The following is a 144,179-nucleotide window of genomic DNA, read 5'->3' as shown; positions in this document are numbered from 1 at the left end:
ATGCAGTTTTTCAAAGCCTCAGTGGTGGATTCCTGTCTCCAGGCTCTCTTGTGGTCAAGGAAGTGTGAGGAGCCACAAATGACAGCATGTTCTTGGCAGAAGTGTGCTGCTTGCAAGTCTTGCAGGACTCTGGTTCTTCAGGTCCTCAGATTTTAATTCACCACAGAAGTAAAAAGGGCATGCACATGATTTTCTAAATTTTCTTTCCATCTCCTGTACTTCATGCACGTCCTCTGGTTCATACACATGTGAGTCTGAGAATGAAAGAGGAAACTGACGGATTTATCTATTTCACATCACTTTTCAGTAATGTTATTAGATGGAAAATGAAAAAAAAAAAAAAAAGAAAGCCCATCAAACAATGAAAAAACATTTTTAGAAATGCAGACATTAGACAGAACTGAAAAAAACCCTGTCTGAAATGCCATAAAGTTTTATATGGACATAACTGAAATTTCTCAACAAATCTGGAAGGGAACATATTTATTATCTGTAATTGTAACATAGGTTGGCAGATGGCTGCATTCACTTTGAATTTCACTATAGTGGTTTTCTAGGTAAGTATCTCTCGCCACTAGAAGACACAATGTCTGAAGTCCTTTCTAATTTAAAAGATAAAAGATTTTATGTTGGACACCACAGACTTGCCTGTTGAGATCCCTAGTGAATGGAGGTGTTCAAAAATCACTTCTGGAAACTGGGACAGGAATAAAGCACCATTCCCTCACCTCAAAAGCAACTCCTCACCAAGTTGTGCAGGGCTGCTCTTAGAGTTATTGAGTAAGACAAGCTCTTCTACAGCTGGAGAATAGCAAAGCTTCCTCTATAGCTTCAATGGAGAAGACCAGGTTAAACCAAAATAATATTCAAAGATCAAAGTGAAAATCCCTTTCCTTTAAACCATGTCTTCCAAGACAGGGATAGGTAACTGAAGTTAAAACTGTCTTTGGGAGACAGAGAAATTCAAAACCTTGCTTTGGACAGTTCAGAGTTTTTATGAGCTTGGACACACAAGGTGCAGTCAAGGAGCAAGGAAGGATAAACAAGAAGCAGTAAGCTTGAAATTCAACAAGAACAATTTAGATTTGACAAGAGAAGAAACTTTTTAAAGCTAAGAAGATATATCACTAAGGAATTTGAGTTTATCATTACAGGCTGTTTTTTAGAACATGCAAAAATGTCAAGAACAACAGGGATGATGTTCATGTCTTCAACATCTTCATGAAGTCTTTTCCAGACTTCCTGACTTAATATTCCTCTAATTCTGATATGTCACATGCATATATGTAAAACTACATTTAAAAGACACCAGTAAGATTACAAAGTAGCCTTCAAAATGTTCATAGAAATTAGACTTTATGCTTTTCCTATGTTTTTCCCCTGCACATGTGTGTGATGAGACAGCCAGCACCATTATCATTGCCTGACTGTCATTTTCATTAGGAGCAGTGGCACTGGGGCTAGACTGTACGGGCATGGGCACTAAATACCAGGTCTCTTTCTACTCCAGACCTAAGTAATAATTGAAGGATAAACTGACCTTTGCAGTGCATTACCAACAACTGCTCTGAATGTGCTGCCAAATCAGCCATGTTCTGCTGGATGTTACAGTGGGATGGATTGAAGACCAGTTTTGGAGTTGGTACAAGTGAAATTGTGCTGCACCTCCTTGTTGATAATGGTGAGACCAGAGGTGTTTAATGATATAAAGAGACTGAAGAGATGCTGTAGACCTTATGTTTAGGTACTCTTTGATTTGAGTCTCTTTCACCAGACCTTAGGCATAGATCACCAGTTCTACCATGAGCATGCTTGCTCTGGGACAGGTCAAGAAGACCACTACACCCATAACTTGTGTGTGTAAGAACACAGCTTTACTTGACTGCTTGTAATAAAATGCCTCCAAAAGTAGGACTTCTATTTTTTTTTTCCAGCAAGAGAGGAATGAATGACATTACAGAACCTTGAAGGACTTATCAGTTTTCTGGGCAAAATCTTTGAAAGGTTTAATCATGTATCTGTATTGTTTCAGTCAAAACAGTGAAGGTGCAATAGCAATTCTGGTACATCTCTATAAATGTTCTAAATTTGAATGTGTGTGAAGATTGCATTAATGGTTTCAGAACCAGCTAGAATCCATAATGCCTCAGAGGAACCACTTTGTCAAAGCAATGACTGCTCAGATGGTTGGTAATAATTTGAGCCAACACTTCCCCACATACAGAGATGAAGAAGACATCATTATAATTGTCAAAAATTTATGATCTCAAAATTAGTGGTTTAACTCCCTTTCTGCAGCTATTAGCTCCTTTTTTTGCAACTCCACTTCTGCACTCTGTGCTTCATTTGATGCAAATTGAATAAGCAAATCCTCCCTTTCTTTTTATGCTTCTTAATGTTACAAGTGCATTACTAGAGACAGGAGCCTTGAGGAAAAAAAATGCATATGATTAGATAACTAAAGACTATCATAATTTACAGTGCCAGAAGGCAGTGTTTGGAACTCGACACCCTTAATTCTGGCATTTATCAGCTTTTAAGTGCCTGATTCTACAGCTATAAAATGTTCTTTCAGGTTGGTTGGATTATTTATTTATTTATTTATTTTGAAATGCAATATCCCAGGTATCAGAAAACCCCATTTTCCCTTCCCCTGCATGGCTCATTGGGTGCCACCTTGCCAACATTCACGTGGGAAGGACTGGGCTCTATTGGCACAGTCTGTGGACCAACCTCTGTTAAAGATAAAAGAGAAAGCAGCAGTGAGAGTAAACTGTCCTCTTCTACCAGAGTTACATGGAGGTGAGAAAACTTCACCACCAATTTTCACAGACATTTACTGACTTCAAAGGAATAATGAGCAGTAGAAATGCTGGGAGTCATCCAGACTGCGGAGAGCATAAAACCTGGGCTCATTCCTTCTTCCCCTTCCTCTCTTACTTCTCCCAGTCTCCTTTCTGCTTCTGAGTATGCCTAATCCCATCCTTCTACGCTAGACAGACTCAAATACAGCTGCTCATGTCACAGCAGAAAAATATCAGGAGTCAAATTAAGCATGTGGGCATTTCATTATTCCCTGAATGGACAGACTGAAGAACAGCAACAGACAAATAGAAAAAAGCTCCTAAATATGTAGACTAGCACAAGAAGAGGTATGCTTTTGTTCGACCTGAAAAATATCTGATCTCAGATTTCATATTCTCACTGCATCCAAAAACTGCATTAAAAATATTTAGGGACACATTATACTAAATTTACAAAATCTGTAGTCAGCACTTGTTCACACACATCAAAGCCCTGTATAAACATGGGCACATTTGACTCCATTGTACAGATGCTAATGACTTTTTTTTCTGTAGAGGTTTACTTTTTGGTCACTCATGTGGTGGGGAAGATAATTTTCAAGAAGCCCAGTAAGTAAATTCAGTAAGGCCCAAGGAAGTGGGTATTGTCATCTGCTAACTACCATGTTGAGCTTTGAAGTCAGGAGAAGCCACAGTGCTCACCACATGGCCATGGTTAATTTTGAGTGGTAATGTCTTCCTCCAGATGACATTATGTCAACCACTGTAATAATGTGCTCTCCAGCTTTGAAGGGTATTTTTCTGATCAGTGCCTAAGATTTTATCGGAAGAGTCATGGACCTTAGGGGAACAATTGCCAAAAACTCATTGTGAAATTTTGCAGGATCAGATTACTGTGGTGGAGGGTGAGAGTCCAAGACAACTTCAGACAAATATGCCTAACTCGGTTTATTTGATACAGGTTGTACAATTGCACAAAACCTTATTTCCCTGTCAATAAGAAAATAATGTTGCTTAATAATAAGAAAAATATATGGCATTATTCCAGCTCAACGGAATGAATCTTGTAGCAGAATCTTTTTTTGCCTTAAGATAGAGTATTTCTATTAATATGAAAGAATAGTGTAAAAAAGTGTTTGTAAGAAAGATGTTTTACGAATGACTAAACATTGTCAACTCTTTATTACTCAGGTATCATGTACTGACAAGACTTGTGCTCTAATACTTTCTATTCTTTACCTCTTTATCCTTTGACTAGCTCCTTCTCAGTGCAAAGAAATTCTCTTTCAGGTCTGTAATGGTTGTGAAATCAAATTAGCTGACTTAGATCCTCATTATCTCAATTAAAATATGATCCAGAGCTAGTGAAACCCCCTGTGTAGCATTCGTTACTGTATTGCTCTTACAGTGCTACTTACCCATGATCAAACAGCAAAATCATGAGATGACCAGAAACTGAATTTATGTCTCCAATACCCAACTCCAATGCCCTTACCACAACATCATCATTCTCTTAAATCTGTCACATTTGGTCTTGGTTATCCCAAATCTCATCAATGAGGTTTTGCATAAGCAGAAAAGCATCAGCACTGGGATAAAAGTAGCAGCCAATGGGAGTGTTCCAATCTTAATGGCTTTTGTGGGTTTGAATTGGTATTAATGAGGGCAGGACTTGCCCTTCTGCCACTTGGCCCACAAAAGGATTTCCGTGCACAGTGCTTGAGAGGTAAGGATAATGGGAGAAAGATGGTCAGGATATGGATTTGTGCACGTCAGTTACTTGGTCTTTTTGTGCAGCTCTTTTTCTGGGAGTTCAATCTCATGGTCAGTCATTCCCCAAACACACTGATCTCACATCACCTTCACTACTGCAAGAAGTGTTGCATATTGTTAAGAGAAACTCATGTGTCTCATGTTAAGAGTCGTGTTTCTGCATGAGACCCAGATACAGAGGTTCTCCTTGAGCTCAAGTGCCTGTGGTTTGTGGGTGGGGACAGAATTTGGATTCCAGCCTAACTGCCTTCAAGACACATGCTCTGGCAATCTGAGCAATTAACAATTTTTAATTCAACAGATCTTGGCAATTTGCACCCAAAAACTACCTAAAAGAGATTTTGGTGGGTTAATACTTATTTTTAATAACCATAGAAGCTCAGAATTCCTGAAGATCAAAATTCATGTGCAAGTTTTCCAAGGCAGAAAAGTGAGATGATGCAGATAACTGACTGAGGTGACTTAATTCATGACAAAATTAAAGGAATGTAGTAAAGTGATTCAATAAGCAAAGAATTTAGAAATAACATGTAATTGGGACCATTCAGTAAGTTCAAATTAACCTGATTCTCTTTTGAACCAACACATTTGGTCTATAAAAATATTTTCTGAGATATATGAGGTACATAGGCTTTTGCAAGGTCAATTGGGTGTGTTGTCATTTTCCTGCAACCATGAACTTTGCACAGTCTCAATAGCACAGAAGTAAAATGAATTAAGAAATTATTAGCTAAGAGATGTCAGAAATAGGAATGTCAACAGGAAATTAGACTTTAATATGGTACACCCCCTGGGCTCTTACAGGGATTGGTATTGTGTCATGTCATCCAGTGCTTTGATCATTGTTCTGCAAACAAGTATAAATATTGCTGTTCATAAAGTTTTAAGATTGCACAAAGTTTTCCAGGTGAATAAATAGCAAATGAAGACTAAGCCTCAATACTGAATGAATTGGATCAGTCAGTAACCTCATCCCAATCAAACAAGAGATGTTTGGGCAGGTACAAATGGAAGTACAGCTCGAAAAACAAGGGGTTCAAACAAGTGCAAAAGATCTTCAGGCCAGCAATGGATGCTTTTCCTGAAAATAGAGATAGTTACAATAAAGTTAGGGTTTGTTCAGGCAAGACGTGTATCAGGTCACATTATTTCAAAATTTTCAGTTTTAGATCACAAGAACCAAGTGAATCTGACCACAGGTATACACTTTGGCATAGAAGTAGTCACTCTGGACTCTAAATTCACAGAGACATAGAGCCATGGAGTGGTTTGGGTTGGAAAAGGTCTTCAAAGATCATCCAGACCAACATCCTTTCCCTGGGCTGGGATATCTTCCACTAGAATAGGTTTCTCAAAGCCCCATCCAGCCTGGACTTGAACACCTCCAATGACAGAATATCAACAGCTTCCCTAGGCAAGTCATTTCAGGGTCTCACCGCCTTCATCACAGAAAAATTCTTCCTTACGTCCAATTTAAACCTCTCTTCTTTCAATTTAAAACCACTGACCCTTGTAGACACACTACAGGCACTGGTAATAAGTCTTTCTCCACTATTCTTACTGGCCCCTGAAAGGCCACATTAAGTTGGATCCTTCTGTTCTCCCAGCTAAACCACCCCAGCTCTCTCAGGGGGATGCACATTTTAAACCTATGATGTATCTCTTCCAAATATAGATAACAAAATCAGACCAGATTAAATAATCCCCAAAGGATCCTATTTCTTTCCTTTGCTTATAGTAGATGCCTGGGTATATCTAGTACATCCTCAATGTAGCTTTCTAAAGTCATACAAGATAAATCCCACCTCAAGTGAGAACAACGGAAACAATTCCCTCTAAGTCATGAGACATTAATGTATCTTTTACTAAATTATACCTTCAGAACATCATAAATCAGGAATAGTTCAATTCATTGTTTAAAAAATGTCAGCTTATATTGGAAGATAGTCTGAGAAATTATGAAAGAGTCCAGTTTTCAAAAGCAGTTTCCCAGTTTCACAGCATGTTTTTTGAATCACAGACTGTGTACCCCTCATATTTCATTTGTATCATGATATTGCAGAGTGACTGAAACGGTGTTTTTGTGGTAGTAATGCCATTAGTTTTCTCTTAGAATCCATTCCTCAAAGCAAATTTCAACAATAACATCAATGTTTTCTGATTGGTGGAGGGTTCAGTGTGTCTTTATCACAAACTCAACCACATCTGTCCTTCAGGCAACTCTACTGACATTTCCAATGATGAGGAAGGGAGAATGGCAGGCCTGCTCACCCCTACGTGTCTGGCTTGCCTCCCTGATGTGACATCATTGCTCATGCCCTACTCCAGCATAATCGAGCAGGTCAGTGGTTATTCCAAGCTTCACCCACTCCAGATTCCACCCTTAAACCTCCCAAACAAGTCTTTTATAGTTAAATGATTCACTTATTAGGTAAAATAAACATGAAAATAATGTCAAATTAAAATAAAGCGAAGTAGCATGAAGTTAAATTCAGACTGACACTGAGCAAACAGTCTGGCTGGAATCATTATACCCTTTTGGAAACAGGCACGGATATCGGAGCATGGATCCAATTAGCTTCAATTGGGAGGACCCTTCCTGTTCCTGGCTCCCTGAGCTTAAATCTCACCATTCAGATGTTATTTTAGAGCCAGGGACAACTGTCCTGCAGTTGCCATCTACAGGAATTCAAGAAACCTGCGAACTCTGTCCTGGGCTCATGACAACACAGTACTGAAATAAAGCATGTCATTTATCATTTGCAAGGATCTTTAAGACCTTCAAGAGGCCTTGGCTTCTATGAAGGCTTGGAGAAAGAGCAAACCCAAGCCAGGTTCAGCAAGTGCAAGCACTGGTCTTTGTGTCTGGAGCCAACAGGTGGGCCAACATACACAGATGAAAAATGAGGGGAAAGGGATGTGTAAGGCTGCTGTGACTGCTTCAGAGAAGTGCTGTACCACTCTTTCAGGCCGGCTTTTATTAATTGTGATCCACAAGTGATTTATTTAGATGCACTATCAAACCACCTACAGCCACTTTTTGGCTTTTCTGGTACTGCCCCTTACCTCAGCCCAGCAGAGGCAAAATGACACACAAAGTGATATGAAAGAGCAAGTCAGCAGCACTGGAGCAAGCTTGTGGCTGTGGGCAACTTTCTGCCTTTCAGACATAGCTCCCTTGTTGAAGTTGTGGTATCATATAGGGAAAACACAAAACCACAGAATTAACTTGGTGGTGCCGAGTGAAAGTCAGAGAGGAACTTTTTACAAGGATAGGGAGTGATAGGACAAGGGAGAATGGCTTTAAACTGAAAGAGGGGAGGGTTAGGTTGGATATTAAGAAGAAATTCTTTACATGGGGCTGGTGAGGCCCTGGCCCAGGTTGCCCAGAGAAGCTGTGGCTGCCCCATCCCTGGAAGTGTTCAAGGCTGGGTTAGATGTAGCTTGGAGCAACCTGGGATAGTGGAAGGTGTCCCTGTCCACGGCAGGAGGGTTGGAATGACATGATCTTTAAGGTCCCTTTTGACCCAAACCATTCTGTGATTCTGATTTCGTGTCTGTTCAGCATATGTTGGACACAGGATTCTTTACTGAGTATAGCTGCTGTTGGTACCACCCAAATACAAACCCCAGAAGAGAAAGGAAACACATTTCCCAGATAAGCTAAGCTTGCTTGAGCTCAGTCAAAAGGCATTTTTCAGGCCCACAAGGGAGAACAATTCCCAGCAGCACTTGTAGATTTTACACCACAATGGAAACCATGCCCAGGGTGTGAATAGTGCAAGGTTCATCCCCACTTGTTTGCAAACATTCCAACATCCTGAGAACTGGCAGTTCCCCCCAGCTATGTCACAAGAGGTGACATTTTAATATCCTGGCCCAACAGAACCCAGGAACATCTCAGCAGCTACCTGTCATGAGGCAGATGTGAGCACCACAGATATGTGCAGTTCCTAATTTTGCATGTCGTGAGAATGAAAAAGAGTGTCAGGATGTAATTTCAAATACCTGGGTCTTTATTCATATTTTAGGAAGAAACGTGGACATTGAATGCCATTTATTTTATTCAATTTCTTTGTAAAATCTGAAAGCAAATGGAGCCACAGTATTTCTGCTGTGTTTTTCCATGTTTTTCTTCTGATTTCTGTGTATTTTGTGGCAAGGTGTTTTCATCTCTGTCTCTGCTACACCTGGAATTACCAATGCACAGAAGTGTATTATATGCACTTTACATGATTATATAACAATAATATAACAAATATAACAAATTATATACACTTATACACTTAAAATCCTTTTCAGCCCAATAAAAACCATACATGTATTTTTAATTAATACACTGTTGAATTTGAAAATTGGGTAACAGTGATTTAAAAATAAAAATCAAAGCTGATATCACCATCTCTGCCAAGTCAGAGTGATCCAATCAAAACTTGGCATAATCTAGTGATATGAATTTTTCCAAACATTCATTACAATCTTTCAAACAATCTTTCATCCAAAAAGCTGATACAGCATCAGTCATCCCTCCCAGGAAGCATTAACAAAAGTGGTATAAGAAAAGGCAAAAGCAAGAAGATCTTATTATGCAAATGGGGCAAGAAAAATCTTAACTTTGTTTTTGCTATACTTGCCTTTCAAATATGACTGCTGATGTTGTTTACTTAGGCTTGTATAGGTTCAGTGTTCTCTGGATGAGGACATCAGCTTTTCAGCAGAACACTTTACATCCTGGCAGTATGTCACAGGGCTCTGGCCACACAACTAAAAGCCATGTCTAGACAATTCTTGAGAAATAAAACCAGTAAGATGGCATTGCTGTCGAGTTTCTCCCTTTCTGTGCCTTGAGAAGCTGATGATCTGGCTCACATTTGGCAGCTGCAGGTCAAAGCACAAATGAAAAAAGCTGGGAGGTAAATTTGGCTGGGGAAGAAAAAAGGCATGAAGATATTACTGTTTGTAGATGTCACCAGTTACTATTTCATGTAATACAGCCCTTCATCTCTTAGTACTAACAATGTCTTAGAAACAAACATATGAGACCTATTTTTAGTGTCACCACACTGTGACAAGGTTGAGCAGACACTGTGGCAGTAAATGTGTTCCCGTTGACCTCACAGAAATCAGAGACCAATAAGAAATGCTTCTGGAAACACCATCTTGAAGACACCCATGAACAAAAAATTGCTCTTCTTGTTTGCAGTAATGCATTTTCTACGTTTGTTGCCCAGAGAAGCTGTGGCTACCCCATCCATGGAAATGGACAAGGCCAGGTTGGATGGGGCTTGGAACAACGTGGTCTAGTGGAATATGGCCTGCCCATGGCAGGGGATTGGAACATGATGATCTTTAAAGTCCCTTCCAAGCCAAATCATTATTTGACTCCATGATGCTGTGATTTCCACAGCCTTCCCTGGCACAAGGTGAAGAGCACAATGGGAATCCCTCCTGATGTCAGCTTTGCAGCAAGAGATTGTGCCCATTCTGGCCCCTTGAATTTTATAAACAGTGCAGTCTCAGCACACTGGCTACTGTTTTTTATACTAAATTGTTGGGGGGTGGTATCAATAAACAGCTGCATGGTCAAATTAGTACTGTTTACTGTCAAATTAACAAGGAAAATGATACTTTCTGCTCTTTGTTTATAACCCTGCACAGTTGGCCCTGGCATCAGAAAGACTAAATGAAAATGGACAGCTCCTGATGGTAGATGGTCTCTGAGATCAAGCAGAAAGGAAATTTTGTTTGTCTTATAAGCTAAACAGTATCTTTTCAGGTTCATGTGCTCAGAATAACAGCTATTCAGCTGCACCAGCTGTTTTGTATTTCACTGCTAACTGTGTGTCTCATTCCTTGCAGGTCATTGTTTGATTGTTGATGTTCACTCAGGGAAAGGGAACAGGAGTCCAGAGCACATGTGTATGCTTGAGGTAGAAGAGAGGAGAGATGTTTAAAATTCCTGGATGAGAGTTGTATACGGCTGTAGGTTTTTGTTGTATTGAGCTTTAGAAGATAGGCCTCAGCCTTTCAGCACACTCTTGGAGTTCTGCTTTTGAAAAGATGGTGTAAAAGCGATGTCAAACACTTGTTTGCAACAGTTATGTGATACTGCGCCCACACTGAGGGCATTTTACCCCTAAAAATGCGCAAAAAATCCACAAACAGGTTTTGAGTCATAAGAAATCTGAGCTCTTCAGTCAAAATATAAATTTTGAACAGAACTGAATCATTACTTTTATTAAAATATCTACTTTAATGGGGAAAACTTAATTTATTCCAGCTGACACTCTCTTTAGGTGTGGTCTACACTATTTGAATCAGAAAGATGTTACCTCTGCACATTGCTTCTTGCCATTCACTCACTCTTTTGACTTTTCTTCCTTCACCTTGCCTGTTACTAAAATATCTATTATAATAGTTTATTTTCTAAACTCCCTTCACCCAGACAGGAATATAGAAAGGCTGTCATCACATAGCAAATTAAAAATAATTCGCCATGAAAAATAGGCACAACCTTTGTTTATGATAGACATCCCCCTAATTTTCCATTATTTGCCTCATTATCACTTCAAGACAGGTTTTTACAAGACATTTGGTGTTGGTGTACCCTTCTCTTTAATCCAATAATTCTACCATGTATTTACAAGAGTATAGTTATGAGAACTGTGTGGGCAGCTTTCTAGAGCTCTATTTCTTGTCAGAGGAGACAAAAGTTAGAGACAGTAAATATACAGACTGTTTGCATCCTTCTGTTAAATGCCTAGAAACTATGTCAATGAGGGTGGCATAAATGCTTGGACGCATTAAACCCAAAATGCAGCGCTTCTCTGTCTCCAGTTAAAAGGCTTTTGCGGTGATATCATTTTGATAAGAACTTTGAAATGCTATAAATGGGTAGATAGGATCTCTAAAGAATGTGTTTGAGGTCATTCTAGCTCATCCATCTCAGGAAAAAAAAATTCACTACAGACAAATTTTGCAGATCACATAACATTTGGCAAACAGCTAAAACAGTAAGAGGGGTCACTGCTCCAGAGTGACAAATCAGTACCACAGTTAGGCCTGAAGGGTGGGATGAAGTCCAAAGTGCTTTCAGGATACGGTTAGGCCTGTGCTGGGCATCTGATCTGTGTTTTAGAAATTGGAGGTTTCATCCCAACAGCCAGTGAGGTTCATCTGGCTGTAGACACCCACATCTGGTCAGAAGTTCTTTACCCAAGGTTCCACTAACCAGAGCAATAAGGTTTTTACTATAGTGGGAGTCAAGACAAACAGTTCACTGGTGGATATTGACATATGTAGGCACCTGAAATTATGAGTTAAGGTGGCATCTAAGTAACTTTCCTATGTTCCCTGTGTAAGAGATGGAAAGGAGTGTTCCTCATCCCACCCTACGAAGAAACTGTAGAGTCATACTCCACTAAATTCTAAGGAAAACTACTTGAGCAATTTAAACTATCCACAAACCTTTAGGGGACTCAAATTCAATGAGATGAGAGAGAGGGGATGGGGAAAAGGGATGGGGGGAGAGAGAGGAGAAGAGAAGAGAAGAGAAGAGAAGAGAAGAGAAGAGAAGAGAAGAGAAGAGAAGAGAAGAGAAGAGAAGAGAAGAGAAGAGAAGAGAAGAGAAGAGAAGAGAAGAGAAGAGAAGAGAAGAGAAGAGAAGATCTATTTCTCTTTTTTATTAAAAAATAGCATCATGTATCAAGAAACTATATGGTGATCTTTACTGAAATTTTAGAGAACAATTCATATTGTGCTATAAAGCAAGATATCAAATCAGGATCCTACAAATTGAATTTTTTCCTGTGCTTTCATCTGGATGTTAAATAATATACTTCTGAACCAAAAGCTTCTGTGAAATTATTCCTTCAGTATAACACTTCACAAATGACTGAACTTCAGAGATAACTGAAGCTATTTCTGAACATTTCTGGACATTTTAGGCTGACAAAAATGTGGAAACAAAACAGCAAAAGGTGCCCAAATAATATACAACGTTGCTCTATTAAACCTTGAACATGATGTCTACTTTATTTAACAGCATTTCTGTTATGTGATGCCAACTAATGCAGGGCAACTGTAAAGTCAAAGAGGATAAAGGAAATCACTTTTTCAAATCTGTGCCAGACTCTTTCAAAAGACAACTAGGAATGTAGCAAAAGTGATCAAAGGCAAAAGAGCCTGCCAGGCTTTATTTACTCTCTACTCTCTGTCTGTTGGGGGTTGACATTTTTTATATTTTTGTTCCTTTTCTAAAAACAATAGTTTAGACAAATGTGTCTAGACTGATGGTAGAGCAAATGTGACATTAATTATGGATTCTTACACAGTGGCTCAGCTTATGTGGGCAGTTGCCAGTTCCCAGGGAAACAAGAATTGCCAGGGTGCCAAAATGGAAATAGCTGCTCATCTTACCATGGCCTCGTCTCAGAGTGTGACTGGTATCAGATGTTTCAGAAGAGGCTGCTGGCACATGGACCTGGGCAGCTGCTGGGCAGCAGAACGACAAATGTGCTGCCATATCTCCAGGTGTTAATGGAGAGGAGCCTACAAGGAGATTTGTTTCCACACCTCTGCAGGAGGTACTTCAGATCCCATCACGTGCCAGGTGAAAGCCAATTTGGCTTGGAGAAGATCTTTGTGCAAATGTGGTGAGGCTTTGTTTGCACCCGACCTGATCCATTTAGTTAAATCCCTGAGTCTGATCTCACAGGGTTGGTTTGCTCAGGCTTGACCACACAACAGCAGGGACCTAGGCATTAGGCAATACTGCAGATCTTCTGAAACAGTGGAAAATATCTTCCTTGCTGGGGACATCTTCCATTTTGGGAAGACTTTTGTGCTATTCTGATTCCATTGCATTGGTGGCTCTGAATAAACAGGCTGTCAGCTAATAAATTAATGCCTTTCACGTCTCAGTTGCTTCCAGGTGATGGCTCTGATATTAAAGCAAAAATTCTCATTAATAATTCTGAAGTGAAATCCTTGTATTTTTGCTCTGCTGAAGATCATACTATTTCTGCTTTTCTCACTCTCAGGACATCAGATAACCCTTCTCTTTTTTTCTTTTTTCTTTTTTTTTTTTTTTTTTTGTGACATCAGCAAAATATAGAATCATGGAAGGATTTGGGCTGGAAGGGAACTTAGAGACCATTCAGTTCTGAGCCTCTGCCATGGGCAGGGACACCTTCCACTAGAACAGGTTGCTCCAAGCCCCATTCAACGTGGCCTTGAACATTCCAGGGATGGGGCATTTACAGCCTCCCTAGGAACCTCTTCCAGAGCCTCATCACACTCAGAATTTCTTCCTAATATCTAATCTAAACATGCCCTTCTTCAGCTTAAAGCCATTTCCCCTTGTCCTATCACTCCATGCCCTTGTGAAAAGTCCCTCTCCAGCTCTCTTGTAGGCTCCTTTAGGTACAGGAAGAGGCTCTAATGTCTCTGTGGAGCTTTCCCTTCTCCAGGTTGAACAGCCCCAAGCTCTTTCAGCTTGTCTTCACAGAAGAGGTGCTCCAACCGTGTGACCAGCCTAATGGTTTCTTCTGGACTCATTCCAAGAGGTCCCCATTCCCCTTGTGTTGAGGGCTCCAGAACTGGATGCAGCACTCCAGGTGGAGTCTCAAAAGAGCATACTGGGAGATCAACAAGCTTTTACGCTCAAATGACCAACGGCCATATTAAATTTGCTCATTCTTAAGAAATGGTTAGTGACAAGAATAATTCTTGAAAAAATCTGATCCAGTAGTCTCCTTCCAGCCGAACACAGAACTTTTCTCATGGCATTCAATATCTCTTTCTATGGAGCTGATTCCTTACAGATCTTCCAGCTAATTCATATTTGATCACTGATGAGACACCACATATATTCTGATTTCTTGTGGAGTTTTTGGAGCACACAGCAAGATAGAAACACATTGTAATAACAGGACAATGTCATTTAGTGTGGAACATATTGCTGACCATACTCAGTTTATACATAAAAGTTTGAGTTGTATTAGTGTCTCAGACCAGATTGTCAGCTTCTACATAAATAATGTGTTATAAAGAAAGGTATATTTTAAGATTTGAGCCCATGAATGAATCTAAAAAACAAATACAAAATTTTAAAAAAAAAAAAGGAAAGAAAAAAAAACTATAGGCATATTTTTCTGTCTTTTAACAAAGACTCAGCATGATTTTTAGAATTTGCCAGTGACACAACCCATTATTGGTTTGCCGTATTAAAAACTTCCTGGCTTTATATTTAATCAAAAATAGCTCTGACTGGCAGAAGTGCTGAAGGCTGTAACCTTCTGGTTATCCACAGAACTAGAATAACAAGGGCAGCAGGGCAACCTCTCCTCACCCTGCCTCTTCACACTGTCTCTGTTCTCCCAGAGGGTCCAACTCTTCCCACTCAGTCTAGGGCTGTTTTGCTGAGTCTGTCACCAAAACTGTGCAACTGAGTTTCCTGTAGGTATGCCAGGGATGAAACCAGAGTCAATGTGTAGCCACAAAGAATCCCTTAAAACTTAAGACTCAGAAAAATGACTCAGACTGGCTGAGGAAGCCAATTCATACAGATAACTACCCTCTGCAGGACTCAGGCTAGGGTGAAAGAGGTGGGTGAAAACTCCTGCCCTGTTATTAAAAAAGCAATTTCCCTGAATTCTCCCTGAACTGAATTCTCCATTGCCTTAAGTGATCTGCTGGTGAAAGTGCAGCAGTCAGCTCCTCTGGTGCCAGAACCACAGGCGCTGGGCACCGCCGAGCACAGCGCACTCTCTGCAGACAACGCGCTTCCCAAAACTTTTAATTCCACACTTTTCTGAGTTGTGTGAACACAAGGCCACTGAAAGTAGGTTAGGTGGGGATGGACCATACTCTTCCCTCCTGTGTACATTCAACATGGAGAAACAAAGGCTATGGGGAGATCCCATTGGAGCTTTTCCATCTTTAAAGGGAGCCTAAAAAAAGAGGGAGACTGCTGAGGCCCTGGCACAGGCTGCCCAAAGAAGCTGTGGCTGCACCATCCCTGGAAGAGTTCAAGGCCAGGTTGAACAGGGCTTCAAGCAACCTGGGATTGTGGAAGGTGTCCCTGCTACCTCACCTTTAATATCTGTTGATGTTCATGCTGAACATCAATTCATGGTTCTTTTTTTCCCTAACAAACACAGAAAATCAGAATACACAACATTCCATGGAGGATCCACAGTGCAAAGGCACTGAGCCCGTTAAAAACATTTATTTCATAAAAATAACAGGCTAGTGCCTGGTGTGGAAGAAGCTATCAAGAAGGATAGGAAGACAGTAGGACCTTCTGCTAGATCTACCAAATGACAGTAAAACACTCAGAATGACATTTTGAGCTTCCTAAGTAACCAAATTCTCTCCTAAGTGACCAAATCCCCCTAAGTCCACATTTGGACTGACATTGTCCACTTTTCAATTTATTTTTTTTTTTAATTTCTGGAGAATATTAATTTTCCATTAAATCTTGGGCAAAGAAAAATACCTCTTTTTCAGTTGAATGCATAAGTAACAACATCACATGGATTATGGAAATGAAATAACTGCCATGCTGTTCCCACTGTGCATGGTTATGTTCATTTACTTAAACTTGTTCAGCTTCTGCCAGTAGTCTAATGCTTACCTTGAGTGCAAAAGAGGAGAACAGTGTCTTCCCATCTGCCTCCATTTACAAGATATTTCCTCAAACATGTAAATCTAAGTAGGTGGTATTGTCCCATGGATATTTCAGTGAAGAAGCTGGAGATATATTCTAGATATTCTGTATTTAAATACTTGTTTAATTAATGTTTTTCTGAGCCTCAAATCCCTTATTCTTAAGCATTAATATGTCCTGAAGTATTATCAACACAAGGTAGTACAGTAAAATTAACCAGCTCTGTTTATTTAGCAAATTCTAAACCAGAAATTATATTCAACATTAGTAAATGTGCATGTAAGTTTAATTTGAATTTTTAAGAATGCCCTAGAGGACTAAAACACTGCAAAATAATGGACTGGGTGTTTGAAAGGGATTTAAGATTTTTTTTTTTCTTTCCCTTATGATTTTAAACCATCTTTTTACAGGCTTTTGTAAGTTTCCAGTAATTTCCCTGGTTTGTTCATTCCTAGTTTTTTGTGTTGAATAAGGCCTATGTGTTGGGTTGACTTATTTTGGTTTTCCATTTCCAGTATTTTTTCATCAAATTGGTCACTTGTCATGGAAAGTGCTTATCTTTCCCTAACCTTATTGTGATAAGAAAGGGCTATGAGACAGTGGACAATAGACATTTTTCCTACCTTTGTTTTTTATATAATTGGACTTTTGGAACAGAAAATCACTTAAAATACATAGGATGCAACCTCGGAATCGGGAGGGGTTTATTTTATGAAGACTTGGTTTCTTTATGGGGTGAGTCTGAGGTTGTTGCTATGAATTATATGCTCCCAGCATCCAAAGATTTTGATCACTCACTGCCAAATGCCAGGATTTATTATTAATATCTTTTGACTACTCCTTGCCCCATAAATGACTGTTCCTGACACAGAATGGCTCATACTTGGTATGAGCAGCACATGTGCAAGGCTTAACACTCATGGAATACACGTGTTCCCTGTGAAAATAAAGGCAAAGACACAACAGAGAACAGAAGGGGGATGGCAATATTATATAAGTTGTGGGAGGGAAGAGAAGAGCCAAAACACAACAAAAGGAACTTCTCAGATGGCAAGTCCCAGGTGAGGAAGGTGTGTAAGCCTGTGTGTGGGATCTCACCAGCACCAATGGGATATTGATGGTCAAGGTCAAGGCCCACTGAGAGCCCTGGAAATCCAGCCTGTGCTGGATCCCTGCCCTCTCTCCTTGGCCCCCAGCCTTGTAGCTCTTGTACCAGGCCTTCTTTGCTGACTTTTTGCTCAGCTAATTCAGCTCATTAAAGTAACAAAAGATATATCCAACAAAAAAAAGTGTGGAAATTTGCCATTTCCTGCCAGTTTACAGCAGTAGCTCAGCTCACACAGACATTGGATATGTAGTGGAGCCACCCAAGGGAAGGTGGGTAGCTGTACCATGGATTACCACGTCACTAGCTACAAAAATCTGCCAATAGTTGTTTGTGATGGATATATAGTTAAATATTTCACTTTATTTTCAACACAAACACACTGATGGCACCTGTACTGATACATGGATGTTGGATGTCCATGACCACACTGCTAAATTCTCCCCAAAAGCAGGAAGCTGCATTTGAACAGCTGCTGAGAAGAGTCTGAGCTCTCTGCTAGCTCCCAGCTCACAACTGGGCCTTGCTGGGATCAGGCCAGAAGCATGTTGGGGAAAATTCAGGCAATTCAACAGCAGAGACAACAAAGGGGCTGCACAAAAAATGCTCCTTGGCACTGTTTAGTCTGTCAAAATAGGTGAAGACACTGTGTCTCTCATTAAAAAAAACAAAAACGAAAACAAACAAACAAAACCACCACAAAAACCCAATAACATCAGACACATAAAAATATGGATCAACCAAACCCACTACTGCTTCCCAAGACACTGTGGTCTCCATCCACATTTTGCTTGCAGAGCCCTTCCTAACATGATGCCTTGAGTCAACAAGATATTTACTCACTAATTTGTTCTATATTTATCCCAGGGTTGAGTGACTAATCTTTTATTGATTTCCTGCCCTTCATGAGAGTTTTGTTCCATCTGCCCATCTCCTCTTTGTATCAGACGACCCTGCCATATAAGCATTTCTCAAACACTCCCAGCATGTGCACCATAAGTTGCCCTTTCTTGAGTACAGAGTTCAGGACTTATTTTAATGCACATTCAGGGTGTGTGGGAAGGAGAGAAAAGGGAAAATGTACAGAGTGAATTTATTCCTTTTTTTGCACTAGAACTAGTCCATATTCATTCCAGTTGTGCTGATGAAAGAAAAATTTGTCTTGGTGCTGCCCAGGAGGCTCTTGCAGACTACAGAGCGTTCCCCTTCTTGGTTGTAGACCAACACAACCTCACAGAACACAGAGCTCTCTCTTCACAGCTTTCATCTTGCTCAACTCTGATTTGCAAAGATATCAATAAGAGCTGTTCTCCAGGCTCCAGTGGGGGATGTCTACAGCTCTTGCCCAGTTTGCTTCCTACTCTTCACATTTTGCTGGCAGCTGCCTCTGCCACTGGAGGGACAAATGTGTTTTCAGTTATCTCTTAATCCTTGGCCTATGGCACTGCAACGAGAGGAGCTTTTGAGGGGCTGGAGCAGAATTTGTGCCTTTCAGAGAGGTGTTTCAGTCAGTGGAAGCACAGATATTCCTGGGGGTTGGCTGTAACAGCTGCTAACTGCCCAATCCAGTAAAGTGTGCAAGCCCAGTACTTCAGGTCACCCCTACCCCCATTTGCATGCACGTGAGATAATTCTCACTTGACTTCATCCATCATAAAAGCTAAATGTGCAGTCTGAGATGGTCCTCTGGGAAAGAAACAGTGTTCCTGCCATCCTAGGGGCATGTGTCTACAACAAGAAAGGCAAACAGCTTAGTGGGGGTGCTCATCTCACATCGCTGATGGCAGATACACCTTGGCCTGAGGTAGCCAATGTTAGATGAGGACAAGCCCACCCCAGGGTTTTGGTGTGAGCCCTCATCTTGACAGGGTCTTGACACAGCCCTTACTGGTATGGTAGTTGGTAAAGATAAATTACAATTTCCATTCCCTTGGTACTCCACATCTCCCTTCACTGATTGTCATGATACATAGAATCATTCAGGTTGGCATGATTAACCCATTACTGCCAAAACCATTAACCCACTACTGCCAAACCACGTCTATCAGCACCACACCTACAGGTCTTTTAAACCCCTTCATGGGTGGTGTGACTCCACCACTCTCCTAGCCAGGCTGTTCCAGGGCTTGAAAACAAAGTAACACAAATAAATAAGCAGCCTGGTGATTCGCAGGTGCAAACTTTCTAAGACAGTTTAACATCCTTCTGATTGAAATTTTCTGCAGAGTGGAATACCACTGTCCTCGTGGGCTGCTGGCTGAATTAATTGGAAAATTTGTCCCAGCCTATAGACACCAAATGGCGAGAAATTCAGCTCCTGGAACTTTAGAAAACCCAGGCCCTTACATTTTAAACAGTTGCTTGTTTACCTCCTCCACAGCTGTCACCTCTTGCTGTCCTACAGGGAGTGAGAAACAATTCAGTGCTAGAAAGCAGTAAATAAAGAAATACAGAGAATTGAAAAGAAAGGACAAGCAGAGAACTGCAAAGAAAGGACCAGCAGGTCTTATTTTCAGAGCTCATCTTCACTGGTACTGCAGACATGGCATGAATTTGCAGCTATCTGAGACCCAACACTTGCTATTCACAAAGCTGGGTAACCACCTGTTCCTCTCAACCACTGCATGTGTGTAACCTACATGGCCAAGGGGTTTTCGCTACAAAATGCAGCAGCTCCTGGTTTGTACCACTCCAGGCTGCCCTTCTGTGAGAAGCCACACAGCTCCTCAGGATGCTCCTGGTGGCAAACACCAGGAAGGGGTTGACCACTGGGTCCCACCACCAAGCCAGGGCTCAGCTGGAGAGGCAGCTGCAGAAAGCCAGCTTCACCCAGGTGGGGCTGGACACACAGGGTCAGACGTCCGGCCTGAACCAGGACCTGGGCTTCTCCCTGCCTAGAGAGCATGTGGGCATGCACCACATATTTAAAACAAGGAGAGAATGCTTTGAAACGGGCATCTCCACCACTGCCTTTGGTGCCCACAACTATGTTTGCACAAATATATGAGGGGTATCAAGAATTTTGTAATGATACTCCCTCACCCATGGTTCCAGTTAAAACCACTGCAATAAACAAAACATACAGAGCACATCACTGGCACCAGAGGCTATAATTTTCTCGGAGCAGAAATATTACCAAAAAGAAAAAGAAAAAAGGCAGGATTTCATCCAATTTAGGAAGAAATCTATGCAGACCTTTCATTAAACTTCTCAACCATTATTAAAGGAAAGTCACTAGCCAAAAATTCTTTGATGATGACATTGAATCATTTGATGACAGAGTATTTTGGGAAAGACTATAGATGTAGATCACTGGTAAAAACATTGAGTCCCAGGAAGAATAATCTTTCAAATGTCACAATACTTTTTCTTTTGTGGGGGAACAGTTTTAACCCTCTTTTACAAGAGAGCTCCACTTTTTTTCTGAAATCCTTTGGTTTTGCAGCTATGAGGAAAACAATACGTGACATTTTTCCTTCTGAAGCTGCAGAAAGAGAAAGCAAGTACCAAACAAGAAATCTTGGTACTGCAGGATATGAAGCATGCAACTCTCAAGCATACTGGGAGCAGAGGTGTTTACTTTCTTATTTTCCTGCTTAAGACATTTCATAAAATCACAGGGAAAACATGGGCTACATAGTGAACAATCCATCACCACATGACTCCTTCTTATTCAAAATTCTCTTGTCTACATGTCTTTATGTTCCAAATATTCCAAGTCATTAATTTTTACTAATTTTTAGCACCCTGCTGTGGGGACTTTAAAGAAATTACTTTTGAAGGTGCTGGTCAGTGCTGTTCAGAGGGAGAAGTTATCTGAAGGTGCTTCTCTTGCTGAGTCACCCCTGTCCAGTGACATTGACCTTTTACATGATCTTGTCTTTTTTTCCTTCATTTATATGAACCCCTCTCTCTAAATTCTGTGGAAATGCTTCTATTCAGTTAACCAAATGAGCACCTCTTCAAGCACATGTTAAACTATATCCCAGTTCAACAGACCATGTAACCCCTTGACTTCAATCATGGATTTAAGGATAAGCATGTGCTCATGAATTTTTTCAGGTGGGAGTCAAAGAAACAAAGGATGTGATCCAAGCTGCATCTGGCCAGCTTTGATCACCTGCAAAACAAAGCTATGGGCTACCTGCGCCCATCCCTCTGAGACCAAAACAGTGATCAAAACAGAGTCATAGAAAAATTGTTTGTGTTGTAAAAGACCTCTCAGATCATCGAGTCCAACCATTAACCCAACACTGCTAAGGCCACCATTAAACCATGTCCCCAGGTGCCACATCTATACAACTTTTAAATACTTCCAGGAATGGTTATTCCCCCACTGCCCTGGACTGCCTGTTCCAATGTTTCACAACCCTTTCTGTGAAGAAAATTTTCCTAATATCCAATCTAAACTACCCATGAAACAACTTTCCATTTCCCCTTCTTGTTTGTTATTTGGGCGAAGAGACCAACACCCGTCTCTCCATAATCTCTTTTCACATGGCTGTAGAGAGCAAGAGGGTTCCCCCTGAGCCTCCTTTTCTCCAGGCTGAGCCCCCCCAGCTCCCTCAGCTGCTCCTCCTCAGACTTGTGCTCCAGATCCTTCCCCAGCTCTGTTCCCTCCTCTGGACATGCTCCAGCCTCTCAAGGTCTTTCTTCTCATGAGTTGCCCAAAACTGAACCCAGGACTTAAGGTGTGGTCTCACCACTGCCCAGCACAGAGGGACAGTCACTTTCCTGGTCATGCTGGATACATTATTGCTGAGACACAAATGAAGATGTTCACCCAGTCCATATGCCAAAGAACAGCAAGTGAGTAAAGCAAGCGACAATGACTATCAACTAAACATAGCCCATTCTGGTGCCCTGGAAGGAACAATTCCTTTTGAGATGCTATTACACTTAAAAATGTAATTTAATTTCCAAATGCTGAATTTCAATGAGATATTTAACTTTGGTATCCTGGTTAGTAAATGAAGATTAACTGGTTTGGTGCAGTTTTGCTCGTGAGCCCAAACCAGAAATTTTATTCGGAAAATTTTGACAGGATTACATTTTTTTAGTGAGAATTTCCTTTGGCCTGAAAAATATTTTTCATCTGGGATACACATTGCTCAGAAGATCCTTTAACTGAGAGCCACATACAGAAGATCTATGAGCTGTGAATTCAAATTTTTGGAAAGTGGTGATAGCATTAGGTGTTCCCCGAGGAGCTCAAGTCACATATGCAGCAAGAGGTTCCTGACTAGGTCTCTGCAGGTGATGAACCACACTCAGGGAAGACCTCAGGATTTTCCTGGCCTTGTTAGATAGTGGATAGGAGCAGGAGAGGAGCAGACCTGTGATGTCCATCCCTTTGGCTGTATGTTGGTATGGGCTGGGATAGAGTTAATTTTCTCCACAGTAGCTGGGATGGGGCTGTGTTTTGGGTTTGTGATGGAAACAGTGCTGAAAACATTGGGCTGTTTTTGTTATTGCTGGGCAGGGCTTGTACAACACCAAGGCCTTTTCTGCTCCTCACCCCATCCCACCAGTGAGGAGACTGGGGGTGCACAAGGAATTCTGAGGGGACATTGCTGGGACAGCCAACCCCAACTGACCCAAGGGATATCCCAGATCATAAGACATCCTGTTTCAGAAGAAAGAAGGAAGGGAGGATGTTTGGAATGACGGCATTTTTCTCCTCAAGTGACTGTTGCATGTGATGGAGGCCTGCTTTCCTGGCATGGCTGAACACCTGCTTGCCCATGGGAAGTGGTTAATGAATTCCTTGGTTTGTTTGTTTGTGTGCATGGGTTTTGCTATATCAATAAAACTGTCTTTTTCTTAAGCCACAAGTTTTCTCACTTTTACCCTTCCAATTCTCTCCCCCACCCCACTGGGGGATTGAGTAAATGCCTGCATGGTGCTCAGTGGCTGGCTGGGGCTAAACCACCACAGGCTGCTGCAGTGGTGGTGGCACTGAAGGGATAAGGGCTTCTTGGTCAGTAATATTTAGCAATTGCATTATTTAGCCCCAGTGCATGGTGGTCCTCAACCCCCTGCATGAGAATGGGAGGTCAAGAACTAAAAGAGAACATGGCACAGGAAGATGTGGCAAACAGCAGGAAGGAAGAATGGGATGGTAATGGTAATGAGATTTTCATGTTTATTCAGTGTCTGGTGTCCTACAAAGTTCCCAGAAATAATGGAGCACTTGGGGACTCAGAAAGAAGGTTTTCAGAGCATGCTTTGGCTATTTTTTTCCCTGTAGAACCAGCAGATGTCAAAAAGGCCCTAAGGAAACATCATCCTCTTTGGCTCTGACTATGTCTCTCTAACCCACTGTCCCTGGGTTTGCCTTGCCACAGCCACCACTTGTTCCTCTCTTCCTTTCTGTGGAGGAGAAAATCCTTCTGTGTGCCAGGAATGGGAAGGGACTGATGGTCCTGTTCTTCATATGGTGTCTGGAGATGAACAATTAATCTGACAATTCGATGAGTGAACATCTCTGGACAATCCTCTCTCTGCAAATGGAGGCTTCAGTATGAAATCTTCATTTCATTTGGATTGCAAATTCATGGGAGTAGCACAATGGCTTCAAGAACTTCCTATATTATTTGCATATAGTGTCATATATTTTGATTATTTCATTGCTATTACTATGACAGGATGTCAGGCTGTGTGGAAAACCTCTTTCAAAGCTTGCTGGCGTTACCTATTGATGATTTGTCACCATCCCTTATGCTTCCCTGTAGTTTTTCAGAGGAAGGGATTAACCAAATGCACCGCCATCACTTCCTGACAGAGCCAGGCAGGTTCTCACTGCTCATCCAAACTACTCTGGATAAACACCATCAGTGAATTAAGGAGTGCTCAGACAACGCCTTGCCCAATGGAGAGAGTTGTGGCCAGTATTTGGGACAAGGGCATTTCCCAGCAGCTCAGTATTTGCTTAGCAAACCAACCTCCATGGTGTTGGCCACAGCCCCCAGGGGCTCTGTAGGTAAAACAAGGCCAATGTACTGGGCAGAGAAAGGAGGGTTTGTGAAGGAGGATCTCTGCACTTTGCACTGCCCAGGGTGGTTGGTGCAACCGAGGTCCCACCTGGCCACTGTGACTTGTGGCACTGGGAAATGCAGTCAATTTAATTCAGATTGTGTCTCTCCCAGAAAAGCGAATCGTAAAAGTATATTAAAATGTGATCTGTTGAATGGCTACCAACATAACAAGCCACCCCAGACAGCTGCTTTTCCCAAGCCTTCCCTTTCCTCACAAGCAGCTGGAACTGATAAAGCCATAATTGCCCCTTCCACTTCAGAGAGCATCATGGGGAGGGGTGTAGAGAAAGCAGTCTCTGGTCTACCTGGTGGGCACAGGACTCTCATGCAAAGCAGATCTTTGGGTGAAACTGGAACAAGGGTGTAGAGAAAGCTTGTATTTTAATCAACAAGTATCACAGATATTTATAATACCTGTGAATACTGTGGTCCCTCTACTTTTCCCAGCCCTGGTCCTGCTGGTCTGTCAGGTGCTGGTGGAGAGGATGGAGCAGAGCTCCATGTTGCTCCTCCATGGCACAGATGAACCGTCAGTGGTTTGGCTGCCAGACGAGCCTCAGAATCAGGCTGGTCTCCTAGGAAACAATGGCATTGTTGCCACTGGAATAAGCATCTTGGTGGGCCGTTTGTGTTTATCTGGTATTTTCATTCTCTGCTGATTAACCCAGCCAAGTGAGGTCTTCATGTGGTAATTACAGCACAGCTCATTTGTGTGTGTTTTACAATGGTGTTGATATAATCCCACTAGATCACCCCAAGCATGTGCAAGGAGTTCCCACCAGAAATCCAAATAACGCCCCAGCACTGCTGACAGCTTAATAACATGACAAAGTTCAGTCTCGCTGGATGTCAGGAGCAGGAATGCAGCTCAGGCTGCTCTAACCTGGAGCTTTCAAAATACTGTACAGTTGAGGCTGAGTGTTTGACAAATAACCTTTTCTTTGCCTGCTCAAATCCATCAGACGCTACCAGGTGCCATGGAGAGGCCACATGCCACTGTTAAAATGTTAAATTGAGTGGCACAGCCATCGAAAGCTCTGAGGAGGGACATTTATCTTTATTATTATTGTTATTAATAATGCAGATATTGCTGTGCGTTGCATTCCAAGGTATTTTTGCAGCACTAAATCATCCAAACGCCCTTCCACGGCTCTGATAAATCACACAATAAACCAAAATTCAATACAGCTGTCAGCCCAGACCCTAAGCAAAATCTCAGCGAGCTTAATTATAAAGTTTAGGCAGAGACTGAGCCTGCTCATGAGGGGACAAGGGACAGCCTGGCACTGGGATGAGAGGCAGGCTGGCATTGCCACTCCAGGAGCTCAGGAAAGGCTGCATCAGCCCTCTCCTGCCACTCCACAGCATCCCAGAACTGCCACAAGCAGCAGGGTGGGAATAGCTGCTCATGACAATACCTTTCATTGTTTTCCTCTTTCTGCTCTTTCCACGACTCTGCTCTACTTTTTCTGATTTAAGCTGTTTATTATTTTTACTTTTTCTTATAATTCTCTCTGTGTATTAGTTTTACTTTTTCTTTTGCTCCTTTTCTTTTCTCCCATCCCTTCCCTCTCCACCATCACTTGCCTTCTGTCTCACCATCCCTTTCTTGCTCTCTCCCTCTTTTTCCCCTCCCAACCCCCCCATCAAAGCAAGGAAACCGTAACCCAAAGGAAGAACAAGAGTTGAACGTGTGCCAACACAATGGGCCAAGAGGCTACATATGGAACCAGCAAATCACAGAGCCATGAAGGATGTTAGTGATTTAAAGTTATGTATATTGAAGTCTGGATCTTAAAATGAATCCATAATAGTAGAGGTAACTAATGGAGAGACTTAACTGACAGCAAGCAGAGATTTTTTTCTTTAACATTGTTATGTTCCCACAAACTCCTCTTTTCCTGTCCCCACCCTTCCCCTGCTCCCCTTTCTGATTAGTTCAACATCCACGCTGACAATGAAAAGCTAAAGCTGCTGCTTTATGAATAAAGATTTTACTCTATACACCATAAATATGAGAGCTGGTTGCAGAGCAAGGCATTCAACTGGCTCCAACATCTGTGGGGCTCTCCCTGGGGAATCATGCCAGTGGCAAGGGATGGGGAATATTCCCAGCAGAGCAGGCAGGCAGCACAACTCTGCCTGTGGTGGGATAAATAACCTTCTGAGGACTTGGCATTCAGCAGAGACGTGGTGCCCAAGCCAGCTGGTCCTGTTGCAGCTCAAATCCCAGCTGCACTGATTTTCTGCCATCATTAAGAATGATAAGGGAAAACCCAGAACTAAAATGCTGCTCAGAGGGAAGGATGTCACTGTATATGCGTGCATGTGCATGTATAGATAAGTGTGCATACATATACAAAACATTATATGAAGCAAAGCTACAGTAAAACATCACTATAATTGCAAAGTCACTGCAAAGTTAGGAAAGATCAAATACTGCTCACCTGCCCCAAATTTGCTACTTTTTAAATGCAAGCTTCATAGTGGCACTGGGACCCGAGGCAACAGCTGAGGGGCAGGAGCTTCTGAGCACTCACAGCTGCACTTGGAGCCATAACCCAAATACCTGCCTTTACTACTTAGTGGATATAGGTGTATAAATTTATACATTTTATATATAAACATATTCATATGCATGTGTATCTTGGCTCAGGCCATCTAGTACCCTCCCAAATTAACCTTTGAAATCAGCTGGAAGATCATTTGTCTAGGGGGTGTTTCTAACAAGCCATTTTGCAGGCAGCTGTTCAGTTGAGGAGGGTAAGCCAGTATGGACAGGAGCCATCTGGTACCAGTTTGTCCCAGAGGTTGGGAGTCATCCCAGTACATTGAGTTTATTGCTACAGCAGTTCCCCGAAATCACAGCACAATGCAAAAATCACATCTTTAATAGGTGAAACGGAGCATCTGAAGTGAAAATTCATTTCTGAAGTTTTCAGTCTTGTTTCCCACGCTGTGAAATATCATCCTGTGCCCCTTGGGGACACAAGATGCGATCTGATGAATGTTTGTGAAGCAGTCACAAACAACGCTGCTGCAGAAAGCACATGATACCGTGACCGTTTTAAAGAGTTTCCTAACAGGCTGAGCAATAAGGAATAGAGACGGCCCAGCACCACTCTGTGCCAATAAAACAAATTGCATCACCCGTTCAGGGCACTGACAGGGCAGGAGCTGTGCAGGATGTGGTGCATGAGCTGATGAAAGCTGGTACCACAACCCATCCACACCAGGACTTGGATGAGGATTACACGGGGCGACCTGAACACCAGCAGGTTCCTCAAAGTCCTTCCCTTGGCACCAATAATGTTCTTTAATGTTGTTTTAACAAAGGGTTGAGGGAAGGGGGCTTCTTGCAATAAATTCTTTCTCACACTTCCCAATGAATGTACTTCCAACCAGCTTTCCCCAAAACCTGTGGTTTTCAGTGCAAGGGAACCAGAAGAAATGTCCTCTATTATCTCTGCTCTAAAATTCAGGAGCATAAGGGTTACAAGGCTTACATATGCACTAAATCAAACACCCTCTCTTCTTGTTTTTGGCAGTTTAGACTTTTCAAACTGCTGCACCTTCTTCCCTATGGCACTAAATTGCCCTTTGCGTTCTGCAATGCTGATTTAGGGGGAAAGTCAAACAGATTAAAGTCCCTGGGGTGTACACACAACACCCGAGAGAGAAGTGTTGCGTTTCCCTCTGGCTGCTGAACAACAAGGTGGGTTGGAAATTGGCCACCAGCCACTGGCATGGCCATGCTGGGCTCTGGGATGGCAGAGGAGCCAGTTCCAGTCCTGCTGAGGAGTGACCAGACTGCGGGTTTTCCTTTTCCTCCAGGCTCCTCCAGAGAAAGGCTAGATCCCGTCAGTGGTGGCTGAATATTGGCCAGATTATGGGGCATGTGGGTATAGTCTATATTTATTTTTTTAAAGTATATATTTGTTTGATGTTTTGCAAGCATCTGCTTAAGATTTCTGTGCTTATCTAATGGGAGGAAAAAGGTCATTCTTCCCAAAGCCAACTCAGTGCAAGAAAATGTCATAACACTGCTGGGCCCCTTCGTTTCATCCTTCGCCAGAGGGACTCCATAGTTCCTCTGCTGCTCCTTGAAAAGCCAAGAAGCGAAGGCTGGCAATTAAAGGCATCTGCTGGGCTCATGAAAGGAAAGGCATGCATGAAATCTGAAGGATGGATGACACCTGAAATGTCTAAACTCTTGCCTGGCGCAGACTGGACTGATTGCAGCATGTCGAGCAGGACGTGTGGAGTGTTACATCAGGTATTCAGATAAAAAAGAAAACCCAAACTAAACCCTTCTTGACAAAGCTTCCCCCCACTCCATCGCTGAAGGAAGAGGTGCCAGCAGCTCTGTGGAGCCCATCAAGGGCTCTGTTTTTTACATGGCAAGCAGGGAGAGACAGCAGTACAAATCCCCATCAGAGAGAGCAATTACCTGGGTAGAAGGGAATTTTCAGAGACTGAATGACCAAAAAAATGACCAGCAGCAGTGAGACATTGCTGTGGAAAGGGGAAAGTTTTGGCTTTGCTCAGAGCAAATGCATAAGGAATGATAAAATAAAGACAGGAAAAGTGATAAGTGATCCAGGTTGTTACTCACCCCATTTTTCATCATTCAGATCTGCAATCACAATCACTTATGCACAGAAAACCCTTATTTTACACAGCGCCTAATGGATCTGATGCACTCAGTTTTACAGCTGTCAGACATCAGCTAGACCAATGTCCAGAGAGCCTGAGACCAGTGTTAGATTTGTTTGTACAATGAGAGGGGACAGAGCTATAGGGAATAATTTTTAATTAAATAAACACTAAAAAACCACTAGTGCCGAACATTTCTTGTGTATGGTCAGTAGGTCAAACCCCAAGGGTTGGGGCTCCTGGCAGTCCTCTGTGAATTATTCAGTACTGAGCAATGCCAGAGATGCTCATCAGGATGGAGCAGCCTCATACCTGTGGCTCTGGCATGACAGCGACATGACAGAGCTGTGCAAGGTGTGTGTTTCGATAAGAAAATGCACAGTAGTGTCCCCCATAAGCCACAGCAGTGCATACCTACCCTCAGCCGCTGAGTGATTGAACAGCAAAGCTGAACTTCTATTCAGGACTGGCTACAAATTAAGCAAAAAAAAAAAAAAAAAAAAAAAAAAAAAAAGTATTTATTAATTTTTTCCTACGTCTGATGGCAAGTTTTTCGGATTCCCTGGTTTCCTCTCATGCTTCCACAGCTGGAGAGAAAGGGAAAGAACACACCTGCTATGAAGGTGCACCTGGGTGTTTGCACTTTCAGGGCTTAGTCCAAAAGCAATCAACCAAGGCCCTGGTGTTGTATAGGGCTGGACAAGTGAAATGGTACTTCAGCACTAGTTTGAGCAGAAACATTAGGCTGGCACTTACCACCTTGGGCCTGGAGAATTTGAAACAGATGCCCATTTTGATATCACACACAACATCAAAAGAGGTGTGCTACCAGAGCAATGCAGGATTAGAGAGGTGGACCCATTGGGTACAATCTCTGGGACCAGAAGAGAAATTGATATGTAAATTCAGAGAAAATCTGTTTGTCCCTCTCAGCTGCAGCTGTTGGATGATGAACTCTTGTTGTTTCAGATGGAATGTGATTCCCTGTAATTTGCTATGAGAGGGATTCTGAGCTTCTGTACCTAAAGCACCCCTGGAACTGGTTTGCTTTGGGGAAGCTAAATTTAAAGTTCTGTGCTGGAATTCAATTTACAATACTTCACATTTGTGTATTGTAATCCCAGAAAGGACATCCTGAAGCCAAGGCACCCAGCCCTGCTGTGGCTGTGCCTAATCTCCCATAGCAGAAACAATTTAAAAAATTAGGCAAATAGAAGCCTACTTCCTCATGGATTTTCTCCCAGCCCTGGTATTTTCGGACTTCTTGACTTGGACACTGCTTCCAAAGTTTTATTTTAACAACACTTATGGATCTGTTCTTCAGCAAGTTGAACTCCATACTCATTTTGATCTGCACAGCATCATCCAGTAAAGGGCTCCAAAGTTTAATTACACACTGTGTAAAAAGACTTTTCTTTCTGATTGCTTTAAACTTGCTGCTTGATTATTTCATTAGGAACACATAACCTCTGATATGAGAAATAGTGAATGGTCACACCCCATTTCACCCCCTCCATTATTTTATAGGTGTGTACTATAACCCAACCAGTTCTCATATCCCAATCTTAGAGTAAGGGATGACTATAGCTGTACTCAAGCTCTGAGCACACTTTTGGTTTTTTGCAGGCAAAGAGAAGTTGCCCATTTAAAGAAAAAAAAATTAAACAAAAGTTCAGCAATAACCCAATGAGAAAATAAACCACTTTTATTCAAATTACAAGATGTTAATCACTCTTGGAATATAATTATAAACAGCTCCATTTCAGGAAGGTGGGTTTCTTCATTTAACACATACTCATTTGAAGGATACAAAAGAAATATTTGCTTACATATTCAAAAGCCTAAAATGCAACAATGAGCAAATACTTTTTTGTGTTTAAAAATTAAACTATTTCTTCAATAATAAAATATACTACCTATTATACAAAAAGGACATTATTTTATTCACAGTTGATAGAGTACAATCTCACAATCATAATATTAAAGGTGAACTCCAATGACATTTTAATTATATTTTTCCTATTATTACAGATTATGAGGGTTAGAGCAGCACACAAAAGCCCTAATCAAGGTCGTGTCATGTAAAGAGCTGCACATGCAGAGAACAAATACATAGCTCTCCTACCTCAAAAGGTTGCAGTCTAATCTAAAATTGCACATTAAGAGAGGATGTTCCTTTGAAAAACACAAGTATGCAAAGGGATCCCGGCTTTCTTTCTTGTCTGATGAAAACCTCTGGATACACAGTCAATTTTTACTGTCAGACACTATAAAATAGTTGTTTACAGATAAATTACTTTTCTCTGAGGCTTACCAGATCTGAATTTAAAGGTAATTGCTGATTTCTCCATATGAGTTTCTGATCTTGCTTTTAGCCCAGTACTTCAGGTGGGAGCCCTGTAGCCATTAGCCATTTCTGGGACTAATGACATTTTGGAAGAGAAAATCCAGTCATGTGAACTCAGGTCTTGACCAGTAGCTAAAAATTTGAGTGTCCTTTCAAATGAGCTCTTTTTTTTTTTTTTTTTGCCTGTGTAATGCCCAAACTTTGCCTTTGAATATCAGTGCAGGTCTTAAGCAACTGTGGGTCCACTGGGGCCATGCAGGTCTCTGCACAGATTGCTCACACACACTGATAGGAAACTTGTCCACATATCTCTTAAGACTTCCAGTCTGGTTCCTGCTATCCTCTCTCAGTGGGCTCCCCTTCCTTCCTTTCAATGTCAGACCTCCTCAAAGTAACGAGAATTGTGCTCCAAATGAGTCAGGGTTTGAAAAGAAGTAGCTTTGGGAGGGGAAAAAAGCACTTCTCCTCACCCCTGAATCTTCCTTACTATGCAACTTGGTTTTGATCTTCAGGCTTTAGAACTGAAAACAGGTTACAAAAATAAATCTATTGATCACAAGATCATAGTTTTCTACGGAAACACACAGCAGGACCCTTCATTAAAAAAAAAAAAAAAAAAAAAAAAAAAGACAAAAGGGAGCAAAGGAGGGTTACCATCATAGCTCTGAGGGTTTGCACAGATGAGGACCTGTTCTCCAGAAACCAAACCAAGCAGCTATTGGGAATTTGTTCATAGCCTCTGAAAACACAGTCAGGAGTTAAAGCTGCCAGGTTTGCACCAGGAAAGAGGCTTGGGTTGGGGAACGGGCTTTTTCACCCCAAATTCTTACAGTTAATAATGCCCAGCAATTTCCATCACTAAACAACACAACATAGTCCTGGTTTCTTTGAAACACAAGGCTTAGAAACAGAACAGCATTGGAAATGAGAAGAGAGGCAGCAGCGGGCAGCTCGGTGCACTTAAGGGAACATTCTTAAGCCATTTAGCAGGAGTTTATTGCTCCAGCACTGTAGGCTTTGAGCATTCAAGCACGACAGGGTGTGCATTGTTGTGCCAGAACTGCCCGCCCTGGGTGTGTGTGGTGTGGGGCAAGGGGCCAAGGGCTGTGTTTAAACGCACCCGCACGAGAAATGCGATTTAGGCAGAACAAAGCACACTCCTGTTGTGCCTCCCCGTGATTATAAAATAGATCTGTGTCATTATAAATAGAAAATGACTGGTGACAAAGATGCTGCTTTGACTCACTTCTGAGGCCAAGCTCCTTCGCTGCGGTTCCTGATGTCAGACCAATTTAGCGGCTGCGCTGCAGGCGAATGTGTCTGGTTTGGGGTTAGCCAGTCCACATCTCATGATGGCTTAATCGCATTTTAAAACAGCAGGGGATTCACTGGGGTCCTTTGCAAGCATCACTCCCTCACCCAAGGACGGCTCTGACCGCCTTCAAAACGCGCTGTGCCCACTGCAAGGCTCGGATTGCTAAACAGCAAATTACCTCCAAGGGACTGCCAAACTTTCGGGGTCTGTGAAGTTGAGATCTTGCTTCCACACAGCTAATGGTGTGGTTCTTGTTTATTCCAGTGGGAACCAAATCAAAGACACAGAAATAATAGTGCTGTTTCAAAAGTGTAAGTTTTCCTCTTTATGCCACTTTCCATCCCAACAAACTTCACAGCATTATTGAATTAAATAATGCAGATAAATACTCTGGATATATATATGTATATGTATATATATATAGTTTTTATGTTGTATAATAGGTAATTAAAACAAACAAACAAACAAACAAAAACCCACAAGTCCCAAAAACCCAAACAAGAAACTAGAACTGAAGTCCCTATTGCAGTATCTTGAATATTCTGTTAATTTACTTCTAAGCATGCTCCTTAAAACAAACTTCAATCTTTCTGCTTCAATAATTTATTCAGAATCCCACTTACATTTGTATTTTATACCACTGTTTATTCCCAAAGCTGGGGATAACGTCTCATTTCCTGAAAGGTCCTAAAAACTTTCTTAATGAAAGAGTAGAGAAATCTGCTGTTTGCAAATTCTACTTACTTATTGCTTACTTCCAAACTAAAGTAGTTAATTTAATGGAGGGAAAAAAAAAAAAAAAAAAAAAAAGGAGTGAAAAAGAAAAAGACTAATTTGATGCCCATGGCCATTTCCCAAATTCTTCAGAGTTTATAGACCTAGAGAGACAGGGAAAGAAAGAGCAACTTCTCAGCAGTGCAGCAGAATAGGCTAAAACGACCCTGTGAAACCCAAGCAATTCTGGGAATTAAAGGATGTTCACTCCTGTTATGGTTCTACACTGCAAACTGCTTTTAGGGCTCCCAGTAGTACCCATTAGCAATAGCCAAGCTTTTCTGTTTTAATTTAATTTAATTTAATTTCCACCAACAAATTCCACCCTGTGGTGAGAATTGACAGTATCATGTTGAGAACCATTAAAGCATATTTGGATTGTTTTTACTCCATGTACACATTAAAAAAAAAAAAAAAATCCCCCGCCCTTCTTAGTTTTCTTTAGACAAGCCACTTCATAATAAGAGTGAGGCAGACACAATGGAGGCATCGTTGTGCTGTGGGATACCACCATAGGGAATGTGGTTGGAGATACAGCAGAACCAGGCTGCCAGCACAGCCTGGTCCCTGCTGCACTCCGAACCCCCCACGGGACCAGAACAGAGCCTGGCAGCACTGCCCGTGTCCCTGCAGTTACACCTGGTGTCCTTCTTCTGCACTAAGAACCTTTATGGCGCTGCTGCCTCCTTTTCTCCCTGAGCACTCTCTGTTCTCTCTGCGCTCGAAAGATCTTCATGATTATGCCACCTTTGGCTTTACTGGGAATTCCTATTGGGAATTCCCCCACTGGGAATTCTGCCACCAGATTTCAAAGGGAAGAGACTAATAATGCCCTTCATTAATATAGGCTTTTCTGTCATGGTTTTTAGGCCCCTCTCCAGGCAGGCAGGCAGGCAAGCAAGCACATGTTTAACATTAAACACTTCAGTAGTCCCTATTCACATGCTGCAAGCTAGAAATGCTCATTAGCGCTGGATCACGGCTCCAGCTGAGCTCTAACACTTCAGCCAGGGAGCCAGGCAGGAGGAAAGGTGGCCCTCAAACCTTTCATCGTGGTTGCACCATCACTGGTGGAGCAGTTTCGGCTCCTCCAGCCTGTGGTGGGTCCCCTTGGCAGCAGAGGCACGACCCGCTGAGCTGTGACAATGCCACCATTCAGAGCTGCTCAGCTGATGAGCACAGCTCAAATACACCACATTCAACTGCATCCTTGGGAGTGTTTTCAGGATTAGCATCTCTCCAGTGAATGGTGAAAGGGGAAGGATTTGGGGCAACAGGGGAATAAGATGATTGCTGCGGTCGCTGGGAGGCTGCTGAGCCCTGCGTGGGGAGTGCCTGAGAGGGTCACACGGGATTCTTTGGGCTTTTATGTCACGTGTTAAAAAATGGACATATCAAGCTTTGGAAAACAGCACTGGATGGGGTTTCTGAGCTTTCCTGGGACCAAGTGTTTTTCAGAATGTGGGACAAGGAAATGAAACAGCTTAACGCTCTTTGTTTTTCTTATACGTGAGTTGGAAGGGGAGAAAAGGGAACAGGACAGGACTCCTCTTTTCACTGCTGAGCACTGAGCGGGTTGTCGTAGTTCAGTGTCCAAACCAGCACAGCCCTCCTAAAAGGAGGAAATGGAAAACTTGTGACTCTGAGGGAACATGTCTACTACCTGAGAGAAAACCCTGGGCAAAGCCTCCTTCAACATGCTGCCTTGCTCATGTCTGTGTTGAAATTCACAGTCCAGACTAAACAGTCTATCACTCTTGGTTAAAGTTTCCCAGATGAAAAGACACAATTTTAAAAATTAATTCAATGCTGTTTTCTCCAAAAAAAGAAAAAAATCATTACCTCCTTCAACTTCTCAACAAGTATAAACCTCACAGCTTTCCTGCCTCCTCTGGAACTACTAAGTCATTGCAGACATCAAAATTAATGAAGAGATGAAAGATTCAGCAGAGAGGCAAAATCTTACTGGAAAAATATTTCTTAATATCAAAAACAATTCAACAATAATGAATACATTTACAAAAGTAATAAACAAAGGCAAATTCCCTGATACTTTAAAGAATATCCATGGAGGACAGAAGACTTAAGGGTTATTTTTCTTTAAAATACCAATTCATTTTTTTTAAAAAAATAATGCTTCCATGTGCTTCTGGTTTTACAGGGGTGTGATTTCCACTGGCTAAATTTTTGCAATACTTTCAACTCAGCTAAGTAGCCAAACATAGGTGATACAGACAGGGGGCTCCATCCCACCAGATGGAAGGGCTACGCTAAAATACAGTTTGCCCTGTGTCCATCCATGAGAATCCTGCTACTTATCACTGAAGAAATGGTTTTGGCTATCTTGCAGCTGAATTTGAGCACAGACAAGAGAGGGAGAAAGGTGTTTAGGGATAAAAAGGAAATAAATATATATTTAAAATAAATGCTATGTGCAATTCAGCTGAACTTTCTTGTAGGAAACAAAGTTGTCTTTTTTATTTGTGCTATAGACTGTCATTTGCCCTGGCAGTGCCTTTTCAGCTGATGCAACCAGAGGAGTAACCTGCAGTTCTATATTCTACACTAGACCTGATAAAGCAATATCAATATGTGATTTCTATAGGAAAAAATATTTCTCAGAAGGCCCAGTTTAAGTAGACTTTAAACAGATACTCTTTAGTCCTACCTGTGCTGCAAAAGGACCTCTTGGCAATTCAAACAGTTTTACCAGAGAATAAGGGTAACTAACCTACGGGAACCTCAAGAGCTCCCATACCACTGCTAATAGAAGAAAAATCAATATTCGTTCCAATATGAATGGAGTGTTGGATTGACTGAGCAGGGAGCTTTGAAATAAATATCTAAGAAATGTTTGGATGAAATGGACATCTTCACAGACATTTGGTCTGCATTTCTGAAATGTAGGTGATTAAATCCACATTGTTGGCTTCTTCCCTCTCTGCACTATGTCTTTCTTTACATCTTGCAAAAAAATTTATGAACAAAGTTATTGTAAATCTGCAATGTCTGTCTTGTCACTTAGATTCTTTTCAGAAATGCTGCCTTGCCAATGTAGATATACAATCCTGTATGATTAATATTTATTACTTATTATTCTAAATACAATGGAAGGTCACCAAAAATACTTTGCCTAAAAGAGTCTGGAGCTCTTTAAAATCTCATTGGTGATGGATCCTGAGCCTTGAGAACGGAGCTCAAAATCTTAGCGAACACTTTTCTATGTAGGATTTCCAGTATTTCCTGCTTCTGGCAATTCATAAAGCCAAGAGGCACAAAGGTGAGTGAAAGTTACAGATCTGAAAACATGAGCTTGGATTTCAAACCCAAACAAAGGTCAGGGAATGCCTGAACCTGTCCATGATCTTGGATCAGCCTATAACAGAGTTATGAGTAAAATGCAAAGTTAGGATGCAGCGTGAGACTTGAATTCAGGCAGAACTGGCACCATAACTGAAAACTGCTCCATTTTGCTCTAATTTCTCATACCCATCATTATATTTTTATCTAGATATTTTGGAATACTATATGAAAAATGAAGATATTTAAGGATTTATTTTTTTGCAATTAATTGAAAGGAAATTAGTCTGAGGACTTTTAGATTTTATTATGAAATCTTAAAAGTTTTTAAGAACATGTAAATCATCTTAGAAAAAGCTCATTGCATTTATAGATAATTTTCCTTTTGATATAAGCCTAACCATTTTTAAACATAATATTTTTAATACAGATGCAGTTTGAGGTCACTGAAATCAACTGATTGTGATTTGGCCCTCTTCTATGAAGAACAGAGAGAAACATATAAGATAATTTCATATTTATGAGATTCAGCAAAATGGTGAAGATTCTGAGATGGAAATCAGGGCAAACCATGGTTCACCTGCCTGAGATCTGCTGCATGTTTGGACAGTCTTCTTTTAGGACATAAATATAATAAGCAGAGAGCAAGAATCTACATCTGCTTCTGCGTCTTTTATTCAAATACTCACAGCAACTGTGACTAAGGAAAGCTACTGACTGACGTGCAAACCTGGGGAAAGGCAGCTGAGAAAAATGTAGTTTCTGTTGATTGACAGGATCATACTGAGAGTAAAAAAATCCCCAGGACCGCTGATCAGATAGAAGACTTTTCTCTAGGAACAAACTTGTAGAGCTTTGCTAATAACACTTTTCTAAACTGACCAAGCCATCCTGACCCAAGTGCTGAATGAAAACAAAAAACAGAAAGACAGAAAGAAAGGATTGAGTCAATGAAGATAAATAAATAAATATTAGGTAGAATTTTTAAAAAGAAAAGAAAAGAAAATAATATCACAATAATTCCAATCTCATGAAGAAATGTTATTAACAAGTCACATGTGCTGGTGCAGATACTTCTAATCTCATCAGATTTTTCTGGCTGCTATTAGTGTTCTCTGAGCCAGCTGATTTCTCAGCAATATTTTAAAGAGTGCAAGCCTTTGCCCTTCAGTCTAGCCACTGCTAAAATAGCCCATTCTAGGAGAAGACTTGTGAGTTCATAGATTTTCTTCCAAGGTTTTGAAAGTTCAGAACAAATTGACCATTGCATGTGAAACAGCAGTCAACCACAAACTCTCTTCAGTCAGTGCGCAACATTCTACTCCCAGCTGGGTTAGTGTGAAAAGTGGAATTATCCCACTAAGCAAAAGGATGTTTTCAGATTGTCATCAGCATCACACGGTAGAGCGTGGCTTTCGATGTTGTTCCACTCTCTCAGCTCTCTGGCTGCAATCATGTCTGCTGTGAGGTTCCCCTTGGTCACAGTGCACCAGTTTGGGGTTCTCCTCAAATCAGTGCAGCTTTAGCAGCTCTGATCAGAAGAGAAGCCACATCAGGCTGCAGCTCAGCTTTATTTTATTTCTTAAAACAGCAATAAATCCCCCCACAAACTGAAACCCGCGAACCATGTGCTCTCCTGTACGTACTGGAGCACATGAGTTTCGAGTGAGAGAGCTGTCATTCTGAATTTGTTGAAGAAACGTGCAAATAATCCCCAGTTTAAAGCAGATGTACCAGGCAGGCACTGCAGACAGAGCAAAATAATCTCTTTTTGACCAAAAAAAGCCACCTTATTCAGAATTGTGGAACCTGGACAGGTAAAGCCTGGATGAGTGGGATTGAGGCATCATGCATGGATTTCTGATAGCACACTTGCTGAATTCCTGGCTGGAAACGTGCCTCTCACTGTGCCAGTCTGCCCTCTTTGAGGCTGTCACAGCAAACTCCTCCTGGGGTGAGATGATGAGCGCTTGAAAGTGACCCATCTGGAGCCCAAGGCGACGAAAGCGCTTCCCCTGCCTGGAATCCATGCGCAGCGACAGCTTCCCACTGCTGATCCAAGTTTCCCAAGATAGCAATTAAAAAGGAACTGGCAACCATACAGCCAAGACGACAATATCCTACGTGGTTTGGTTTGCTGTGCCAAGTCCCTCTGTGGGTGCTGGAGTCAATCTGCTGCCCCTGTTATTGCTGTGTCTGTCTGATTCTACCAACCAGCAGATCCACTGGGCATTTTGGCACAGGCCCTGCTCTTCCAAGGGCTGCCTGCTCAATTGTTCTTTCACTCTCTTTTGCTTTAAACATTCGGATCCAACAACACCATGCAAATTTTATGCAGAGTAGCATCTGCAAGTCTGACATATTCACTCAGGCTTCCCCTTCTTGTGCCAAGTTAAAAATAAATACCTTATAAACTCCTGGGCCTGCTAAGACAGAAGATGCATTCAGAGAGTTTATTTAAATATAACTGCTAAGAGCATTTCTGCTTTAGGGTCAAACTCCTATTTTTCCCCTCACACTCTCTTGTATTTTGTTCATGCCTCATGGATCTTAATAGAACTGAGGGAAAAAGTGTCCTTGAAATAATCTAGAGAGGAACCAGTTCTGTGTGTTCCTAACTCTCCTACCTGAAATTTCAGCTATTTTTAAAACTCTAAAGAATACAGGTCATGGCGTACCCCCAACACAGAACAAGAAACTAGTCAAGTGGACTCATTTCCAATACTGATTGCAAATAATACTAGTTGAGCCAGATCTTGGGTTAGACTTCAAAGGGTGTCCACCCCCCTCCCCCCCACTACAGCTGCCTTCTCTTTTCTCCAGGGAGAGGCAGATTTGTCCCTGTCCAATACACTTGGAACAGGCGAAGTCATAAAGATGCCAACCAGACAGCATAAGGATGAAGTACATCTTAAGGCAACAAGGAGCAGAGTCTGTAAAAGGGGATACTGAGCCATGGCTGGGGGCAGTTAGGACTTGCTGAGCCTCTTGGCCACATCTGCGTAGGCTTGCTCGATTTCCTTGTCTGCTGCACAGGTGTTGGTGAACTCATCCCTGGTGTACGCGTTCTTCAGGTACCGCCACAGCCCCGTCATCTCCGCCGGGAACTCGAAGTTGCGGTATTTCTTCGCAACAATCTAAAGCAAAGATAAAACACGTGTAAAAAGCATCTCACAGGTATCTCCTTCTTAGGGAGCTTCTTGCTCTCTCCTGTCATGTAATTAATAGCAAATGAGAGGAATGTTTGGAGAATCAGGGTTTTATCATAGAAAAGCCTGAGAAGTGACTGCTGATTGTCCCCTACTTTGCAAGGCTGCTGCTTGGCCTAAGGACACTCTAAAGCTACAACCTGGCTACTGTCACCAAAATTAATTTTTTATGGTACATGAAGTTCATTGATTTTACCATATTGGGGTTTTGGAGAGTTTTTTTAAAGTCTTAAGTGCATCACTTAAAGCTGAGACACCACATAAGAAGAGGCTGAATCATAAAAAGCAAGGCAGATTTAAGAGAAAGACATAAGTAATGATTATAATCTATTTTCATATTAATTATTATATTTAACATTATTTTATATAGATATGGTATTATATTTTTAATATATGTAATATATTTTGCCTGGCAAATGGTGTCAGTGGATATAACCACCTACAGCTGTTGGAAGGCTGTGTCTGTGTTCATGAAAAGGAAAAATTCAGGGTGGTATGGGTACCATGATTAGGAAACCAAGATGATTTAGCATATATTAGAAACAGGAGCTTTGGGATAAACTGAGAGAGAAAATGGTTATTTCAAGACTTGTTAGACTAGGAAATTGTCTTTCAAGGCAAATTTTCGATTTCTAAAAACAGTCAGGCCCTTATTCAGGAAAATAGTTAAGTGCATGCTTAATTTTAAGCACCTGTACAGTCCCATTGAAGTCAATGGGATTAATCTGTACTTAAAGCTAGTTGGTTGGTTAAGTACCTTGCTGGATTGGGATATTTCAGTTTCCCTGTAGGAATATACCATATAGAATAAGCTCGTGGTGACAGAGTGAACTATCTGATAGGAAAGGATGGATTAGCTAATTTAATGAGTTCTTCCAATCTCTAATTTTTCTGACAGTATAAAATTGTTCCTGGGCATAAATTACATACATATGTGCCACAGAGTTCCCCTTTATTTTTAAAGCACGTGGTAGAGCTGTTTTCCATCTCAGATTTCTTAGGACAGTCATGTTTTCAGAAACGACTGTGATTTGTTTTTATTACCAGGATCCACTTGGTATATGCAAGTCCAGATCCTGTCCTAAACTGCATTTAATTAAACTTTCTTTCCTTCCATGATGCTTCACACGCATATGGGGAAGATAAAACCTGCTGGGCAACTTAAGTCAACATCTTCAAAATTTCCAGCACACATCTTCCACCAAATGCAAAAATAATTTACCCTTTTCTTCTATCTGTTAAATGCTTTTCAGGCAATATCCTATGGCTATGCTTTTCTGAGAAAAAATTGAATTCTCTTTTTACATCTTTCATTTCATCCCTAACAGACAAGAACCAGTAAGGGGCCACACATTCATTTTGCATTGTCTGACACCAACATCACCAATGAAGACAAGCCAAAATAAGTGCTAAACCTGTGAGGATATTATCACATTTCTTACCTGGTGACTTATGTGCTTTTTAATTTTTTTTTTCTTCTTTTTGCATGTGTGCAGTCAGCTTCCAGGCTCAGTTTATGTTTTGGCTCACAGAGCCAAATTAGATGCATGACTTGGCATTAATTCCTAGCTCACTCACTTGCCAAGGTCTGCCAGGTATTTGCGTTATTCTAAAGCAACATGTCATCTGATAAATTAAATAAATGCAACATTTAGAAGTCAAGATGATGTACATGATTTGCACTATACCAGCAACCATAGTACATCTTAAATCCTGGACCTCAGCAATGACTTTGATTTGTTAACTTCTCTGCATGAAATACCAGATGGAATAAATATTCCCCAAAGAGATGGACTGCTGCTCTGAAGTTACAAATGGGTGGGAACTGACTAAAGTTTTGGCATGTTTCTTAGGGCATTAGGAACTAATTAATACGAAAGACTGCTGCTACTTGCAGCAGGGTAAAAATAAAGAGAAAAGACATCTAAAACTTAGTACTGTCTTCACTACTAATAAGTGATGGAACAGTTTTCCCATGAACTAAGTATAACATTCCTTTATTTAACCTGTAGGAAACACTAAAGAGCAAAAGTGTGTTTCAAACTGCTCTTCTAGGCCTTAAGAACTCTCTGCTGAAATATACATTGGCTTTGGCACTCAGCTGTCAAAGCAAGGCACATCATGTCAAATAAGGCTTCTTTGAGCATCTCATGACATCTTTTACCTTGACAACGTGGAGTTTGGGCAGAAGGTTGCAGTCAGCAAGTGTCAGGTCATCTCCATCCAGAAACTTGCGTTTAGACACTTTCTCCTCTTCAGTGCTGTCTGCGTCAATCTCCTCTGGCAGGGGAGTTCTCAGGTAGTCATCCAGCTTCTTCAGAGCCTTCACCAAGCCCCTTTCAAGAGCTTTTCCAAAAAAAACCCCAAAGAATAAATGATTAGGGCAGGATAAGAATTGCTTATAAATGCTCATTGGCAATGGCTGTGGTAGTGTCTAGACAAAAAGCCAAGAGCAAATTTCTTTGTTGTTGATTTGTGCTCCAAAGCCAACATAATCCAATGGCCAAGTACCCCTGCAAAGTACACATGCCTGAGGATAAAGCTTATCCTGAAGTGGGAAAAGGGACACAGGGACCTTGCTGTACCATGTCTTCTCCTGACAAACAACAAAAAGCAGTGAAAGAGATCACAGAAGGAAAAAACAACTTGTCAAGATGATACACCAAAAAAAACCACATATTGTCTAGGATATTCTTCTGGTCTGTTATAAGCCATCACACAGGAACTGGAACCCTGTACACCACTCCTGCATTTTTCTAACCAGCTGTGTAAGACTGCGATGAAGCAGAATTTTCCAGCATTACTTCAGCTCTATCAAGTCTTAGTTTTCTTCAGCACCCTTTCTTCTTTCAGCACCCTTGCAGAGTAATTAAAGGCAATAGCAGTAATTCCAAAGGTGCTAACCAGACCTCCATAGAGCTGTAAGATATGCTACAAAAGAGATGAGATATTAGCCAGTGTTAAAATTCCCATTTAACTCCGGTTCAAATGCTCTTTTTGAGAGATCTCAAATAGTCTCAAAACGGAGAGGAGACGCCAGACCTCCTAGTTCAGTTACTGAAGATCATGTCCCACACTTCAGCTGGCTCCAACAAATTCCAGTCTTCAAATGCCACCTAGACCTCTAAGGCAGAGTGCAAATTTTTCACCCAGGCAAGGAATTTTTGTTCTTATGCTTCACTCTAAGGACAATAGAAAAGCTTGCTTGCAATAATGCACTTACAGAAAGCTGGATAACTCTCTGCAGGTTTGTGCATTACTTGAACTGCAAACACTCAGGGCAAAGAAGGGTCTTTAGTGTTTCTGTTTGAAGGGTGAAAAGCATGATGGAGTCCTGGTCCCCCACAAGTGCCCCAAAGTGCTAAAGCAACATAAATAAGAAACAGCAAGAATTTACAATGTGAAAAAATAACAACATGACTCATGGGCTTAAGGCCAGAATTTCAGCTGGTGAAAATTACCTGCAGTGATTTATACCTGCTGCAGATGTGGCCTGGAGTCAGTATTAATGGCCTAATACTGTAAAATCTTATATCTCTGAGTAACTTACTGCCACTGAACTTAGGGGAGAGTTACTCAGGTGGTATAGCACTACAAGACCTAGGGAGATAAGGTACAAGGACCAATAGGTTCAAACTGAAAGAGGGGAAATTTGGTGAATTATATGCAAGAAATTCTTTACTGTGAAATAGTGAGGCACTGCAATAGGTTGCCTGGAGAAGCTGCGGCCCCATCCCTGGCAGTGTTCAAGGCCTGGGTGGACAGGGCTTGGAGCAACCTGGGATGGTGGGAGGTGTCCCTGGCAGGGGGTTTGCAACTAAATGATCTTTAAAGTCTTTTCCAACCCAAACCATACTATGATTCTATGGTCCTAAATATATTTATGGACCACAACAGGCACTCAAAAGTGCTGCAGGAATCACCCTCCACAGAGACCTTGCTGGCACAGGTAACTCCACAGGCACTGTTGTCAGCTGCCCCTTTGCTTTTGGCACAGGGAGAAAGGCAGCACATCCAGGGCCATTGAGAGAGCAGGAGCTGAACACCACAGAACATGATTTCTCTGCTGCCCTAACATCCCTTAAACCTGTGCCAGCAGTGGAAGTCAGATTAAGCTGCTTGATTCCTTGCTCCCACTGAAGTCTCTTGGCCCAGCACCAGGGAACCATACCAGCTCTTCTGTGGCTGAGTCTGAGACACAGTGGCAAACCCTGGCTTAATTGATTGACTGGAGAAATGACTGTGATCCAACTGAAAACACCCCCACAAACATAGCGGGAAGGATGGAATTTTATTTCTGAAAGCAGAGCATCTAAAGCAACTGAAGTGCTGCCATCCATAAAACAAAACTATTGCCATCCCTCATTTAATCAGTTCAAATTGAATTTGGACACTGACATTCTGCTGTCAGATGCTGGCAGTGGTGCCTTTAATCGCCTGCAGCTGTCCTGCCTCACAACTTCCACGGGAGGGTAGGAACTGTGGAGTGTGGCAGCACTCAAAGGATTTAGCAATGTCTTTCTGGTTTTACCTGTAACACCTGTTGAATAGACAGTTCTGCTTCTCTTGGTCAGCCTCAGACTGTGTCCTCTTACAGTGTATTCGTGTAGGACTCGAATTACTGTGATTTTGTTTAATTTTGTTCATCTGGGTGTTAAAAAACTGGCTCAACACTGGCCGATTTCCAGTATTCCATTCACCCAGTAGGATTGTTGGTTCTTCAAGTCATCTGAGCAATATTCCAGTGTCAGGAGGATGTTTCATGCTTTGTGCTAGCCCATGGGATCAGTCAGGTGTGTTCACAGAGACAGCAGCAGCAGGTGAGGTGTGTTTATGTAATTTTTCTGGAACTTATTAGGTTTTGGGGTTTTTTTTTTTGCTCTCATTGCTCTATCAAAGTGCGTCATGGCTGTCCCAAAAACAATGCCTGGAGTGAAGCCTGTTTGTGACTGCAAGAAAAACAACTATCTGAATTCATACTTGGCGCTTGCATACGGCAGCTTTAGGCCAGAAATAAGCATATGTTCAGGGTTCAATACATCTGTGACCTAATTCACAGGCTCTGCTAGAGCCCACGGGATGCTGACATCTCACAAAGAAATCACCACACAGTCAGGACCATCTTATATCCTGACAGGCAAGAACTGAACAACAACTCGTGACACCAGTGACCCCATTTTTTAAATCAACACTCTACTTAGTAAACTAGATCTTATATCCTAGTGAACTTCTCAGAACATCCTAGAAAATAGAAAAATGGTGAATAAGAGAGAACTGCTCTCCTTCCAATTAAATAGTAAATAAATTTTGAAAACCTAAGAGAATCAAATTCCAAAAATTGCTACATCAAATGGATTTTAGATGTACAGGGCCAGATTTTTAAAGCCTGTCAATGGTTTCCAAGGCATTTCCAAGGCAAATCCTACTTTCTAGGTGCCCTAACACACTCAGATTTATCTGTATGATTTGAAATCTTATGTTCCTTGAGAAGGTACGCAGGGAAAACCCCACTCAAAGTAGGAGGATGTGTATAATAATATAATTTTCTCTCTTACCTGGTAGATATTTAAGCATTATGTAAAAGGTGAAAAATTGTGAATGGAGACCAGGAAATAACCTGTTCAGAATAGCCTACAGTTCTGAATGTTCTGGAACTCTTCCTGAGGAAAGAACGGTCTGAGTTCATATTGCTGACCAAACTCAGTTTGGATTAATTCCTTAAATTTGGACTTGATTCCAAACTTCCCCTACTTTGGCTGTTTCATGAAAATTTGGATGACTCTCTACATTGTCTCCACAGAACATAGGGGAGAGGATGCAATCACCAGGGCAGGGGCCATGTGAACACCAGTCAGCACCAGACTAGATGAAGCCATTAAAAAAGATGTGAAGATCTAAGAAGTTACTAATTCCCCATTTGTGAGAGTACCACCCACAGTGAATTTCAGAAGTGGCTAAGCACCTAATCCCCTTGGCAACTTGTCCTCTGGGAAGCATCATTAAATAACTAAATAGTTTTGCTGATAACAGCTAATGGGTGGGATTAATCTTCCCTGAAGTGAGTAAAATTAAAGAAATAGGTTTGGATTAAAGACTCCGAGAGTTTCCTCTCCGTTCAGCGGAGTTTTCTCTTCTACACTTGGTTTTGATGACCCCGAACTGAGCTGTGGGGAGAACTTTTCCTGAAGTGTCTAATCACACCCTTGCATTGTCTTGGTAATGTCAGGGTGGAGGATTCAATATTACAACACCAAGTAGAGCCAGGCCTGGGTATGTGGCTCTGTGCTACTTTTGAAATTTCTACCTCTAACTGCTTCCCCACCCTGCAGACTTTCAGTAGGAACTTAGAGATCTCAAATGCGACCAGATCTGAGAGAGGAGTCCTGTCATCAGCTTATCTATCCATGCAACAGCTGAAATGCCTGAACTCCTGGCAACCATTTTTCTGGACAGTGGAATCACCAAGCACAAAGGCACCAGAAGCATATTGCCCTCATTGGGATATATTTAATATAACCTCGAATTCCAAGAAATTCTACCCATGCATAGATAAAATCCATGGTGGAACCATCTCTCTCAGCCTTCTCTACTTCATTCTGGGCTACTTATACAGCCAAAGACAACTTCTAGTAATCACAGTCCTGCCCTGTCATTCCACCAACAGTAAACAATAATGTTAATAAAAAAACCTCATGAGCTTTTTGTGATTTTTCTTCTCCCTTCAAAACTAGGATTTTAAACAACTTTACTTAAGAATTCTGAGTTAGAAGCCAGAAAAATAGCAATTTCCAACCTCAAAGCAACCACAGAACACTTAATGAATGTATTACCATCTGTCAAATGCACAGGGTGAGGTTCAATTTAGCTGATGACACCTAATTCACAGTGATGTTCTGTTTTCAGCAGAAGGTTACTTGATGTTGAACAAAGAGATTAACAAATTCTGATATGCACAGAAATACAAATAATGTAACAAAAGTTAATAATTGGCAAAACTGTGCTCTCAGTTACACTGACATAGAAGAGGAGTAACTGCATTGTCAACAAGCCATTCCACATTTACTTCAGTTCAAGCAAGAGCAGACTTTGGCTCTGTTACTCAACCCTTCAAGCAAAAACTTCCTTAAACTATTAATCTGTGCAACTATTTCCAGGGGATGGAGAGAAACCCCTGTGCCTTGAAGTACTTACACCACATCTGAACAAAACATTGGAAAATGTAATGCATGGAGCAATCCTGCAAAGTCAAGCAGAGGGCCAGATGACAAAGGTTCATTAATAGATACTCAGGGTGAAGTTTTGGCCATCCTGAAGCTCATGGAAGTTTTGCTGTTGACTTCAGTGGGATTAGGATTTCTCCAGAAGCTTTTAAAGCCAAAAGAGACTATTTTGATCAGTTAATCTGACCCCTGAAATAATACCGGCCATAAAACTTCCAGCGTCATTGGTCGTTTCCACCTCTGTTTTCTGTGGGTCAAATAAGGCTGTAGCAAAATGGAAAGTAACTAGAAAGTAGTAAAAGAAAAAACGGTTTGGAAAAAGTAAAACTGATTCAGACTGCCCACACCCACAGCATTTGAAGAGGTCAGACGAGGACTCTTTTTCCCCTTCCTTGAACTCCAAATATTTCCTTCCTTGTTTAATGTTGGGACAAGGAGAAACAGCAAAGCAGACAAAGCACATAAACACCAATCTCTGTGGCCTGAACAAGCCACTGGAAGGCAAATCATTCCATCCTAAAATAGTAGCCTAGGAAAAGCTGAATTACCTCCAGAGAAGCCTCAATCTCGCTTTCTCTATCTCTCTCACTCTCTCTCATAGGCAGACTGGTTGCCTAAATTTAAAATAGCTAAAATGAGGTGAGATGACTCCTTTTTTATGTGCTTGTGTAGAACCTCTTGCAGTGTAAGGATTTCACTTGATAATTATTATGGAAAGAGATTCAAAGCATAGAGGGCACAATCAGACTACTAAGAACAATAGATTTTAAGCAAATTGAACATAAAAACTATTTGATTTATGTGAAAAGAGAGCAGAAATAGTTATTTTTTTTAAAAACAAACTTTGGGCAAAATAATGCAAGATTTTTAAACAAACATGAAAACAAGAAAGTCATATTTGGGGACAGTTGGTTAAGCCTTGCTTAGACATACAATAATTTTTGCATCACTTTTAAAACATTGGAAATCTTTAAAATTAACATATCATTTCCAAATTAAAAGGAGAAAAACCTTCTGTTTCAAACTGTTTGACAGAAAATACTTTTACTTTCCAAAGTAAGTTATTATTCACAAAATTCCACCAACATTTGCCAATAAATCAGGTTACTCACACCACCCATGGCATTTTTATTAAGTGAACCTTTTTTCACAAAATATTTTCTCCAAGTAAAGAACAAGTATGTGGCCCTCTTTCTAAGTGATTATCCCTGCAACAACAAGGCTTCAGAGTGATCGAAGCCCAGCAACACCTTGTCTTTTGTAGCCATCATCTGAAACTACCTGAGGCTGATCTCGGCACAACTGCAAAGTTCTTAATTGTCAAGCCTAGGCAAGTACAACAAACCATGATCCATGTACAAAAATGAACGATTCCTGCTGCTACCCTGGATCACTGATTGATGTTTTCCCTTTTCACTGCTTTCTTCTGCTGCCCTTCTGTAAAATTTATCCTGTAACACACGCAAATGAACTTGGTGAAATACGCAATGAGGGAAAAGGGGGAACAGTATATAAATATTCACAGTCTCAATCAAACCATCTGAGATTTATTTTTCCTTTAAAAAAACAAACCACCTTTCCTGATCACTTCCAGATTCACAGTTTGATATTATATGAGACCCAATACTGTTTTCTGGTAGGAGAGAGGAACAAGCTAAAAAACAGCAATTTAAGGCAAGAAAATAATATCATTCCACTAGTCTGACAGTCTGATTAAAACCCAAGGATTCATATTTTCACTCTCTTTTTTCTCCATCCTACCCTTTTTTTTTTTTTTTTTTTTTTTTTTTTTTTCAGGCTGGCTCAACGGAGTATTGTAACTTTAATCTGTATAGATTAATCTTCTCCATGGAGGAGCTGGGACTGCAATACACATGACTCTGCACTCCATATTGAACAGTTTATCTTCCCCCTGCGATTTCAATAAAACCCTTGAGATCTGAGTGCTGCCCTGATTTCTTCTGCTCAGCCATTTAAGAGTCAGGTACCTTGCCTGGGCTGGTTCTGTAGGTTCCCTCTCTGCTCAGAGGGACTGAGCATCTCCAGAGGGTAATTCCATCCAACTGCCTGAGACACCTGCTTCAGACCAGTGTGACTCACTGCACACGTGCCCTCCTTGCTGCATGAATTACAGATGAAACCTAAAGGACTAGCTCAGACTAGACACCTCACTTTCAGGGAGGTGAAGTCAGGCGAGATGAATCCTACCCTTTGAATATAATTTCACAGTTGACCCAAGTGATCTAGGATAATACCTCCAATTTTTTATAAAGTTACTTAAATATTAGGGTTTACTCCCCACAGGGCAAACACATTGCCCATTTGAGCACTGCAGCATCCTTTCCAGGCATGTTTCTGCCTCATAAAACCCCCAGGTCTGGGCAGCAAAGGAATGGGAGGTCACTGAGAGAGCCATTGGAAATGGAGAGAATGAAGGCTGTGTGCTCCCATGCATCCAAGGCATTTAGATACCTAACTCTGGGCCAAAGGGAGTTTCTGGGGTGATTCAGCTCTCCCATTAAAGATGTTCCAGTCCAGATAAATAATTCAATATTCGCTGGAAAAGAGACTTATGCATGTTCCCACAGTAAAGGTGAATGCCCACACAGCCATGTGGAAAAGCCGTGATCTGTCTGTCTCTGCCCACTTAATGAATCAACAAATACCTGCTTGTGTACACAGAAGAGAAATTAATTAGTGTCTCTTACTCCTCAACTCAACTTTTTCCTGGTTTGGGGTTGTTTTAGGGGACAGGGGTTCATGTTCATCCTCCAGACAAGTCAGAACTGGAACTTGTAAAGGGGTTTTTTACTCCCAGTCAGTGTTGGGGTGAGCAAACACCAGGAATGGGGTGAGTCACAAAAACTCAGGGGCACACAGGGAAACAGCCACACAATTCGGCATAAATCAGCTTTCAGAGATGGTCTGAGCCAGGCATAAACAGGAACTTATTTTCCATACATGTAGGCACATATATGTTGTTCTGTGTATGTGCAGGGAGAGAAACGGAGGTGCTAAGCTCCAGGAACGCTTCATCCAGAACTCAGAGGAACATGGAGCTGACACAGCTGAGGGATACCCCAAGCACCCTCAGAAACTTGGACACATCAAAAATCTGTTGATTTGCTTATGGGTAAGATTCCCCTTGCCTAACTTCAGCCATCTAATTGTTAGGTAATTAGTCTGACCTAATTGTTCAAGTATCCCTTATAGGTTGCAATGAAAGAAAGGTACCTCCAAAGGAAATTCTCCCAACTTTAGACTCACATTTTAAGAAAAAACAAAATGCCCTTTAGGAATGGATTGTTGCTTCTCTCCATTGATCAGAAATAAACCAGGACTTTTGAATGACTAATATATAACTTTTAGACAGATTTAGGGGAAATGATCCCACCCTTATCATCTCTCTTCCCTTCCCTTCTCACTCCATCTACAGACTGATGATGTTGATTGATTGATTGATTGATTGATTAGAGCTTGACTCAAAAATTTTGGGATATTTTGACAGACATGTCTCAAAACCTCCATAGAAGGAATGAGAAAGACTGAAAGTTCAATTCCCAGCTACCTTTTCTTAAGACAGTGAACACTGATCCAAGGATTAAGAGGTTACATGGATTTAGGAGATTTGAGTCTCTTCTTCTCAAGTTTTTCTGTATGGCCTTGTAAAAATAATTTAAATAATTTGCCTTGCCTTCTATACACAAAATTTAAAAAAAAATACTCTTTGGCCACAAACTTTACATTAATAAAGCAGTAATGCACCAGCTGTGGAAATATGTTTCAGGTTAGAAAGGTTAAACAGTAAACATAAGAAAAAGAAGAGGCATCTTGGTATCTATGTTTGTGACACCATCTGTCCTACTCCCAAATTAAACCTAGCGAAGCAGGTGAATCAGTAACGCCTTAAATAGTAAATTAGACATGTTTTTCAAGCCTCTAGAAAAACGGATTTGACTTGTTTCTATTTTTTTACTGAAAACTCACGTTTCCTCCTTCCCTTTTCTTATTCATTTTTACAATGGAGGCAAGAAATAAATGAAATACTTGTGACATTATCATGAAGAATGCGGTCAGAGCACCTTCAAATGCTGTTTTTTAAGAAGAAAACCAGGTGTTCGAATGACACCAAAGGAAAGCTTCATTCCCAAGTCTCCTAGGAGTCCAAGTGACCCTGAGGGCAGGAAGCAAGTGAATGTAAAACTACTGGTCTACAAGTGCCCCAGGAAGAACAGCACTGAACTTGCTTTTCACAAATCATCATGACCCTGCAGCAGCACGTAAGTGACAAGCATCATTTCTAGGGCACGTCCCCAAGGGCCTAATCCTGACCTCTACCATGTTAGTCTTGTGCAGGTGTCCCTAAAGCAACTGCAGACAAGCAGCAGCTGATTTGCATCAGGAACTTGGAAAAAAAATTCAAATAAATAAAATCAAGCCCGGCAGATTATAAACATACATTATTTATAGCATGAGGTTGTCTCTCTGCTATCTCGATTATTAAGTGTGGTCACTCAGAGTTTTAACTTTTGTTTTACTACTAAAGAGCAAAGAAGACGATTCTGGGACTAACAAAGGAAATCTAACTTCATGAATCCGCATTCAAGTAAGAGTAAAGTGAGATTCCGGTAGCGAGTGCAGCTGGGCTTTAGCAGCAGTGCTGTGGGGACCCCTTGTGTTCCAAGATTTAAGCGAAGAAATTTGTTCCTGTACAGGCTGTTGGTGCTTGAATATTTAAAATCAATTTCTTCCAATTCCAGTCATGTAGAAGAATAAAGTCTGCTTCTGTTTCCACTAGGACAATCGCAATTGCATTCAACTGTTTTCAACTGCGTTATTTAATTCCAGTATCAGTGAAGACACATGAGAGAGAGACAGAGCAATGCCTAGCTGGCAGCACCTGAGGACGAAATTTTAAAGCTATTAAGTTCTCAAATCCCTCAGTTCACTCGGAAAATCTCAGTTTCAAATAGATTTATTTAATACTTTCAGAATTTTCTGTCTTTTGTGTTCAAAAATTGTTACTGAGACACAAAAAGCCGTGAGACTATGAGATTTCCAAATGAGTCACATCTTAATTCTTTCCCATTGTTTCTCTGCTTTTGAGTTGTTTTTGTTTCAAGCCCCTTGAAATGACTTAGGGATCATCGTGGTTATGCCTCAATCTCCCTGAAAGGAACAGAAGCAAAATCAGTTATAATTAAGTCTGAATGTATGAAAATAATCCAAGAATTAGTAGGGAGGTCACATTGCCTATGTTGCAACTGAGCTGCAGTGGCAACTTCCTGGTTGTATGACTATTAAAAACCTGTTTCCCAGTTCTGGTGTTCCCAACTGAAAAAAAGGAAAAAGGCATTGGGAATTCCAGCAAGAGGACAAAGGAGAACAGTAAGACAGTGCTCAAGGACTGGAAAAAAGCCTCAAAGACCAAAGACACTTCAGTGCAACAAGGACACTTCAGTTTCTCCGGCTCTCTGCTCAATCAAACCAAATCCTTTTAAGGATGGAACATGAAAATGTTTGTTCAATGGGCAAAACTCACTGGGATGTGATTTGTAGGAGATGATAGTAAATAACACAAAGATCCTTGTGGCCTCAAAGTCCATGAAATTCAGATTACTTTTTTCTGCAATCAAAAAACCAGGATATTTTTACAAGAATTATTTATCTGATTCCCATTTTGTCACCTCATTTCTAGCATGGTTTTCAAGTTGAAAGTCAGCGACTGAAGATATACATAAGAAAGAAACCTAGCAACATTGATTTTAATTTACATCACATTCTTCTTCTCCCTGTTATTTTATGAAGAACATTTGCATGCATTTAAAAAAAAAAAATATCTGTTTAGCGAAAAAAGGATCCCGGGCCAATTCTTTTCCCTTTGATGTCATCAACAGTTCTGCAAACTGACTTCCAGGAGCCAGTCACTGGGTTTTCTACCATGTGATCGTTTGCAGTAGCTTTATATAAGCCTGTGAACAATCCTGTCAGGACATCAAGACCAGTTGGGTGTTTAAACCTGAACAGGGGGGTTATATAAGATTTGGACACTGAACTGAGCAAGGCCATAACTTCACCTAAGTCCTTGCTGTGGGGAACACACTTAAGATACACTGACGCGATCACAATGAAGGGAGTTAGCCTCCAGGGCAAAACCATAGAGGAATGAAGTTAAAACTCAATTCTAAATAATAATGTAATTTAGGCCTCCCATTCCAGCACCAAGGCGCTTAATTCCTCCCAGGACTGCTGCTGCCAGATTGCTCTAATCCACTTCCAGCTGTGCTACTGCTCCTGTGTGCGAGCATGGGAGCTCGGCCGGGAAACAGAACAAAGCATCCCAGCAAAGCCAGCAGCACTTGGAGGAATATTCAAACACTCAGGGGAAATAATTCCCTCTTAAAGGAGAGTGTCTGCCAACTACTGTACACATTGCAAGTGTTTCACTCTAGGCCTGGCCATGCATATAGGCCCTGACTCAGCAAAGGCTTGAGAAAGTGCCTTAATTTCATCATGTCATTAAGCCTGTGGACTTCAGCATGTTCTATAACTTTAAATTATATAAATACATATTTCTTTTATAAATACATTCTTCCTTTTTTCTCTCTTCCTCCCTATGGTATTCTATGTCTTCAAAGTTGCTTCAGCACAGATGTGTCAGAAAATTGTGTCTGTTAGTAAATTTACTACAAGTATTTACTATCCCCAGAATGGCTGCATCTAAGACTGTTATCCAGGCATACTCTTCTGCCTTGGAGAGCCTGCAGCCTGATCATGTCTGGACTTACAGAAAATGTTCTTTTTGTGTTGTTTTCAAATAGCATTTTTCACGTTTCCATCAGGAAATCTTCATTCCTCAATTAGCAAGGTCTTTGAAGATGGAAAGTTCAGAAATATTCCCTTGTAAGGTACATATTTCTCAGATTAAGGTGATGATGTGTTATCGTTTTAGAAAACTGAGAACCTCTTCCTTTTAATGGCATAACGTTTCAGTTCTCAGTTTAGGCGGGTCAAAAGATATTGGTCCTTAAAGCTGTCACTGGTACCAGACAGAATATTGATGGCTCTGGGCCTCCAGCCAGCAGGATTTTGAGGAGAACTTTCAGAAAGTTATTTCTCAGGAAAACTTATTTTGCAAACTGTTGTTCCTGGGCATTTTAGTCTTTGATTACTGGGCAGAAAGCAGATAAAGCAATCTGGGACAGATGATAAAGGCAACTTGCAGCATTTCTTAACAAGTTAGCACAAAGCTACACCACAGTTTTAGTGGTCTTTATATGTGTGTTTTTATAAGGAGACAGAGTGAACAGTTTTATTAACATATCATGAGTGAGTTATGTGGGTCATCCCAAATGAATGGCAATAAAAGCTTTATATCACACTCACCAACATGTATTTGGTACTTTATGTGCCACAAATGTTGCAGAAAAACTATTTTACATATGTTTTAAAGACTGGGTATTTTTTATATTAGGGCTGGTTTTGTAAAGCTGCCAAGCACTTTAGCTACCATGAGCCCAACATTATTCAGCTCAGGGGGAGTAATAAAAACTTTTTTTAAATGTTCTGAAATAGCTGCTTTTTTTTTTTTTTTTGTGCTTCAAAAGGCCAAAATTAAAGAATCATGGAATCGGCATGGAATCATGGAAAGGCCTGGGTTCTAAGGGACCTTAAAAGTAATTTATTTCCAACCTCCCTGCAAGGGACAAGGACACCTTCCACTAGAAGAACTGTCATCTTGACATGTTCCATCGTGAAGCAAGTAATTTTCTCTAAAACAATCTTAAAAGCTCTTTTCTAGTCCTTCCTGGTTGTATGGCAGAGAAAACTTGGTACTGTCACATCACAGGACAAATTGTGGCTTGTGCTGGGCCTTGGACTGATGTGGAGTTTTTAGTGGAAAATGGAAATTCTTCAACTAAAGAAAAAGAATTAAAAAAAATGTAAAGGCAAGTTGATATACAGACATCACTAACATATTTATGTTTTTATTTATATGGCACCTTGAAAATCTGTTCAAAAATCATAAAGCAATAATGTTGGTCTTAAATGAGAGCCTGATCCAAGATCCTTGTCACCGGAAACTTTCCATCAATACAAGAGCATTCAAACAGATTTTTAAATTTGCCCTGGCAAACTCAAGGATAGCTTTGCCAGGAACTTTTCCGGGCACAGGGTGAAGCCTTTAGGCATGGAACAGGTCAGAAGGACCAAAGACTCAGGAGAAGCCATATCACAGTTACCGTTATAATATGACCCCTTTTGCTGAGAGAAGCCAGGCGGGAAGGAAGTGACTCCCTGCCCTTCCACCATGTGTGGAGATGATTTGGAGACAGATGTCTCACTCTCCTGCTGCTGGAGCCAGACCACACCACGCTTGTCAGCACGTCCCAGGCTGTCCCACCACATTAAGAAGTTCCTACCCCTGGCTCAGGTGCCACAGAGGGTCTGACCATGCAGCTGGTATTACTATGAATGTTCTAAGCTGGGGTTTGGAGTGAACAGATTTTCTGCTTATTACAAGAGGCATGTGATGGCTTCTAGGAAGGATCAGTATGCACAACACAGCCTGTGCACATGCCTGTGCTATGGGGTCTGACACTCTGCTTAACTCCACAGTGTAAAACTGATGTAGGGCAGTTTTAATTCCAGTTCTGTACGTGTGTGTGCATTTCTACTGCACGTGTACATACACAGCCCACTGAGAGAGACATTTCCCACCTCACACACCAAACCACAAAGTGTGATGGAGCTACTGAAAGAGGTGAACGGCATTTAATCACATGTGAGTTAATGATTTAAATGCGCTTTTATTTTTGGCCTCTTGATGTAAATCCAAACCAGACAAGCAGAGTCCTCTGGTCAGACGGCTGGAAATTCCTCTGCACGAAATCATGTTGGTGGTCTCCCAGCTCAGCGCCTTCTGAGGAGCTGTACAGTGAAATATCCTTCCGTACCACTAATGAATGCGCCCACCCACACTGGAGCTGGTGCCCCCTAAGAACTCAATTCAAGAACAACTTTTTAAACTCCTACATGAAATCAAAGGGCTCATTCTATGAGCCAAGAAACTCACAATCTTAGGCGGGACAGTTAATGGGTGGTTACCCCAGGTTGTCCCCTTGGTTTGCAGTACACAGTCTCGCAAGTAAAAATAATAAGCAGGATGCTGACTATGTACACAGCATTCCAATTAATTAGATTTCATCCTCCTCCAATGAATACATAAATTGTTGCCTCCCTGGTGACTGTATAGAGCATGAGTGACTTACTCAGCATCAACCAGAGGAACCAAAGTAAACACACAAGACCTCAGTTTACTTTCCTGTGCTCTGGCAAGACCTCCTTCTCAATATTAAACAATCACTTAGCAACAAAAAACTCTCAAACTGGCCATGAAAACTTGAGCAACAGTGCCCAGGAAATAATTTTTAAGACTACTGCACTGAACCCTCCCAAGGACTCCTGTCCATGTGTGAATGAGCACTTGCCATTTCAGGCACAAGGGGTGAAGCCTGGTGACAACAGCCAGAGACCTGAATAGTCCAGTGGTGCTACTGAGACACAGATCTAATCCCACAATGAGGAGATGACTTCTTCAAACTGGCCTGTTATAAAATTATCAAGTGGCACAGGGGGTGGAAGGAATCAAGTTCTGATTGAACTAGCTTGAAATAATAAATACACACACTTTCTTTTAAACACAGCTTGCCACATCCTGAGAATCTGGAATCAATTCCTTCCCTTTCAAGAAGCTTAAAAGTGGTGGGACTTTGATATGGCATGAGCATGTTTGCTTCTGGGCTTGCAGCCGTCACCAGCCCGTTCCAAAACTTTCAACGTTTTTATATTATAAGACAAAAAAGTTAGGAAAACAAAGATGGAAAAAAAGAATCAGAAATTCAGGGAACTATTAAATCAGGGCAGCTTTGCTGCCAAATACCTTTGGTAAGTAAATGAATCATGATCAATAACATATTGCCACGCAGACTCACAGGAGAAGGTTATCACCTGCTTCTGTGCCAGGCATAAAACATAACGGTGTGTGGCTAATGAAGTACTGCATGAATCCAGAAAAAAAATCACTGTTTTTCTCTGTAATGTTAAAGCATTTTTACTTCAAAGTAAATTTAACTCATCCAGAAAAAACATAACTTTTACCATGAAAACTTTGTCAAAATTGATAGGTTACTATGAAACACTTCTCTTTTGACAATGTTACATTTGTGAGAGGAAACTGTCTTGACAGAAAGGACCCTGTTTTGTTAAGGGGATGTTTCCGCCCTGATTGTAAAGCTGCTTGTGCAAAGCTGCTTTTTACATTCATGTATTTGCCAGCAGAGGGAGTCACAATCTTAGAAACAGACCTACAAATGTATCCTGCATCTGTTCATTCACCTAGGAGGACTCAGACACATACTAAAACAAGGATTTACCAAACTCTTATTGTCCTCATTGACTTTTCCACTATCAGGGGGGGAAAAAAAAAAAATCATTTAGCTATGTAAAGGCTGTGTTAGCACTGCCATCTCAGGACAGGAAATACCACAGTGACACAGCCAGAAGAGGCATCACCTGAAGTGTGACATTTCTCCATGGCCCTGGCCACAAACTCCACTAAGAGGGAGAGTAGCTTGGACTTCCCTTCGGTGAGCATTAGATTCTCATCAATTCTCACATCCAGAACCCTCATGCTGCATAAACATCATTAATTATTCCAACCACTTTGCGTCACTTTTCCGCAGAGATGTAACAGCCCCAGGCTGGGGTGAGAGCTCACGCTGCACACACTACGAGACCTGTCCTAAACCAGTGCCCTACAAGGAGTGGCCACACATAATTACGCCTAAGCCACACTTCTCACAGCCAGAGACAGGCTGATGTCACTAATTCCCGGCCTGATATCCCACATGTTATTGAATTCACTTCTCTGAATCCTGAGTTAAGAGAACATAATTTAAACCACATGATGTTTGGTGCTTTAGTCACCTTGCTGCCCTGTCCCCCCACGCCCCTCCCTGCCCCCCTGCCCACCCCCCACCCCCCCACCCCCGGCCCACCTCTATTGCCAATTAAAAGAAAGGAAAATTATTGTTTATACAATGACCTGAGTCCTATAATCTATTTTTAATTTACTAACAACTCTTCTTCTATTTGTATTTTGATCATGTGCAACCGATGTACCAGTCACTGGTGTGGCTTTTCAGATTACCCCGAGCACTGGAATCAGCTGGAGCCAGAAATGGATATAGAGGATGACTGAGACACATACAGAACACAGTACAGAAACCATTTACTACAACCACAAGCAGCAATCTCTGATGTTTTTGGATCTCACCTGTTCATGTGGAGACAGGGAAAGGGATTTCACCTAAGTAATTTCATTTCATGTTTATAAAATGCCTTTTTTTTTTAAATCACAGATCTATATACAACTACTTCTGATGTTATATAGGAAAAATTAAAATAATAAAATATAATAAATATAATAAATATAAAAATATAATATAATAGATATAATATTACAATCTATAAAAACACAAGTATGAAATTTATTTAACATATAAATAGAATAAACTATAATATTAATACAATATAAAAACTATTTACTTCAATAGAAAGCCTCAAACTGTACTAGGGGAAGGCCATGCTGGACATTAAGAAGAATTTAGTCACTGAAAGGGTTTGCCATGGGCTTTCCAGGGAGGTGGTGGAGTCACCATCACTGGAAGTATTCAAGAAGTGACTGGACGTGGCACTCAGTGCTATGGTTTAATTGACATGGCCATGATCAAAGGCTGGACTTGATGATTTCAAGGTCTTTCATAGCTTTTGGGATTCTGTGATTCTATTCTATTATTTTGAATAATGCAGCAGGACCTGTTGTAAAATGATACACACCAGATCAGGTGATCCCAGATCCCTTTTGAATCAATTTTTTTGAATGTAATTTTACAAAAATTTATGAAATACTAATCAAAAATAAATAGGTTCATTAGGAAATATGTACACAGTGTTGCTCTCCTTTCCTCTGCATACAGTCTATTCACTGCTAAAGAAATTTAACACAACTGCTTTTTGACTAACTCATTCTCCTCCATCTCAATCAGCCTTCAGAGAAACTGCTGTTGTTCAGATGAACTGGACAGAAGTAAGTGGATGAGTAAAACATCCCTGGGATTAGGGAGAAACTATTCTTCCTTAGTCCTTGAAAACTGACAGACAATTACTCTGTTGAAATTGAGGCCTGCACTGACAGTCCCAGGGACCTTACTTCATTGATAGAAAGAACATAGTTATAGATAGAAAGATCCAGCTATTCTGCCCATCTCTGATTTATTCTCCTTGCAATGCAGCACTCCAGCTGTAATAAAATTAAGCTAAAAGCTTTTCTCTACTTTGAAGAGGAAAGTTGAGCATCAGTACATTCAGAGACTGCAGTGTCTGGATGAGACAGGAGCAGGAATCAGGTAACAAAAATAGAATGAGGATGTTTGCAGGGAGCAAAGATTGTGTCTCTCCTAGAGCTTAACAGCTCATCTCTAAAACTTTGGTGTGCTTAATTGTCATTTACAAGAGTGCCAAGAGTTTGTTATGCAGAACTAGAGAAAGCTCTCTTTAATCATACTGCTGCTTCTGAAAATGTGGAGTGTTTTTCAAGGTTAGATTCATTATCTCAGCGTAGTGGACATCACACCTTGAATTTCAGCTCTGCTTATGGCCAGATGCAGACACCTCTAGGACAATTTATTCCTGGCTGGAGATGCCAGCCATTGTGAGCAGGGATTTGTATATTGCAGTCACTGAGAAGAGTTGGAACTGTGCAAGTGAGGCAGCACAGCTGAAGATTTACAGTTGCACAGCAGACCATAAAACTTCCTTGTAAATGGGCAAGATACTTTCATTGTTACGTCTATTTAATCTAACTCTGAATTTATCTTCCTTTTACAACTTCCTATAAAGGTTAGCTGAGCATCCCATTAGCATTAGACAAATAACCCCAAGTTTTTAGCATCACTGAGAAGCAAAGCACTGTAATTATTTCCTTCTATTAGCAACACAAAAATATTACAGAGGAGATTGTTATCTCACATAAATCTTCATTTATCTATTTTTATCTCATGGGTCAGCCCCGGGCAATGAAATATAATTGCACAGATGAAATGTGTGGCAGAGCTGGAACCTGCAAAATCTACTGTTTACTGAATGATACGATATAAGCCCATGGTATTCAACATGCCATAGGTCTCTGTCTGTGAAAGCAGTAATATGAGGGAGGAGGTACACCAGTGAATGACTGCAAATATTCTATTAGGTCATCTCAAGTGACAGGGATGTGTAAATCCACAGCTTTATGGAGCAACTGGAGCTCAGACTCGCTGAAGTCTTGCCTCTCTGAGGGGAAAGGAATGTGGAGAAGAACAGCAATTTTATTAAGACGACAGTGTGGGATGCATATAAATATGAATGGCATCTGGCTTCTGGGGGACTCTTTCTTTTCATAAACAAAGGTGCAGGAAAATCTGGAGCTTACAGAGTGAAATTACATTTCTTAAATTCACTTCTTTTTTTAATTACTTATATGGAATGTGTCGATATAACTCAGTTTATATGAGCAAATTAGCTATAACAGCATAATATAATCATAAGATAAGAGGGCCAAAAACCTGATGGCAGCATCTAATAAAGCATGAGTTACTCTCACAGGTTTGGGTCCAGTCAACACAAACCCTCTAAGCAGTGCCAGGGCAGAAGAGGAGGTAGCACAGGCTACCAGTCTCTTCCAGCAAGTGGTGAGGAATCCTGTTCTGGTGAGGAAACTGGGATACATGGACAGGAGTCATGCTATGGCTGTTGGTAAAGAGGCTACCAAACACTCTGTAACTCTTCTATTTACTACAACAGATGTAGTTAATTCAACTGTGGACACGTGAGTTGAGTCCACCTAATCAACCACCTCAGGCTGATCAGCAGCAGTACCTGATGTCATCTGAACAAATTTTACAATAAAATGAGAGAACGGCAAAATTATTCCACTTCTAAGCACTCAAACTCCTTGGCACATTTGGCAGTAGTCATACTCACCAGCATTATCCTGCTGCTTGGTGTTCTTGATGTATGCAGAAAATTTGGAAAAGATATCGATTCCAGCAGTGTTTGATTCCCGGTGCTTAGCGGCCAATTTGGGGTACCTGAGCAGGCAAAAGCAGTGGGGAGAATAACATCTTGTTACCAGCATCACAAATATAATTTACAAGAGAGAAAAGCCTGCTGTATGAAGAACTGTAATTAACACTCATTATCTCAAGACAACACCTTGGCAAGACCCTCTTAACTGTATCTGTCTGTCAAGGCAGACAGATTGGGATTTACCCAGGGATGGAGTCAAGACAAAGGCAATTGTACTTGTGCTCTGTGTAACCACAATCCAAAATCAGCCTTAAATCAGAAGGAAGCATAAATTTCCAGAAAGGCGCAGGGGAGTTTGGCAGCTAGATCTCTCCATTATGAATGGCACTCATGTCTAATCCTCTACTCTGAAAATCTACTCCAGGATGGAATAGCAAGGTGTGTTAGGATTAGCCAGGTCAAGGAACATAAATGTTCCAGTCTCTGCATTGCTTTTTATAGACTTTTGGTGAAAAGGAATATATTGATTTGAAGGATAGATACAAACTAATGACTCCTACTGACTTCAGTGGTCTTGGAGCAGAGTATAGAAAATTTAAATGCCTGATCTCTTGCCTCAGGACTTGCCTATAGCTGCTGATTCACTTGGAGGTAAAATGCTCCATAAGGAACCAAGCCAAATTTGATGGATTCATAGATTCTAAGGTCCAACTCACAAGCCAGCTATTTCTTTTTTCCATTATCCTTGTATTAAGTCCAAAATGTTTGACTGAGGCATATCTGGTAAATCTAAACCTTTCATTGGTAGCTTTTCATACTGAAAAAATCTGTGCCTTATTTCTAATCTGAATAAGTTTAGTTATAACTTCCAGTTATGGGCTCTTGTCATTTCTTGACTAGAATAATGAGCACTTTTCTGCCTCCAGAGCCCCTCGTCCTCTGTAATCAGTTTCCCTTCCAACCTTCCCAACACACCATAGAGCTCAGAAACCTACAGTTTTTCACTGTTAAATGCTTTTCCTGGCACAGATATTTAGTGTGGCAAATCTCAGCATCTATTCCAAGCTATTTTTAGCTTTGCAAAATGTGGCCACCAGATCCCTACAATTTTTTTCTAGTTCTGGTCTCCTTAATTCTGCATACAAGGGCATCCTGAAATGTGTACAGAGAAAACATTCTGCAGTTATTAGTCACATAAGTAACCTTCACACATGGAAGTCATCTCACTGAAGCCAGCAAGTTTCATAAATAAATATAACTCCTGTAAGTAAAGGTTGTAGGAAGGACTGCTTTTTAGGAACTCTTCTTAGGACATCTTTCATTCCTAGGAAATGGAATATTGACTGAAAAAAAAAATCCAAAGGTCTTACTTTGGAGGTGCAAGAATCTCTTCTAAGAATTCCTCAATCTTGTTAACATCTGTCTTGACTTCTCCATTAAATGTCAGGAAAGGTGGGTGGGTTCCAGGAGCCAGATTGTGCAAGTCAGCTGGCTTTCTGCAACCAGAGAAAAAGTCATGAAATCACTAATCTTTATGGTCGGGTAGTTGTACAGATATTTATAGTTCTGAAAAAATCAGTCTGCCTTTTTTTTTTTTTTTCTCTCCTGTAATTTGTGGTTGGAAGGCTTTGAAACTACCCCAAGCACCCTGTTTAATATAAAAACATTCCACAAGTGAAGGAGAAAAAAAAAAACCAAAAAAACCAACAACTGAACCTGAATCCCAACTATTTTGTTGTGCACCACAGGTTCTCTAGGCCAGATAAAAATCTGATTTAACTTGGAGGGGTCTTTCTATAGTGCAAACACTGTGTCATACACCTATTTTTAATTAAACTGAGCAATTTTTACCTTTTCAGATCAACAGTGGTAACATTGAACACAACTCCTTTGAGCCACAGGATCATGAAGAGACGCTGGGAGAATGGGCAGTTCCCGATGCTTTCTCCATCTATTCCAGCCTGGGGAACAGAAAGAGAGGAAAAATGGATTTCAGGCTTGTTACTCATTTACCTCCCTCAAGATGGAAAATTGGATGGTGAAAGAAAAATAAGCATTTTAAAAATAATCGGCAGTGCTTGTTATTTAATATAGTTTACCATCAACACAAGAATTGAATTACTGCAGGATTCAGCTTTTGTCAGTAGCTCAAGGATGCAACATGGAGCCTCTCCTGAGGATATCTCTAAGATGTGTCCCTTGCTGATGGCAAGCAACATCCAGGGTGTACTTTCAACTACTCTCATGCCTACAGGACTGCCTGCCTCATGGACAGGGTGGACAAACTCAGGACCCGACTTCTGCTTTGTTTAAGTCTGTAGACTGCAGTTTGTATCAGCTCAACATCTGCTTCACTGTTTTACTATTAAATCATGTACTTTGGAGTTAAACCCAAAAACTCTGGACATTGACTCGTTCTTGCTCACATCAACTACTGCCTCAGACACAAACAGCCAGGTCCAGACAGAAATCTCCATGTGAATCCTTCTGAGGTTCAAGGCAGGTCTCAGCACTACGTTCAGTCTGTTCCTATCTCTAGTATCTAATAAGCTGCCTACAAACCACTACACAATAATACAAAACTGCTCATGTTAGCATTGAGGAACAGCCCATTTTCTCCTCTAAAAAATTTATGGTCCTTAGCCACGCAAATTCTAACTTTGAGCCATGGAGGGATACAAATAACACCAGCTGAACTGAGCTAAAGCTGCGGCCAAGGACAACATCTTTCTACAATAATTATGCTTGTGGCCAAAGCTTTCAGGACGATAATTGTTTTGATAGATTTCCATTTTAATTTGTGGTACTATTGTGTTTAAAAGATTCTTATAATCCTGGTGAAGCAACCAACCTTCCGTTGTTGACCCACATGGATTGCATAACTGTATTTTTTGCACAGTGTGTGTCCGAAAATGGCTGATGAAAGAGATAAGCAAATAAATGCCCTTTTCCTTTGGAGACAATATTATATTACTCTGTTGGCTCTCATAAATTTTCTCCTATTAATATTCAAGCTGTGAGGTAGCATTTCTCTGTCCTAAAGAATTAAATCCCTTCTTAATATTGCAGAACTGTGAAATAGTCCCAGCACAACGAGAAACATTTTGAGACATGTCCAGTTGGTACAAATTCAGGCTTTGCCAAATTTTGGCTTTGCCAAAAGATTTTCTGGTGGGTATCAAGAATCTTTCTCATGTCTTGAATGCAACTTTTGACAATTCTGGGTTTAAAAACAAATTCCACATTTCCTGTCACTGAACTATGGGGAAAGTGTGAATTCAAGGCTTGGAGAAAACCCGTTGCAAAGTTCAGAGCTGTGTAAAGAGTTTTTATCTGGGTTCAGATTCATTTTCAACCACTCCAACTCTAGAGGTACTTGGATATAGGGGGGAACAGTCTGGCTGCAGTTTTACTTGATATTATGGATCTGCAATATGTCTGGCACATGGCTTATGCAAGGATCAACAAACAATGTGGGTGAAAGAGTGGCAGGGCATGAGGATGAGCACGAGAGGATGCATTTCTCATCTACCTGAGGTATGAGTAGTCTGGTTTTGTAAAATTTCATTAATTAAATCATTAGCTTTGTTCTGCAAATTTCATGGCAACAGCAAAAATGTCACTATGGGAATTCCAGGCACCACCATAGTGCATGCCATAATTACTGCCAAGTCACATTTTCTGATTTGGATTTAACTTGTTAAACCATTGCCAGGAGCTTTTGACTTCTTGCCCTTCCTGAAAAGAGGCAAATGCTATGGGAGAAAACATCAATTTGACACCAAACATCCCCTTAATTTTTCTACCATCTTAGTCACAAATAAAAATTTCATCTTTTTCAGGAAAGACACAAGAACACAATTTCCTTGCTCTCTCCATCTGTTCATTCTCATGCCAGGTTACCCAGACCTGCACGTTCTTATACATTCTCTGTCCTTCAAGGGAATGGTGAAAAACCACCTTCAGACCAGAGGACTAAAGGAGGGACAGAGCAGCTGAATCACAGAATCAGCTGCATCACAGAATCACAGAACCTGCTGAGTTGCAAGGGACCCACAAGGATCATTGAGTCCAACTCTTAGCAAAGGACATGACCAAGAGTTACACCATTTGCCTGGAAGAATGATAATGACAAGGAAGAAACAGAAGTGATGGACTGTGTGGGGCTAAGGGACATAGAAGTCATAGGGAAAAGGAAGAAGATGCGAAATCTGGAAGAAATCAGATTGACTTGGTGATCAAAAATAAAATTAATTGTGTAGGTCAAACATGGCCTCCAACAGTCCCAAATGATCAAAATTCCTTCTCAACACTTCCAAAGCAATGGGAAACATTTATTGCTAGAGACACATTGGGAATAGGCAGAAGAAAATTCCAAAAAACAAAAGATAAACTAAAGAAAAAGTATGATATGATCTCTGTTCAAAGCTCCAGGATCTGGAAACCAGGCTCATGATTTGGGTGGAGACTGACTCATGGGTTTTGATCTCATGTGACTGGCATAAGTGAAAATGCTACCACAAATCACAAGGCAAACTGGTGACAGAGAAGGGAACAGAATCAAAATCTCCCCAGCAACACAATTTATCCATTATATTCAGCCCTTTTTCTGTGGAAATTATAAGCAAGGCTCTGTTGGCTTTGTGAGGTCTTTCTCATTGCTTCTAAGAGCAGTCAGTAATTCAACGTTCAGCACTCAGAATGAGCAAAACCTTATTAGGTAACAACTTCAAAGGCTTATCAGAGTGCTTTGAGATCCCTTGTGAAGTCTATTAACTACCAGGAGGAGATGAGAAAGAAGAGAAAACTTCCCAGGCTTAGTCACTCTGAGCTTCAAAGAAAAACAGCTTTCTTAAAGCACCCCAGTAGTGCCTAAATACAAACTCGTTACATATTTGTTCAAGGGTAAGGGCTCAGAAAGGCAGGAATTAAATAATACCTTCATCAAGATCAAGAACTCAAGCAGTGGATGGAAAGAAAAGAACAAATAATTGACAAGCTGGAGAACCACCATTTATCCCTGCTGTTTTTCACAAAAGCTTTCTCATGCAGCTTCCCTGAAACAGTAAAAGTGATGAAGCACTTATAAAACGGAGCAAGTTGGTGACATATGCACTCTCCCTGCCAGTAATATTGGATATTTCTGATATAGTGATTGCAAGTAGGGACAGTACTGACAATTCTGAATAAAAGAATAAAAGAATTGCAGCTAGGGACAGACTTTGGGCTTCGTGGGCACTAGGATAAAGGAGATAGAGTTGTTAAAGTGCACTCCCTACTGAGAAGAGTCTCACCAGAAAAGGAAAATTCCCATAGTGACTGTGGAAAAGTATAATAGATTTGAGGATTTGCTAGGTGAGGCTCTTTGGCCAACCAGTACTCACCCCCCTGAAGTTTAACTTAGGAGGGAAGGGCCCGAGGGAAGGGCCCAAGGGAAGGTGTCCTGTGTGGGCAGGATCAAGATGCACATCTGAAAGATGAATCTGTCCAACCTTCACTTTGACAGAATCCACTGAGTGTCTTAGTTTTAAGTGGGATGAACGTGGACCCCAGCAATAGAAAAGTCTGGAGTTTGTGGAGACAGAATTTCTAGAAACTTACATTTCTCCATCTTGGAAACAACACTTTCTGCTCCCATTGCTTCCCACAAACATAATTTTATTAGTTTACCTACTCAAAAAGTATCCTTCTCTGCTTAGTCTCCAGCTGTTTCTGTACCTCACACCAAGTGATGCAAACTCCTGCCCTGGAACTCATTATAATCACGTCAGGAAAAGTCAGACCAGCTGCTTCCCTCTGTCTGAGTAATGGCAAGAATGAACAACATGTTCTCCTTTATTAATTATAAGGTGCTCCTCCTTAAATAGTTCAGCTATTTTTAGTGAATTAATTAAACCTTAATGACATTTGTGTGCATGTGTGGGGGCTGCACGAACACATTATTAAAGAACAAAATTTAGGCATTTTTGGGAGGGAGAAAAAACAGTCTCAGTGATTTTATGAACTTGTGTCAAGTATTTTTGTGAAGTCATGGCAGTATCAAAAGCCTCCAACCACTGCACAGCACAGCTGAACCATGTGAACAAGGAGCTCTTCTCAAATTCAAGCTATACTTTGCTATAAATGAAATAACTGGAATAAATTTCCATTCATATTCCAAAAATACTCCAACTGGGACATGCATAGGGACTGCAATACACACAGACAACTGTATATTATTTTAACTAACCTTAAGGAAGGCAAAAAAAGACAAGTTCCAGTTTTTCCCAAAATACAGAGCTTTTAAGAAATACACCATAAATAATAATGACTAAGCATCTAGCTTAAAAATGGCAGCACTGGAAAGAATTGCATATGGCAAAGAGCTGTGGGTTTTCCAGGCAAATAATGTACTTGGGTTTATCTACCCTCCTTCTCCTTTCATTCTTCACTGCATTGAGGTCACTCTGCATGTGGTCCAGGGGTCTGTTAGACTGCAGGGTAAAGCAAGGAAATATTTTTGATGACATGAAAATACATTTCTTTTTCAGAAGGATTTTAACAAGTTAACAAAAACAAGCAGGCTAATTCACCTCAACGTTTCCCAGTAAGGATTAAGGAGGGATTTGATTTCATCATCCCTACAATCAAACTCAAGGCTCACATTACACATGGTTACACCCTCTCTGTTTTAAAACTGGGAAAGCTCCTGCCTTTTGACACTTACTTTCCTTACGCTCAGTACCCAAAGGGGAAGTGAAAATCCTATTGGAAACGCAAAGCAGGCCAGGAAATATCCTATTTATTGTGCTATTAAGGAAAAAAAATCTGTCTTAGTAATTATACCACACACACAATAGCACAAATCTCCACTGTTGGGAAAAAACATGGGTTGCAACATGAGATCAGACATGCCAAGGTATTGCTTTAGTAAGGGTTATTTTTTTTTTCCATTTTCTTGTCTTTTTTTCTTTCCCAGCTTCTTATCCAAATGCAAAAGCCAGTGAGCTTTTTCGAGTGCCACCAACAGAGAGGCAAGCTAAGAACTGTACACTCATAGAGCAGCACTGGTAGGTCTTAAGTAAGAGGTAAATCTCATCTCACAAGACCTATGTATCACAGAACACTCATGTTGACTGTGGCTCTGGTTCAGGAAAGCATTTAAGCATGTGCTGAAATACATCCCAATTCAGAGGAAGTATATGCTTGACTTTAAGAATGTTCTTAAGTCCTGTACAATTGGACTTAAGCACATACTTAAGTACTTTCCTGAACTGGGGCCTATAAAAACAATAATAAATTTGCTGTGCAGCATTTTAACTTCATCGGACCTTTCCTGAGATTTCATTTTGCTAGGAGAAGCTGTGGGCAGCAGCCTTTGAAAGGGAGGGCAAGATAGAACAGGAATATATTCTTAAGCACACACACATGGAAAAGGACCATGTGCATCTATGTCGAATAAAAATAGAGCATTTGCCTGAAGGACTGTCAGGGTAGTAACAAAACAAAAAGGAAGTGGTGAGGCCCTTTAGCCAGCTCCCCAAAAACCAGCCAAAATGCTGTCCAAGTTTGGCATTACATACAGACATATACTTCAGAAGCACATAAGCTGAACTGGTCTGTGCTGCCGTCCAATTTGAGGGGAGCTGGCTTCTCACACTGGGTTCCAACCAGCTGAGCAGCACGTCAGCAGGGCTGAGGATCTCCAAGGAGCTGTCACTGCACTCTCAGATCTCTGCAGCTTTGGAAGAGATGCATTTGTACTCTTGAGACATTTCACGACTTTCAGGAGATGGAACTCCAGGTTGGAGACCCCATCATCATGTAGTTAGGAGAAGACAAATGTTATCTACAGGTCTGGTAAATCATGATTTTTCAACTTTTTATATCCATGTGAGGGGCAGCCTGGGCAGGAAGGGATCAGTCCTAATAGGCTGGCTTCTTCCAGAGAATCCTTTCATGATGGTTTAGGATATTCACAGTTAAAGATCAGATTCATCTGCCACATTAGCTGAGGTCCTGGTAGCAGAACACCTGAATGCACAGCAACCAACCTGCACAAATAGGTCTCAGTTACCTCAAGGGCTTCTTTGGAGCCACTGGGCACTGTATTCGATCTTGCATGAAATAAGTTTTGCTCTGTAATAAACCTTGTGATGTCTGAGAACTCCAATCAGTCATGTGCAGTTTAGATTTTTGGGAAACTACAGACAAGACATGGGTGAATGGTCTGATCACATGGAAAGGATTCCATGCTATTCCATCACCTCTTCTGCTTTCTTCTGAAGTTCCATGACTTCACAAATATCAGTAGAGTAGAAGAGCTGGTCTGACACCCTAGAACATGATACTATTTTCATCTAATTTAAATTTGTAGATCTGTTTTTCTTAGCTTTGCATGTGGTCAACCAAATGAGAATTTAATATTAGATAATCAGAGGTAGTGGGAACTATAACAAAACTTCCTACACCATATATATATATATATATATACACACACACACACACACACATATATATACACATATATATAGTTTGGTACCAATTTTTTTTAAGAGACCGAATTCCAGCCTGCTCTGCTGTGAGGAACTTCTGAACACCAAGACTGGCTTTCACAGGATGATGCATAAGGGAAAAACCCCCAGAAGAGTAAGAGTCATTAAGTAACACCAGCAGTACTGTAGAAAGAAATCATAAAGAGCATGTATTTATATTCTTTTAATGTCGGCAAAATACAAGCTAAAGGATGGGTGCTAAATGCAGGCTGACATTTTCAGAGTGGCTAACAGTTTTAGACCTTGTGAGACAATTTGAAGGCAGCTGACTTCTCACAAGTATCAATTCTCTACACTTGGCAAATCATGCCACAAGCCACCCAAAATGAAAAGCTGATTTTAAAAGCCTCACTAAGAGGAAAGAATCACTGACTGTGATTTTCTTGACCAATTAGACAAAAAATTCAGTGTTCAAAAGTAAAATCTCCACTGGAAGAATATTCTTTGAGGAGCTCCCTTGGAATTTGACAAATACCTGATGGAGATAGATGCATGAATGCTTTGGTCATATCACCTTGGGGAATATACCTGGAGTTGTGGTCTTTGGCCAGCCCCAAGGACAGGTTTCTGGAACCACTCAAAGCTGGGGTGTCACAACATGAAGCTCAGAAGGACTCACAGGGTTCCTGGCTGCCCAGCAGCCAAAATTTCCTTTTAAAATTACTATTGCAGTTTCCCTCCTCACAAAAAACCCACCACAGCCTCTGTTCAGTAATACTGTGAATGTTTTAAAATGGGGTTTTTAGGTTTACTGCAATTTAGAGCAAAATCTTGGAATTCTTCATAACCAAAAATTGCTGTTCTCGTCATGGCTCTTGATAGCAGATTGTGCACAAAGTTCCTGTGTTTCAGAACATAGTGGACTGAAAATGCAGGTGTTTCATTCTTGGCTTGATAGACAAATAATAATCATCCTTTACACTTCTTCCTGAGCCTTTTCCAATCTAATAAAGCAACTGTACTTCCATCACTCACCAGGATCCTGGCTACCCACATCAGCCAGTGGATGCAGCCTCAGAGAACAGCTTTTAAAAGCTTTGCTTTTTGGGGACCCATCAATAATTCATTGTAGGACACCACAGGAACAAGAAAAGGACTCAAGGAATGTCAGATATGTAAGTTTAATATATACAAAATACTGGAACAAATGAGTAACAGTAACTCACAAGTGAATGTGGAAATCTAAAGTTGATAAGAAAAGACAATATGGGATATCAGGAACAAATTAACGCAAGTAAATTTTGTTCTCCGCCAGGTTTCCCAGCAATTTTGGTAGGAAAGAAACAGCAGGTACCTACAGCCCTGTAATATTTATGACATCAGATCCAGACCATATTTTCATTAAGAAAATAGGGAAGTAAGAACTGCATGAAACCTCTGCAAAGTGCTTGTAAGAATAGTTGAAAAAATACTTATGGAGCAGCAATAATCAAGTTTTCTGTTAGCACATAAACACATAACAAATAGAGGTACCATAAAGGTCTGTGACAAGATGAGTCATATTTAATGTTTCCATTAGCAAAATGGAGGAAGGAACAGACAGAACCTTACAAAATTTCCTGACAACAAGAAGCACAGAGAGGTTACTGGGATTTCCCAGGAGAGGAGTAGACTCAAAGTGATGTTAAGAAGTTGGAACAAAGTGTCTGAAATCACTTAAATGAAATTCAGCAAAATAAACCTCCAGGTGTAAGACGTGAGAAAAACAAAATGTAACATACAAAATGCAGGATGGGGAATAGCTGGTGAGAGCAAAGCGAAGGAGGTTTTACGTAAATCACAATGTGAATCATCAGTCTGTGCTTCTACAGGAAACAGCAACAAGCTAATGAGATGTACACATGTTCTACTACAACATAACAGTCCTCAAGCATGTGAAAGACTGCTTCACAAAGAGGATAATGATCCATTGTTGTTCATGCCCACAGAGGATGGGATTAAGTATTTTGTTCAATTTGCAACAATAAACATTTAGGAGGGAAAAAACCCCTAGTGTAATTATAGGACTAATGAAACAGAAAGCAGACTTTGTAAGGAGGTTGTGTAATCTACATCCAGTGGAGGCTTTGAAGAAATCCAAAGAAGCCAGTAAAACTGGTCTTGATTTATGTCATCCTGCTGCAGAGCGGAGAGGGGGAATAGGATGTTTTAAAAAAACCTTTTTAGCAGTCCATATTAGTGACTGACAATAAAGCTGCTCCTGCTGCCAGTGCTGGATGCTTGGTGGCACAGACTTTTGCTTCTCTCCGACCTGCACAGGATGAAGTCTGGCCACAGTGAAATCAATGGCAATTTTGCCTGTGACTTTGACGGGACCGGAATTTCACTCAGAGGTTTCATGGCCAGAGGGGACAATTATCATAATCTTTCCTGACATTTTGCATCATACAAACATAGATTTCACTCAGCCTGTAGCCAACATCTTGTGGCTGAACTAGAACATGTGTTTTGGAAGGGTTTTTGGGAGAGGCACATGTCTCACATAGAGTGGTAGTAAAATCCCCTCTAGCGTTGCCTGTTTGCATTGCAGGGAGCAGCTCTCGCGTTCAGGGAAGTCAACATCCCATTTCTGGGCTTTTCCAAAAGGTACCTAACTCGTCACGTCACTTATACTTGCCATCTTTTTTTTCTTATCTATCAGTTGTATTTATGCACGTGGGTTCAAGTACTGGAAGGAACCTTAGTGATTAGATTCGGGGAGTCAGGACACAGCAGTATTTATAAAATTGTCATGATTTTAGTAAAATTCGATAGAGATGCTGAAGCATCAGCTACTGTTGGTTGTTTTGGATACAATGGTGTATCTCATAGGAAGAAGTAAGTCAAGAAAAACAAGATTCTTGTGACAAGAAAGTCACAAATCCTTTTTTTTAAGACAAATAAGCTTAGATTCATAGTGGTTCTGGTTGTAAAGGACCTTAAAGATCATCTATTTTCTAACCTCTCTGCCATGGACAGGGACATCTTCCACTAGAACAGGTTGCTCCAAAGCTGCATCTGACCTGGCCTTGGACACTTCCAGGGATGGGGCAGCCATAGCTTCTCTGGGCAACCTGTGCCAGGGCCTCACCACCCTCACCATGAAGAATTTCTTCCTAATATCCAACCTAAACCTGCTCTCTTTCAGTTTTAAGCCATCCCCCCTTGTCCTGTTACTCCAGGCTCTTGTAAATATTTTCTCTCCATCCTTCTCATTGGATTCCTTCAGATACTGGAGGGATCTTGTTCTGCAAGGTATTGATACCAGTTCCTGTTCATGCTCTGCATATCCGTAATGCAGCTTCTTCATTTTGGAAGATAAGCCTGCAGGATTTTATTAGGGCTTTTGCCTTTAGGTGCCACACCCATTAATGTCTTATATTCTAATGGAGTAGTTGGTGGACACCCCATCCCTGGAAACATTCAAGGTCAGGCTTGACAAGGCTCTCAGCAAACTGATCTAAAGACATTCCTGATTACTGCAGGGGGATCAGCCTGACCTTTGAAATGCCCCTTCCAACTCAAAATATTCTGTGATTCTGTGACAATGACCCTTATCTAATTCCATAACAGTCAGTATTCACACAAAATATTCCCACTAAATTTTCCACTGACTTCAATGAAAATGGAGTCATATTTTGGATTCACTAGTTTCTTCCTAATGAATTATTAAAACCACAAGTGTTCTGAAGAAAGTATTTGTGAATAACTCTTATTTAGCAATCCCCAAAGCACCAATTTTCATACTTTCAGATATTGATGATTCCATATCCTGAGAGCTAATTATACACCAAAAAAAAAAAAAAAAAAATCATTTCCCCTTGGGGAAGATGCAGAAAATAAAATGAGAGATAGATCAGTGTCAAAAGGTGTCATAGGCAATGCAAATGCCAGCCAAATTATTCCTGTTTCTAGTGGAGATCAGGTGCAAATACAGGAGTTGTTTCTCCAAAGCAAGATCCATGCAGAGTTCCCATTACAGTACCAGAATCATTCATGTTTGTCTTTTAAGAATTAAATCTGGCACATCTGGAATTTGGATGTCTGTTAAAAATCTCTGAGCCAGGGGTAGTAATCTGGTCACACAGCATATTCTGCAAATGTTGGTGAATAGCAGCCAAATTTCCATGCCTCTAAGCAGCATATCAGACTAACAAATAATAACAGCAGCCAGGTGCTGAAAGTCAACGCTGAACCTGAAATAAGATCCAGGGCTGAATTATTTATTGAAATTCCATGACTTTATTTGCAGTCGTAGAAAAGAGAGTCACTTGCAGGCACTGCAAATAAAGTTCTGGATGGTGGGTGTTGCTGATAAGGGCATTTACCATTATCAGCTGATCCCATAAAGTGTCCTCAGGGGTCTCATTTTGTACCTTATTAACATCATATAAATACTGTTCCTCTGTGACTCTGAATGGGTTAAAAGAGCAATTGACAGCCCTCAGGAGGTGTCCCAGAGTGGACAGGACCAGGCCCTCCCCTCTCCTTTTGCATCTCCAAAGTTCACAGCCCTGCAGGGGGAAGCTCCATCCCAACATGTGATGAGTATTTCTGACTTCCACCGAAAGCAGATCAAGCTGTGCTGCAAAGGACCAGCAAACCACTGGCCCAAACCAGTCTTTGGTTTGATGTTTGCACCTCGGTGTGACTTCCAAATGCAACCCACAATCACTCTATTTAATAAACTTACTATTGATACAATATTACTGGTATTTGGAACGAGCCTTAATGCCCTGAGAATAAAAATGCCTTATAAATAAATTTTCTGGTTTCCAGCTACTCACAGAGAAATAATTAGAGTTCGGTATTGAGGGGATTTTTTTTCACTTTTAATATATTCTTCCTTGCTGTATTTGTTAATCTGATTTTCTACACAGACACGCAGTTGTATTTAGCCATTAGAGGGATGTGGCACTACAAGGCAGTCTTTTCTGATGCCACTCCCTCTGAATATTTCATTAGACAAGAAACAGCGAATGAGCTCTGAATTTATAAATGGAACTACCTGCAGTGAAAACAAGAATCTAAGGCACAGACACAAACACCAAGTAAATATTCCTTTGGACTTACCTAAAAGCAAAACAATTTGTGCATTCAATACCAAATTATGGAGAAAATTAGCAGTGATGCTTTCCTAAAGCATCCTTTTAGGATGCTTTTCCTAAAAGCTACTGAGAAATTTTGAATTAGTGTGTTTATTAGTAAAAGTAAAATTTACAAAATTTTTTTGCTTCTGAAATTAATGTATGATAAATGTTGTAAACAGAAAAAACAGATCAATGAGAGGAGTTTGGAACATATTTCTTGTTTACTCAGTATCTCAATGCAGGCTGACTTCTTAAACTCCTGTGTCTGCACTGTTTCGGTCAGTTTGAAATGCTTTAAAACTTCCCATAGCAAAGAGTTTTGACAATTTTCTCAAAACAAATTTTGACTTGATGCTCAGAGTGAATTTCTTCTGATTTCATTTTATCCTGTTATACAGCATGGGAAAAAAAAAAAAAAAGAAAAAAAAAAAAACAAAAACAAAAACAAACAACCCAAACTGCACTTTCTCTAGCACCTCTTCACCTCTTACTGTCCTTTTGTTTCTGGGATCTTTGATCATGCTGCCAATTCCAAATATCATCTTTCTTTCTTTTTTTTTTTTTTTTTTTTTTAACTCTTTTCACTCCTAAGTCCCTCATGCTCTAAGTTGAGCACCCTCCAAAAAGACCAGCAGTGATCCCAGCATGGTTGTACGGCAAAACTCTTCTCCAGCCTGTTCTTTCCTCTCACAGCTTTCTCAGAAGCAATCAGTAGCCTTCTTCCCAAAATGTCTCTTGCTTACACTCTTCCCCCCACAAGAAAACAATCACTTTGTTGATTTTATTTCATTTTGTGCCCCTCACCTTTCAGGCACATTCCCCATTCCCTGGCTTCACCACCGATTTGGTGACAGCCCTGAGATCTGCCCCCAGCTCCCATCCCTTTCCCTGGCTCTCCACTCTGCTTCTCTGCCACTGTCACCCAGCTGCTACATTCAAATTAAACAATATGGTGGATTTTCGATATGGTGGAAGTGGAGTGAGACAGAAGAGTCATGCCCTCTAAATCTCCTCGCCCATGTATTGGTAAATTCACAAGAAAGTGCCACCTTCTCTGGAGATAATCCAGGTTAATCAGGTAATTGGGAAACCAGCAGTTAGCAAGCGAATTTCTGAACATTTTCTATACATTTGTGTACAGCTGGGCCAAATTTTCCTCAAGTACCTGAATAAGATCTGAAAATAAGCTATTTTTCTTTTTATCTTTACTTACAATTCTTTCTAAGATGGAGATTTTTTTTCCCTATTATTGTAAAATGTCAAGCTCACATGGGTGGTCTTCCAAAAATAACAAGAGAAATCCTATAATTTCACACTTCCAATGAAAAGCTAAGCATCTGTTAGTACAAAATCCGTCTTTCTGGCAGCATGGCACAAGGTGATTAGTACTAACACTGCACTCACTTTCAAAGACTCTGGATATGGCTTTCAATAAACGTTAAATAAATATTCAAATAATTTTTACTAATCTAAAAAATTAATAATCCTTGGTGCCAAGAGTGAAAGAGATGTCATGGGACTAATTATAACTTCATAAAGTTTATATAACTTTATAAAAATACATACAACTTAATATAAAAGTTACATAACTTCTTCAAAGTCACCATCTTGGCCACATCCCTCTCCAGCTCTTCAAGGTTGGACCCGAGGAGCTGTCTACAGTCAGCATTTTTAACATTTATTAATGTTGAATCATCTCTTTTGAGATAAACTCTGGACCTCATGAGGCCATTGAGCAGAGATTATGCTCAGTAAGAGAATGAAGTGTTCCCACAAGAACAAGTCATAGGGCTGCTGGTGCCAGCGAGCCAGGATGGGCAGTGGATGCTTCCCACTCTGAAAAAAGTCTTCCCACATCCATGTCCAGCTGCCTTTATTAGAGACTACATAGCAAGAAGACTTACAGAGTGTTTATAGAAACATGTCACTGAAGATTTGTAAATATGGAATTGAAAGATGCAAGAGAAGATTAAATTCATGCATTCTGAGGAGCTCCTTGGACCAGGCTGAGTAAAGGGTGTTTCATGCAGAGAAAACATAATTTTTGAACCTCCATCAAGACCTAGCCCTAGGACTGGATCTAGAGCTTAACTGTGAGACTCAGAAGTACTGTTTGAAAAAGGAAAACAAAACCAAAACTTCAAATTCAGCACATCTCGGTACAAGAAAGGGCAAAATAGAATTCCTTGTCAAACTGCATGGGTGAGTCAACAGTCGGAATGAAAAGTGAATTAAAATGAACCAAATGTCAATTGAAGACTTAATATAGACTTAATTAAGGGCACTGTTGCACTGGATCCTCTTGGTGTGTCCTGGGCATTGAAAAGAACTAAGCACAGGAAAACCACTAAAACTGCCATTCTGAGAGAACCTAGAACCTGCAAGAATATTCCATTATTCAATCCCCCTTCATTCAGGAAGAGCTTTTTAAAAAAGTACTACAAATAAAGTAAACAAGCAAAACAGGTCTCCATTTGCACACTGAATCAGCAGCAATGGCTCATCACAAAACACAGGGCACTGAAAGAAAATAATTTCCCCCCATGATATGCATTTGCATCTGTTTGAAGTTGCCCATTCAGCAGCTAAAAGCAAAAGGAAAGCAGTAACACAACGTGCCTGTTGACCCACACAAATTGAGTCACAATCTAGAAAAACACTGGCAACAATAGCAATGATCCATCAGGGCTGCTTTCTCTGATTTCCACTCATTTGGAACAATACACAGGTACAGGCATGCACCAGCACAGAGAACAATAGCTACATGCCCTGGATGTCAAGGTTCATTTGGGGGTTTATTTGGGTGTTAAAATGTCGTGAGGAGGACAAGCTTGGCAATCCATAGAGAGAAGCACCAGCCCAATCTGAAAATTAATTCAGTATTTCGTCAGGAGTTAACCACGATGATTGGGAAGCTTTTACAGTCACTCATCTGTATAATGGGAAAAGAGGGAAACTTTATCTGGACATGCAACTGGACTAAATAGATATGAAAATGGATGTTGGAGCAAACATTTCACAGAGAGTGAAGCCAAGGCACAGGGCTGAGTCATGACTTAGGCAATGACAGACAGAAAGGGAATTCCACTCTTGTATCTCCAAGTTTAGCTCTTCCTCATCTCATCTTCAAGGTCTGACCTGTACTGACACAGCACTAGCCTGCTCAGCCTTTGGAGGCCCTTCCAAAGTCTGGCTCTTGCATAACCAGGCACGATAAGCATATAAGATAAGCAATCCCATGTTTAACCAGCACCTAAATTAATCACATTCCATTATCACACCCAGGATACGAAAGCAGCCTCTTAGCATCATTTCTGTCAGACTGGCCTCAACTAAATTTGTGCTGCCATTCAGAGACACAGAAAGCAAAGATTCCTTCTGCGCTTCAATCAAGCTCTGTTCTGCTTTGTCAAGACCTTCTCCATAGCAATGCCCTGCTGGTTTGCAGATTTTCTGGCATGTTTATTCCTTTATTGTCCTTAACTATGTGTGCTTCATTAAAGAACATCTAGTCTTGATCTGAACCAGAGGCAGATAGGTCATGACTTCTTTGGTGGTTCGTTCCAACAATTACTATTAAGCCTACTCCTAATCTGACTGCATTTGTCCGTAACTATTAATATGTTGCACAGAGAAGTTGTAAATTCCCCATCCCTGGAAGCAATCAAGGCCAGTTTGGATGGGGCTCGGAGCAACCTGGTCTAGTGGAAGGTATCCCTGCCCATGGCAGAGGGATTGGAAGTAGACAGCCCATTCCAACTCAAACCATTCAGTGATTCTCTGTCTTGTTATACTTCTTACCACTGTATGAAAAAGATCCCACAGATATATTTAATATTGCAGTCAAATGATGTTTGCTCTTTTAATTGAAGGAGAAAGGATGCCTTCAGGATGGCAATCTTAAGTAATTTTTAAGCCTTAAAATTATTCTTCTCTGCTTCTTTTCCAGTGTCCTAACACACATAAGCTCTCTGTGATGTTTAAAATAGCCAGTCAAAAGATATTCTAAACCTCGACCCATCCCTACTAATAGCAGCAGTAAAAAGAGAAAGTAAAAATGCACAGCAGGGATTAGAATGATTTGTTTGTTGGTTATTGGGCTATTTACTGTGAATTACTAAGCCTGAGTGGCACATGAACACTGAATCAGTCACGCTAAGTGCTGTACAAAACCCAAAGGACACAAGAACTGTGACTAAAGGACAGAGCACAGGACCAAGGTGAAGTTCATGAGGGCCCTCCTTGCACAAGGCCATGACTTCTCAGCTCCTCCACCTGTAAAGTACTGACCACGATTGTGTTATGAAAATGCTATAAAAAGGCATCTGTATTTATTTTTTACCTCAGGGAATGGTTTTGCAAAGAGAATCATGTTCAGAGGTGGCTGCCAAAGCACAGAGCAGCCTGCATAGCCCCCTTTGCAGAGCTGGAATCTAAGGATGCTCAATTGCTATCAGGACCTAGGAAGTTTGGAGAATTTCTAGTGTCACTGTGTGTTTTACTACTAAGAATTAAAAAAACAAACCCCAACACTTTCTCAAAAAAATCCATCTTTTGAACATTTAAAACTGATGCTAAACAGTGTTTTCTGAATACAGACAGTTGCTGAACTCAGTTGTCAGATGTTTTTGGAGATGGAACATACAAGAACTGGCTCATCACACTTGGAACTCCACTGTGAGCCTGCAGCAGCACAGTCTCTTTGGAGGTGATGAGCCCTTTTCCAAGAAGTAGAGCATTACACTTTTGTCTTTACCAGCAGCAGAAGTTTTTTGGGTTTTTTTGTTTTGTTTTGTTTGGTTTTTGTTTTGTTTTGTTTTGTTTTTTTGGTTTTTTTTTAAAAAAACTGCTTTGGCATTTTCTTGATTAAGAGAAACAGAAACTAAAGCCATACCTAAATCAAGCAAATTTCCTCTGTGAATAAACCCCATTCCCAGAATCATGAACAGGTTTTAACACCTGAGATACTGTTGAATAGTGAACTGAGTCATGATATGTTTTTCTTAGGCAAAGGAAAAAAAAAATGGCTAGAGAAGTTGTGGATGCTCCATTCCTGAAAGTATTAAAGGTTAGGCTGGATGAGGCTCTGAGCAATCTGGTCTCTGGAAGGTGTACTTGCCCATGGCAGGGGAGTGGAATTACATGATCTTTAAGGTCCCTTCCAACCCAAACCATTCTATGATTCTATGAAATACAAGAGAAGCAAAAGAAATAGTTAAGAAATGGCTTTTCTACAGCAGGATTTACATAAAGAAGGGGGGAAAATTACTATTCCCATATAATATCCTTGCAAATTTTATAGAATTTAAAGTACATGAAAATCCATTTCAGCCTTGAATATTAGGCCTTGAGCATTTTAATTACCTTTTGCAGCAAGCACATACAGGTGAATGCCATGGGCTTTGTCATCTGCATTGCACACAAAATTAGCATCTATCAAGATGAGGATTTAGAAGAGCAATTTGTCACCTTCAGAGCACCTTTATCCTTAATATAATGTCCTTTACACCAGAGTAGCTATAGCAGGGAGAGTTTCAACTCCTACTGTCCTACAGATGCATTAATGCAACACAGCTCTCCTGAAATGCATTTAAATTAGGACTTTATTTTAGTTTTATGAAGGGTTGCCAGAAATACATAAAAATTAGTTATTTCAATTATTTCAATTTGGAAATTAGCTGCACAGGGGCAAAAATTGGAGAAGCCCTTGAGCTCCAGATATACAATATCTCTCAAGAAATAACCAGACTACTTTGGGGACCAACAGAGAAATCATGGGGATTACAAGACTGGTATAAATTTATGAGTCTGTTTGTGTGAGAACAAGCAGGAAAAGCAGAGAAGTTGATCCTACAAAAGATGCAACACATGTGCATGAACTTGGCACAGAAGGACTAGTATCAGCATTTTACCAAGGTGAGGAAAGCCTGAAAAACTTGCCTTGGGTCACTGAAGGAGGCGGAAAAGTACAAAAGTAAAGAAATCCTGCAAAGAATTTGGGTCAAAACCTGGGAATATTACTGAGCTTAAAATGTAAAATTTGCATTGCAGGACATTTTCACAGTCTGATTAGAAAAAATAATAAAAATCAGAGGGTTTGAATGGTGGGAGTTATTTTACTGCTTTCTATAAGATAAAGTGCTGAAGTGCTCATTTTTACATAGAATGGAACATCAAAAAAAAAGTTGTTTTGGATTTTGACAACAGTGGGGTCATTTTAATATGGCAAGGCTTTTCCATGGTGTGTTAGAGAACTGTATGTCAGGGGCTTTGTGATCCAATCCCTTTTGTGAGCACATCTCCTCTTATGACACTGTACCCATGACATTTCTGTGGTGCATCAGAGTCAGTGAATCAAAGAAGAATATGTGTTAAATCATGGAAGATCACTTCAGCCAGTGAACATCACCAGTAATAAAATATAGATACATATAGAAGAGTAAAATCATAAACACTTTGAAAAATAAGTAATGAAATTATTCTTGAGAGGGACACAGTAATACTCATTTACAAAGAATCTTTAAATTTAGGAGAGACAGAAAAAAATTTCATATGGACTCATTCTACATTTATGTGTGTACTGGCAATCAAATTAAGTAACAAACAGCAATGACATGTTGTAAATGCAATCAGTTAGATTAAGTTCCACCCTTAGATATTATTAGATAAAATTACTGGCTTTGGAACTGCAAAACACAGCTGGATGCAGTTTGAATTACTTTTGTTCCACTGTAATAATTTCCAAGTCTTAAGTTTAATATAAAAAATCATGCCAGGAATACCTGATGCTGATTAAACTCCTCAGTTGTACAAAAACCAGATTTTTTTAACTCATAGCTCCAGATGAACATATATATTCCTGCTACCCCATCTAGATGAGTTTTACTGCATGTCAGCAACATAGAAGTGCAAAAAAATGGGGAGAACAAGAGACAAGGAAGGAAAGGGAATAAGGAAGCTTCCACATAAAATTTTACTGTGTCAAACAAATCACTTCAAGGTATTTACAAAGTACCTACTATAGCACTTTAGGTACCTGCTCTGATTTCCTGCATCATGTAAGATTTATAAGTTGAATCCAGCACAAAACCAAACCCTTCCTTATCCCAACTGATTCTCCCTGACTTTAAGTCAACTTTAGCTAAAAAAAAAAAAAAAAGTTTATCACTGAAACCTTTTATTATTCATGCATAAAACTAACACATAAAGGCATAGCTCTTTAATTTCTGCCTGACTCTGTTAAAAAGGAGTAATTTGAAAAACCTACCAGAGCTCCTAGCTGAAAAATGAAAATACTACTAACAAAATATTGTTTCTGTTACCTTTTTGCAGCACTGCTGGGATTATTTTGCTCATATCTGCCACATTTTGAGGAATTATGTGCCACACAAGAACTAAGTGATATTGTTGCTGTGATGGTCAATGTGTTCTCCTAAACAATCCTTACACAGCCTTCCATTAAACTCTATTTGACATAGGCAGGTGGACTGATACCAACATTAAATCCTGGAGCATGGGCAGACGTACTTCCTGCTGGTTCCCTTGGAAAGGGTCCCGGTGTATTTTTGGGATGTTATGTCAAACGATCCTGGTGACATTTGCTGTTCTGGATTAGCCTCAGCAGAGCCATGTATTGCCAATAAAAGTTTCCTGAGGACACTGGAGCTTCACTGTCACTGCTGAACCACGACACAACAACCTGTGAGCCTGACAAGATGGGATCTGCCAGGAGTGGAAAAAGAGCAACCTGAAGCTAAACATAGAAATAGCCACCAGTGTGCTCTGGGTGCTCTAAGTATCAGCAATAATAATTACAAATATCATCAGTTCTTCACGGTAAAATTAAAACACAGTGTTTACCCAGTTTGACTGTGCGGCTCAGAAAAGCTGAAAAAAAATGGAATGGAAGGAGCTAGCAAGTGGAGTTTAAACAAGATCTGAAATACACTTAGGCAGGCCTAGTTCTCCTGCCACTGAACTCAGCAGTACAAAACTGACTCTCTTTTGTGGCCATGACCCAAGCTGAATGTTTCTGAATTCTTATTTATTTGAACTAATCCCATTTATAAAGGCATGTAAAGAAGGTATGCATTTTCAGCAAAATACTGGAATATGTTTCATTTTAATCAGATGTTTTGATCAAAATAACCATGTATATCAATAGCATCAAGTTTAATAAAAAGCAAGTAGTCACAGCTGTTAATAGAGGAAAGACCCCAAACCATGGCAGATCAGGGTATCGTTCATTTTAACCATAAACTAAGGATGAAACCATGAACTTAGGCAGGAGACACAGCTGAAAATCCCTTCTTAACTTGAGAGCAAATTTCCCAGGCCGTCCTACAAACATTCCAGACTAGGTTCAAGGTGGCAGGGATAGTGAATATATCCCTGCCAAGTCACTTTATAAACTTGGCCTGCTTAAACAACTTACTGCCTGTCTCTAATATTCCCACCAACGAGGCCCTTGTCTTGACAAAAAAACAAAACCTGCAAATGCTCAGAAGACATAACAGAAACACAGACACACAGATGCTGGATTGTATAACTCAGGCTAAAGCCTCTCTTAAGTATTGGGGTTTTTTCATCACAAGGGAAAACAAGCAACTTGTAATTCTAAAACATTTGCTAGGTGGTTTTACGGCAATTTATTGATTTTTGGTTTTTAGATGAAATTTTAAACCAAAATTAATTATTGGCAAGATGGATGTTTTTCCTCTATTTTTAAATTATTTTATTGAAAATGTTTAATAATAATAATAATTTAAAAAAAACACCAGACAAGCAATGATCAGTCCAGATAGCATTTCCCTGATTTAGGTGGGTTAGAAATGGAGTTGTTATTGATTTGACAAGGTCTTAGCAGAATCACAACACTGAAACACTCAAGTCCCTCTGCATAGAACTTTCAAAACTCATTTAGAGATGTTTTACAAATCTAGTAAAATTATTTTCCTTCCTGGTGTCCAGACTACTGGTAAACCTTGTAAATTTTGTTACCTTAATACCAAAGCACAAGGTCAGGACACTAGAAGAAGAGACTCAGGCTGCTGATCATGCACTGCCTCACCAAAAGCAGTCTGAAGAGACACAAACCATGGCGGCCGTCACCTTCTTGGCAGCTCCAAAAAGTAAAAATTCAGGATACACAGTAAACCCTGTGCTCCCACCACTTCCAGGGTGACAGCTGGAAAATGTCAGAGATTGCACACACTGTACACATCTGCTTTGTAGGATGGTTGTGGCTCCTTCAAAACGTGAAAGGCTTGGCAACAAAAAAATGTTATTGTCAGTCTTGAAGCACCAGACAGGTTGGACCAGATGTTTCAGTATCATTATTCTTCCTTTTGCTTTTTTTATCTTTGTTATTTCCTCTTTATCTAGAAAGTTCAGCTAAACATAGGAATGATTTTGTATGAAAGCCAAGCTGAGCTCGTAATACCCAGGAAATAGCCACACTTCTCAAGAAAAAAAGATGAACTTAGAGCCTACCAGATCTGATTCTGATTTTTAATCATCAGTAAAAAAAGCTTTTTGAGGGCAGTCTATGAATCAAACACACTGCAGAGCCTATTTTGTTATAAAGGGTTAAACGGTTCCTATCAAGTTATCTCTCCATTTGCAAAGCAAATACTGATTGTGATAACCTGAAATTCTGAAACTGAAATCAGTTTTCTTATCAGAGTGACTTTCCTATATTAAAACCACAAAAGCCTTAACAGTGGGGAATGATTGCTTGTAACAGGTATAACACTTTTATTTATATCTTCCTGTCAGGCTATGTGACAACATTTCACCAAAATCCAAACCCAGGATGGCTTGAAATAACCCTTCAGCAGAAATAACTTTTAAAAAATCCAGAAAATGCACAAAAAAAAAAAAAAAAAAAAAAAAAAAAAAAAAAAAAAAAGCCAGAATAACAAAACAAAACAGCAAAAAACCCAACCAACCAAAAAAACCCCATACAAACCAAAAACCCAAACACACAAAAAACAAACCATCTTGCTCCTCCTTGAGATAATTTCTGCGATAATTGTGTCCATAAGAGGGGCAGCAACACCTTCCAGAGAGCAGCAGCCCCTGGGACTTTGATGGAGCCCACTGTTGTTTGCTCTGTCCTGGCAGCCAGACTCTCGGACTGACCCATTCATTCAGAACAGTAAGTTTGGTACAAAATCTTGCTATCACTTTCAGACATAATCCTAAGGGACCCAGTCAGCTGGCAGATGGGGACATGTCAAATGTCTGAAGTAGTGTCTGTGAAAGTTGGAGGCCTCTGAGGTCTTTTTTGATTTGTACACTTGCAGCCCCTTCCCATTTTCTCTAGACAGGTGTTCATTGTGACTGTGGGTGAACACTTTGAGAAGTAAAGCCTTACACCTTTTAAGCAAAAGCTCTTGCTCGCCTGTTCCCAGAATGGTTTGGATTGCAAGGGACCTTAAAGATCATGTCATTCCAAACCCCCTGCCATGGGCAGGGTCACCTTCCACAAAACCAGGTTGCTCAGAGCTCCACCCAGACCAGTCTTGAACACTGTCAGGGATTAACAACTTTGGGCAACCTGTCCCAGGACCTCACCACCCTTACACACAGAATTTCTTCCTAACATCTAATATAAACCTACCCTCCTTTAGCTTAAAGCCATCCCCCTTCATCCTATATGCCCTTGTGGAAGGTCCCTCTCTAGCCCCCTTTAGGTACTGGAAGGTTCTATAAGGTTTTCCTGGAGTTTTCTCTTCTCCAAGCTGTTTTCATAGTGGAGGTGTTCCAGTCCTGGGATCAACTTAGTGGCCTCTTCTGGACTCATTCCTGTGGGTCCACACCTTCCTTCTGCTGAGGAGCCCAGAGCTGGACGCAGCAGTGCAGGTGGAGTCTCAAAAGAGTAGACCAGAGGGGCAGAATCACCTCCCCCGACGGACTGGTCCCTCTGATTTTGATGTAGCCCAGGATATCGATGAATATTCCCCTAATATTGATCCATCAGTGCCACAACAATGACTCCTTCTAGAAGAACCTGCCTGCCAGCTTACCACACATTCTCCTACCACCATGGTATCACCATCTTTTCACTATCAGAAATATGGATTAAGATATATCTTGTCATAGGGTGTTTCTAAAGCAGGAAGATTTAAATGAAATGTATTTCAGTCCACTTGTGGGCTTTGTTTGCTTTCTAGACTGGATTCTGAGAAACGCAGTCTTCTTTGCATCATGTTTGATTTTTCATTGGTACAATGTATCTCCCTTCAAAGTAACTTTCAATATTAGGTTCTACTCAAATCCTGAAAGGCAAGGAATGTACATACAAACACCTATTTCCATTGCAAACAGAAAGCAGCCACAAAAAATCCTGTGGTCCCCTCTTATGGATTTTAATTTTATTACTTCACATAAAAGGAGCACTATTTCAATTTTGTCATTACCTTCACACATACAGGTGCAAGATTGCCAGGAAATGCTAAATATATCTTCCATCAGGGTGTCGTTGTCATTTATACAGAAGCCCTTTGCTTCTCCAGCACACAGAGGATTGAAATTAGCCTGAGTTACAACAAGCTGGGTTAAGCACAGAGCAAGCACTCCCTCCTGATGCTCCCTTCCCCACGGTGATGCCGCCAGCGTCTCGTGACACCACGCATCAAACCCTCCTCTCCGGCAGCCTCCTCCAATTCCCTGTCAAACAAGTTTAGAGAGGGAATTGCTGCTGGAGAGTTTCAGTGTTCAGCAAAGGCCTGCTCACACAAGCTGCACATCTGATCAAGACAGCACCACCTCCGCGGCAGACCTCACCGCTCCCACCATCGCTCTCCTTGTGTCCTGCCCCAGATTTGGGGGGTTTGCTCTCAAACATGCACCTTGCAAGAACAAACGCTTGTTCACAAACAAAATACCTCACAGATCCAGGTTAGGGCACCGTTAGAGAACAAGCGAAATCAATGGGGATGATAACAAATAGGTGTGATAACCACTTAACCTGTCCCTGCCACAGCAGCTCAGCTGTGTCCTGGTGGTGCCCAGCCTGTCTGTGCAGCTCAGGAGATCCTGAGCCAACCTGCATTAGGTTACAGAGCAGCTCTTTTCGTTACAACCCCGCTCCCTGCTTGTCTGTCTGAGGCTCCTGAGCTCCTGGTTGACAAACAGCAATGGGAAACAGAGCAATTGTGTAACACCTTTCTTTTTTTAAACTGACACAGAAAATGCTTCTATTAGAGACACTGTGGCTGGTGAAAAACAGCCCTTTCTGGTTTTTTGGGGCTTGTGGAAGATACAGTTTCCACTAGGCCACATCTAGTGCCCTACATTTTCTCACTTATCACTGTATTTTCTGTGTGTTCTTTCAAGGATGCAGGACAGAACTCTTTTCCTTGGGAGAAGTATCACATCTATAAAAATCAAGTGAGGAATTGGTCATTGATCCCAACATCCCCTGCTGTTAGAACTTGCATCAAGTGTGGTCCAGGATATTTACATTTGCCACTTATCCCTGTACCTCACTGTCCAGCAGAAGTTATCACTTTTCTGTTCTTTCCAGGCAGGATCAGCCTTCCTGTTTACCTCCCCTTACTAATATCCTAATCTTTGTAGTCACCCTCCAAAAAAGTTTTTAACTGTTCATGATTCTCTTACATTCTCTTATTTTTCAGCTTTCAGCTTGTCTCTCCTTTGGATGTTCTTCTCTTTTTATTTTTGAACTTCTGAGGTGTATAATTTAATACTCTGGTCTTTACTGTAGAACCTTTTAAACTTTTAATTAAATTAATGGCACCTTTCCAAAACATCAAGAATTGCAATTTTTCAACCTAAATGGAAAGTCTCCAGGAAGATATCAATTAATTCTTCTGTTCCAGCTCTGAGTTTTATGTGAGTCTCTATGCAATTTTGTAATATGCATTATGCAGGAAGTCACATTACTAAAAATGTTCTTGCTGGAGTTATAAATCTTCAGGTGGTGGCATGGCTTGGTTTAATGCAGTGTTCATTTTCCCCAGTATCATATGGATCCAGAGCTTCACACAATGAATCTGGGCAATGACCTTCAGTTTAACAGCTGATGCAGTCAAAGAACCATATATCACAAACATCCGTGTCAGCCTCAGTGAAAGAGTGCGAGCACTAAAACAAATCAGTAGCTACAGATTTCCATGCCAGCACACATTTGACTGATGACAGAGTGCCAAACAACATCACAAACCTATTTTTTAGCCCGTAAGAATCTCCATTTAACTAATTTGGTAGAAACAACTTGTAAGAGGTGAGGTGTCTGGCTGTATGGACTCATGCTGGTCCATTTTAGTACATTAAGTTCTCTGTAAAAAGGATCTACAGGGCATTTATGAACCTGAAATTCTTGTCAAATCTGTTTGCTACGGAAAAAACCTCACTGCTGGCTCAGTCACAGCACCTGCACCTGAACTGACTGGTTTTGGAAGATGTGTGAGGAGGCCATGTATACACATCATGGATGTGGCTGACATTTCAACTTACAGCCCAAAATATCTATCAGGGAGTACAAAGTAATTACATACCCTCATCTTGACAGAAGGGAGGGGTTGGAATTTGCTTTTCTAATCATTCAGTGTTCTGTTTGCTAAGGGTCTGAGGTAACTCCCACATATTAATAATAATCCAATGGATTTACAGTAATGGACTAGCCTCAGAGAGACCAAACATCTGCAAACGTTCCAGGCCAGGCTGGACAAGATTTTAAGCAACCTGGTCTGGTGGAAGATGCCTGTGCCCATGGCAGGGGGATTGGAATAAGATGATCTGTTAAGTCCCTTCCAAACCAAGCCATTCCATAGTTTTACATGGGCATAGGGGATTTCAGCCTCAATGCGTGTAGAGGCTTTAAAACACTCTGAACATCAAAAAAATCTGAGCTCTTCACTGAGACAGAGTTTGCACGAAGTTTGCTATTAATAAGGTTGTGTGTGTCATGGGTTTCAACTGTGCCACTGACTTTAATGGTAAGGTTTTCACAGCCCAAGACCACAACTTGAAAGTTTCACAGTCATACACAACTTGAAACATTCTGAATCACTACCACATAACAGGTGTAGTAATTTTTTTATACTTCCATTAAATTGCTTTTTGTTCTCAGCTAGCCTTCTAGAAAATCACATTGAGCTTCAGGCTGAGGAAACCGATAGTAAAAACTGATTTAGTTTTTATTGGTTTAGAAGAAAAAAGGAAGTATTGCTGTAAACAATCAGAAGACTGACAGCTTATCTCAATCCTTATTGTTTTATGGTCCATCAGCATTTCAGACCTGACAGCCTCTTCTGAGGTGCCGAATCCTGGTACCCCGCAGCTCTTCCCAAAAATGGAAAAGAAAGTCAGGATTCATGGAGCAAAACCTGAAGCCTACAGCCTCAAGCCTAAAGTTCGGACACAGTAAATTGCAGGCAGCAGGCTAAGAATAACAGAACAAACTCACAAGGAATTAACAATAAAACACAGGAACTCTGACTCTCCCTCCACAACATTACCTAATTCTAATGTAACGAAGAAGAAAGCAGAGTGAGCGTGCGTGCAAGAGATAACAGGCTGTCACAGCACCGCTTCGCTCAGCACCAGAAAATTAAAGTTTGATTATTCAGTAGAAGCTGAGCCGATCTGAGAGTCACACCAGTGTCCAGTTCACAGCACAACTTACCTTCACAAAGAGCTCAATTTCAGGGTCCTTTCCGTCCCCATTAGCAGCAACTGAGTCTGTCATTTTTCACTCCCAAGGCTACCAGCTGATCTCTTGATATTAAGTGGCAAAAGGAGGTTTCAACTGCACGGCGTGTGAGTTTCCCTTCTGAACCGCTCTCACGAAGCTCTTAAAACATCATTTGTAGTGATAAAGCTCAAAAGCAGTGGAGTAAACAAGTTTGCAGGTTATTAAATGAATAATAATTAAGAAAAGGCAGGCAGCAGAGGAGCAGTCTCTGTTACTATAGTTCTTCAGAGCAACAAGTGCTGCTGTGCTCTGGTACAGGATCCTCATCTGTCAGAGCTGCAGCCCTCGCTGCCTGCCCAAAATAGCCCAGAGCATAAAAAAACAGAGGGTGGGGTTAAAGTCATAGGGGAGGAGACAAGCTCCTGGTACCTACGGTAGGATCAGTCTCTGAGCAAATAATTCTTCTCTTGCCTGTTTTCAGCATTTCTGTTGTTCCCTCCCTTATTCTACAGCTGGGAGCACCAGGGACAGGGAAGAAGGAAGTCCTGCAGCAGGGCTGGTTTCGTTGCTTTAAGCAACTGTGATGTTTTTTCCTGCTTTTCTGAAGGGTATTTGTCCTGCCTCTAGCTGTTCAAAATCCTAATATTGTTGTTGTTAAGAAAGGCAAGAGAAAAAGAGCCTTTGCACTGGCTGTTGGATCAATCAAGGAATGGGAAGAAAAGCAGAGCTTTGCCTCAGCAACCCCCACCACGTGTGTGGTATAGAACTGAACAGTCAGGTGAGAGAAGTACCTGTGATGTGACCACTGCTGATGGAGCTCAGGAGCAGAGGAATGGGAATGTTTGGGTCCCAAAACTATTTCTCAGCGTTCCCCTCGGGGTGCTGGCTGTAGAGCGGGGACAGGAGAGCAATGATTCGCTGGGTGGAGCATGGGAGAACAGTTCCAAGGGCCTTAGCCTGCTGCTGACGTGCTGCTGTCATCCCTACTCCCTTTCCTTCACCCTGCATTCCTTGCGTGACTCAGAGGGCACCGCACAACAGCCATGAGGTGGCACCTATAGAAAGTCCTGACACAGCCGAAAGACACGAAGGGAGGGAGTGCTGGCACAGGAGGGGACAGCAGGCAGAGGTGAAGGGGTAAATGGCACCTCTTCCTTATCCCCATCCCTGCCTGGAGGGACTTTGTGTCCTCCTGTCCTCTTCCTGCACTTCTGCCCCGATCCCGTTTCAGGACTGCCAAAGCTCTGGCTCACAGGTTTGTTGGCAGCTCGAGCAGCCAGACATGAGTAGTTTTACCTTCCCCTTCTGACACAGAGAAGCCTTTCGGGGAGGGTTTTGACATGATCAAACACTCGCCTTTCCTGAAAGTGCTCTTAGATGTGTGCTTCTGTGATGATCTCCAGTTCTCTCTGTGACCTCTAGGCATTTGACACAGCTCCAGAGGAGTCACAGCCAACACCTCTGTGGCCCTTTGGGTAAGTTCTGTGGAATTTTCCCTCAACAGCTGCTTCATGTGCACTGCATGAAGGACTGAAATGGTTAACGAGTAAATCTCATTATGCTGTTGCAACTGTAATTACAACATAATCATCACTATAATTACTGTAAAAGTATGCTTATGGTTTTTAGATCTAATTAGCACTCATTCAAATAACTGGAAGGTTAACTATAAGAGAATTAAGTGTTATTACTCCTTTGATTTCAAAATTTTACATGTAATTTTTGGACTAGGCACATTAATTACCAAACATTTAGAGTACAATTATTCTTAGGCCTATCGGCAAGCTTCCAAGGACATGGGCTAAGTGTACTTACATGTGGCAGAAAGAATCATTGCACTGTAATTATGTATTACAGTTATAAAAGTCTGCCAAAAACTTAAGAGTAATCACTGTAACTCTAAAATGCATCCCTAAATAATGCATTATTAACTATACAATTATAATCTTTTGGGTTTTACTGAAAAATTGTTTTGCTCTAGCACCTTGTGGTGACATAATTTCCCTTTAATGAGGGTTCCTGGGAACAATGGGAAATTGTTCAATGGGTCATCTTCATTGAGGTTACCTGTAGCTCCAGCCTCACTGAAAACATTGTTTTGATATAGGCAAGTGGTTTGAACAAGCTGTATCATAGGACCAGCTCTATTGGAAGAGAAAATACTGCCAGCAGTATGAGCATAGCAATGAGGTAATGCTGCTAATGCTAAACCAAGGGGTAGAAATAAAATCAGCTTTCAAAATATCAGCACTTACAAGTTGTGATGCATGTGACCTATTTAGATGTCTATTTTAGAATGAAAAAATATGCCCTAGAAGTGTCTAATTTTTTCCATTGAGCGCAGGGTAAGGAGATAAACATGCAATGGTCAGACAAATCCTGCAGTACTTTTTAAGTAAAAGAAATCTATGGCTTTAGTGCCTGATTCCTGTGCATGTGCCATCCCTCATTCCAGAACTTGTGCATGCCTTGTGCTTGAAAGTCAAACTGTAGTTGTAGCAATTTCAGCAGAGACTCAACGTGTCAAAACATTCAAATCCTTCCCTCCCAATTACTGTCTGGGTTTAGTGGTGTGTTATAATTAGTTTGCAGACGAAGATTCTTGTGCTGAGGCTCAGCTAAGCAGAAGGGAAACTTTGCAATACAAAGGGAGCAAAGGTGCCCTGCAGCCATTTCCAGCCTAACCCAGATATAAACTACTGCAGGAATGGGCCAGATCCCACCTGGCTCAGGGTGTTTCTGGGCAGTGCTGCCACTGGAAGGTGCCTTCCCCATTTGCTTCCACCTTACCCCCTGCCCCAGGATTTGATATGGGGTGCTCAGAGGCTGTAGAAGTTGAGGAGTGAATACCACACATCTGGTATTCCAGCTGTGCTTTTAGGTATCCATGGAAAGAATAAGCCAGCCCACCTCAAAAAAAAAAAAAAAAAAAAAAAAAAACCCACCACAAAAACCTCTGCTTTACAAAAATACCCTCATAGAATCCCTAGAAGAGACCAAACATAACAGACAACATAACCTGTTCATATAATGCTGTTTTTTAAAAAAGAGATTCTGAAAGCTGAATTTAGGATAAACATTCTAGAAGGCAGTGAGTAGGAGGAAACATATATAGATGCATATATAAATATATATATATATATATATATATATATATACACTGCTTTAGGAATCCATTCATGCATTTACTGCTTTTCTGTCATATAAAACTGACTTATCGCTTACATCTGGGGGGAACCTTTCTGACTATAATGGTTTTTAGTGTCTACACAGCTCTTTTGTGTGTTATAAAATCAGCTCTTTCTTCAGCCAAATTAAGGGTAAGACACTGATAAATAATTAGTACACTCTCATTTTACTGCAAAGAATGAGTCACTTAGTTTGGCCTATCATTTTCTCACAAGTCAGAAGTAGCAGAGGCTTTGAGTTACACGCAAGAACATTAGACACTGAATTATGAACTCCTCATAAGCCAAGTCATTATAGTTTGAGGTTTATGAGATATAGAAATGAATATGAGCACATCATCCCATTAATAAAAGAAGAGGACAGCTTCAGAAAAGGAACGGCCATGTCCCCACGTAAGACCTCTATTGTAGGTGAACACTGATGCACTATCAGCTTTCACAGGCCTGATCCAAGCTTCACTTCCAGCAAAGATTTGTCCCAAGGGGGTGAAGCAGAGGCCAAGCATCCAGAATGTAATTCTATCATGCAGTTCTCCAGCAGACCGTTGTGTTACCAAGAAGGATCAGAGCACGAAGCACAGCCATCCCCCAGTGCTTCCATCCAGCTCGTTCCATGAGAGCAGGTATTGCAAGTTTTATATGACAGAGGTGATTTTTTTCATTGTTGTGATGAAAAGAAGTAAAATCTTGGTGCAGCTGTGCAGTAAATGCAGTAAATGGTATTCAGAGTTATGATTTAACCAGGGAATTATTTAAGTGTTTAGTTGCCAAAAAACCCCATACCTAAGCAGCAGTCAGGGTGGTTTGAAGGGGTTATTGAAACATCACTTCCAGAGAGAGTTCTGAATTACTGAATTGGAAATTTTCAACTGCATTTATTGGATGCTAGTATTTTTGATATGCAACACACTTAACAACTGCAAGGAATCAATCCAGTAATTTTTCAACTGAGTTACAATGTGTCACTATCGATTTCTTGTCTGAGTTTCAGAAAACCAAAAGATTTGTCTCAGCTATTTGGGGCCAGACAGCAGGTTCCCCTCCCAAAACATACAAGACATGCAAAGTGCAAGGACATACAAGCTCTTCTCATCAGTCTTATAACAACACTGGGTGATCAGATACTTTCCCTTGACTAAAGATGTACAGTACCTCAAAATGTGTTGCTTTAATAGAAGAACTGCGATTTTGTTCCTTTTTGTAAATTTTCCCACACTCAAGGTAATGAAAGAAAAGACATCAAGAGATACAAAAACAGCTGTGCAGCCTGAATGTCCCAATAAATGGGATGGGATGGAAAAGCCTAGACCAGAAAACTTTGCACTCCATTAACTGGCCAGTTTGAGATAACCCACTCTATATCCACCTCAAGATATCATGAATCCATCACAGCTATGAGCTACAGCAGCTCTCCTTTATCTTCTTATTAAAAAGCATTATTTTAGCTCTAAAATTATCTTGCTGAAACTCTTTGGTTTAGCAGAATGAATCCGTTCAGATTGGAGTTTTGCAAAGTTCTAGTCCAAAACCATGGAATTATTTTTATATATGATTATGTTTTTACATGGATGCAGCATCAAACTTTGCTGTAACATTATAAGCATTAACATCTTCAAGAGAGAACCTCCTGCTGTTCACTGTGAAAGGGATTTCATTATGGATAATGATCTCAGTGCTCATATTGAGAGAGCCTCAGGTACCCATTTGTAAGGAAGTGGCTCTGAAAACATACAAAATCATCTCTTAATGCTCCATTCAGTACAGAGGCTTCTAGAGGGCAGTGGTTTATTTCACTATCATTTCAAAACTGACATTTCAATTAAAAACAAAAGATACTTCCAACCAGGACTGAGACTGCTCTGGAAAGTGGTATTGTAGGAGATACAATGGAGAGCATGACAGATTGTCCCAAGCTGTGGGTTATACAGGTAATGCAGCTGATGAAGGGAGAAATGCAGAAACCCTCAGCCCTTGCTTTTCAAAATGAATCCTCCATGCTATCAACTGTGGTGAAGAAAAACAGCACCAGGTAAGTGTGATGTACCCACTGTTGTTGACTCACTACTGTCATAGAACTAGAATTACATGATTTTACTTCCAAGTCTGCAACACAGTAAGTAATGCCTATTCCCGTCTTATTTTACAGGAGTTCATCGTGCAAGTCCCTATTTAGATTATTTCTGTTTGCTTCTTTTTATGCTTCGTATCATAAATTAGGTCTAAATTAATTAAGATTTGAAGTATGAACATGCAAACTAGGATTAAATCCCCCCCAAACAAAAGACCAGCACCCAACACACTACTTTAATCCTGATTTATAAATTACTATTTACAGAAAGTGTTCAAAATAGCATGTACAACTCATGCACATCTCAGGCTAGGCTTCAATATCTCCCACTAAATAAGGTTCAAAGAATGCACAGTTGCTGCTGATTTCATTGGACACATTTTGTTTCACATGTTGTTTAGCAAACAATTTGGCTGAAAGCTGAAGTTACTTCCTATGTTCTGATGTACGTTATTTCTAAAAGTTGAAGCCTTCAGCACCTCAGTTTGAAATTACTCATGACTCAGTCTAGTCCCCAGGGGTTCACACACTGGCATCAGTACCTGCACGGCAGGTTATATGCATGGATCTGCACCATGGATTTCAGAATCCTCTGCAGTGCATGTACTGTTTGGCTTAAGAAAAGGGCGTCTGGATTTTTGCTCCCTGACAAACTCACACTGGATCAGTGTGAAATAACAGGGCTTAACATCCTTACATCCCTCTGTAGGAGCAAAGTTTAACCTCTGCAATGGTGATGTCTCTGGTCAGTGGCAGTGCTGCTCGCCTGGGTTAATGCAGCTGGCTGACCTTGAGCCTTGCAGTGAACTGAAGCACTCTTCCATTCTCCTTAATAAATTGCCTTCATTCATTTTTCATTTCACCTTTTGGTACTTCTGTGATAAAGTTTCCACAAAGTTTGCCAGCTCACTTGCCTTAGTGCATCACCTCAAGCTGTTATGAAATGAATGGTGGGCTCTTTGTTCTTTTTTTCCTTCCTAAGAACTTCAAAGTAAGAGTTAAACATCTTGCAGCACCAAAGTTGGCTTGGTGATACTCCATTTTAGTTTTTTTTTTTTTTGCTTGAGGACCCTTTTCACTACAGAGTTAATGCAAACAACAAGGATGAATTGAAGCAAGGTGGTGAGTTAAGCACAGATGTGAACTTCTCTTCTGCAAATACACTTTTACATTAGCAGATTTTTTCTGGTAACCATCACATTAATAGATTTTTGCTGGTGACCAGCAAACCCAGCTCATTAGGACTTCAAAGAACATGTCCCACATCCTTAAGTGAAAGATGGTGGTAGTAATTTTTTAAAAGGTGATTGGCTTAAGACCAAAAGTAATTTTTCATGAAATTCAGCACTGAGCAGTCTAAATAAGAGTGGTGCCTTGTTTAAGTCTGTCAGAACTGGGAATACTGGGTAGTCTAACTAGACAGACATAACTGGGTTTTTGCCTCTTAAAGGGAAGATTTTCCAAAAATATTCCATCTTATGCCAAAATCACAAATTTTCACAGAGCATCTAGCAGGTATCACCTTTGTCAGAAAGGTGTGGACCCTTGGCCACTGGCTGCAATTCCTGGGAGCAACCTCACAGACCACCAAAATGTCAAATCCCAGTTTGTCTTTGTAGTCTCACTGCTCTGACCTTGGTGACAACTCTGATGCAATTCTGTAGAAAATGGACTAGGTTTTCTCACAGGTTTTCCTGTGAGACCTACATCAGTTGGAAGAGTTCTAATGAGATACAGACCCCTTTACTCATTATTAGCATCTTCTACCCATTTCTAGCCAAACATCAAGTCAGACTTAATACCAGACTAATTAATAAATATATATAAAGGTAACTCATGACGTTGAAAGAAAACTAAATTCCCCTGCAGAGGATGGAAGGAAACAGAGACTCTCCAGTTAAGTCTTGACTACAGGTTCATGCAGAAAATTGACCTCCAGAGAGGAAAAAGCAGAGTTCAGAAGGGTGAAGTTGTGTAAACCTTTTTAGGTAACTAAGTATATAGAATCAAAACTGAAAGCAAGTTAGCCAGGTCATCTATCACTCTCCCAAGACATTGTAAATCTCTCACTGTATTATTGTAAACCAAAAAAAAAAAAAAATCTGTAATGAAAACGAAATAACATACATACATACAAACTTCATAGTGTAAAGCTTCATAAAATCAAAGAGGAGGACTCAGAGCCACTGGAAGTGGGAATAGTTTACTATTGATAGGGCTGATAGCACCACTGATTTTTAATGCTTCCTAATTCTTTCCCGTTTACACCCTGTGTTCAAGTCAGTGTAACTTTTGCTAGACTTTAAAAAGGGAACTTTTCAACACTGGTGTCTTCTTTATTCATCCAAAGGACTTCAGACACCCAAAGATTTATCTTGCAATGCACTCAGCCACTGATCCCCCAGGCTACATCTTAAAACAAAAGCTTGAAAGTGAACAAAAATGGAAGGAAATGACCCAATTTCCCCAGAATCAACAGCAAGCTAAGAATAGACTCCTGAACTCCTCAATGTCAGCTTAGTCAAACCATTGTCAAATGAAAATACATTTGTTTTCCCAAGTGTTCAGAACTCCATTGTCATGGAGTACGCTCTCCACACAAGTGATTAGGTGAATATATACACAAGTACAACATTCTTGTACACAGTATTCTACAGGCACACTTCCAAAGACATTCCACCTGTCATGCTTTGCTTGGAAAATCTGTCCTTCAGTCTGTTTCTCTCTTTTTTTTTTTTTTTTTTTTTTTTTTTTTTTTTTTTTTAATAAAAAATGTTCTTGGTTACCATCCCCATGAGTCACACAGTCCAGTCTTGACAAGTTAATTGTTAAGTGGAATTAGGCAGCAGCGTTCTTTGGTCACATCCTTGCAGGGACTTGCAGAGCACGATCTCCTCCCTGGCTGGCAGTCGAGGAGGGAATGCCAGGGTGGCTGAGCTGCCGGCCGGGATTTTATACCGGGGCTATTTTTAGCTGTTATCAGCCGCGGGTGCGGGGCCAATCCGCGCCCGGGGCCGCGCACAAACTCTGCTCCGGCCAAACTTCACTCGCAGCAATCTCACAGGGAGGAGCCAAGTGAATTTGCTGCTCTGAACTTCGGCTGCTCTTTATAGGAGCTCCTGCAAGGCGCCAGCACACCAAGGACACGAGTTAGGACCATGAGGAAGCTACTGACTCAACAGATAAGCATCCTGCCTATATTTGGTGAAAATGAGTGAATTTAAGGTGCCTCATGAAGTCAAATTCGTGATGCAATCATTCAGTATGGTATACATATAAATCAAGCTCTTGGTGTTTTCACAAAGGTGGTGTTTTTTATGTCAACGTGTAACTATGTACTGTGTAACTGGAAACTACTTACTGTGATTATTTACAAATCCATGTGCTCACCAAAGAAAGGGAAGACAGATTAGTGCCTCTTCAAAACAGGCCACATGGTGTATAACAGATTTTTGACACTGGACCTTTGTCCAGTATATTCTTTTAGTAACTTGGTGTGGAAATATGACCTTGTAGTAACTTTAGGCTTTGAGAAATTAATTTGAAATGGTGAGAAAAATGTGTATTAAAATTAGGAAGAACTTCTGATGACATTAAGAAAAATAAAAACTTTAAAAGTTTAACTTATTTCTCCTAGTATTTCTGTTTACTGAGGACTTGCCAGTATTATTTGGGCACCTCACTGGTTATTTCTGGCTAACGAAGACCCTCTTGCAATGAGGGGCCACCCAAAGTATCGATGTTACAGCTAATGATGTACATAATTATATACCAAGTATAAATGTGGACAAATATAAACCGCTTCTGCTGGTCAGATTTTTAATCAAATAGATTTTAAATTAATCCAAAAATGGTGCAAATTCATGTGAGCAGAGGTCTGAAGAGTGATTAAATACCTATATTTTCAGATGCAGAGTTTCCACTCCTTCCATTTGCTTCTCAACCAGCCCTCAAGCTACAGGGACACAGTGCTGAGATCTCCCAAAGCACAGCCACATAGACATTTCACCTCAAATAGAATTTGTTTACTCAAACAATCAGAGGTATCTTAAAACAGGAGGTTATTAAAATAATCTTTTTGCTGCTTGTTTAGTTTAGGTATAAAAGCAGAAGCAACATGAGACAAGATGCAGCTGTGAAAAAAAAAAAAAAAAGCACCTTTGTGGAAAGAAAATATGTGCAGAAGGGGATTACTATGACAACTGGCAGAACTGGAGACAAAAAGAATTTGCTGGTTTAGCCCCAAAACATCTGAGGTTGTCTAAGCCTAAACTGATTTTAAAAAGAGCTAAATGTATGAATGAATGCCAATGGACCATGCTGGCACAAGAGCAAGGATGTTTTAGCTGCACATGAATAAAGGTAATTTGGAAATTAACGTATCAAACATTTAGAGCAGAGGCATTCTGAAGCAGATTTCCAAAATGAATAATAATAGTAATAGTTTCTAAATAAGCCTTGATCACTTTATGAATGAAATATTACATGCTTAGGCTGTCTGTAACAGAATACTCAATTTCATGTCCCAAAGAGTCACATCCAGTCCCATGAATTTCTTTTTCAGATTATCTAGAATCCCCAGAGAAACCATCTTGGTCAGTGTACCGATTTCTACCTTCATGTGCCTCATCTTTCATAAACATATAAACAGGAAGATAATGGTTTTCTCTCAGAAGATGTGTTCTGGAGTTTTACTTCATTATATACTTCCTACTGCAGGGAGCCTGCAACATAAAATCAATTAACTTGTGAATCAAAATCCTGGTTTTGAACACTGCTGGATGTACTGAAACCAGACCTGCACCCTGACAAATTCACTTCCCATCTATCCCTGAGCACGTCATGGTAATGTCATGAATGTCACTGACATCTGACATTATCGGAGACATACCACCAGTAAAAATTCACCTACAATTGTCTCATTAATTAATATGAAAAAGATCATCTAGAGATCTAAATATAAAAAATCATACCTGCAGATTACAAATAAATGACTCATTTTAGAGTGACACACTTCCTCCTTTTCTTCTGCCATAGAAGGCAGTTTCATGCAGATTCATAACATTTCCCACAAAGTGGTAAATATTTTTTATATTGCCACAAATATATAAAAATTTTTATATGTCTCTTTTCAGCCACAGACAAGGTTATGAGAGGAAACTGAATATTTCTAAATGAAGTAGTAAATACAGTGGCAGAACTCTGGAAAATTTTTCTTCAATGCAGGGTCTTATGACCCAAAGAAACACACAATTTTTCTTTTCTCAATTAAAATCTTAAGCTGTGTTTGAAGCAGTACCTAGGAATTGAGATTTAGATGTTCAGTTGGCTTTTCTCTCTTCTACTGTGGTGTCTGAAATGAAATCTAATTCTAAAACAAATACAGTTGAAAGACACATATATGGGGATTGCTGTTAAAAAAAAAAAAAAAAAATTTGACTGAAGTTAAAGGAAGAGCACTGGATCTCACTCTTGGAAGGATGATAAAATATAATTTTATCTGGTTAATTTAGACTGTAAAGTGAACAGCAGAAGTGTCTAACATCTGACTGTTTTATCACTATTGCACTTCAGTTGTTGCTGAGTGGGGACGCTGAAACACAAAGGGAAATTAAATCTCCTGAAAAAAGAAATTAATCAATCCAAAGTTTGTTTCCATATGTCCATTAAGAGTTCACTTCTAGTCTAATCTAGTCATCCTTAGATTTGTATTTAAACTGTCAGTGGTGGTATTCAGTTTATTTCATTCAGGTGACCATGCTATTGTTTTCAGTGGAAGTTTATGCCTTGATGCAGTTGCCAAAGCCTAGATATCCAGCAGTATTTGATGGGATAGCTGAGGAAATCATAAACATATTTGAGACAGGATTTATGGGACACCCATGGCCTGCAGAGGCAGCTGGAGGCTGGGAAAGAAGCCTTTAGACATCTAAACCAGCAGGGGATGCCCATGGTTGGAAAACTGAATTAGGCCCCGCTTCATACAATAAACGGAGTCTACCAAACCTCCTTCTACAGGTGGTACTTGCACTTGGCCACAGGAATTAACATCCCATCCTGCTATTTCAGATAGTTTTTTGTTGCAAAAAGAGCCTAGACATCCTGCAGAGGTGTAGTTAATGGCTTACAGACACACCTTCAGTTGGATAAGCTAAATCCAGCCCTTGATATCTAAAGAAAACAAAGAGCAGAGCAGAAATGCTGCTTTCCTTTAGCAGACTCCAAAATAATTGCCATATATCATCACCTGTTGCTCTGCAGGGATTATGCATTATTTTGTGTTTGTAGAATATTAGTCTCAGTAAAGCTTTTCCTTAGGTATTTCTGAAATAACCAATTTGAAATAATACAAATTGCTCTGTTTTGGACAGGATCCATTTAACAGGTGACAGTACTGCTACACAGATAAGTTTTCAAAGCCAGCAAAGAAGTAATCAATCCACAAATCCAAACATTTTTCACTCCAAAAATGTAGGTGCTGAGATGTTTCAAAAGAAAAAACCAGTCCATGCTGGGATAAGAGCCTTGTTTTCCGAACATCAAAGAGGATATCACAAGATGAAATATATATGACGAAAAATAAATGAGCAAGTAAATCCCGTTTTAATTTTATCTCGGTGTGATGCTACATTATTTACATTGTGTTTGCCATTGCTGCAATCACTGTGCAGGGACAATTTCCTAGATAATACAGGTCTGTATTTTGAAGCTGTTGCTATGCTACTGCACTGTGCCTGGACACCGCTGGGGCTGGAGCCACACACTTAGGGGGACATGGGAGCGCCAGCTCCAAATGGATTCACGGACTTTTCCACACGTGCCAGACTCAGCAAGGGCTGGAAGCAAGACCTTTTACCCTTTGTATCCAAAAGATTAAGCAAACTGCTCTGCCCTGCTGCTGCTGCTGAAGCACACATTCTGCTCATGACTGATAGTCGGGGGACTGGGTGTTATCTGTAACAGAACGGCTGTCACTAATCTTTTCACTCACGCACAAAAAGTAATTTGGATAGGCATAAATCCAGCTAGGAAGAGACCCACAGCACAGTTTGCCTTCTCAGAAATAAGGGTTAGTAGTGATTAGGTTTATACGTGAAGACTTAAGAGATTACCAGTCTGCTGTACATGAAGGGGTGGAGGAGGGAGCCATAAAGCCACACTGGGTCTGCACAGTGGTGTGGAGGTGTTGGAGCTGTATCCCTGTTTTCTGAGTTAGCAGAGCAAAAGCACTGGTGAGGGTGTCCCTCACACTGGATTTATGTCAGAGCAGTTCTCTGACTCTAAAACCATGCTGTTTTCAGTGAGGGGTGATCAGAGGCTGATCACACCACTAAGAGAAACCTAAATTCTCACAGAAGAAAAACCTAACACTCTACAAGTCAAATGGCAGCTGGAAACTGTGCAGTACCACTGTATTACACCTGATTGCAAATGGGCAAGTAACAAAGGGTTGAGACTGTCACTGAAGCATTTATTGGGACAACACCAGGGCTGCAGGAACCATATAAATGTTAAAGGGTTCAAAAATACATTAAAATAGAGCAGATAAAGTGTTCTGACTAGAGAGTTGGAAAAATGGTGAAATAAAGAGGCGCTTGCTGTAGTAATTTTTACTGGCACTGCTATTTGCACTACCTACAGCTCCAAACTGGTGCTTAAGAATTATACAAATTGACTGGAGAAAGACTGGAAAAGGTCATAAAAACCACCCTTAAAACAAAAAACTCAAACTACAACACACCAAAGCATTCAACATTTAGAAATGATGACTCAAGCTTGAAGGCAAGCTGAAGGATTTATTTAGTTCAAGAAATCAAAGACTGAAAAAGATTTGATCTATGTCTTCTATATACATAAAGATCTTGTCTATTAAAAAGAAAAATAGCATCATTCAGAGCAACAGAATTTTACTAAAGGAAAATAGTGTTTCAGGACAATAATTAAGCATTGACAGAGACTAATTGGTATAGATGCTGAATGGGCATGACTGAATGTTTCCAAAGAACCATCTGTTAGGGATAGTCTAGATAAGACTGAGAGCAGGAGTACAAATCACTTGGTATTCCAGACTTGTATTTCTATACTTAATTGTACTTGTAAGCTATCTCAAGACTATTTGCAGGAATAAACAACCATTAATTTAATTTTAATTATCAAAACAGGTATCACGTTAGGATATTGGCTCCCCATGAGTCATTTCCTGCTGTGTACATGTCAGCTTCAGCATCTTGGCCTGTTAATCTGCTAAGATTGGAAAACTCTGAAAATAGTTTTTGGATCTTTTCCTTACTCAGGTTGCTCAGTTAACACTATTTAAAAGGTGGGTTATGAATCACTCAACCTTTTTCTAAGCTTATTCATAAGACCAAAATAATATTTGCTTACTTCTGTTAGATTTATTATTTATATTATTTTAAAGCCTAAAATGTCATCAAAAGCCAAACTACTATAATTTTGTGTACATACGGAGAGTTACACCTGCCACCTGGATCCAGCCTGAATTTACCTTCCTACCTGCAAACCTTGGTGGAGAAGACATGGCTTTAACACCAGTCTTATGTGCTATATTGGAGTCAATTAGAAGACCAATTGGTTTCCATTGCTATGAGGTACCCGGACACCCAGTTATGCTTTAAAATATCTAACAGACCAGAACTGAAAATACAGATGTTTTCCTCTGTAGATTATGAGTGTAGTAAAAAATGCTCCGTTCTGCTTAGCAAAACACCAGTTTAACCATGAACTTCTGACTGGACATCCATGTGATTCTGCTCTCTGCTAATTACACATACTTAAAATTAGATTTGTCCTGTGACTTCATGTTCTGAACCATTAATACACATTCCTAAACAGAATTTTCTCAACAGATACCAGAATGCTTCATAAAACCAAAGTCAACTCATTAAGGAAGAAGTGTGATTTTCCCAGTGACACAATGGTGAGTCTCACTGTCCCTGTGAGGAACCTGGTCTGTCATTCACAACAGCTCAGCTTAACTTGGAGAGTCAGTAGGGAGCGAGCACATAGTTAGTTGTGCCACCAAGTTGGAGTCCTCAGACATTCCTGGCGGGGAAATCAAAGAACCACAGAATCACAGAATTGGTAAGGTTGGAAGAGACATATAAGATCAAGTCCAACTGTCAACCCAGCACCACCACTGGGTTTACCATTAAACCAGGTCCTCAAGTGCCACATCCACACATTTTTGGATGCCCAGGGTTGGTGACTCCACTTCCTTGAGCAGTCTGTTCCAGTGCCTGACAAACCTCTCCATGGAAAAAAAAAAATAAAATTCCTGATATCCGATCTAAACCTCCACTGGCACAACTTGAGGAATTTTCTCTCATCCTGTCACTTGTTACCTGGGAGCAGAGCCTGACCCCCACCTGGCTCCACCTTCCTTTCAGGGAGTTTGGAAAGCAAGAGACCCCACTCCCTCAGCTGTTTCTCATCAGACTTTTGCTCCAGACCCTTCCCCAGCTCTGTTGCCTTCTCTGGACACACTCTAACCCCTCAATTTCTTTTTTGTCATGAGGGGCCCAGAACTGAACACAGGATTTGAAGTGTGGCCTCAGCCATGCCCAGCACAGGGGGATAATCACTGCCCTGGCTCTGCTGGCCATACTATGGCTGGTGCAAGCCAGGTGCCATTTGCCTTCTTGCCCACCTGGGCACACCTGGCTCATGTTCAGCTGCTGCTGACACCCCCAGGTCCTTTTCCAGCTTTCCAGCCACTCTTCTCACAACCTGCAGCACTGCAGGAGTTGTTGTGACCCAAGCGCAGGACTCAGCATTTCAAATGAGGGAGTGGGAAACATCTTGTGGGAAAAACAAAAATGTCCTTTCTTTTCCAGCTCCTGACCTAATGAAATTTTACAAAAGGATACCATAATTCCAAACAGAAACAGCTAAATTCTTAGCTTTTCATTCTTAAATATAAGCACTGGTATCCCCTAAAAGGACAGGAAGCAACAAGCACAAATTGAGACACACAAAATTCCATTTAAAACATAGTTTTACCATGAGGGTAGGACGTTAGAATAGTTGCACAGAGAAGTTGTAGTTTCTTCATCTTCGGAAATATTGAAAACAAAACATGACCCTGAGAAAGCTGATGTAGGTGGTCCTGCTCTAAGTGAGGAGTTGGACCAGGTGATCTTCAGAGAGGCTCTCCAGCATCCATAACTCTGTTACTCCAGTGCAGTGATTCAACAGGTGCAGGTTGATGATGCTAAACCACTGGTGTAGCATCATCATCATATATATTGGTATTTTTGCCTAACACAAGGTGTTTATTGCTTAGGGTAAAGAATTACCTTCCTTCTTTTGGGAACTGTGTTCCTATGGCACAAATGAGTACAGAGAAGCTATAATCTGCAGTCAGTCTCAGGTAATCAAAAAAACAGAAGGGCAATAATTTTCTTCTGAAAATTGGAGGACTAGTCTTTAAATAACAACTCAAGCTTCAGGAAAAAAAAAAAAAAAGTTAAAATTTTCAAAGAAACCTAAACCTTCAGAACAAACATGCTGCTCAATAGGAAAATACAGTGTACAGGTGAGAAGGCTGAACCTTGGAGCCATGACTGGATCAGACTGTTCTATGCACTCAGTAACACAGCCTGTATGCCAGTCATTTTTCTGTTCAAATTGCAAAGGCTTTTGTTTGAAGAAATTACAGAGTTATTGAAAGGGCATTAAGGTGGCTGTGACAAGCCTGGACGTGCTGCTGGATTCACACTAACAAATTCATGTTGTTACATGCTGCATTCTGCTGTTAAAGGTACAGGGAATTCCTTTTTTACTTTAAGGCACATCCTGAAATAGTCCACTGACAAGACATAGTTACCAAGCACTGATAATCAGTGAAAAATGAGTTAAAGTGATCTAAACATTTTCTTGGTGTCTAATGAATGGACTACTTGTAAACATTATTCATCCAGCTGCACTGTAAGTTAGATACCATTTAATCTTCCCACTTTCTCTGGTGTTCAGGCCTCTGACACTCACATTTCCAGTTATTCACAGAGATTTGTTAGGGCTACAAGCAAAAAGAGGAATAAATAATGGCAGAACTGTCCTGCTCACTACTGTCCCACAGCACAAGGTCCTGCTGTCACTGCTAGTGTCTGCAGAAAAGTGCAAACCCAGATGAACCCAATTTCAGAGCAACACTGGCCTCAGGTGGACTAGAGACCATGTGAGAAGGGAACCATCCATGAGTAATATTTATTGACCAACTGAGATATTAGTTCCATGTGCAAGAAGCCACAGCCCTCAGGGATTTCACTACTCTCGTTATATATTATTCTGTGACCTTCCATTTTACAGGCTGATTTTTGCTATCTAGATAATTAAAGAGAGCAAAGCTGAATCTGTGCTCCATGGAGTTACTGCTTTATTACCTTGATACCAGAAAGATAGAAAAACAAAAACCAGAAACTAAATATCATCACGTTCTCAAGGAGTAAAACACTGTAACAGGAGTTCAGTTCAGCAGCACCCAGTGCCCTGCCCACTGGGATCACAGCAGGGATCACCTGAGAGCCTCATGTCTCAACCTTTCAGCCAGGTAGGGATATCTTGGGGCTCAAGGACACCTCAAAGACACCAGGCACGTTTAGCAAGTGAAGAGAGCACAGTTTGCCTTTTTCTCTGGACTAGCTGATAAGAAACTTTATGGGATAATAATCAGTTACTCTGTACAACAAAACCAAGGAAAAAGACTTCCTCAGACCTGGTCCATGACAACTCTATTCAAAATGCCTCTCTTCTCACTTTTTCAAATTAACCCAAACAACTCTGCTTGAATGGGAACTTCTGCACACATTTCTTACTTTATCCATAGAAAAAGAAGACATTAAATTTTGAAATAAGAGAAATGTGAAAGTATAAGGAAATTAAAGAGATGATTTTAAAGCCAAAATACAGCTCTCAGGTTGCTAACACCATGTAGTTGCTAACAAACAAAATGTACTCGATTGCTGCAATTTTTAACACATACACAGGACTACATCCAGAAATATAAAATAGAAGTAATGCCCCAGCTCTTACTTTGACCATATAATCAACATATTTTTAGCAATGACCAGGATCCTGTCACAGAAATAGGACAGGTGCTGTTTCAGGGAATCATTTAACCAAATAATGACTGCTGAAAACACTTCTTATTATGGGTGGTGACAAAATCTCTTCTCCTCCTTCAAATGCCCCCATGGAACTGAGAAACAGAATTTGATAATATTACTTATGTTGGAAAGTGACAAACTTTATGAAGCTCCTCTTGAAAAACAGAATATTATAATCATGGTGTATTGTTCTATTCAAGGTATAAAATATCTTGAACATTCTTAAAAGAAGGAACTGTCAGGCCTGTGTTTCAGCCTAATAAATATTAAGAAAGGTTAAATACAAGTGCTTTTATGAAGGGAATCACAGTGTTTATTCAAGTACACAGCTGTTTACAGTTTTGAAACCTAAGTAATCCTTTATAAGGTGAGAGAAGGTGTAAAAGCCCTCTCAGTAATTTATACCTAACTGGAAATTAATGAAAATACATGTTGAAATTGTCACAGAAATGCGTTAATCTAAATAATGAAAGAAATAAAAGAAAAACTTGTTTCAGGGATAAGAATTATTTAAACTATATATTCAGCTTTCTTCATAGCATTCATAGCTGTTACTTTTGAGCTCTCAGCTTCTAGATAGTGAAGTGCAGGAATAGCTGAACTAGCTCAACTAAATAGTAACAACCTAGCTGTAACAACAGCAAGATTTCCCAGAATAAATTAATTGCAGCAACAATCAGAATACCTGCACCATACTTCCACTTGAATGAAGAAATCCCAGGCACTTCCACACAACACAAATCACCTCTTTCTCTGCTTAAAGATGCAAGAGGTAAGTGAAGGGATTGGCTCCCTGCAGCTGAGTTGGGAGCAAAGCAGTGGGTAGGTGTATTTCACTGATTTGGAGGACACACATATTGATTTCGGGTTTAAAACTAGGGTGTGCTTAGGAGCACCCAGGTTCTTACCTTAACAAAAATAGAAATCTCAGAATCTTCCTGAAAGTTGTTAGTTTCTCCAAAGTTATTGTTAAGGGGAAACTTGAAGGAAGTTGAAGAGTTGGTAGAAGTGCTCTGTCTCTGACGAAAATGGAAATCCGGAGGAAAATGCAGGTTGCTCTCAAACATTGTTCCCTCAACTTCTTTATCTTCCAGAGTTGGGCTCATCAGATCCATCTGCTGCTGTGGCTGCTCTTCTTCAGCACCATGCTGAGATGAAGAATCATTTTCTCCATCGCTTCCATACTGAGAGGCCACAGAATTATTACAGCTTTCTTCTGACTTCTCTTTACTACCATCAGTGTTTTCTGGGATGTTAGTGATGAAAAAGGGGGATGCTGAATCTTCAGGGACATGATGAGAAAGATCACCCCCTTTATTTTCTCCAGGATCTGAAACCTCAGAGATAGTGGTGTTGTTAGCATTTTGATTGATGTCAGTGAAGACTGGATCTTCCATGGCTGCTGGCTGGTGAGTTTTGCCTGCCTGCTGGTACCTTACAGACTACAATCAAAGTGAGATGTTAACAGACAAGGCTCCTCAGGAGGAAGCAGAGTCTGTGGTGTACTTTCTGAATGCTCAGCTACACATGGCAGATCTCCAACAATCATTTACTGAGAGCCTTGAATCAACAACTGCACTTCCACCGAAGTAAAAGGCTGTCTCACTTTTAACCCCTTTGTTGATCTGACTCCTGGGAACTGTATCTCAGGAGTTGTAATCAGTTGTTCCTCCAGATGTTGCCTGGATAAGTACAGCAAAAAAAAAGCTGAAGAACCTATCAGTGCTAGAAACCTACAGTAAAAAAAAATAAGTATGCTTACATAGAAAGTAAAAAGAGTTCTACTGGAAATCTTATTTATGTAAAGAGCTAGAAATGCAGACTTCACCCACTTACTAATATTTTCAGCATACAAAAACTTCAAGGAAAAGCAAGGCAAAACTGCTTCAACAATACAAACAATCATCTGCAACATTTTAGTGGTTACTTACAAAATTATCAACAACTGATGATCATTTATTAAAAAGAAAAAAACTACAAAAAATTATACAGAGGTAAATTTTAACTCTTTCCAACGTTGCCACTCATTCACTTTGGGGGCCACACATTTCACATTTGGCATTGTCCTTCTCTCAACTATAAACTAGGGCCAAAATTGTAAAAGCTCACATGAGCTGCCCTGGGAATATAGGAAAAGAAAGCAATGAAGAAGTATTAATCATGATTACAAAAACGAAATTTTTAAATTATAATCACATTTAGGTTATGTATCTCCATGTCATAAGTCATACACTGTAGAAATCTAGTTTGCCACCTTGTGTGTACAGTTCCTTTTCTCTAATGAATGGAGAGACACACAAAACTGCACAGAACCTAAAGTGGGTGAAAACTGCCAGCTTTAGCATAGAATTAGCTGCCCTTCTAGAGACACATACACATTCCAGAGTGACTGAATTGAACAGAGCTGAAACTCCTGGAAGATCCAAACTTGCATTTATCAAATTATAAAGTTACCAATTTATTAAAGTCATGAGAACTTCAGACCTTACTGACTAAAGATATTTTTTATCTCCATGTTTACTGCATCTGAATTACACAGATTATTACAAGAATTCTTATAAACTAATTATATTTAATCTTTTGGGGTTGAGTCAAAAGGAAAATGAAGGTGTTTTCCTCCTGACCCATCCTTGAACTTCCTGAGAGGTAACTGCCATAGCCAGGCTAGATTTCTTAAAGAAATAAAGAAGAGAAGTGAAAAAGAAAGATGGTAAATCAAGCCATCCCAGACAGAACCAGAAGGGAACACAAGCTGTTTCACAGGGTAGGCTGGCAGGTGCTGCCTGCCTGGAATTTATGATTGTAGTTAACTGTCATTACTCTTATATTAAGAAGTTTAAAGTACTACTAAAGTTAAATATCAAAAGCAAACCAATATTTCATCTTTATTAAACTTAGGGCTCCCAGATAACCTGAAAATTGCCAACGTCATGGTCACAACCAATTTTAATCACTGTGATTGTACAGTACAAATATGCAGGTAAGTATCAGAGATCAATGAGATCTCTTAGCTCATGAGGGCATCTCTGGCCTGATGCGACTCAAGGATTTCAAGGATACATTACCCATTACCAAGGCCTAATTTCAATTTTTACTGCTCCCACACTCCTGCCTGGCACAAGTGGTCCATCACCAAACAGGAGGGAACACATCTCTTTACATTAGCTGTATGTAACTCAGCCACAGTTCCTCATGTGGAAATCCTAACTCAGATTCTGAAATGTGTGCTGTGTAATCTGTCTTCCAAATTTCTAGCACTCAAGACCAAGGCTTATGATAAGACTGATTTAAAATCATGAACTTAAGTTACTGAAGTTCAAGAAACTTCAGAAAAGCAATAAAACAGCTGGTAAGTTTTATAAATTCAACTTCTTTTAGGACTACTTTTCACTTCTAAGAAAACACTTGGATTTTTTTCATATTTTGTAGAAAGACAAATGTAGTTCTGTCTGGGTCTGTTCAGCTTGCTCTGAGCATGACTTGGATCAGCAACTCCCACTGATCTTCAACCCTTTCTTACAGAGTGCTTGCAGGATTAAACTCGCTGGGATCATAAAAACTCCCTCCTTAATAACTCGGCTGGCAAACAGTTTGAGGGGGAAAAAAATATGCATGACACAAAAATAAAGAACAAAGTCCAGTTGTAGCCCAGTCCATGATTTTTTTTCCTCCTCCACGAAGACAACATTTGCAGGACACAGCAGCACCTACTGGAGGGTTTAAAATATCACAAGTAAAACAAGGAGTAAGAGCATAAGGTGAGTATTATTTTTAAATAAGTAAATAAATACATTTGATGTGGGTTTCTTTATTGTGAGTTATCCAAGTTCTTCTTTCCTCTGCCTCCCTCCAAGAGCAACTAAAAGTATCATTAAGTGTCCAATGAAATGGGATTTCTCTCCTGCACAGGAGTGAGAGGGAAGAGGTTGTATGAGGCAGGAGAGCAAAAAAAAGGTCTCAGCCCAACTAAAGCCCTCTGAGTAACAGTCCCACCCCAAAGCCATTAGAATGCAAGATTACAAAACAGAGATCACAAATTCCATCTGTTCCCTAAATTCCTCTGCTCCCAAATCAGGAAGGTGTTGAGTTAATGTGGAATTTAGTAACACAATACTTTCTGCTGCTAATTCTGTAATCCAGGTTGTGTCACTGACTATGTGGACCCACGTGAGCCATTGGTAACACTGGTCACCAGCTTTGCAGAAACACAAAGAAGTACAAAAACCATAAACAGAAAAGGTCATAAAAGGACAAAGAACATGAGCAATAGAACACCTCATTTTCAAGGGAAGCTTGTTTTTTACTTTATGACTGAATTTCTGATTTTACTTCAATGTTATTTTTTTTAAAGGGAGACATACTAGAATCAACATGACAACAAGTCCAGTTAGCATACTTAGACACAAGTTACAGTTTTGTTAGTGTCCAACATCTGGAATAAGGAAATCACTGATTCTTTCCACAGTCCAGTGGACAGTGATGAGCGACTCAAAGTACATGATAAAAAGAGTTAGAAATAATTACATCAAAAGGAGATGAAGATGGGTCTCTAATGCAGCCCAGTTATCAGAGCTCCCTACAACAGATGTGCCTGTTTAGACAGCAAGGCTGGTATTCATCTACATTTAGAAGCCCAGAAATGGACATCCAAACTGAGGTTAGGAACCCAGACAGCTGCCTGATTCACTCTGCAGAGACACACAGAGCTCAGTTCAGCAGCTCAAACACACAGAGACATTTATTGGTATTTAAGTTGTTTACTTAGAGCAACTTGATTTATCTGAAGGATAATGGCTCTGGCACACTCAGACTACTGAAGCTACTAGTGAAACTTTAGCAGTTCACCCTGAAACCCCAACAGAAATCAGCACTTCCACCTTGCACTTGTTTTAAAATGACAAGCAGAAGATCGACTTGTAAAGAAATTCCTGCATTGCTAGAGTCAGTTATCCCTCGCCTCCAAAGTGGAAGAGAAGGGTGGGAAGAATGAAGAGCAACAAGAATACCAGATCCCTAAACAGAATACCTCACCTATTCTCAGAGATTAAGAATCAGAGGCAAAACCCCACAGTAGACTATTTAGTACAGATTCCTAAGACTTCTACCTGGGTACACCTTTATTGAAGCAATGATTTGCACATATTCTAGACACTCCATTGTATTGTAAACTTCACCTCATCCATCAATGCCACAAGTTGCTTCAGTGGTTCACAGCCCTGTTTAGAAATAGCAACCTGCTTCTACTGGAATTTCTCCAGTCATTTCCAGTTGGATATTCCTATACTTTTAATGGTTTAATAAAAGAGTCCTTCCGTTTTATTTGTTCTCAGTGAAGATACTTGCACACTTAAAACAAAGAGCCTGTAAATCATTCCTCATAATCTAAAGAAATGGAGGTCTTTCTATTGCTTGCTCTAAAGTATCTTTTCCCAGGCAGAAGAGATGAGGGAAAAAAAAAAACAACAACAAACAAAAACAAAAAACCCCGAATGGTTAAAACACTCAGTGTTCTTGGAAACAGCTGAACCTGAAACTGAATGATGGTAAACAAAGTTTACTATCCCTCAGAAACTGAGGGATCTTGGCATCCTGGAGGATCAGACTTTTCCTTTGCACTTAAGTGCACTCAGTGCAAAATCATGAATATTCCTGGCCATTCAGGATGTTGGTTTTACCAAAAAAAAAAAAAAAATTAAAAAAAAAAGAAGAAAATCCAAGAACTTTTTTCCTCCATAAAGCTCCAAAATTTCCAAAGCTTTGCACCATGTAGTTCAAGGACATTACCAAAACTATACTGTGGGCTCTGGGAGACAGACTGGTCCTGGTTTACCAGCATATTACAAGGGACTTGCAATAAATTCATACCATTTTGTTTTCACTCCTGCCTGCACTCAATACCTGGAGGAAATCAACCACAAACTCTTGCACCATTTCCAGCTCCAGCCTCAGCTTGTGTTGTTAGCAGCACCTCATCTCTACACAATTAATCAACAATAATCCTTTGTCCACTGCCAATCTTGCACTAAACAGCATGAGGACAAGATTTTATCCCATATTTTGTTCCTTTATCTGTGTTCTATTTGTACTGCAGTAAGGAAAACAAACACACCGAAGAATTATTTCAGAAGACAGTGGTTTGGTGAATGTTGAGTATGACACATTTCACACAGGAGTCAGCACATCCTTGAAGCAGGCATCCAGAAATCCATCTGTTGTTCTGCTAAAACTGACCTGGATTCTGCAGTCTTCAGAGGGGCTGGTTCACGAATCCAGGACCCCACTGTAGCACTAGTGATTCACCTTCATCAGATTTTCTTTGCTGCTGGCTGCATAAAAGGCATATTTAAAGCCAACACACCCATAAATTTCACTCTGCATATGACAGACATTTTTCCACTGGGAACCAGACAAACAGTAGAACAACACTTTGCACAGGACACTCAATTCTCATGTTATCAACAGCTTTTAGTTGTTAAATATCCCAGGAGTCATTGTCAGCACACATTTGAAAACCTGCTTTACCTGCTGCAGGACCTAAGTATTCCCAATTTGGATGTCCCTCTGTTTTTAGTCTTCCAGTTCATTTTGTAAAACTTTACCTGGTTTGATCTTTAAGTCCATGGTTAGAAACTCCATTGGAATACCTGAGAGCCTAAGAAATACCAACTTTTTATCTGCCCAACTGTTCCGAGAAAAACATTTTTGTTTGCCTTTAAAATCTGGCATAATTTCAACAGCTTTGTTTATCTCTGAAACTAAGCACACTTGAAAAGCTCAGCAACCCAGTTTCAAGCCTGTTTGCAGTGGAGGCTCTGGTAACTGAAAGAAGGCAGAGACACTACAGTCCTCTGTATCACCCTGTCATGCAGCCTTAGCGATCTCCTTCCACACAGTTTGAGAAAGAGCAAGGTTAAGAGCCCTTTTTGTTTATAGCCTCCATATACAAGCAGTGCTTTGGATTAAATGGGCACTAAAAGCTTAAGGTCTAATAAAGTTTAACAGCTGTTACTCACACAGCTCTTTTTATGGTTTCATGAAATGTCTATTTTTTTCATCTCAATTTTATAAAGATGCATCAAAACACAGTAAATAACAGGTTACATGACAGACTAAAAAGATACTGAGTAAAAATGGTGACAGAGGTCTCCACCACATGGATAAAATTGAGAATAAAATTGGAAACACAGGAAATATTTCTTGTTCAATATTAAATAATGAAAATGTCCTTAAGAAAGTATGCAATACAAGTAGGGACATCTTCCACTCTGCCCATGTTGCTCCAAGCCCCATCCAACCTAGCCTTGGACACCTCCAGGGACAGGGCAGCCACAGTTTCTCTGGGCAGCCTGTGCCAGGGCCTCACCACCACCACAGGGAACAATTTTTTTTCCTAATATCCAATCTAAATTTGCTCTCTTTCACTTTGAAGCCATTTACTCTTGTCTTGTCACTCCGTGCTCCTGTAAAAAGTCCCTCTCCATCTTTTTTGTAGGCACCCTTCAGGTGCTGGAAGGCCACAGTCAGGTCACCCCTAAGCCTTCTCTTCTCCAAGCTGAATATTCCAAATTAAATTTGTCCAAATTTAACCCCAAATTTAATTAATCCAAATAAATTCAGAGTTGCTTCACCTCTACAACACTGCCAACTAGAGGGCATGGTTTCCATCCAGAAATTAAGTCTTGTACTAAACCTGGCAACCCCTGAGAATATTTTGAGGTTGCCTGCTCTTTACTTTCTGACATTGACTAACCATTTTCGAGCAGCAAATGCTCAATTGTACTCCAGCAGTAAATCTGGACAGGTCTGGCAGTATCCTGTGCTTAGAACTGCAGCTTCTACAGGCAAATGTGGGCTAAAATGCAGCAGAGAGATCAAGGTGATGAAAGGCAAACATCTCAGCTGTGCCCAGTTTTACTCCTCTTAATGTAAGTATACATGTAACTCACCCATTTCTTGTAGGCAAACACTGTAAATGGAACCAAGAGCTGTATTAAATACATTAGATATATACTGGCTAGACCAGTTCAGAGGTCCAAGCTGCTGTGGTGTGCTGCCTGTATGATGTGTCAAACCGGGCACACCGCATTAGGCTGGGCTCATGAATAAGTGAACACTGCAAATGGTTTTCAAAGCATGTGGGCAAGGGTAAACAAGGGATTACTCACACCTTTTAGGACTGAATAGCTCAATGAGTATGCTGCAAAAGTAGGCTGGCAAAAGAGCCTCGATGCTTAAAAGTTGTCTTCAACTGTGCATAAAGTTTTTAACAAGAACTCAGTTGTAACTTAATGAAATTGGTCAAGACATTGCACCTGCTCTGCTATGCATTCCCTGAGCTCTAATTCACTCTGTGTAACAAATATTTTTAAGGCAATACAACAAAGTAATTTATGAAGGACATGTCCCTCCCCACATGATCAGCTGTTATGTGCATATTCATAAAGCTGAATTTGTGTAACCAAGAAGAGACTCAGAGAAAAAAAAAACACACAAGGACCTTGACTTGAACTTGACACATAACACGTGAGTAGCTGCAAGAATTCTTATCTAGCTCACCTGGAGATGTTTTGTTTTTTTCTTCCTCTTTTACAGGCCTGTGTTTTGCCACACCTGCTACATTCCATAAATCAAGGTGAATCAGGGGCGTGTCACTCTATTCAGCCTACTGTACCACCTTTTAGAGCCACTCCACAGCTGGCACACACAGGTAGCAAAACCTGCCTAACTCATACATATTGAAAGCCATTTGGAAGAAACAAGCTGAAATCAACACCGCCTGCAGAATAAACATCTAGCAGGGTTCACAGAATGAAATTCAGATCTACTTCAGTCAGTTATGAAGCCATAAGCATCTTTTTCTCAGTTTTTAGGAGGAAATTTAAAACAGTGATGACTTGTGCTCTGTGCTATTAAAGAATGCTTCATTTCTCTATTTACATAGAGGTGATCTCATTGTTTTTCAGCACCAGTAACTTAACAGGTTTTGCAGAATTACTAATCCCTTCTCCTAATAAAAAGGAAAACCATGGGAATGTAAACTATTTGCTTTAATTTATGAAGCAAGCTTACACAAGGACCCAAAACAGATCTCAACTCATTGTACCACACACTGCTGCAGTGGCAGTCAGAGTACATTCGACGACACGTGACCATTTCCTGCCTGTATTCTGAGTTTTAGGGTAAACAATTTATTTTATTTTTTTTCCCACAAGAGACCACAAAAAAGCGATTTGTGTGAAAGAATATGAACAGCTAGCTTACAGAGCTGTGTGACCAAAAGGGAGATGGAGTCATGGAGGAGTCATGGAGAAGTCATGATGACAAGCACCACTGCCTTGAAAAGGTGACAGCCTGGGGCTGCCAGGCACCTGCAAAGGAAGCAAGAGGCAGTTTATGGGCGTGCTGGGAAAACACAGGGACACTCCCAAGGACATGTCCCATCACAGCCTCACCTCATGGTGCCCTTCTGCAACAATGGGAAACCCAGCAAACAGCCCCAAAACATCCCGGTCTGAGGGTACAAACACATCCTTCACAAACCCCTGAGCTCCCTGAATATGGTCTAGTTGAGGTGTTAGGGCATGGGTTTGACTCGATGATCTTGGAGGTCTCTTTCAACCTAGTCGTTTTGTGATTCTGTGAAAACACCACACTGCTCTGCTTGGGAGGGCTTATCCCACAGCCCCACGGCTCCCCTCAGCTCTGCCCCCTTCATCCCAGCCATGGTGTGGCAGCAGGGCCAGGGCAGTGACTGTCCCCTGTGCTGGGCACTGCTGAGGTCACCTCGAGGGCTGTGTCCAGTTCTGGGGCCCTCAGTTCAGGAAGGACATTGAGGGGCTGGAGCGTGTCCAGAGAAGGGAACGGAGCTGGGGAAGGGTCTGGAGCACAAGGCTGAGGAGGAGCAGCTGAGGGAGCTGGGGGGGCTCAGCCTGGAGATAAGGAGGTGTCGCCAGTAGGGACACGAAAGAACTACACTCACCCGACAGGTTGAAGTGAGGAAAGAAAAAAGGGCCGTGTATTGTCGTTTTTGGGTTTAAATAGGATTTGGAGTTTGGTCCAGGATTGGAGGATAAAGGGGACACCCCTCTGACCCCAATGGTCATCTCAGAAGTCCATCACATACTGGTATGTGAAAACAATCTACGTGTTTATGTTACATCTGTGAGAAACTCCACTAGAAATAAGTAAACAGTCATCAGAAGGCTGAAAATCAGGACAACAAGGAGGCTCAGGGGCAACCTTCTGGCTCTGCACAACTCCCTGGCAGGAGGGGACAGCCTGGTGGGGTCGGGCTCTGTTCACAGGGAACGAGGGACAGGACAAGAGGTCAGAGTCTCAAGTTGCACCACGGGAGGGTTTTAGGTGGACATGAAGCATAATTTCTTCACAAAATGTGTGGTTACACTTTAGAATGGACTGGCGAAGGAAGCGATGTTGTCACCGTCTCTGGAGGTGTTTAAGGAAAAGACTGGAGGTGGCACTAAGAGACATGGTCTAGCTGACAAAGTGGTGATCGGCCCTAGGTTGAACTCGACTATCGCAGAGCTCGTTTCCATCTAAGTGATCCTGTGACACTGGAAATTCCCCGCTGCCCCCATGGCCTCCGCCTGCCCCCATGGCCTCCGCCTGCCCCCATGGCCTCCGCCTGCCCCCACAGCCCCCGTACGACCCCTCTCACCACCCGCCCCTCACTTCCCGCTCCCCCCCTCTGCCGTTCATCCCAGCGCCACGCCCCCCGCACCACAGCCAATCGGATCTCCCGCCAGCGGGCCCGCAGCCAATCACAGCGGGCGGAGGCCGCGCTCACCGACGGGCTCCCGCGCCCCCCCCCCCGCCGGCCCGTCAGTTGCCGGTTGGGGCTGAGCGGGCGGCGGGTGCGCAGGCGCTGAGCCCCCTCCGCCTCCCCCGGTCACCTCCGGTGCCGCCCGCGCGTCCCGGCCCGAGCGGAGGCGGAGCGGGACCTCACGGTGGGGCCCCGGCGGACGGGGGTGTCCCGCGGCGGGAGGCTGTGGGCACGGTGCGCCCGGTCTGAGTGCGGGTGAGGGACAGGCGCGGGGGAAACCGACCCGGAGCGCCCGGTTGGTCGGGGTGCCGCGTGTGTGCGCTTTGCAGGCGGAATAAATAACCTCCGTTCCGACCGGGCCGAGCAACTCCAAAACCCGGTCGGGAGATTCGGGAGCAGGTGAACTAGTGCTGGTGGTATTTCACGGCTGGGCAGTTTTGCTGGGTTTGCCTGGGGTAGGGTTAATTTTTGGTTAGAACACGCCACTTGTGTGTAAAAACAACAGTGCTGAGCAGCTTCGGAGCATTTCGAAGCGAGCGCTGCGGGTTTGCGTCTTACTGCGCTGTGGAAACTCTGGTTCTGCTTTTTAAAGCACCTGACAGCGCCGCACGGGTGATTGGCCGCTGCGTTGTTCTACCCATTTCTTTTCTCCTTTTTCTTCTTTAAAAGGGCTTGAATCCTCTTAAGTCCTCTGTGCTAAGAGATGCCTTAATGCTGTTTTTGACAATCCTTGCAACTTCTTGTATCTTCTATTTTAACCGGCGCGGAGGGTGGCTTCCCGTGCTTTGAATTCCCGTCACTGCTAAAGCCACATCTAACATTAAAGCTCCTTACACCTTTAAAATAAACCCGCTGTTTTAAGGAGTTTGCGGGAAAGGGTTTATGTTAAAAATGTTGGGAAGACAGCTGCTGTGCCGTGTGGAATCACAGTTTGTCTGCACATAAAGGAAGATAAAGGATTAAAAAAAATATAAAGGGAAAATTTGCAGGAATGGGACTCTTCTTGAGAGGCAAATATGCTGCCTGACAACATTGTAGAAGGTTTTGTGGAACTTGGAGCGTCACTTCCTCTTTCTTAAAGACTGTGAGAGCATCATTCTGAACCTTCCTAAACAAAGTGCTTAAGTCACACATAATACATTAAGAGGCGGTAAAAGCTTACAAATCATACTTGGCACTTAGAATAGTCATTAATTCCTTGCTGAGAAATACTTGCCTCATAGCTGTTATTAAATTTGGGGGTTTTATAGAGAGAAGAGTGTGGTACATAAAGGACAGGTTTAAATGCTGTTATAGTGATATAGAGCTGCTTAGAAGGAAAGCAGAAGTTACTCCTGGCAGTTCTGTGTGTGGAATAAACGATGATTAAATGGTAATGTTGAAAGGCTGAAAAGTCTTCCAGCAACTCTGGAGGGTGAAAACTGAAAAAGTGAGATGAAAAAGGAAAAATACAGTTATAGTAGAAAACAAGCTTCTGACCTGAACAGTGATGTATAAGAAGAATTTAGGGCTGCAGAGGACTCTTAAATGTGGGTCCGGAACTGTTCAAGTGCTTGTGCTTGAACATGAGGAAAAATACTGATTTTCTGTCTTGGAATGTAGAATTGTAATAGGACACACACAACAATGGGATAATTGATCAAAAGAAAACAATTCTTCCTTTCATTTAGTCTGCAGTGGAAAAAATCTCACTGCTTATTTGTTTTAATATATGAAAAACACTGACAATATGTGAGAAACCTCTGAAGTCAGTAGGGAAATGTTGTTTAGACTGGGTGTTCTGGATTTACCCTCTGGAAGGAAGATGTGTATAATGTATAGCTAGTTCAACTGGTCACAGTAGAATTGTTTTGGTTACATGCCTTGTCTGTTTAAATTTTTTCAGGTGCATCTGATTACCTGCTGAAAGCACTTAGAAGTCTCCACAATGAGGTCGATGTTGAGGTTATTTTTTGCTGGAATCCTTGTCTCTTGTGCTTGCTCAGCTGGTGACTCTGTACCCAGGTTGCTTCTTGTGTCCTTTGATGGCTTCAGGGCTGATTACTTGGAAAACTACACACTTCCACATCTTCAGGAATTCATTAAGGATGGTGTGCTTGTAAAAGAAGTCATGAATTCTTTTATCACCAAGACTTTCCCAAACCATTACACCATAGTGACGGGTTTGTATGAGGAAAGCCATGGCATTGTGGCTAATGACATGTACGATGCAGATGCCAAGAAAAAATTCTCACAGTTCAACGATTCGGATCCCTTCTGGTGGAATGATGCAGTTCCAATTTGGGTAACAAATCAACAGCAGGGAAAGGGAGTGAGTGCTGCTGCAATGTGGCCCGGCAGTGATGTAAAAATCAACAACACCACCCCTCATTTCTTTATGAAGTACAACTTCTCAGTAAAGTTTGAGGAGAGAGCGGAGAGAATTGTTGAGTGGCTGAACAGCTCTGACCCCGTGGTCAATTTCGCTGTTCTCTACTGGGAAGAACCAGATGCCAGCGGGCACAAGTACGGCCCAGATAACACCCAGAACATGAGCAGTGTGTTGGAAGAAGTGGATAAACATGTAGGTTTCCTCATGAACAAACTGAAGGCATCGGGTCTGTGGGACACTGTTAATGTCATAATAACAAGTGACCATGGAATGGCCTCGTGTTCTGCAGAGAAGCTGATTGTCCTGGATGAATGCCTCGGGCGCAATAACTACACCCTGATAGACAAGACTCCGGTTGCTGCGGTGCTGCCAAGGCAGAGTATGTTCGGGTTTGGTTATTTTTTTAAGGCATATACTGAGAATTCAGTCTTGTTTATCTTGCCTCTAAAAAGTACACAGTATGCTAGACTTGTTCTGATCTTTTGCAAAACTTTGGGATAATGACTAAGCTAGAGAATGATTTATTTAGAAGTTTGTTTTGGCAATCAGTGGAACAAGGAGAGTTTCTTTTCAAATTGCTGTGGCTAATGACCCTGGTACAGGTGGTTGAGAAAGTAGATAGGTACTTAGTTTACCTGCTCTCTTGTTGCTCACTTAGTCTATGCAGCTGTAATTCACAGGGAGCATGAAATAAACCCATGGGTTTATTCAGAACAAAAAATGTAATTGTGTAAATTTCCAAGTAAAAATCTAGTCCCAACTTTGGTCATTTTACCACTTCTGTTTTTGGGAGTGAAACCTAAGATTTCATACCATGAATTCCATTTTTGTACCTTGGAGTAGTCCCCAGCACGCATGTCTGAAATCATGACATTCCTGGCCTCTCTGTGGCCAGACTAATGAACAAAGTGATTCATACAGTTTAAAAAAAAAAAAAAATACTGCATTGGATAAAATATTGACTACTTGAGGGGGTAATTGCTTTCTCTTGATTTCTCTGCTTGAATTTTACCCTTCAAGCCCACATGGTAAGTTGAGGTGTAGGTCCAAGCCCACATCTGGAAGGCGTCTGATTTAAAATGAAAGCAAATTTTGAAATTCACCTCAAGCAATGTAGCATTTCATAAGGGACATGAAAAAATCCTTTTCTAGGTGTGTTTTTAAAAATAACTGTTTTGAAATAATGGATCTTAGGTTTAATATCAGACAATTGTAGTAAACAGAAGTTAATTTCCAGCTGTTTCATGTGCAATATTTTCCTTGGCAGACAAAGAAGAGGTGTATAACTTACTCAAAAATTGCAACAGTCACATGAAGGTTTATCTGAAAGAAGAAATTCCGGACAGATTCCATTATAGCCATCACAAGAGAATCCAGCCCATAATTCTGGTTGCAGATGAAGGCTGGACAATCGTACAGAACGAGTCCCTGTCCAAGTGTAAGTGTGTGTTCCTCTGTGGTTTGTGTGGGTAAACTGCCGTGTTTCAGTTCCAGCCAGCTGCAGGATGGTTCTCATTTAGCAAGGGAAAGTCCTGGCACTGTACAGGTTTAGGAATAGTGCAGCATTTTCTAGAACATTCTCAGCCTGAGCCTGGAGTGTTTATCAGAGGAGGAGGAGATGGGGAATATTGTGTTGGCTGAAACACTTTGTTGTGTTCAGCTTAATAGTCTGAGTTATCTTGGGCAGGTTAGCAATCTGTCTCAAGCTCTCTCTGGAGGCTTAACTTTTTATTGTATATAAAATATATATGTAGGGGTGCATAAACTGAAGCATGCAACACACAACATTTAATATTGCAGTACACGTACTAAGGAATGAAAATAAATGGCGGGAAATACTAAAAATAGTAGGAACACAGCAGCATGTTTGAAAGCCAGAACTCAACAGGTGTCACTTCTGACTCAGCAGTATGTTGAGTGGTGTAAAATCCTGGTTGCAGCCAGTTTGGCTGATCTTACTGTCTGTCCTTTGCAGAATTAAGTTCAGGTTTTTTCAGTATTTCTACAGAAGTACTGCTTTTTAATGCAGGATGTGTTTGTATTTTAATTTCCCCACGGATTTGCTGCAATTATCTTGAATTTGGCAACATGTTGCACAGGTGTGCTCTGAACAGAGTTCTCTTTTTCTTGTTTCTGGTTATATTCAACTTCATGTACTTAAAAATAGTTAGTAAGTGAATATTTATAAGGAACAGCATTGTGAAGCAATTTATTTGTGAAGGCTTCCCAGAATCAGGCAGGGGCAGTTTTAGCCTAAAAGCCTGTTTAAGTTTTATTGTCTTCACGGACAAAGTGGCAGCACAGTAATTGCCAAGTGTACCAGTAACTCCACACACCAGAATCCTACTTCAGAAGTGAAAAATTGGGAGCTTCATCGGAGAGGGAACTTGGAGTAGCTCTGTTCAGGACAAACAAGTAGTAAAAGGCAGGGGAAACAATCTAGAGACATGAGTCAAGACAAACAAGATGTGGTAACAAACAGAATGGTGGAAAACATTAAAAAGCACTAGTGGAAGCTCACTGAAGGGATGTGACCAGATCACTTGGAATCTGGATGTTTTGCTTCAGGGAAGCCCCCAAGAAAACAGTTCTCAGGGATATTCCTCCACTGTTACTAAGAAATGGACTAAAAATTAAATGCAGTCACTCAGATACTGTGCTGTGTGTGCTGTGAGAGACTTCTGGCACCTTGGACAGGTTTTTCAGGAATGCTATTAGGAAATTTGACAATGGCTGCTCTTTAGCTGTTTAAAGTCCATCTTAAAAACCTACCAGATGTCCAAGTACTCCTGACCTTATAGCCACAAAGGTTTTGCCATGTGCCTGCCAGAGACACAGTGATCCTTTGTCTTTTGGTTTTGACTCTTTGGGTGTCCCTTCAGCTGAAGTAGCTTATCTGATAAGCATGAATTAAGGGTATTTAATATGCTTGAACTGAACACTATCAAGAGAAAGGTGCCTGATTTTTACTAAGTAATTAAAGTGTCCGCTCTGCAAGGAGAGATGACTTTCCAGAATCTGAGAAGTAAAAATTTGCATTCTAGCTACTGACTCATTGTGGAGTGGCAACCTCCTTTTTAACTTTGGCATGAAGAATAGGAAGGAGAAAACTGGGAATGTTAAACACTGACAGGAAAAGGGATTAATGGGAGGGAGAACCACGAGGGAAGGCCAGTCTGGGAAAAGACTTGTGGGGTTTGGGGAAGAGGGAAGGAACTCTGGCTTCCTTCTGTGGTTGAACTGACAGAAGTTGAAGGCAGCAACTGACAGAACGAGAGGACAGAGTCTCAGGCTGTGTCAAGGGAAATACAGGTTGGATATTAGGAAGAAATTTTTCATGGAAAGTGATTAAATACTGGAATAGTCTGCCTGGGGAGGTGGTGGAGTCACCATCCCTGGATGTGTTTAAAAAAAGACTGGATGTGGCACTTGATGCCATGATCTAGTTGAGGTGTTAGGGCTGGGTTGGACTCGATGATCTTGAAGCTCTCTTCCAACCTACACATTCTGTGATCCAACAGCTGCTTTTATGTTGTTAGAGCACGTGCTTTGGGGGTGGGGGAGATGGACAGGAGCTGTGCCATAACTGTGTGCTCTGCCCCGCTGCAGTGGGGGACCACGGCTACGACAACGCCCTGCCCAGCATGCACCCGTTCCTGGCCGCGCGCGGTCCCGCCTTCCGGCGCGGCTCCAGCCACGGCAGCCTGGCCAACGTGGACATCTACCCCATGATGTGCCACGTGCTGGGGCTGGCCCCGCGGCCCCACAACGGCACCTTGGCCAACGCCAAGTGCCTGCTGGCCGACCAGTGGTGCATCAGTGTGCCCGAGGCCATCGGGATCGTCATCGGGGTTTTCATGGTCCTGAGCACTTTCACCTGCCTTATCATCATCTCCAAGAGCAGAGTGGCTCCATCCCGGCCCTTTGCCCGGCTCCAGTTACAGAGTGACGACGACGATCCTTTGATTGGGTAGCGCGGAGGGGGCCGGGCCTCGCTTCCTACATCGTGATGTCAGGACAACAGTTTCAATTTGCACTGGATGGCATTCTTTGATGCACTTTATCTGTGTAAAATACTGTACAGCCAGACCCTGCTGATCTGTGTGACTAGTGTCATATAAAAATATTTTCATAACCAAACAGTGAACAGGTGGCTTTTTACTGGAAGAGATGCTTAACAAAATAAGGATGCTTAGTTTTTCATTCATTTTTCAAGCCTCTGAACAGTTTCAGAATGAGACTCCAAAGTGTGACTAGCCAGGGTAGAAAAAGTGAATTTTAATATTTGTAAATGATAATTGCTTTTTGTATTAAATTAATATTGACTACTTTTAGGGTTCTTGCAGCTGTGTTGGAAAGAAAAACTTTTCTTGAAAGTTAGGAGTTAGTTCTGTTTTGCGAATATATTCTGGTGTGCCCTTAAATTTGGGGAAAGAGAAGATCCAAGATGTTTGTTTCTACCCTAAGTCAGCAATGTGACAAGAAATTTCTGAGAAAGAAAATAGAAGTCATTGATGAAAGAACTGGTGCATATCTCTTCTATTTTGAGCAATAAACTATGTGGTTCAGCACTTACAAGCCTGGGCAAGTGGCTCTGACATTTCTGGATATGTGTCGCTGGATGATGACTTAGATCCACAGGTCCAGTTGGGATGGCACTACTGCCTGATCTCAAAAGAGTCAGTTTAACCTGAGAGTCTTTGAACTACCCAGTTTCATCAGCTGTAGGTATAAAATCACTGCTCCTAAACCCCGTGGAAAATTTCTCAGGAATAAATTCTGCTGAAGGTGTTTTTGCGATAAAGGTGGTTCTGCCCTGTGTATCAGCTCATAATTGTCTCTTGAAGGCTGTTGTGCTAAAAAGCAAGAATTGAAAGTTTGATGTGCAAGTCATCAAGCAAGGATTCCAAACTTGTATTTTAAACCCTGGAAGTTTAAAGGAAGAAATTAGCAGATCTTAACTCAAAAAATAAATTCTGTGTAATGTTTAAGCTACATAGATGCAAATTCCTGATGAAGACCAGAGCTAACTGTTCTCTTAATTGAAACTCTTTATTCTTTGTTAATGGTCATCTAGTAACTTGCTATAAAAACAATGGTTGGATTGAAAAAGCCTTTAACGGTACCTTATCTTTCAGTGAGATTAAATTGTAATTGCTAACCCAAAAAGAGAACTACAGTTACCAAGTCCTTTTCCTGCAAAGCTGATGCTTTTAAAAAATAAAGTGACAGAGGAACCTGGTAGCAATGGGGTTTCTCTTTCACAACTTCAAATTCATTGCAGTTTGGTGTTGGCCACAGCCTTTTAGTGATCTGACAGGGAGGCAGCAGGAACTTTGGAGGGAAGAGGTTACTTTGAACTGCCCACTGGAAAAAAATAAACTTGACCTTTATAAATATGTGGAAGTTTTGGTAATGTGTGTCTTCCTGTCTAGGGATTCCATTGTACTTGATAAAAAGCACAATCCAAAACCTAACCAGTTCTGGTTTGTTTTGTTGTTTTTTTTTTTTTTTTCCAAACTACTAATTATTACTTACTCATGCTTTACTCTGAATTAATCTGAACTTGAAATCAAGTTCAGGTTAATTGAAAGAGGTTCAGGCCCCTTGAAAAATCTGTGCTGTCACTGACAGGGTACTGGATTTTAGCCTGTTGATATTCTACAGCAGTAGCTGGACTGAACACCGAGTCACTTCCTCATCCTGCCATATTTAAATTAATTATTACATGCACCAAGAGGTGAGGTTAATGAGTAACTACAAAAGGAATATGTTGCAGGGTAGAACCTAGGCTTAGCCATGCTGTAAAAGGGAAGATGCTTGAATTCCTGTGTTGGAGAGAGTTTTGTTGGGTTCTTGTAATTCTGCTAATGCAGAGTGGGCTCCTCAGAAGGTCAGTCAGAGAATTACTGGAGATGCTTTGCATCATCTGTGTTTGGAAAGGCTTGACTGAGTTTACCTTTCTGGCAGACATCCTGACCTCTACCTGTGAGGTTTGGGGTTTTTCTAGAAGCTAAAAGTGATTAGGACAGTATTTTCTCCACTCTGTTCCTTCCTCCCAGCAGCTGTCACACAGCGTGTGGTCGATGTGCTCTCAGTTCCTCTGTGCATCCCTTCCCAGGCAGGTGGCAAAGTTACCATCAAGGCTTTGGTGACCAGAACTGTAAATGATGACTGAAGCAGGATGCCAGAACTCTGATCTGAAATAGGAATGTTGCTACAGCTGGGGAAAACGAAGTCCATAAATGCATTTCTCCTCCTAGCTCTAGGCAGCCCCTTCTGATGAGAACTGCTACAGGCACTGAGCTGCTGTGAAACCAGCAGGTGCCTCTGTCTGGTGGAAATCCTTATCACCCTCTGTTCCTCCTCCCTTTAGCATGAAGATGACACAGTTCTGCTGTGGAAGGGGTTTAAAGAGGAAATTTAAGTGTTAAGTAGGATAAACTATATTCCAGTTGCACTGCTGATTGTTTTCATTTCCAGAGATGTGGTGTGGTCTGTTAGGGTGCTGAGTGTTTTTCCTGGCACAAAGGGTTTCACAGTAGCTCTTGTACAGCCAGTTTCATACAGATCATGTACAAATCACAATAATGTAGAAAAAAAATCTTTCTGTCTTTAAGACATGTTGATTCATTTAAGGATGATTAGTTTAAAAAATAGATCCTTAAACGTGACAAAATATTTCCACTGCCTCATTCTGGTTTGTGTGAAGTATTTCTCATGAAAACCAGTGGCTGATTTCCTTTTGGGCAGCCAGCTCAGAACAAGAACAGCAAAGCTGTGGCTTGTGCTTCCTCAAGGCTGCAATAAAGGGACAGTAGTTTGTGGCAGCATTTAATGACTTCCTAAATAGACACAACTCAGCAATGGTCACACAGGGCAGGTTAATTCAGGGAAAGTTCCTAACCCTTAACTGGTGTTGCAGTTTAGAGGGGAATAGGGGATATTTAGTGACACTTCCCAGCTCTGAAGGCTGATATTTCATTACATTGACTGCCTCCACACTGGGTACAGCAGCCCTGGAACATCCACCCCTCTGGGGTTCCATGTTTTTTGGGCATTGGCATCACAGAAACAGTTCCACAACTGAACTACAGCTCTGAAACTCTGCTTTCAGTAACTCACTGCCTACATATTGCCTGCGAAAATAAACCAACTTTGTGTACCTCCAAGGACCAGACCACAGGGACAAATGTTTGCTCTAACATTCATGGTAACATCTTTTATTGCAAAAAACTAGTAATGGAGGTTTGTTAATAGGATTCAGATTGGGATTTCATTATGGAAAGGCTTATACCAGTATTGACTTTATCATTTTCATGTGCTTGCAACAGTTTTTGTAATTTGCTATCTAATAAATGCTTATATCACCTTTACTGCAGAGCAGACCTGCCATCAAAGGTTTGTACAGCAGCATGGATATGGTAAACACAGCATCCATGGCATTTTTTCAGCAGGGAAGAAGACTGGGAAGAAAGCCTGTTAAATTTCCATTTTACAAAGCAACAGGACCCAACCACTGCACATTTGTCCTTCTCCCACATGCAGGTCAAGATTGTGCTGTTCACACTTCTGACAGAGCTCAGGGGGGTTGAAATGAGCGGATCTTTAAGGTCTTCTCCAACCCAAACTATTCTATGGTTGTATGAAAAGTAAGTTTGCACATTTCCTCTTACAACAGGCTTGGCAGTTCTGGGTTAATGGTTGGACTGGATGATCTTAAAGGTCTTTTCCAACCTAAGTGATTTAATGAATCTGATTTTTCTGGTTTGGTGTTGGGTTTGAGGGGGTTTTGTGTTTGTTTGGGTTTTGTTGTTGTTGTTGTGGTTTTGTTTTTTGTTTTTTTACAGCTGCATTTCTTGTAGCAGTATTACTGCAGCTCTTGACCAAGAAAGTCTGGAAGATTTTCTTTTAGTAAAAGAAACTGGTTTCCCACTATTAGTAACCAGTGGCTGGTTTTTTCCATATATGGCAGCAAGGTGGGAAACAAGAAGTCTGTTATATAAGAACTGTGACCTAAAATTCCAAAGTTCTATCACACTTACAGTTATTTTTAACAAAGGCATACACTTTGCAGAGTCCAAGGAATATTTGGGATGCATACAAGTTGAAACCATTCTCCCCCAGTAATTTTCCCCCCAGTTCAAGTTTGTTTTCCAGAAGTGTTTTAAATGAAGCCAGCACTCCATGCTTGACAGCATTATAGCAAAAGATGTATTTTAACTTCAGCATTTCCAAACAAGAAGAAACAAAACATTTGACATCTGTATGCTCCACAGGTCAGTAATGAAACATATCATGCATCATTCTTAGTTTCCAAGTTTAAGTTACAAGCAGTACAGTGTACTCAAGTTCTCTTTCCAATAAACTTGTTTGTACATCACAGAAAGTATCATATATACAGAAACCAAATCCCATGTCCCCCCACCCAAAAAGGTGTCTGACAAAATGTCACATCAGAGAAAAAGTCGCTGTTTTTCTCCAGGCATCTGTGCTTTCAATTTCATTAAGCTCACACCCAGTAACTTAAAACTGTTGGGCAAAAGTCCTAGCAAGGAACTACCCAAGAAGTACCTGCAAATACACCTAAGAATAAAGGAAATGTTTGACCCTAATCTGAAATACCCAAATGCTACAAGATTCTCTTCATTTTATTTTACAAAGCTTTATTTTGCCCTCCTCAAAGAGGGCCTCACAGTGCAATACAGAACGATGACATCAACAATTCTCACATTCGTGTCCCCAGCCTATTATGAGTGTTGTTGTTCCCAAACCCTTTGCTGGGGAAAACCTACTGCTCTATCCTTGTTGCATATTTGGGCAGGTAAATCTGAGTCCCCAGTGACTGATCAACACTGACAAACTTTGCCCCTTCCTTAAAATCAAGGGTCACTTTGGCTGATGATAGAACTACACTTGCCACAATTAAAGTGGGGTTTAAGGAAAAGCTCTGAGATTACAACTCAGTTATTTTTATATCTGCCACAATCACTGCTATGAAATTACTGCAATAAGAAGAATTTCTACTGAAGCAACATGGTCTAAATTGCAGAAGCTACAGGTGAGGGTTATGGCCTTATTATGACAATTGTCATTATTATTGCCTTATCAAAGCCTGCAGATCTTCCTTTAAACACACAATACATTTGTGCTACAATTCATTTTTAAGCTGCACATAAAAAAGAAAAGGTGGACTCAGTGCATCAGTTTGCTGTGTGCCATCCACTTTTTGGAAGGTGGATAGGGAAGGGATGAGTAAGAACTCAGAGGTTTGGGGTTTGTGCTCAGACTTCTCCAGTCTCTGAAAAGTGCTGTGAATAGGTTACTGCTGTTGTGGTTCAGCTGGAGCCCCTGCAGTATCAGTTTTACCTGTGCCAGCAAATCTAGCTTCAGGCACAGCTAATGGCCAGCTGCACTAAGAATCAGCCTTACAGACCTCCTTCAGTGTTTTCTTGAGAAAATGGCAATGCAGGAAAGCAAGGCAGATCACAGCAGAGTAACAGCACTGAGTAAACTGGAGTTCACAGGATTTCATAGATATCCCCCAAATCAAGGGCTGTCTTCCAGCAGACATGCATTTTTCCTGCCTTTCTAAAGCTACTATTACAGCTGAACTTCCAACAGAACCCTGAAGCTGGGCTATTACATTCCCTTCCTTCTGAAGCATTCACTGCACCCAAATGTGGCCTCGGGAAATGTCCACATCTGTCTGCAAGGCAGCTTGGTGCTAGGCAAGTGTCCCTCTCATCACGGAGAAACACAAGAGATCTTCACCAAGGCTGGAATTTAGCCCAGCAAAAGGGATTTTGTACCCCAGCCCTCCCCTTGCAGTACTGACTGTCAGTCATGCCCTTGGTTTGGCAGAGCACATCCAAAGCCGAAGTGTTCCCCATCCTTGCCCTCTGCTGGGGGCTGTGGATACAGACATGAACTGCATTTAAAATACCCAGTCTGCTACTTCTGCACAGATTTTGAAAGATTCTTTCTCCTTCAGGCATTGTACTCAGCCACAAAGTGCTGAGAAATACTGTCATCTCACAGGGAGAAGGGGAGAAGTCTGACAATAGACAACTTTTCTCACTTAAGAACGTTTTTCATACAAACTTTAGTCAGCAGATTCTCACCTACCATTTAAGTGAGCTCACAAGAATCCCACAACTGCACTAGGCAAGAAGATTTATTGCCACACACAAAAGAATGAGAATATGTACCTTTTTTGACTCAGAATTAATATTTTTCCCTGACAGAGGTTTTCCTCTGGAAAAATAAACTCCAGTCTTACACCCTTTTTAAAAATTATTAGTGTGCTTTTTCAGATTCAAGAACATATATGGCTTGAGATTTATACAGCTGCCTCTTAAACTGTGTGTGTAATCCTAATCATCCCAATCCAAGGCCCACCCAGAAAGAGCAGATAAAGCACAAGACACAAGTCAAACTCAGAATCTCCAGTAGCAGACCAGGGACAAGCCTGATAAACACTCTGAAACCAGCTGAGCATCCTTGTTCCTTAACTTATTCACCTCCCTTAGTACCACAGAAATAGCAAAGCCTCCATTTGGGTATACAGGTGTGGTGCTTTTACATGTCTTTATCTTGCCAGCTGCATGGAACTTCTAGAAAATTTAGTGCAGTGTACAGGAAGTAGAAAAAGTAAAGGCCTACATTTATCTGAAATCATATCTAAAGTGGTAAAAACCTATATTTACTTAAATAAAATTTTAAAACATTAAGAAGCAAGCAGTTTAATGCTGATTAGTAAAGACAATACCACTTAAGATTTGTATTTTGGGGCTACAGTTAACACAGTAATTTGAAGAAATAGATGTAACTCTAAACTTAGACACCTAGCACTGCAAGACCTAGCTGAATAATAATGTTCTTTCCTGCAGGATTTCACCCACCAAGTTATGGTGATCCATGCAAAAATTTCCTTGGGCAGGGAAGACAAATATTAACAAAGAAGTTTAGTACCATTCAGTGACTTGTTAAAATCAAAGAGGCTCAAAAAAAAACCCCTCAAAGAATAAAACAAAAAAGAAGGTGGGAAATGAAATCACCATTTAATAGTCTGTGAAGTGCACCCCAGTTGATGCCATTTCCCTAAAAATATCCATAATAAGGTATTTGAGGTCTATTGTCACTACAGGTCTACATACACACAGAGCTTTCCAGGTTTACCTAGGATATCTTCAAGCCGTGGAAGATGAAGTGGCTGCAGGGTGAAACAGGAGCATGCTCTCTTCTCCATCCCTGGTCTGTACGTGCCCCAGAGTACCAACGGATCAGCATCCATCTCCTTTCACTCCACATAGTCATGCTGATCCACCTCCATTGTTTATTTGCTTTGTATAGGCTTATCTTAAGCCTCAAACAGGAAATAATCCCAGGTGTTATTAATCTTGCAGCAGTGGCTGGGCAGCTTCAGTGTGTCGGATTTGCATGGAATTTGCTTGGGCAAGGACAAAATGCTTAACAAAAACTGCAGTAAAAACCAAAACAAGCAAGCTGCCAAGGAAGACTCCTACAACAGTGGAGTAGGAATCTGCTCCACGGGCTCCAGGAACTTCTTCAGCAAGAATATCCTTCACAGCACTGAAGGAACCATTGTTGGGCAGTGGGTTGATGCCAAGCAGATGGCACAGTAAGGGGTACAAGTCTGTAGCATTCATGAATTGTTTGGTGGCATTCTTTCTGAAAGCAGGCCCAACTGCCAGGAAAATGGGATGCATTTCTGGTACAGCATTGTCATATCCATGATTACCAACTAGAAATAAAAGATAGATAAAGGTCAATATCCCAAAGTTGCAAAGCAAGCACTGAACATTTTCCTAGAATTATCAGAATGCAGAAAAGGCACAGCCATCCTTAGAGAGATTCAGAAGAATTTGTTTGATTGACAGCACAAATGTCTCCCAGCAAATATCAAATCTCAGAACTGCAAAGAGAAAATACCTAAAAAACCCACAATGGAGAGCACTATTTAACAAAGAGGGGGAAAAAAGTGAGCTCATATGGCAGTAACAGCGTTGTCAACAGCACACTGTGTACACCCAAACTTCCTTCATTTTCCTCAAGGAAAAACTTCAACTTTGCAACTGATCCAGATCACTTAGAGAAAATTAAAAAACAAAAAACAAAAAAACATGTAGAGTCAGACTCCAAGGAGTCACTTTGATATTTTGTCCAAACTTGTGCACCATCAACTCCTCAACAAGGAAGAACTCACTGGTGGGTGTCCAGTTCCCATTCCTGACAGTGGCATTAAAAACTGGGAGTGTATCAAACACACAGGCACAAGAAGGTGCTCTCAGCAGCTACTGAAAATCTTGTTAAATCCTGCTGGGTAACACTGTTCAGGTTCATAACCAGCAGCAAAGTTCAAAAGGTTCTCAATTAGAAATGTAAGAACTGACTATATGACATCTGTACTTAAGGTTACCAAGAAGTTACAGTTCACTGTCTCCAAGCTACCTATAATAAATCTCAAAACTGCAAGGCGAGGAACTTGAAAGTGTTGGGGGGTTTTATTCCTCCACATCACCTAGACTGCATTTTTTCCTCCAAGGCAAATGCAGTCACTGGTGTGCAGTAACACAATATACAAAGACTCTTTGTAGCAATAGAATGAGGTTACTCTGAGTGTAGCACACACACAAGCTCAGACATTTCAGAAAATGTTCTTGTATTTTACAACCCAACACAAGCCTTCTCCAGTAAAAAAGTAAGACATGATAAAACAACCCTATTCACCCTCTACTCAACACATTAAGTTACAACTTTCTTTTTTAATCTCTCAGGAAGTGCTTGTTGGTTTGCTACATCCTGAAAGACCTCAAGTATGGAGCCACTAAAACATGTGATTGATCTTATCTTAGAAAGTTTTATGTTTAAAGAAACAGTAAGTGCAGATCCTCCTCCCCTAACAGTAGGGTGCTTCTCATCCCATCAGGGGAAAAAAATTATAAATTTCACACACTTTAGTTTTCCCTCCCAGCCTTAAAAAAAAAAAAAAAAAAAGAAATGAACATTGGTTGTTGATACTAGGAGAGAAAAGTACCACATAAGGTCCCTGCCTTGGAAGATACAGCAAAATGCTATAAAGACACAATACTTACGTAAAAAACCATCACTCTTGTTACGTACTATTTCCCATCCTTTATCAGCCACTGCTAAGATGGGCTGAATTTTACTGTTGTGTTTGTAATGAAATCTATCTGGAATCTGCTCCTTTTTATATACAGTCATGTTGGGATGAGCGTTGGCCAAAGCTTCATATACTTCATCCAGTTTGCCTTCAAACAAACAAAAGAGACAAAAGACAAAAAATAAACATACCAGTGTGTTTACTGAGCTCATCAGTAGTTAAAATACAGCTGAAAGAAGAGGGCAAAATGCACTTCCCCAGAAGTGAATTATAACTGTAAGAGACGACAGTGTGTGCACAGAAGTTCCTGTGAAAAATCCAGAGCCTCAGTCACAGTAAGATCCCCCTCAGCACCAGACTTCACAGCCTGTTCCCAAGTAATAACTGCCTTGCTAATTTTAGAAAAATCTCTCACAGTTATCAGAATGCAAGCTTCTCACAGGAATGAGTTAGAAAGCATTCAGTTGTCTCCTGGAAAAGGAACCAAACCCTTCTAGCTCTGTGCAAAGCCCGGAAGCAAGAAAACAGCTCCTAAACCTGTTTGTGAGGTAATGGCTGCATTCAGGCCAAATTCTGTCACCTAGCTGGCTGTGACAACAAGTGACACTTTTCATCCATTTTAAAGCAGTTTGTTGCTTTCCTTTATTATTCAGTAACAGCGAACAGCATGAGCTACTCCTCCGTATTCCCAGTGCCTGCTCCTTTCCCTTCTCTAGTCACAGTGAGCACTAACCCTTAAGAGCTCTACTAACACTGAATAAAATAGGCATTTTCTACCCCAATTCTTTATTTGCTTATTTCCAGTTTCTGAGCTTGCCTTTCCAGTAAGAGCCACTGAAGAGCCACAACCAGTTGGTCAAGCTGGCTGGAGCACCAGTGCAGAGAATGGAGGAACCAGAACAGACAGCCAGGAACACAAAAGCAAGTTCAGGAAGTGACATCTCACCAAATTTCTTCATTCCCTGCCTCCACTTAAGGCCAGATTCCTATTGAGAGCCATGGAGAGCACACAACAGACCTCTGTGACACACCAAATCCCTCAGCCCTGTGACTTAGGTAAGTATTTGTGTGACACACGCAGCTGAATGCACAGTGTGTCATCAGGCCCCTTTCAGACTGCCATTTCCAGTATCCATGGAGTTTTGAATGGATATCAGTGAAAAAAGTTTGGGAGAAATTGGCTAATATTTCTAAAGAAACCATCTTCATTTCCCCCCTCAGCTCCCAGAATCCAGTATAGAAATTCTGAAGGAAAATACATTAATGTATACATTCTGAAGGAAACACATTAACATTTCTTATCTCAAACTGGCACCAAAAAAAAAAAAGAATCACTAAGTTAAGAAACAAAACAAAGGTCAAGATGAGACAGCAAAAACGAAGGTATCAGAGACAGTTACAGTAACAAGAAGAGGGACTCTAATGCGGCATTTCTAGGACTATATTAGTAATAAAGTTAATTTTGCTAAGTCAGCTTTCTATATGGGATGGCAGGGAGGAGAAGCCCCAAATATAGCAGGCTTGATTTTACCCTAATTATTTGAATTAATGTATTAAATGCAAGAAAAAGGCCAGCATCACCAGCATCACCTTCTTTGTGAACATCTAGTTAGCTCCCCACACACACTAATACACCAACATGGTTAAATAACAGCTTTAATCCATCTCTTGGGGAAGCAACACACACAGCAAACAGTTAAAAGAAATTGCTGCATTTTTAAGCATCCAAACTTTTTCTCAATCTCATTAAGTTTTACCATTCCCTTGGTTTAAGAAAGACAAATTGAATAACAGGCAAAGAATCAATGTTATGTACTTAAGCATACATTAGCTTCTACCTGAACTGACAGTGAAACTCATCATTCTATAATAAAAATCACATCTGGTACTACTGCAGGAAAGGATTTTAGCTGTCCTCAAAACTAATTCTTGTTTATTGGTAGTGTAATAAATACCTGAATATCTGGGCAAAATCAAATCCAAGCTGTTACTGAAATCCACTGAAATTGCTTTTTTACTGTTCTGTCATCTAATTGCAGTAGAGATAACGTTTCAGCATTTAGCAGACAGGAGAATCAAGTTACACATCTTAAAGTTCTCATTTACTGCATTAGGGAGGTTTCAGCAAGTTTACTTTTACAGCTTCTTTATTTGTTAATGAGACATCTTGGGCAAGCTGTTTGCCTCTATGGGGATGAAGCTCCCAAACTTGGCTCTTTTATCACCACAGAGAGAAACAGCACCCAGCTATAGGCCCTGACTGTGCCCAGGCAGCACAGACCTCAGTTTGGGCATACTCACATTTTAGTCTGGAGTATTCTTTGAATTAAAAATGACAAGACACGTATGTTCATGCACCTAAAGCTCACTTAATTCTGCAAAATACTCTCCCTGCTTGGGCATTAAATACAGAGTGCTATCTATCCATTAGTGATGCAAATGTTACAGAATTCTTAGAAACACCTTTCCAGAAGTCCACCTTGAAATGCAGCTTCCAAATTAGCACTTTTTTTTTTTTGTGTAGGCAGGTGTGTTATTTTTCAGGTTAACAGTCTTGCACTAAGTAGTTTACAGTACTTGATCATCAAAATAAAGAGCAGATGCATTAGTGACACTCAACATACACCTGCCACCTCAGCAACCCCTTGGTGACTGCAACCAGATTTCAGATAGATTTCAATTCCAGCATTGTTCCTGCCCATCTTTATCTCAGTAAAAATGGTATGAATGTAACTGGCTGGCTGTTCAGCATGACAGGGGGAAAAAAAACTCAAGTGAACTACAATAGCTGGCAGCTAATCAAATAGCCAAAACAGGCTTTCTATTTATCAAATATCCCCATCTGTTCTCACTTTACTGTTTGAGTTAGAAATATAATTCTTCCACTATGGCTTCAGCATCTTGATGAAAGGCAAGATAGGTAACATGCAGGTGTTATCTATCTAGAGCACCATTCAGCCTTGATAATGCCATTGGATTATCTTACTTCTCACAAGGACTAAAGGATCCTTGGCAATATTAGTCAACAGCAAACAGATTTGCTCCCTTTACTTTTCTGAAAGTTAATCCAGGCCTTTGACAGAGCCCACAGAAAGAAGAAAGGGATCTTGCAAGTGCTCCTTGTTCAAGGCTGATGTCTTACTGCCATCAATACTGCCACCACCAACTCAGTCTATAAAGTTTGGATACTCAAGTACCTTCTCAGGGAATGCTATACTGTAGCTCCTACCTTCTTTTGGCAAAATGGCTACTGCAGGGGAGTGGTCAATGACTTCATAGAGCTCTCTGCTCACGTACTGATCCAGCTCAATGAGCCTTTCTGAGGACGACTGTGACATTCCGTGATCGCTTGTGACTATGACATTTATCACATCCCACAGCTTTGCCTTCTTCAGTTCAGAAATGAGATATCCCAGTTTTCTGTCAATGTCACTGATTATCACTCCCATACGTGGGTTTTCTGGGCCCAGCAAGTGGCCCATCTCATCAGGCTGTTCCCAGTACAGGAGACCAAAGTTTATGGGTTCTTCTGATGTAAACCAGCCAATGAGCTTTGCTACCCTTTCTTCAAAGGGAACAGATTCATTGTAGGGCATGTAATGTGCAGGCAGGACTCCATGTATCTTCACATCTGTTCCAGGCCACATAGCAGCACCGGATTTGTGCCCTTCCCTCTGGTTCGTCACCCATATCGGGCTGGCCTCTTCCCAGAACTTGGAGTTGTGGGTGTTCATTTTGTTCAGGGAGAAGGTTTCATTCAGGACAGGGTCATACATCTCATTGGCGACGATGCCGTGGCTCTCTGCGTAGAGCCCGGTCACCAGGGTGTAGTGGTTGGGGTACGTCTTGGTTATGAACACGTTGGTGACCTGCCTGACGTGCACCCCGCTGCTCATGACATAGTGAAAGTTGGGAGTAGACACTCTGTAGATGTAATCCCACCGAAACCCATCGAAAGACACCAGCAGCACCCTGGGCTGGGCTGGCTGGAGAGACAGAGCACTTTGAAGAAAGAGTAAGAAAATTCCCAGGACTTTCCAATAACTGCTCATGGCTGTGCTGGAAGGTATCTGTCCCCTCTTCTGAGGCAACATGGCATCTGTTGAGCAGAGACAGAAGTTGTCAAAGTCATAGCTTAGTTGAAAGAGCGAGCGGCTAAAATATTCCTTATGTATTTATATATTCTTAAGATATATTTTACAAAAGCATGGGGGGACAAGGGGGAATGGCTTCAAACTGACAGAAGGCAGGGTTAGATTAGATATTAGGAAGAGATTATTTACTGTGAGGGGGGTTAGGCCCTGGAACAGCTCCAGGGAAGCAGTGGCTGCCCCATCCATGGAAGTGCTCAAGGCCAGGTTGGACAGGGCTCTGAGCAACCTGGTCTCGTGGAAGGTGTCCCTGTCCATGGCAGTGGGTTGGAACAAGATGACCAATAACGTCCCTTCCAATTCAAACCATTTCAGGGATTCTAATTCTGATCATGAGACTTGAAGATTTTGACTACTCCTAGCTATGACAGGTGTTTATCATCTAACAGTCCTTATTATGTCCTCATCTGACAAAATACGACACACAATTTCACATTGTATTGGTTTGTGCTCCCCTGCCCCAGCTTCCTCCTGTTCTTCCCAAACAATTTCTAGTTTAAAACTCAGATATCTACTCAAAGCAAGATGCCTGTAAGAACCCTCACACAGAACTTCACTGTCTGTAACTGACCTAAAAATTCATGCTAATATTCCCCACTTTTTGCTCAATAGCATCATTTAACCACAAGACCAGATATTGCTCAATCCAATACTGCATGTGGGCTGTACCAGTCTTCCTCACAGTTCCCTTTGGGTTCCCATTTTTCAGCAGTCCTCTGGGACTTAATCACCACTGAAATTCAGCTGGAAAACAGTGAATTTGCAACCAATGAAACCATCTTAATACTCAGACTACATAAATATCCTAGTGAATATAAGCATTACGGTATAACAAGCATCTGAATACCACTGCAACAATGGAATGGGATTTGTGGCTGCCCCATCCCTGAAGTGTCCAAAGCCAAGATGTACAGACAACCTGGGCTGGTGAAAGGTGCCCCTGTCCCTGGCAGGGGGTTGGAATGAGATGAGCTTTAAGGTCCCTTCCAACCCAAACCACCCTGTGATTCTAGGATTCTGTGACTTGCAGGCAGTCAAATGTTACATCAAACGTGTGTCTTTCAAAATTAAAATCCAGGCCTTGAGTTCTGCTAAGAACAAACTGACATCCCAGAGACACAACAAGCCCTTTAAGCAAACAACACAGACCCAAAGGCTACAGATTACCTCAGATCCACCTGATGGGGGATTTCTTCCAGCTGACCCTGAGGGATGAAAGGACAACACACTGTTGTGTTCATCGGAACCCCAGATGCCAAATTACACATAGCCCATAAATTCCCCATCTGGGGAGGGACAAGTATGGATTGACACCCTCTCAAGTGAAATCAAGTCTCTGCTTCCGAATTTCACACAATTAATGATCTCAGCATAATCTATATTATTCTAATTCCTTAAGTGAATGCTCTCGATAAATAATAAATGACAGGTGGTTTGGTTTTGTGGGGGGTTTTTTGGGTTTTTTTTTTTTGGGGGGGGGGGGGTTTGTGGGTTTTTTTGTTTGTTTGTTTGTTTGGGTTTTTTTTGTTTTTCCCAAGGCCTTCTCATCCTGCTCTTCCCCGGATACAGCCTAAGCACATCTACTGACGCGGGTCTCTGCAGAACTCGGCACCACAAAACTCTGGGGGCCCGAGGGGCTCTGGGGGGACGAACCCACCGGGCTGCCAAGAGCAGGAGCTGCCACACGGACGGACAAAACAGACAGAGAAGCGCCCCGGGCCCCGCTCGGCGGCCGCCGGAGCTCAGCACAGGCGAACGCCGAGCCCAGGCCGCCATTCCCCACACGCAGCGCCCGCACCGCCCCCAGCCCCGGGCCCGGGCACGCCGGGCACCCCCCGGCGCCGGAGCCGCCCGCCCTTACCTGAGGGGCCGCGGAGCTGCCGGTCCGGCCCGGCCCCGCCCGGCAGCGGCCCCGGCGCTGTCACTCAGCGCGGGCGGGGCGGGCCCGGCGGGACGGGGACACGGAATTACGGAATTACGGAGTCACGGCGTCATTTGGGTCGGGAACGAGCTTTGAGATCACAGACCCAGCCGGGGACCGAGCAACACCGCGTCAGCTGAACCGGCGCCCTCAGTGCCATGTCCAGTCTTTCCTTAAACACCTGCAGGGACGGTGACTCCTCCGCCTTCCTCGGCAGCCTGTTCCAGTGTCTAATCATCATTTCTGTGAAGAAATTCTTCTTGATGTCCGACCGAAACCTCTCCTGGCTCAGCTTGAGGCCATGTCCCCTTGTCTTGTCACTTGTTCCCTGTGAGCAGAGCCCGACCCCACCTGGCTGTCCCCTGCTGCCAGGGAGTTGTGCAGAGCCAGGAGGGTCCCCTGAGCCTCCTTTTCTCCAGGCTGAGCCCCCCCAGCTCCCTCAGCTGCTCCTCCTCAGCCTTGTGCTCCAGACCCTTCCCCAGCTCCGTTCCCTTCTCTGGACACGCTCCAGCCCCCCAATGTCCTTCCTGAACTGAGGGCCCCAGAACTGGACACAGCCCTCGGGGTGACCTCAGCAGTGCCCAGCACAGGGGACAGTCACTGCCCTGGCCCTGCTGCCACACCATGGCTGGTACAAGCCTTTGGTCTTCTTGGCCACCTGGGCACAGCTGGCTCATGTTCAGCTGCTGTCACCAGCACCCCCAGATCATAGGTGAGGTGACCTCGGGTGGCGTTTGGAGCGGGCTCCGCAGTACAGCCCTTGCACAGGTGTCAAGAGGGGCAGGTTGTAAGGGTGTTCTGCATATATTAAATTAAATAGAAATTCAATAGTTATAGAGCTTGGGCAGGGCTGGCTTGGCTGTGGCCTGACTTTTAAAAAAGGAGTAAAATTCATTCTCTGGATATCTGGAAGTGCTTCTTCAGTTAGAAATAATAATTTTTTTAAAATGGTTTTGATTCTGCTGGTTTTCTATCAGCCCTTTTTTCTCCTCTTGCATTCTGAGGCTCTAAATTTTCCATTTGCTTCAGAGCAGATGCTTTTCCCCACGTTTTGGTCTCTAGACCCACAGCTATGCCCTGGAATGAAAATGAATTTATCCTTCCCCATTTCACTAAACTGCTGAACTGGACAAAAATCCAGCATTTCCTAGTTGAGAATCTGTGCTATGTATGAGTCCAAAGTCCGTGTCCTGTGTATCTACACAAACCACACCCCAATTCATGGCACTGTACAAAACCATTATCCTCTTATTGGTGCACGGGAACACAGAATCACAGAATTGTCAAGGTTGGAAGAGACGTTGAGGATCAAGTCCAGCCATATGGAATCTCAGAATCAAACATGATGCTTATTAATCACTTTATAGCTGACACTGCCTATCTGGTGAATATATATATACACGTGAATATTTATATTTATATTTATATTTATATTTATATTTATATTTATATTTATATTTATATATGTGATACCTTTCTCCCCTTCACCCAACCACCAGAGATTGTACTAGGGGAAAATGCTCTTCTAATTTTTTTCTTAATATCTTTTCCCCCCCTCTTTCATTACTGGTGTCCTGTTACAGATGTGAAGCTGAGCTGGTCGAAGCCTGGAGAATCTCATTGCTGCTGTGCCTGGCAGAACCTGTGTGGATGTGGCTGTTCTGCATCTGTAGGACAAAGTTCATATCTGATTCCTGGCCATGAACTTTGGAGAAAGGGAAAAAAGGAAAAGGTTGTTATAAAACTGCACCTGTGTGTATTGAAATCTCCTGCTGGATGCCCCTCAACAGCAATGTGCTGTCCCACGCCGTTACTCATTAGCTAGAAAAAACTGTGCTCACATTTACTGTCGGTTCGGTTTGATTTTGGGCTCTTACTCGGATCCGGAGGTGCTGGGAGCTGCCTCTGCAGTGGCTGGGATCAGTCACTAGAGGGTACAGGCGCACCTGGATTTAAGGAACAACATGAATAGCTGGAAATGATAGTATTTGCCTATTATGCCAGAAATGGCTTAGCTGCTTAACACTGATATAAAATGAAAGCAAAGTACGGACAAGGCGTTTGCTAATTCCACCAAAATGTTTAATACCATAATAGATTTTCATTGAAGTACAGAGCTAATGTGAATATTTGTACAAAATATGTGGTTAAAAATAGTATTGATTTATAATATATACAGATATGTCACATCCGTGTCAGAAATGCAGACACTCGAATGAAACCATGAGCAATGCTTTTAAATCTACAACAACATACACGAAATATTTCTGCAGCTACCCACAGTAGGACAACTTGCCAAACTGACACTTAAGGATCCACCAGTCCTTACAGATGGCATTTCTGTCAAAAGTTTCTGTACAAGAACTCTGCTCTAAAATGGATTCAAAACATTCACCTTCATTAACCCAACAGTGAAGAGAACACATCTGTGTGACACTAATGTAGACACAACTTTCTCACGCTAGATATATGATCAGTTACAACAATTTGTTAAAAGAAGGCTGATTTTCTGGTAAGAATAGTAGAGAAGTTTAATCTTTCTTGCTGGATACTCTTAATATTGTGAGGAAGCCCCTGATTCAAATGGACCCGTAAATACGGCTCTCATGTACATGGACCGGAATCCTGAAGTCTGTTTTAAGGTTCTGAATATCTTCATTTTTCATTAACTTCAAGGCTGCTCACACTTCACAGCTTTCCCAGCCTTACTCCAGCAAGAATCTCCCTAACAAATGTCCCTATTTAAGCTTTGTAGCTGTGGTATCGGGACACAATCCTATATTAAGATGACTCTTACTGCAGCCTCAGAATCTGTGTAGTTAGTGAACTGACAGAAGGAGAGAAAGAATTCAGGCTATTTTTAAAAAGCTTTCTGAGCATCTCTGCAGTAGGGGCCTTCAGGGTTCCTGCCCTTCCATCCAGAGTGCTGCTGCTGTTCTGCCTCTAGCAGCACTGGCTTCTCTTCCCTCCAAGCCAAAGCAAATATACTCCACACTTCAAATAGACCTGTGGGAAAGCTTTTACAACACTTCCTCCCTCGTCCTTTTACCCCTGAATGCTGCAGTCTACATGTATTCAAAAAAAGAGCACAGCTACTGTTATAAAAACATCTTTTTTTAAGAGGAGCCTGGAATATTGAAAGCTGCTGTACTCCCCCAGAAGATGGGTTAAACCAGGAAAAGCAGTGTTTGGGGTTTTTGCTAGTGTAACTCATTCACGAACATTGCATGATGCTGAGTATAAATGAGGGTTTGGCTGGGACTTTAATCCATACCTGGTTTTGCTTGTTGATAAATCAGCACAAAAAGTGATTTCTAAGGCAAAAGGGAATCAAGGAAATGCAAAGGTCTTACATTCATACTGGTATGAGAGAAAGCCTGAAACGGCAAAAAGTTTAGTACTAAAGTGTTTGCTACTAAAGAAGGACCAAAAATAAATTCAGTAAATATTCTTTAGAGGATCTGAAAGCACTGTGACTGTGATCAGTCTGATCCTCTGGGACACACAGCTCTCTGCCATCCACAGCTGAAGCCCTGCAGCTCATTTCCCAGTGCTGTGTCCAGTGCCAAGCACGATGGAAGAGCCACAGCTGGCAAATCACAAACACAGCATTTCAGTCGGGTGGATGAAGAAACTCACTGTGGTGGGGGAAGTTCTTTTGGTGCTCAAAGTGAAGAATAAACTGGGCCTCCTGCCTTTCACCTGTAAAAGAGGTGAAAAGAACCCCAGAAGTTCACTATTAGTGGTTTCTCTACTTAAAACACAGAAGTTAAGGCCTGTCCTTTTTAAAGAAATTAAAGAGCTCAGAGTTTACTTCTCCAGTGAGACTTCTTAAGCGGATCTAATTTTCAGAATCATGAACAATCATACTTTGAGAAATGAAGTCTTTTTATGCCAGGCACACAGAAAAACAAATCATTTTTTCAAATCCAGATTTGAGCAATTCAGTATCAGAATTTCACAGGACAGTTATCAGCAAACTCATCTTCCAGTTTCCAGTCCTCTTTGCAAGACCCAGCACAAACTGATGCAAGAGACAACAATTAGTTTCAATATTTATAATAATGAATGTTAACAGAACTCTTTCCCCCAGCCTGGCTGGCAGCTGGATGCCATGTTCCTTGTCCAAGCACTCATGGCCACAGCATCAGCTATGATTATAAAAGCACAGTGAGAACCACATCAGGGGTTTGGGACGTGCTGAGCTTTTGCTCACCAGGGACTGCACTGCAGCTTTTTTTTGTGTACACCGAGCCAAATCCACAGCAAACCAGAGCAAGTTCACATGACTGTGAAACTGCAGCAGCTTAAAATGGAACATGGCATATCCTGCCAACAAGAAGGCTGCTTTCCTCTTAATTTCTACTGAAACAGAGTTTGGCCTATGTCACACGTTTAAGCATTTTCAGTTCTAGCACACTACTCAGTTTATTGATATAGTTTAACTCTTTAAATGTTGCTTTTCCAAACGCCAGTGCAAGCAGAACACAAAAATACTGTTTGCCATATTTATTATTTTAAACTAAGCTCTGAATTATACAAGTGTAAAAGTGATTAATTAGCCAGTAGCTTTTTAATAATCCTATAAAATATGACTAAAGAGAATATTTCAGAAGTTATGTACAATACAATGGAAACACTCATGGCATCTGTGACAGTGCTCACACAAAGCACTGGAATCGCATCCTGCCAGGAGTTTAGTTCATTCTTCAATACAAACAACAATCTGTATTTTGCCAAAAGGTTTTACAGTGTTGCTGAATGGGAAAGAGGCAGGGGGGAAAGACCAAAATAAAAACAACCCAGTTTAGGATCA

At 41.1% G+C, this 144,179-nt stretch overlaps 3 protein-coding genes across 10 annotated transcripts; 1 reads left to right on the top strand and 2 right to left on the bottom strand.

Annotated features, from left to right (window-relative positions):
* Positions 1-30,741: 30,741 nt before the first annotated feature.
* Positions 30,742-116,984, bottom strand: CLIC5 (chloride intracellular channel 5). 4 transcript variants are annotated; one of them, XM_066180059.1, is made up of 8 exons: positions 116,970-116,984; positions 116,252-116,358; positions 107,899-108,672; positions 63,193-63,302; positions 62,712-62,837; positions 61,297-61,403; positions 42,156-42,337; positions 30,742-39,919 (listed from the first exon to the last, which is right to left on the bottom strand). In XM_066180059.1, exons 3-8 carry the CDS (start codon positions 108,385-108,387, stop codon positions 39,752-39,754), a joined length of 1,182 nt encoding a protein of 393 aa, XP_066036156.1. In that variant the 5' UTR covers positions 108,388-108,672; positions 116,252-116,358; positions 116,970-116,984; the 3' UTR covers positions 30,742-39,751. The 4 variants fall into 4 exon arrangements, with proteins under 4 accessions (XP_066036156.1, XP_066036158.1, XP_066036157.1 ...); XM_066180061.1 differs by lacking the exons at positions 116,252-116,358; positions 116,970-116,984 and adding an exon at positions 115,158-115,214; XM_066180060.1 differs by lacking the exons at positions 116,252-116,358; positions 116,970-116,984 and adding an exon at positions 114,937-114,993.
* Positions 116,985-117,836: 852 nt separating this feature from the next.
* ENPP4 (ectonucleotide pyrophosphatase/phosphodiesterase 4) lies at positions 117,837-135,611 on the top strand. 5 transcript variants are annotated; one of them, XM_066180056.1, is made up of 4 exons: positions 117,837-118,028; positions 119,659-120,523; positions 121,412-121,582; positions 134,096-135,611. In XM_066180056.1, exons 2-4 carry the CDS (start codon positions 119,701-119,703, stop codon positions 134,227-134,229), a joined length of 1,128 nt encoding a protein of 375 aa, XP_066036153.1. In that variant the 5' UTR covers positions 117,837-118,028; positions 119,659-119,700; the 3' UTR covers positions 134,230-135,611. The 5 variants fall into 5 exon arrangements, with proteins under 5 accessions (XP_066036153.1, XP_066036150.1, XP_066036151.1 ...); XM_066180053.1 differs by lacking the exon at positions 134,096-135,611 and adding an exon at positions 123,754-125,626 and having other exon boundaries at positions 117,837-117,957; XM_066180054.1 differs by lacking the exon at positions 134,096-135,611 and adding an exon at positions 123,754-125,626 and having other exon boundaries at positions 117,837-118,007.
* On the bottom strand, positions 128,336-139,241 carry ENPP5 (ectonucleotide pyrophosphatase/phosphodiesterase family member 5). The gene is given in 5 exon segments (XM_066180057.1): positions 128,336-131,911; positions 133,263-133,439; positions 136,521-137,390; positions 139,100-139,131; positions 139,133-139,241. Coding segments are annotated over 5 exon segments (1,536 nt in total). The 5' UTR covers positions 139,219-139,241; the 3' UTR covers positions 128,336-131,540.
* Between the last annotated feature and the right edge of the window lie 4,938 nt (positions 139,242-144,179).

Source organism: Chamaea fasciata, unplaced genomic scaffold, assembly GCF_029207755.1.
Source record: "Chamaea fasciata isolate MVZ Bird 193981 ecotype frontalis unplaced genomic scaffold, bChaFas1.0.hap1 SCAF_3, whole genome shotgun sequence".
NCBI lineage: Eukaryota > Metazoa > Chordata > Aves > Passeriformes > Sylviidae > Chamaea > Chamaea fasciata.
The sequence above is the reverse complement of the archived record's forward strand: the minus strand, read 5'-3'. Positions and strand labels throughout refer to the sequence as shown.

Coding starts and splice junctions, on each gene's coding strand:
- CLIC5 (XM_066180059.1), bottom strand. CDS start 108,387: ATGGAAGATCCAGTCTTCACTGACATCAATCAAAATGCTAACAACACC. Junction 62,838..63,192: donor ACCACTGTTGATCTGAAAAG/GTAAAAATTGCT, acceptor CTCTGGTTGCAG/AAAGCCAGCTGACTTGCACA. Junction 42,338..61,296: donor CAAGCAGCAGGATAATGCTG/GTGAGTATGACT, acceptor TTTTTGGAAAAG/CTCTTGAAAGGGGCTTGGTG.
- ENPP4 (XM_066180053.1), top strand. CDS start 119,701: ATGAGGTCGATGTTGAGGTTATTTTTTGCTGGAATCCTTGTCTCTTGT. Junction 120,524..121,411: donor TGCGGTGCTGCCAAGGCAGA/GTATGTTCGGGT, acceptor TTTCCTTGGCAG/ACAAAGAAGAGGTGTATAAC. Junction 121,583..123,753: donor GAACGAGTCCCTGTCCAAGT/GTAAGTGTGTGT, acceptor GCCCCGCTGCAG/TGGGGGACCACGGCTACGAC.